General features: G+C 37.3%; 11 protein-coding genes and 2 long non-coding RNA genes across 15 annotated transcripts; 9 read left to right on the forward strand and 4 right to left on the reverse strand.

Moving 5' to 3' along the window:
* Nucleotides 1–8,369: 8,369 nt before the first annotated feature.
* LOC126593787 (protein LURP-one-related 5-like) lies at nt 8,370–9,591 on the forward strand. The gene is made up of 2 exons (XM_050259899.1): nt 8,370–8,715; nt 8,909–9,591. Exons 1-2 carry the CDS (start codon nt 8,455–8,457, stop codon nt 9,311–9,313), a joined length of 666 nt encoding a protein of 221 aa, XP_050115856.1. The 5' UTR covers nt 8,370–8,454; the 3' UTR covers nt 9,314–9,591.
* Nucleotides 9,592–10,196: 605 nt separating this feature from the next.
* Nucleotides 10,197–14,323, reverse strand: LOC126593920 (ethanolamine-phosphate cytidylyltransferase-like). Its single transcript, XM_050260090.1, has 9 exons — nt 13,762–14,323; nt 13,427–13,662; nt 13,132–13,313; nt 12,827–12,898; nt 12,419–12,486; nt 11,657–11,777; nt 11,198–11,263; nt 10,969–11,091; nt 10,197–10,654 (listed from the first exon to the last, which is right to left on the reverse strand). Exons 1-9 carry the CDS (start codon nt 14,106–14,108, stop codon nt 10,583–10,585), a joined length of 1,287 nt encoding a protein of 428 aa, XP_050116047.1. The 5' UTR covers nt 14,109–14,323; the 3' UTR covers nt 10,197–10,582.
* Nucleotides 14,324–15,496: 1,173 nt separating this feature from the next.
* On the forward strand, nt 15,497–19,482 carry LOC126594008 (uncharacterized). The gene is made up of 15 exons (XM_050260206.1): nt 15,497–15,926; nt 16,067–16,197; nt 16,286–16,418; nt 16,510–16,666; nt 16,749–16,827; nt 17,142–17,182; nt 17,266–17,382; nt 17,475–17,555; nt 17,817–17,879; nt 17,952–18,003; nt 18,165–18,239; nt 18,330–18,377; nt 18,524–18,559; nt 18,647–18,721; nt 19,192–19,482. Exons 1-15 carry the CDS (start codon nt 15,767–15,769, stop codon nt 19,264–19,266), a joined length of 1,323 nt encoding a protein of 440 aa, XP_050116163.1. The 5' UTR covers nt 15,497–15,766; the 3' UTR covers nt 19,267–19,482.
* A 1,657-nt stretch (nt 19,483–21,139) lies between these two features.
* Nucleotides 21,140–23,074, forward strand: LOC126592630 (uncharacterized). Its single transcript, XR_007612734.1, has 4 exons — nt 21,140–21,271; nt 21,354–21,476; nt 21,994–22,060; nt 22,882–23,074. It is a non-coding gene; the product is annotated as an uncharacterized LOC126592630 (long non-coding RNA).
* Nucleotides 23,075–35,122: 12,048 nt separating this feature from the next.
* LOC126594042 (uncharacterized) lies at nt 35,123–42,764 on the forward strand. The gene is made up of 2 exons (XR_007613110.1): nt 35,123–35,325; nt 42,705–42,764. It is a non-coding gene; the product is annotated as an uncharacterized LOC126594042 (long non-coding RNA).
* An 8,968-nt stretch (nt 42,765–51,732) lies between these two features.
* LOC126594514 (protein SCARECROW 2-like) lies at nt 51,733–55,445 on the forward strand. The gene is made up of 2 exons (XM_050260854.1): nt 51,733–54,176; nt 54,775–55,445. The coding sequence occupies exons 1-2, from the start codon at nt 52,162–52,164 to the stop codon at nt 55,232–55,234; spliced, it is 2,475 nt and encodes an 824-aa protein (XP_050116811.1). The 5' UTR covers nt 51,733–52,161; the 3' UTR covers nt 55,235–55,445.
* Nucleotides 55,446–56,403: 958 nt separating this feature from the next.
* Nucleotides 56,404–61,827, reverse strand: LOC126593379 (probable galacturonosyltransferase 7). Its single transcript, XM_050259428.1, has 10 exons — nt 61,191–61,827; nt 61,046–61,077; nt 60,887–60,937; nt 60,738–60,797; nt 59,280–59,403; nt 59,136–59,185; nt 58,749–59,050; nt 58,093–58,450; nt 57,483–58,001; nt 56,404–57,234 (listed from the first exon to the last, which is right to left on the reverse strand). Exons 1-10 carry the CDS (start codon nt 61,333–61,335, stop codon nt 56,956–56,958), a joined length of 1,920 nt encoding a protein of 639 aa, XP_050115385.1. The 5' UTR covers nt 61,336–61,827; the 3' UTR covers nt 56,404–56,955.
* A 4,607-nt stretch (nt 61,828–66,434) lies between these two features.
* Nucleotides 66,435–67,003, forward strand: LOC126593389 (uncharacterized). The gene has a single exon (XM_050259443.1). The coding sequence runs from the start codon at nt 66,464–66,466 to the stop codon at nt 66,842–66,844; it is 381 nt and encodes a 126-aa protein (XP_050115400.1). The 5' UTR covers nt 66,435–66,463; the 3' UTR covers nt 66,845–67,003.
* Nucleotides 67,004–67,265: 262 nt separating this feature from the next.
* Nucleotides 67,266–73,168, reverse strand: LOC126593388 (leucine-rich repeat receptor protein kinase HPCA1-like). The gene is made up of 19 exons (XM_050259442.1): nt 72,503–73,168; nt 71,935–72,058; nt 71,751–71,822; nt 71,473–71,547; nt 71,292–71,363; nt 71,040–71,201; nt 70,857–70,931; nt 70,682–70,753; nt 70,511–70,582; nt 70,344–70,412; nt 70,168–70,242; nt 70,002–70,073; nt 69,777–69,911; nt 69,213–69,682; nt 68,973–69,122; nt 68,732–68,871; nt 68,422–68,641; nt 68,079–68,314; nt 67,266–67,937 (listed from the first exon to the last, which is right to left on the reverse strand). Exons 1-19 carry the CDS (start codon nt 72,588–72,590, stop codon nt 67,425–67,427), a joined length of 2,892 nt encoding a protein of 963 aa, XP_050115399.1. The 5' UTR covers nt 72,591–73,168; the 3' UTR covers nt 67,266–67,424.
* A 6,515-nt stretch (nt 73,169–79,683) lies between these two features.
* LOC126593185 (pentatricopeptide repeat-containing protein At1g62680, mitochondrial-like) lies at nt 79,684–81,558 on the forward strand. Of its 2 annotated transcripts, XM_050259111.1 has the most exons (2): nt 79,684–80,828; nt 81,414–81,558. In XM_050259111.1, exons 1-2 carry the CDS (start codon nt 79,720–79,722, stop codon nt 81,424–81,426), a joined length of 1,122 nt encoding a protein of 373 aa, XP_050115068.1. In that variant the 5' UTR covers nt 79,684–79,719; the 3' UTR covers nt 81,427–81,558. The 2 variants fall into 2 exon arrangements, with proteins under 2 accessions (XP_050115068.1, XP_050115069.1); XM_050259112.1 differs by lacking the exon at nt 81,414–81,558 and having other exon boundaries at nt 79,685–80,923.
* LOC126593184 (DEAD-box ATP-dependent RNA helicase 3, chloroplastic-like) lies at nt 80,958–85,393 on the reverse strand. Its single transcript, XM_050259109.1, has 10 exons — nt 84,724–85,393; nt 84,315–84,451; nt 83,813–84,227; nt 83,459–83,557; nt 82,994–83,218; nt 82,435–82,812; nt 82,018–82,161; nt 81,837–81,932; nt 81,440–81,738; nt 80,958–81,347 (listed from the first exon to the last, which is right to left on the reverse strand). The coding sequence occupies exons 1-10, from the start codon at nt 85,141–85,143 to the stop codon at nt 81,263–81,265; spliced, it is 2,298 nt and encodes a 765-aa protein (XP_050115066.1). The 5' UTR covers nt 85,144–85,393; the 3' UTR covers nt 80,958–81,262.
* A 5,693-nt stretch (nt 85,394–91,086) lies between these two features.
* On the forward strand, nt 91,087–95,061 carry LOC126593290 (uncharacterized). 2 transcript variants are annotated; one of them, XM_050259322.1, is made up of 8 exons: nt 91,087–91,298; nt 91,456–91,597; nt 91,720–91,903; nt 92,448–92,521; nt 92,727–92,876; nt 93,228–93,513; nt 93,984–94,217; nt 94,317–95,061. In XM_050259322.1, exons 3-8 carry the CDS (start codon nt 91,748–91,750, stop codon nt 94,680–94,682), a joined length of 1,266 nt encoding a protein of 421 aa, XP_050115279.1. In that variant the 5' UTR covers nt 91,087–91,298; nt 91,456–91,597; nt 91,720–91,747; the 3' UTR covers nt 94,683–95,061. The 2 variants fall into 2 exon arrangements, with proteins under 2 accessions (XP_050115279.1, XP_050115278.1); XM_050259321.1 differs by having other exon boundaries at nt 91,088–91,298; nt 91,699–91,903.
* A 1,683-nt stretch (nt 95,062–96,744) lies between these two features.
* LOC126593291 (uncharacterized) lies at nt 96,745–97,837 on the forward strand. The gene has a single exon (XM_050259323.1). The coding sequence runs from the start codon at nt 97,090–97,092 to the stop codon at nt 97,480–97,482; it is 393 nt and encodes a 130-aa protein (XP_050115280.1). The 5' UTR covers nt 96,745–97,089; the 3' UTR covers nt 97,483–97,837.
* Nucleotides 97,838–124,618: the final 26,781 nt, after the last annotated feature.

Here is a 124,618-nt window from a genome sequence, read left to right on the forward strand (position 1 = left end):
CGGATGCCACTCTTGCTTGCTTTAACCTGTTGCCGTATTTGAAGAATCCGATGATCTAACTCATGTTGAAATCTTACTACGCATGTGTTCACTTTAGGGTTTGATTATTAGGTTTAGTATTATATTTTCTCCACTTTTATTTCTTTTATACTTATTTTATATTTTAAATTGTTGAAATTTTTTATATTTTTAAAAATATTAAAAATAAATTAAAATCTTCTAATTTCATGCATCTTCTAGCTCCAATAAATCTACTTAATATCTTCTAACAAAAAATTAATATACCTACAAGGTACAAAGACATAATATACCTACAAATAAGACATATTAATTAGGTTGATTATAAAAAAATAAATAAAAAATATGTCATATAAGTAGATAAATCAAATTTACCTGTGATATAGGTTGATTATAAAAAAAAAATCTATAAATAGTGTTTAGAGCAAGAAGAAGAACAAGAAATAACAAAAAAAAGAAGAAATAATTAAAGAGATAATTAGGAAGAAATTTATTTTTTATAATATTTCTTATCACCAAAAAGATAATTATTGATAATTAAATACTTCTAAACTTAGAGGATTTGACTTATTTTAATAAACTTAACTATTCTTGGCTCTAAAAAATTGAACTTATATCAAATTTTTCCTATAAAACTTGACTAGGATAGGGATTGGATTAGACTTATGCTAGAGGTCTTCTAAGTCGTGTTGGATTATAATTGTCAAAGACTAAAGTGTATAGAACTCTGTTTTGACATGAGGATTAGGTTGGAGGCTTTTGAAGTGAGTTGTGGAGCTCTTTTATGGACGGAACTCTATAGCTTATGTCACTAATCACTATACATACAAGGGGTCCCTGCACGCCTAACATACGCATGAAAGTCACAAACCTGATCCCCATTAAGTCGATAGCATAAAGGTTAGTAGCGTGTAGAAGTTTCCTTGAGGTTCAAGCAACCAAAAGCTTTCATCCATGCATGGCTGCTCCAGGTTAGTAGCGTTTTATTTGTTTAAACCATTTAGGTCTAACAACTCAACCTAAAGTACTGAAGCTTTTGAATTATACTGGATTATGTTAATGTTATGTTTAATTACTATTTAGGCCACTCACGCCAACATATTACATAAACATTCATATATATCGTGTTTACACGTATACCATATGTTATTTTAATCTTAGAGGAGAAATTGATCCAACCCTTTTCAATTTCTGTGTCTGCGTAGTCATATCTCCATTCTCCACTATTCCATTACCATGAACCCGCGTGACTTCGGGATTTCTGGTCATGAAGGGACACTTTAGTTAACATGCCATGCATGCACGTAAAAGAAGAGGAAAGTGTCATTTGGCTTGAACTTTTCGAATAATAACTATTTTTCCGAATCCTTTTTCATATGATATAATACACTTACAAATATTATAGATTTAAGAGATGTGATATTGTATTGTGATTGATATATGTAGCGACCTTATTCATGATACCAAATTCAAAATCTTTGTGAGAGATTTAATAAAGAATACATGATCCATAGGTATGTTACATGATGGTATATATATACATATATGTAAATGATATTGGACAATTTTTTTTCTCTTTATGTAGACTCCTATTTATATGTTAGGCTTAATTGGAGCTAACCCTTAGCTTAATTTTAGACCATAAACTCTCATATTAGTTTCTTTAGTCCTCGAATTTAACATGATGTTGCACATTTGGTCATTTTCACTAACTCCGTCTATTTTTACCTTGAATTTAGGGATACATTAAGAACTTCAACTTAAAACTTAGAAAAAAAAACAATAGAAGAAGCTAAGATTAAATAAAAGGTTATAAAATAATGAAACTATAAAAAGACAAAAGAAAATGGTTAGACTTTAGCAACTCTTAAATATTATGCAAACGCAATTTCAAAGTTGGTAGGAGATTGTGAATTCTAGCATTGTATTCCTATACCACCGTTTAGCTTTGTACTTAGCATAACATAAGAATAGGATAACAATTTGCCTTTTTAGAATTATGTACAACTTTTCTCCGTTTAAAGGTCGGTGAAAAAATTGACCCTTTTTAAAAACCCCAGAAGTAATTGGCCCTATTTAAACACATGCTATATACTCAAGTAAAAAGACGACATCATCATCATCATCTTCTTATCAAGTATGGTATACCAATATAGCATGGATGTCCGAATTAAAGTAAATAATAGTGGACGGGGAACTCTTTGGAGAGAAGCCGAATTTATGCGTGTATACCCATATAGATCGATGGCTGCTTATCACCTAACTTTAACCTTTTGAATTAATGGATGTCGGCTTCCATTTGAGAGGCTCCCTTTTTGTTATTGTTCTATACGTACATGATAAAATAAAAAGAAATGTTATTTAGACATAAAATTAACCACATTAGTTATTAATTAATATTCGAATACATATGAATACCACATATATATGATAGGGCATTGTCTTTAAAAAAAAAAATGTTACCAATGTGATTAATTTTGTGTTTCTAACTAAAATTCATTATTTATAATAATTATAATTGACATAGAACTAAAAGAACAACTAAAAGAACAACTAAAAGAACAACTTAGAATTGGAGAGTTTCGGCATGAATAGTGATTTCCATATTGTTAGTTTTTTTTTGCATTGAAGAGTGTGTTTGGAGTTTACAAGGTTCGCTTCCGGTTCAAATACTTTTTTGAAAAGAGAACGACGAGACAAAAAAAAAAATCTCTTTTCCACGACATACAATGAATTTCAGGCATTTAATAATGTTTAGTGGGTTAAAAACAATTATTTATTTATTTATTTATTTTGGGTATCTTTGTAATCTTTCGTTTTATTTAATTTCACTTTTCATTTATTTTATTAACTATCAAAATGAGAGTTTGCCACTTAGTATTATGGTATAGTGGTATTCGCCTTCACTTGTAAGTGAAAGGTCTTAGGTTTCAATTCTCTCCAAAGGCGAACTTGAACTACATTATTGCTAGTGACACACCCGGACCCAGAATGTTCACATGGACTCTGAATCGAGCTATGTTGGCCGACACCAGGAGGGTGACGAAGCCATAAATGGTAGTGATGTGGAAAATGTGAATAAATTTAAACCTGAAAGTGCCTACATGTAATGTGAGTAAATTTAAACCTAAAAGTGTCTAAATGTAAGAGTGCGTTAGTGAGCGGGAATGAACCCAATCCACACGTGATGTCAAAGCATAAGTAAAGTACAGTAGAGTAAATTGAGAATTATATCATCGAAGGTAACCTCCTATACCAATGTTTGCCAAGAATCCTTGTCGATACGAAAACTTTGCTACTAAAACCTGGAAAGGCGAAAAACAATGGTGAATAGGCCTAAAAATAAAGTTTTGTAAAAACCTTTTCGAAAACATAATAACCCCTCGCTGTAAAACAAGTATAGTTTCCAAAATATACATACTACATATAATGTGAAAATACTTACCGTAGCCTGCAATATCTTAAGAATTCAATAAGTCACAATATTTCGTAAATAAACACCTAATGTTCAGTTTCGTGTAATCTCACAGATACAAACATATCATATCAAGTGCTCATCGACATATGCTATCACTCGAGTTCATACAGAGATATTCTGACACCAACATGACTGGGTGTAATAATGATTTATGCTCTAATACTACAATAATATGAAGACTGGCGTTATGCGCATCACATATAAGTCCTAATTGCCTATAACAATCTAGGACATGACTAGCACCTACAATGGATCCAAAGTGAGCATGCGGTGCGATGTGAACATACACGTGAAGCCTGGCCCTGGCCCGGCCAAGTACTAACACTAGTGTAGCACACAATGAGCAGATAACGTAAATATAAATATGCACGGTAATTCGATAATTCTAGTCTACATAAAACTATTCATAGTCGTAAATCTGATCAAGGTATCCCCTTATAGCAAGGTTACATGTGCATCCCTTAGGATTATTTCACAATTTCCTAACAATACGACATTTCTTATAAACATTAATTTAATTTTGGCATCACGTAGAAAATTCACTATTAAGTAATATGGAAACTAAATAAATATATGTATACTGTATAAAAGAAAAGACCAATTCATAGATACTGGCGAAGTCGTAGCCGTTCGAACGAGTAAATATGGATCGACGATACTAATCGTACCTAAGTATAATAGAGACCCATTAGTAAAACTTAATACGTTTGAATTTGGAGAAATAGGTAGCGGATTCAAAATCAACGCGTCGAAATACGTTAAGAAGAGTCATGGGCAAATTTTGTAAAAAGTAAAAGAAAAGTCAACAGTCAACCCTAAAAAGTCAACCGAGCCACCCTGGCAGTCAACTACGTTAAAACTTTGGAATTTCACTAAATGGATGTAAAAAACGGACTTGGGGTGTCAAAATTAGCCTAGGAGGGTTTCCAAGAAAATTTCGTGGAATATTCCAAATCCATTAGGATGTGGGCCAAGCTGGATCCCAGTTTAGGGTTTATGGGCCAAAGGATTGGGCTAGCCCATGGATCAAGTTTTGGGTTATTTTTATTTTTTTAATCGGGCGGGGTCAACCTGGTTGCAGGTTCCCAGATTCGGCCGGAAACTGCGCAGGGAACCAGAGCTCTGTTTGAGCCATCTCATCGAGATGAAGAAAAAATGCGGACCTCGAGGTTTAAGGTTGTAAATGACGGAGTCATGCTGGAGAAATTTAACTTAAGAAGGACCTCTCCTCGGTCTGTGCACGCCCAGAGAGTACAAATCTCGAGTGAGGGTTTGGGGGCTCGTAAAGTCGTGGTGGTTCCGTGGTCTGGGTTGTTCATCGTGAAAAATGGTGAAAGGGTAGTAAAGAAGCTCCGACGTCGTGAAGCAAAGAAGGGAAGAGTTAAAGTGAGAGAGTTAGAGCGAGAGAGAGATAGAGAGTGAGTGAAATGAGGGAAGGGAAATTATGGCAGTCGGTGGTGGTGCTCGCTGGAATGGGTGAAGATGGTAATGGAGCTGCGTCTCACAGAAGAGGGAAGGAGTCTGGGAGGGAGAGAGGGTACTTCAGGAGAATTAGAGATAGATGAGAGTGTGTGTGTGTGTGTTTTTTTTTTTTTAAAAAAAAATAAAAATAATAATAAGATGAAAAATAGAGGGAGACATAGGGGTAAAGGAGGAGAATGGGGTGTGGGCCCTACTGGCTCACTAAACAAGACCACAAAAGACAGAACAAAAAAAATCCTCCGTAAACATGAAATTACTAAAACGCCCTTCCCGTTTGTAGTTCCCTAAAATTTTAACCTTGACTTCGATTTCGATTTCACTTGAGCCCACACGCTTGTAGCGACGAGTACTATGATAATATGCTAGGAGAATGGTTCATACATGTTACACCATGACAGTCATCGAAAGTCAAAGTCATCGCCTTAAGGGTTATTTTCGTCAATTCATTCTTTTAAAAATTAATTAAATTGTAAAATTAGGGACGAGTTGCCATAGCTAGCCCATTGTGAGGCTTAACCTACTCCCCCATCCCCTTATTATAGATAATATCAATTGTTAAAAAACATAGAGTTTCTTTCATTTTCTAGTGTAATAATTTCATATCCCGCCTTAATCTATAACTTATGATGTGTCAAAAATTCATCATGAAAACCAAAATTGACTAATGATTTTAGAAAAGTTGTAATTTTTTCAATAGAGACATAAATATTATCAACACATTATAGTGATTTGGTAGTGATTCAGTGACTCAAAACAATGGGCACTAACACTAAGCAACTTGCTTAAATCTCTAAACTAACGATATTATATTAAATAATACATTTCCTTGATCAAAACATTTCTTGTGTATTATTTCCCAAGGTAATTAGTTCTTTTTTAAGAGTTTTTTTTATGAACAAATTAATCGGCTAACTACATATTATGAATCACGACACACAACATCAGAACAAGAAATCTCTTGTTTTCCAACTAAATCCCACCAAAATATATTCTTGGTTTCGAATAATATTGGTCATATAGAGTAGAATATAGGATGTTTAGCTTATATAATATCCCAAATTGAAATATACAAATGGGAATTATTGGTCCAAAGTTTCAGTATGCCGACAAATGGAGTCAAATGTATGCATGAAGTTTGGACTAATGAGCAACAAATATTTTTACTTGGGGCATAATTGTTTGAATTATATCACTTTCATCATGAAGTTCATTGATCTTAAGCCAGATCGATCGAGGCTTATACTAATCATTATTTGTAAAGCAAACAAGACAGTTCGTCCCACTTTGTCTGGCTTTAGTGCCATTGATGCATTCTTTAGGTTCATGAGAAACATGAAAATTGATGATGTTTGCTAATGGATTCACAAAGCCAAATAATTAAAATGATTACTGTGGCCTAACCCCTCGACCATGCACTTAATGTGCCCCCCCCTCCCCCCCCCCCCCCCCCCCCCCCAAAAGATTGAACATTACAACTTAAAAACATTCACAAAGCCAAAAAATATAATTCTACGGTACCCTTTAGAAAAAGTTATTGATATCATTTGTTTTAATAAAATTACATTATAAATGTCAAACTTTACCGTCTAACATTACATAATAATGGTGAGGTTTATAAAATGGTATTGTTTATTACACTACTAATGTCGATTATTAAACCATAAACGCCTTGTATAAACTTAAAAGTATTATTATAGTAGACGTCAGAAAATTACTCTTTATTGTTATACAATGGGCTCCCTACCTCTCTGCTTAATGGTGCTACAACAATAAGTTAACATTCAATGTATGAATAACAAGAAAAAATAAGGTTACACTACAATCGTCAAAGTTTACAATCCAATGTTACATAATAATGAAGTCATATTTTTGTTATATTAATAAATGGTAAGGCAATAGTTAATAACACATACTAACATAACCATCATGGGGTGGCTTAGTGGTTGGAGATGAATTTCATACTTGTTTTTCATATGGCACATTCTAGATTCGATTCATGGTACTCATAAATCACACGATGTGGCAAAGGAAGGCTAAAATGTCTCTACTAGTCTTTTTGGACAAAAAAAAATCAATTGGCATGACGAAGTCACTAGCTACTTCCTTAAAAAAACACAGAATAACATGCGAAAAATTCAAATTAAGCCCGATCTATTGAAGTACCAGATTATGTGACAACAAAAATAAATTTACTATTACAAAGAACCTGTAAATATATGTAAAGTAGGTGGGCTGGTCACTGGTGATTTGGTGAGGTCAGAGAGTCTTGGCAATTGTATATAAATAATTGTAAGTTGCATATAAAAAATGATGAAAAAAATAGAGATATTTTGGATGTGGTTTCTAATTATTAATATTTTTTTACTGAAATCTTGCCTATTTTTAGTTTTTTATCGAAGTTCCTGAATTAATGTAATAATGTAAGTTACTCTATTTTCTAATTAAAAATTAAAAATTGAAAATTGTATTTGTTTGTATTAATGAGATTTTAAATATAACTCATAATTTGTGGGATTAAAAATAATAAAATATAAATTAATACCCTCTATTATATTTTGTGTGTGTGTGTGTGGGCACATTCATCAAAATTAACATAAAAAAAAAAAATTGTACCAAAACATGGATATATTCTCCAAAACACAGAAAAAAGAAGATATCAGACTTAATAACGTTAGTAAATTTCTTTGATTAAACTTGACATAGATACATTCTCAAATCAACAAAAAAAGAATGTACTCATATAAGTTTAAAATAGATTAAAAAAATTTAATGGATTTTATATTAAAAAATTGGGTACATTTTATATTAAAAAAATTGTACATTTTATATTAAAAAAAATGTACATTTTACATATAACAAATTGGTATATTTAAAAATGGGTACATTTAAGATTAAAAAAATTGAAAATGATATGATGGGTACATTTAAGATTAAAAAATTAAGAATCTTTTTATAAAAAACTAATGGGTACAAACTTATTCTATTTTTTTTTAATTTTAGAAATGTTTGAATTCAAAATTAATTAGGAGTTTAATATAGGTGTGAGTCTTAAAACCCTAAATCAATTACTAATTTTTATTTTAAAAAATATGTAATAAACATGTAAATTTATTATCACATTAATGCTAGGACTTCAATCAAAATTTAAAAACTAATAAGATCTCAGTCAATGAACATTAGTAACTAAGCACCGGATACTAATTTTTGCAGCGTTAAAAAAGTTGGGGACCTACGTAAGAATTCTGTGCCAACCACTATGCTAGACAACAGAGAGAACACAAAGCTCTCTCTCTTTGTTTCGACGTACATACGTCCTCAGAGTATATACCAAATTATATATATATAGGCTCCTGCCTCTCTATATACACACACATCTTTGGACATAGTTTTATTCTCAAGTTTCAGACAGCAAAACCAAAGCTAAGCCATTTGTCACTACTCATATTCCTCTCTACCATCTCTCTAGCTAGCTAGCCATGTCCAGGATACATCCAGCATCGGCGTTGAAAGAAAGGGTTCATCATCAGTTGGAAGATGTTCATGCGCCACCGTCTGTGCTCACCGTGTGGAAGAGATCTAGCATGAGTTTCCAGGGAACTGATGGATTTACAGTGTTTGACGATCGCGGAATACTAAGTTTTCGAGTAGACAATTATTCGAGGAAGAACTGTTGTGTTAGAGGAGGGCTTGTCCTCATGGATGGAGCTGGAAGAGCCTTGCTAACCCTCAAACCCCAGGTAATTATTTGTTATCAAATCCTCCTTTTGGTGTAGTATGCATGTTTAGTAGCCAATACAAATAATAATAAGTCGAACTTATATGAGTTAAAGCAAGCGTGAATTAGATCAGTTGACCAGAGCAGCATGCTCGTATCTCTATATATTATCTGATACATGAAAGCTTATTCAAATCCATTTTTGTAATGAACAGATGTTGAGCTTGCAAGTTCAATGGAATGCATATAGAGGAGAAGATGGATATGGAAAGAACCCTAAATCCAGCAGAGTCTTCACCATGAAAAGTGGATCAAATCTTTTTGGCAGCAGAAACAAAAGTGAAGCGGCAGAGGTGTTCATGGGAGGGCCAAGTTCAAATAGTACACCAGATTTCAGAATTGAAGGTTGTTTTGGGAGAAGAAACTGCAAAATCAGAGATCGCAGTGGAGAACTTGTTGCCACTGTGTCTAGAAAAAGAGTAAATAATTCAGTCTTGCTTGAAAACGACGTGTTCAGCTTGGTGGTGCAACCTGGATTTGATCTTGAATTAATTATGGGTTTTGTAATGGTTTTGGATCGGATTTGTGGGAAGACATTTACACCAATTTTGTGTTCTTGATTTTACCTTGTAATGTACAGAAATAAACCCATGTAAATAGGATACTTTTTTACCCTACCGAATCTCATATTATGTAAGGGTAGAGAGCCAGCAATATATATATATATATATATATATATATATATATATATATATATATATATATATATATATATATATATATATATGAGCCATCACTCCAATTTTCTTGTATCCAAATAAAAACTTGTATCTAAATGCAACAGAAGTTTGCGTATTTGGATTAAGTCAACTGGCCATGACAGTGCCTTTTTGCTCTCCAGTTCATATTTATTTTCCTGAAAAGTCGGAAAAGTTTGAATATTGCTTTCTAAGTACCAGTTTGATACTGAGGTGATTTTATGAAAAATAGGTATAAAAAAAAAACTGAGTTAAAGAAAAATATTTGGTAAACACTTAAAAACAACTTATTTTCACAGTTTTGGATAAAAAAAAACTAAAAACGTGAAGCAGTAAAAATGAACCTATTCTCACAGCACAACAGAAACAATTTTTTTTCAAAGCTGAAAACATGGAAATCGGCTAAAATGATCTATTTACTAATCTCGTTGAGATGCTCTCTTTTAATGATTGGTTGATATTAAGTAAAATCTTTGATTTGTATATCACTACTATTTGATTTTTATCGGTCCAACAACTAAAACAGTAAAATGATAAATTCAACCAAAATCGGTTCAACAACTAAAACAGTAAAATGATAAATTCAACCAATTTCCCAAACAAAAACAAAAACAAAAAGAAAGAAAAATTCTCTTCAGATCATAACGTATGCATCATCCTCGCACGCGTCACCTGAGTGACACAAGGCGCGTATATGCGAGAGCAGTATGACATTACACATCAGGAGAATCATATTGCATGCTAATTTTGTATTAATTTTTAAAAATAGGAGCGTGAACTTGCAAACTCCTTGCATGCTAAATTTGTATTAATTTTTAAAAATAGGAGCGTGAACTTGCAAACTCCGAAAAGCTTGCCCCGATCAACCCATCAAACTAGTTTTTCTCAAGTTCTAGAGGTTCTGGATTGAATCCGAAATAGCTATGTAAACAACAAATAGATAGCTGCAAGACAACAAGACTCGGGAATCACTCGTAAAATACACGTAAAATAGGATCTGTGAATAACATCATGTGAATGTACCAAAACCCAGCTGTGTCATCTGTGAAGTTAGTAATATTTCGTCGAAGTGCCAAAATAACAGGTGCACTCAATGCCTAGCCATGTATCGGCCTCAGAGATCTATGTCTATCAGTCACCGGAAACATAGCCCTTGCTTTCGTAATACCTTTTCTCGCTTGCTGCCTTTTTCTCGTTACGTTTCTGCAGGAAAAGAAATAGTGATAAGCCATACGTTTGAAGCATGCTAAGTAGAAATCAAAACGATATCAAGTAAAACAATAGTCAAACATAAAAATGCTTTATATTTAGGGAACTGTTATTAGCATTCCAAAAATATCTACACTCGTCACATGTGTATTTTTCTTTCTAATTATAGGAAGTTTGGAGTGCTAAATAAAATTTTTGGAGTGCTAACAACAATTCCCTGTATTTATAATGTTTGAAATTTTCATTATAAATGACGGGTCCAAATTCGAACAATAGTATTGCAAGGAAACTCAGGTATAGGGGAAAACCTGGTATGCTTCATGATTGGATACAATCCTTCTAATTATTGTGGAAGTGGTGATATCAAGCGGGCTTTCCAAAACTTTGAAGATGCCTAAATTGATTGGGACTTCATATGGGTTGCCTTCTTCCTGCCAAACAAAAAAAAAAGTGTAACTAACCAATGCATCTTGGCGGCTCCAGAATTAAGCTAATGAAGTAAAGACATCAGCATTAGGAACTTGTTTTGCAATTTACCTTTTCAAAGTTGCTATTCTCTGCTACCGTTCCATGGACCACTAAGGAGATGTTAAAGGTTGTGAGCTGCAGCAACAAGATATTCCATGAGGAATTATATAATACAAGTGTGAGCACTGTTTTAAACAAGTCAAGTTCACAAAAATATGGAAAGTACTAAAACGAGATTACGGGTAGACCCAAATTCTAGTTCAATTAACACTAATGCTGAGGGAGAAAAAAAAGAGACTATAACCAACTTCAAGAATAAGAAAATTTTGCGATGAGAAAAACAACCAGAAGAATACAGGAAAAGCATGAAGGCTGACTAAATACATTTTTTCATAAGGATTCGACGTGATCATGGAGTGCCGGCTGTCGACTACCTGACGCCCTCCCCCTCCTCCTTTATCCGGGCTTGGGACCGGCCATGTAAGACATAATGAAGCAAATTCAGTACAAATTAGAAGACAAGCTCACCATGTCTTTTGAGATTACCCATGGAGCACCAATTATAACCTCATCCACATGGCGGCAAGCCAAAACACTTAGGCTTCTTTCGTGAAGGTTCATTATTGGGCGATGTGCTCCTCTGTTAGCACTGTAATGCAAATATTAGATAAAGCTATTACCTAGTGGGTTTTGAAATACAGTATAAGAGATGGAAGTAAAAAAAGGATGTGTACTTGGAAGTAAAACAAAATACCCTAATCAGAGGTTGCAAGAATAAATGAACATCTGTAAGAGATGGAAGTTCATGAACTGAAGTATCGGTGAAATTTATATAAAGATAAGTTGCTTCCCAGGAATTAGAAATAATCCACATATATGGTGAGAGCAAAGTTGTGTTTTTATGTAACACCAAAATGCACACAAGGTAGGGAAAAGGGCACCAACCGTAAAGGTAGATTAAGTAAATCAACTTTCATGAAAGATAAACTGATACTCAGCCAATTTTTTCAAAGTGGTGACCAGTGACAAGGTTCTATCGCAACTAGTATGCTACTGAAAACCCATTCAATGAGAAAACCTAGAACAATAGGTACAAAATTGACTTACGGATTAATTTGTTTTTCATGTGAAGAGATAATATACACACACGTGTGTGGAAGTCACTACTATTGGATTTGATTTTTCTATTATGGTCAAACTATATATGGTTCTAAAGTAGACCCAAATGATTAAAGGGTTACTGGTCATAGAAATTGACATGTGAGAGTGAGAGTAAGATGGAGATGATACCTGACAGTCTGATCAGTATGTATTCCAACAAGAAGAAAATCCCCAAGCTCTCGTGCTTTCCTTAAGATCTATATGAAAAAGATGGCCATGTAACCAAAAGGTCAGTTTTTTCTCCCTCAATAGCTTATCAAATCTAAAGTAAAAATTGGAAAACAAAAGAAAAACAGACAAGAAGACCGTAATGGCATGAATATAGTAGAATGAACAAAAATAAAATAAAATCCCACGTCTAACAACAATGGTGCAGATATAATGTGTAATGTGTCTGTGTTGTGTGTGTGTGTGTGAGAGAGAGAGAGAGAGAGAGAGAGGTGGCAATTTTCAGGAATCAGATCACTCTAAATAGAGTAAAGGATACTGTAAGAGAGTAAAGGATAAATATCATGTGAGCAAACTCATCCACATTACCTCCACATGTCCAGCATGGAAAAGATCAAATGCACCATCTATATAAATTATGCGCGCATCCGATTCAGGCCCCTGCAGTCAGGCATAAACCACTAAAAAGTGACAAAGTAGTAATGCAATGCTAGAGTGTGGCACTTAAAATAAGTATATGTGATAATGTGACGTAGAAATCAAGTTTTGTCTTTCCCCTTTCATCTCCCTTGTTTATAAAGAGACGAACTTCGGAATCTAAGTGAGGGATTGAATACTAAAAGTTGCTCCACTTCAAACAACCAGCAGAGAAACAGTTACGGAGACAACATTACCTTTCCATTTGAAAACTGAACAATTCTTCGAGATGTCGGTAGGAAATGAGACACACGGGTTCCACTTCCAGACCCACCATCTTCAAACTTCTGGCTGTGACCGTGGCTGAATTGTCTTTGCAAGGAAGAATGCTGTTGGATTTCACTAACAGATCTCTCTCTTACACAGAGAAGCATACGACCTATACACAGCATTAGCAAATAACGAAGTTAGACTAACAAAAACAACTGTAATTCTATACAGAACATAAGTATTCATTATTTAATCAGCTCCAATGCTAGAAATAGAACTAACCAACAATGTCGGTGCTGGAAACGCCTTCTGTCCGCTTGATCTGCTTGTAGCGGCCGGCCTTCTTCGCAAGAGCATAAGCATCAGTACCATCAGGAAGCACACATGGGTCATCTCCATGAATGATATAGTCAATATTGTATTCATCAAACAGCTTCTTCATGAACTCTTCGGTTATGGCATAAGGTGCATCTGGAATCACCTCATCAACCCATTTCACAGCATTAACCATAATCATCCTAATTAAGACAACTAATTAGGATTAACCACACGTTCACATAATGCCATAACCCAAAATTTCGAATCTAATCAGCTCCATTAACACAAAAAGTCGGTACCTTTCGTTGAGAGGAGTCACAGGGGGGCCTTTATTGACGATGATTTCGGCGTCGCTGACGACCCCAACGACCAATTGGTCGCCCAGAGCGCGCGCCTGACGGAGGGCGTTGCAGTGGCCGTAGTGCATCATGTCGAAGCAGCCGTCCATGTAAACCCGCACGGGTCTGTTCTTCTTCCTCCGCCATCGAAGTCCCAGAGGAAGCTGAGGTCCGCCGCGTTCTTGTGAACCCAGAAGCGACACCCCGACGCCGACCCCCACCGCCACCACCACCCCACCGGCGAGACACGTGGCCAGAAACCTCGCCCAGCTTCGCGCGTTCTCTGAGTTCCCATCTTCCAAACCCATCTCGCAGCTTCCGAAATTTCCCAAACGAAATCAAACGAAAGTGATAGCTTCAGTCATTTGATACAACCCAACATTTCTTTTTGGGTATCGAATCGGGAAATCGAATAAAGTCGGGCACTTTCTGATTTGCAAATTGTTGGGTTCGGTTCGGGGTTCCCCTCACTTTTCTCTCCCTCGCTCAATTTTCTCACTGTTTCTTTTTCTTGTGCGGCGGGTGATTCTTGGTCTTGGGCTGCAGTCCAACTCAAAGTTTTGATTTTTATTGGGTCAAAGATATTCTGAGTTGGACATTTTTAAGCCCATTTTTATTTCTTCAAAATTAAGTTAGTTGCGCCAACAAAATTAATTGAGTAAATTTTGTAAGTTATTATTGATTTTTGGCATTTTATTCAAAATAGTTCGGAGATTGATATAACTCTTCACTTTGATAGCAGCGGTCTGTATTTGTCCACCATAAATCATTTTGACCATTCGTTAAACATCTCTGTTTCTATAAGGACCAAAATAATAAGAATATCCTCAATTTAGTAAACAATATGTCAAAATGATCTAACAAAATTTGAGAGTATTTTTATTATTTTCGTCTTATTTAAAGGAGACTTCTCACAGAATGATCAAAATGATTAGCCTTGGACAAACTCAAGGACTATTGCTATCGATTTTAAGTATCAAAGACCAAAGTCATAAATTATGTCTATTTTAAAAGTAATTTTGGCTAATAAAAACCTTGAATTTAGTCTACAAACTCGTTTGGATGTACTTTTAAAATGACTGAAAACGCTTTTAGAGAAAATATTTTTTGGTTCCAAAAGTACTTAAAATGTTTTCTACTAATGATTGGTTCTAAAAACATTTTCACCAAAAACGCTTTTCACTTTAAGTGATTTTCGAGAATTTATTTGTATTTTTATTAAGGATTGGTTCTGAAAATATTTTCACAAAAAACGCTTTTAGTCATTTTAAAAGTACAGGACAATGATTGTCTGCCCTCCTTGTTCCCGTGCCCTCTCATGCCCTCCTGTTTGTATGGTCACGGTTAAGCCACGTCAACATTTTATATTACTATTCATTTTTATCTTATTATCTTTATAAAAAATAATATAAAATGTTGACACCGTGACCATACAAAACAGTAGGGCACGGAAGGGCACTGGAATAAGGAGGGCAGACAATCCTTGTCCAAAAGTACATCTACACAAGCTCTACTTTGTTGATTGATCCATTCACCAATTATCAACATCAATTTATTTTTATTCAATTGCGATAAATGTTATCACAGATAATCTTTTCATCTCTTCATCAAATTCATAACGATGTTTTAAAAAGGAGATAAGCAGGGGAGATTTAAAGGAGGTAGAAGCCTACTCCAATTTGTAAACTTGCACTAAACCAGATGAATTGAAATACAATTAACTTAAAAGTTTTAAAATAACTGCATCGGTGAGTGGAGGGTGGTGGGCGGTGGGCCGGTGGCGTGGACTTTACTACTCTCTGTTTCGATTATTCCTTTTCAAATTCCGTTATTCCACCGCAACTCCCCTCTTCATCTTCCTCTTCCTCTTCCTGCCGACGAACTCAGAAAGCTAGAGAGAGAGAGAGAGAGAGAGAGAGAGAGAGAGAGAGAGATCGCGTTGGACTGGTCTTGCTCACAAGCAACCATGGCTTCCACGGAGGGTATAGTACCAATAACCAGGGCTTTTCTCGCTTCCTACTACGACACGTACCAATTTCCCCCTCTCTCAAACGACGTCGCTCGCCTCTCCTCCGAGATTCGCTCCTTCACCGCCGATTTGCTCCACCACTCTCCGGCGGCTCAAGGTCATCGTGATTTCAAAACCCTCTTGAAAATTTTACATATTTTTGCTAAAGTGATCATCTTTTTTTCAAATTTTTTTCTTGCAATTTATAAAATTTCAGTATTTTGGAGAATGAATGAATAAAACGGGTGTGGTTTTTAGGCGAGGAGAGATTGTTAGTGAGTGAATTGGAGAGTGAACCGCCGCACAAAGTAGACGAAAACATGTGGAAGAATCGAGAGCATATGGAGGAGATACTATTTTTGCTTGAAAAACCCCATTGGCCTCAAACTGTAAGTCTAAGCTAAGTTAATGTAAGCGGTTTTTGCTGCGAAAGATGCTGCCTTTTCGTTGTTTTTTAATTCGTGTTTGGTTGGGCAGCTTCGAGAGCAGTCGAGTCCTGATGATGCTGAACTTGCTACTGTGATTGATCGCCTCCGCCAGAAATTTCAAACCAGTTTGAAGACACTGGAGTCTTTCCAAGCGAAAAATTCCGAACGTGTGTTCAACACGGGTTAGTTCCCTATCGCTTGCCCGTGTTGTGTTTAGATGAGGTATTCGTGAATCTGCTTTGATCATAATGGAATTGCTGAATCTGCCTGCAGTTATGACTTACATTCCTCAGGATTTTCGGGGGAGGCTCATCAGACAACAGCGGGAGCGTTCAGAGAGGAATAAGCAAGCAGAGGTTGAAGCTTTGGTTAGTTCTGGGGCAACTATACGTGAACGTTATGCTCTCTTGTGGAATCAGCAAATGGAGAGGTGAGACTCCTTTCGTTTGGCAGTCAGGTTAAAAGCAACATGTGCTCCACCTTACGTTCTACTTGGCCGAAAAACTTTTCAGGAGGAGACTGTTAGCGCAGCTTGGTTCTGCAACTGGTGTCTACAAGACGCTTGTCAAGTACTTGGTTGGGGTTCCACAGGTATGCTCCTCTACGCAGTTGCTTGCCACATTATTCGCTGGGTTTGCCTACTACTCCATATCCACTGCTGGGTTTCGACCCGAATGTCCACTGCTAGTTTGTTCATTGGCATGGTTAATGTTCTTAATGTCGTGATAAATACTTAACAATTTGACTTGCCTATCTGCTTAGATTTCTCGTTCTGCATTTGTATGTGTCAGTGAGGTGGTTATTCAATGGAGCTTCTATTTATATTATTTGTAGATGAACTTCAAAAGTATGTTTTATTGACTCCATGTGTTGGTAACTGTTCCTGCGCTTCCTTTTGGGTGCAGGTTCTACTTGATTTTATTTGCCAAATAAATGATGATGATGGGTAAGATTTTCGTGGTTGTAGTTTAATTGCATTTTCTATGGTAAATTAATGTCTCATACACTTATTGTATCCTTCATTAATAGGCCCATGGAAGAGCAACGGCAACGTTATGGACCCCCTTTATACAGCCTTACAACTATGGTGCTTCTTATACGACTCCTTATTTCGCTGTCTTGGGGGCGCTTTGAGAATAGAAAATTGTGAGAATCTTTTTATCTTTGGCTTTTATGTTCAAGATGTAGTTCTATTTATCTTTATGGTGACACTTTCTTTTATTTTATGACTTGGGCAGAAAGAAGCAAGAGTTAGCTGTCTTGGAAGAAGCTGTTGATGTCTACACCACTGAGTTTGAAAGGTTTATTACGTTCATCAGGTATTACTCCTATCAATTTATATACCCCTTCCTTTCGCTAAGGTTTTGATTTGACTATCCTTTTGATCCATAAAAAGGTGTCGAGGTAAAAAATTGCTAATCATGGTTGCTTGTGTATTACACGCATAATAGAACTCGTACACTTGAAAACCCAAAATAAAGCTGTGTTGTCTTATTGGGCTGCAAGCCTGTTTTTCCTTTGTCCTGCTGCTAGGTTGTGCTTATTGCTATATCAATTTACATATGCATTTTTTTTTTCAGTGAGGTCTTTGCAAATTCCCCCTTTTTTATCCCAGCAGAGGTTGCGGGCGCATTAGAAGGAAGGTGAGGCACTGAAGCTCTAAACTATCTTTTGTAATTTTGAAATAAGAACTTTTGCTAATTTCTTCTGTATAGGAATAATGATGATTACCAAGAGGCGAGTGTTCCAGCTGGTAAAACTCATGAGGTTTGTTTATATATCTTGTGATACTTGTTCTTTTTCCTCATGACTGAAGATGCTTTGTGTTCACATGCATGTGTGTAAATCTATTGATTTATTTCTTAACAACGCTGGCCGTTTAACTATTAACCCAGCCAGTAATAAATGTGGCTTCATTACTCTTACAGGTTTTATTGGCTGTGGATGCGATAAATTCATATATTGCTTGGGATTTCTCGCTTGTACAGGGGAAGATAAACTTGGTATTGTTCCTAAACGTTGTTGGTCATATGTTGTTTACTTAAAGTTTTTACAGTGTAAATTCCATATTGAGATTTATGTTTGTTGGTCAGGATATTGGATTTAGTGTCGAGTACACAAATTCTTCTGGGGAAAAATCTGTAAGTTTAACTATGATGTCTCCGTTGTTAATTACTATGTTTACTTTGGTCTCCTCCTCTTCAACCTTTGTATTGTTTCTTCCTTTCTGTTTCTAACTTAATTATTTTATTGTAATTACTTTGGGGCATTGCTGGTTTTACCACAGCTCATTTTACCTTACCGACGCTACGATTCTGACCAAGTAAGTTTTGCTATTTCGGGCTTTTTGTGGTGTTAGATCATTTGTGATATTAAATGTCCTGGCCTCAATATGAGTGTTCGTTTACAGGGAAACTTCTGCACATGCGAGGCTGGAATCTACAAACTGATTTGGGACAATTCCTATTCAAATTTTTTTAAGAAGGTGCGCAGACATGTTTCGGTATCTTCTATATATTCTTATTTTGTTCTACTACGCCAGTTTACGTATTCTTGCTTGAAAACGACTGGGCCTTAGATGCTACTTGAAAGCTTTACTTTGAAGTTTGAACCGTAAAGTTTTGTTGGATCATAACTCATTATCAACAGAATTGGCGTCTTTTCCATATATTCTGTTACATTTATATTCAATCATCGTTTGTTACCGCATATAGTGGCTGCCAAGTCTCCATCTCTACAAAAGTAGCTAAGGTAGTCAGATGACTTTAATATGAACTTGAGAGATCGAAAGTGAAATCTGACCATTTTTCAATCTTTATCATGAACTGATCGCATTTGAATTCTACATGCATCATTGTTATCTTTTGGTACCCGTTTTGAGCCGATGTTTCTTGTTTGGTACGTCCAATATGGGAATTTTCTTACATTTTTATCCTTTCATCTTCTGGAACATAGGTTCTGCGCTTCAAGGTAGATTGCATACCGCCAGTTGCAGAGTCGGTGCAAACTGCGAACGAGGTTGAAGAATGAGTGTTGTTGCATCTGCGCAGATTGAAGAGTGGACGTTTTAACTTCATGCCGCATGGATGCTCGCACTTTTCCGTCAGCATTGAATTGTATCACGTTATTCATTTCGTTTTTTTTACGTTGCATCATCAGGGCATGCGATGGTTGGATGGTGCACAGAATGTTGTATTATAAATCCTTCGTATATTACATATCTGCCCGACAACCAGTTATCGAAAATTCAAGTCCATCAGCAAAATTCCGTGACCATTTATTTGTCGAAAATTGTAACCGAAAAGTTTTGAAGTGCCGAAAAAGTCCGTTCCTTTCTTTGCGCATCACCATTTACAGAGAGGGGAGCATTTGCTTATCTGCAAAAGGGCAGAGGGAGTCCCACTTGATTTCTTTATTTCTGTAAAGGCCCGTTAAAAATTTGGCTTTCAGTGACAACTATTGTCTCATGACTAAAGGTACAAAATATTGTGATTAAAACATTTAGTCACGAAAAAGATCTATAAATGAGACTGAAGCCTCCGTGACTAATTGATTTGTCACCAAAACAACACATTGACTAACTAAAAAGGTGTTAGACCATCTCAAATTTCTGGGTTAAAACTTAAAAATTTTAAGCCAGAAAATTTAGGTTTTAAACCTTTATGGGTTAAATTTTTAGCCCGCTATTATTAAAAAGTGAATTTAGGATAATTTTTTTCTTAAAGTATCTTTTTTTTTAAATATGTAGGCTATCATAATTTAATTTTATGAATATTTTAACCTTAAAATATTTAGATTCCGATAAATATTGAAAAAGGAGAAATTAGGTTTATATCCTTCTTTTTGTTACTCCATTGATTAAAATCCTTTTCATTTTTAATTTTTTATCAAGGTCCTTGGTATTAATAACATCATTAATTATTTGAATAATAAAATATTTTTATTTTTAAATATATTCCTTTAGTGTTAAAAATGTTACAATTAGTATGTTTATATTTATGGCTAAATTTTTTATCATGTATTTTTATTTTTAGTTTGTACCTATTTTTAATTTGCAAATATTTTTTTTTAATTTGTACCTATTTTCTTTTCATTTTTAATTTGTACTCATATATTAGTTTCTTTTTGTGCCCATATTTTTTAAAGGTTTATTTTTGTTTGTACCCATGTGTATACCGTCACGTGACATTGTATATTTAATCAATGATAGAAAAATTACATATGGTATATTTATGTTTTATGCCTAAACTTTGTATCATATATTTATATTTTTAGTTTGTACCCACTTTTAATTTGCAACATTTTTTTTTTAAATTTGTAGTATTTTCTTTTTAGTTTTATTTTGTACCCATGTATTAATTTCTTTTAGGGCCTATATTATTTAAAAATTCATTTGTACTCATAATTTTTTAATCTTTTATATGTACCCTAATTTATTTATAATGTACCCATTCTTCTTTATTAATGTACATATGTGTAATGAACCAATTTTTTTGTAAAATGTACCAATTTTTTTAACACTATGGATACATTCTTTTGCCATTTATTATTTCTTATTTTTACATAGTTTTTATCCATTTATTCAATCAAAATGTTTGAATTCTTTTATTGTAACTGTTTCTAATAGTATTATTGTCACAGCCCGTCCCGGAATTATTAATTCCGAGGACGTGGAATTACAAAAATGACCTCAAACGGGATTAAGGTGCGTAAATTCGACATTAGTTTTACCTAAAGTTCCTAAACTATTGTTAATTAGAATATTAATTAGTGTTAGGAACTTAAACTAGGACTTAGATTTACATTTCTATGTATTAATTTTGTGTTTGGGGGTTTAGGTAGGGCCTCACACCCTAATTCCCTCCCCATTTCCCATATACTGTCACTCTCTCTCTTCCTCAGACACTCACTCTCTCTCTCTCCCTCTCGAACGTACAAGCAACCACCAAAACCACCCAAAACTTCTACCATCGTCAGATTTAAGGCTACCATTGCATTCCTGAGGACTCCACGATCACGTAGGTACCAATTTAAGGTGAGTTTTACTTCGAAAACCCTAGTTTCTAAAGATCCCATAATGTGTACTGTTCACGAGCTTTGAATTGGTTGTGTTTTAGGCCAAACTAAGCTCACAATGAGCTTTAGGAAGTCCCAAGGAAGCTCGGAGTGTGTCGTTTGGAAGTTTTGGACGTCGGAATCACCTAGTTCGACGTTTGGCCGATTTCTTGAAATTTTGGAAGGTATGATCCCGTGGTTTTTAGTGCTTAAAACCATTCCATCGTGGTTCTACATGTTAAGGGCTTCGATTTGGTATAAAATTCGAGAAAAATGGACGAAAAACGAGTGAGAATAGTTAATTTGAAAACTTCCCAGTTTTCCGGTGACCGGAGTCCGGCGAGAGACCATCGGAGAAGAAACAAGAATATTCTGTTAGTTTTAATGGAATATTCCTAACGGCGTTAACGGTACCGTTAGGTTTTAACGGAATACTCCCGGAATATTCCTGACGGCGTTAACTGACGCCGTCAACATGCAACGCACGTGGCCGCGCGTGGGGGCGCGTAGACCCGTGCCCAATTCGGCGCGTGGGGGCGCGTGAGACGTAGAAAAATTATTTTAAAAATAGTACGATGCTCGTGAGGTTGTGTAGATCGCGTTAGAGTATTTATTTGTCAAAATTGAGCATCGTATGAGGAATTAATTGCCTAGTTTCGTTTATGCGCTTTAAATGACGTTTTATAGTTGTTTCGCATATAGGTGAGACTTATAGCGAGGACGAGCACATCCAGGGGCGTCAAGGGGGTTACGACCCGGCAACATACCAGTGAGTGGGCATTGCTTTCTATATATATACCTATATACTCGATTTCCCCAGAAATCAACTTAAATGAAAAGTATGTTGAAATGAGATATGAAATATAGTTTGGTTTGCCATGCATAGAATTTCATGAATATTATGAATTGTTAAATGATGCATATATGTGAAATGGTGCTGTGGACGCACAGGTGAGTATTATTACTGTTATGATGATGTTGAGATATGTTGAGCTCATAAACTGCACCTTGGTATTAGTGCTTATATTATTCACCCTGCATCGCACGCTCACCTTGGATCCAAGTAGATGCTAGTCGTACAGACCACTAGGGGTGGTTCCGACATGCCAGTCGTATAGACCATTAGAAGGGTTCCGACTGGTAGGTGACCTTAGATTATGTGCACAGATGATTGATGAGAGAAGCACTAGAGCGTAACATTAACCATTAAGTCGTATAGACTACATTAGATAGTTCCGACTTATGTGCAGTGTAATGCCGTACAGGTCATACTAGGTGACTTTGGCTAGATGAGATTTTGAGCTCTAGATTCAGCCGTACAGGACCATTGCAGGGTCTCCGGTTGATTTATCTTTCCACCTGATTTATGTTAATGCATTCATACTAAACTGTTGAATTTGATATGGCACATTTTCTATTGAATCTGTTATGAGATTGATGATTGAGATGGTTGAGATATATATGTTTATATACTATTTTTCTGGGAAAGTATACAGGTTTTCAAAGAGGGGTTATAAATGTGGATTTATGAAATGTTTTGGAAAAGCTTTATTTTCGCCCACTCACGTTTTCTGTTTTGCGCTCCTCCAGGTTCTAGTTGAGGCGTTGGTGGCCTACGAGGACTTCTTCGGCGTTCTGACAGACTAAATAAATGTAGGATTCACCCGAGGGTGTTGTAAATTAATTATGGTCCTACTTGACTGCACCTAGACGCTTATGCTCTGTTTATGTGTGTTTAGTACACTCTTATGCACATAGAATGCTAGGTTGTTAATAACTGCAATTAGTGGTTTTTGTTGGTTCGTATTTTGTTATATTATCGTTTCCGCCTACACTTATGGTTACGTCACGCTCACGTGATGGCCAGCACGTCCTAATCTTCGGGTTAGGGTGTGTCAGTTTGGTATCAGAGCATAGGTTGCAGTCCTGTATAACTAGTGAATTCTTCTATTGATTTTTTTATGTCTTCTGTCAGAATTATGCCGCCTCGTAGAGAGCCTCGCCGTGCTGCTGAGCCTAATTTCCCCGATATAGCCCAGTTAGGGGAAGCAATGGCTCAGGCTTTTAAGGCTAATATCCGTCCTCCTCAGAGAACGCTCGTAGAGACGATGTATAATCTGAAATTGGATACCTTTGAGGGAAATGAAGGTTATGAGGGGGCAGAAAAGTGGTTGGATCGGATTGAGCAGACTTTTCAAGTAATGCGGAGTCAAGGGAACCTACCTGAGAATAGATGGGTCGAGACTACCATTTGGTTTTTAAGCCGAGAGGTTGCAGTTTGGTGGAGTAATGAAACTAATTTTCTGGCACCTGAGATGGTGCAAGATTGGGGCACATTCAAGGGAATATTTAAGAAAAGATTTGTTCCTCCAGAGTACATTGATAGTAAGAAGCAGGAGTTCACCCAATTGAAGCAAAGGAAGATGTCGGCGGGTGAATACTACAGGAAGTTTACAGATTTGTCTCGTTATGATCCGGACGTGGCTGCTAATCCAGTGGAAATGCTTCGTCGATTTAAGTTGGGATCAAAGAAGAGATGGCGAACATTTGCTAGCGCACTTCCTTGTGCTAATTATCATGAGTTTTCTGAAATTATGGTTCGGATGGAGGAGTCCGAGAAATTTCCTAGTGATAGTGATGAAGAGGAAGATAAGAATGGTGGCAACCAGAGGAATGACGACAAGGGTAAAGGTATCTCCTTTCAAGGACCCCGTAAGACGCAGAATTTCAAGAAAAGTGGAATGAGTTCGAGTTCTTCCAGTGGTGGATTTAGTGCCACAGGTCCGAGGAAAGGAGGTGGTAGGTTTGGTAATGGACCTAGATTTCCTAGTCAGAGAAGTTTTGTTGGTACTGGTGGTTCTGGTCCTCCGTTATGTCGCCGTTGTAATTTCCGACATCATAGGGAATGTAGGAGAAGCAGTGGTGCATGCTTTACATGTGGTCAGGCAGGACATCGAGCTGCACAGTGTCCCCAGAGTCAGCAGAGGCCCCAGCAGCCTGTTATGCCAGCTCCAGTACCGACTCAGCAGAACTTAAATTCAGGCAGTTATGGCCAGTTTGGTCGTGGTGGTGCTTATCACTATCAGGGTGATGCTGCTCCTTATGCTCCGGGACAGTATCAATATTCCCAGGATCCTTATTTTCAGAGTGGATATTCTCAGGATCAGGGAGGTTATACTTCATATCCGTCTATGCCAGCTAGCGGATTTCAGTGGTATCAGGGGGGTCGGCCCTAACAGAGAGGGGTTGCTGCTAGTAGTGCAGGGCCGTCTAGGCAGCCTGCCCAGGCAGGTCAAGGACGTACTCATCAAGGACGAGGTAATCAGAGTGGCAGAGGTCGTGGAGGACGACAACCAGCTCAGGGACGTGTTAACCACATTTCGCTGCAAGATGCTCAGAACCATCCAGACTTGATTATGGGTACGTTGAATGTTCTTGGTCATTTTGCTAGAGTTTTGATTGATTGTGGTGCTACGCACTCTGTGATTTCTCATACCTTTGCTCAAATGACACAACCTCATCCTTCACCTCTAGGGTTTGATTTAGAGTTTGCTATGCCTAGAGGGAATAAATGTTATGTTGATAGTTTTTATCCTGGGTGTCCAGTGATGGTAGATAATGTAGTTATGCCTGCTAATCTTATCCCGTTAGACATCGTGGATTTTGATGTGATTTTAGGGGTGGATTGGTTGCATTATAATCGCGCCCATATAGATTGTTACGGGAAATCAGTTACTTTTCTTCGTCCTGGACTACCCAAGGTTACTTTTGTGGGTGAAAGAAGTGGGGTGAGGCATGGTGTTATTTCCTTCATAAGGGCAAAGAAGTTGTTATTCAAGGGTTGTCAGGGATACTTAGCACATGTGGTTTTGAATGATGTTGCTCCCAGTAGTGTGGAGGAAGTCGGAGTAGTCAGACACTATCCTGATGTGTTTCCAGATGATTTGCCTGGATTGCCCCCAGATAGAGATGTGGAGTTTTCGATTGATTTGCTTCCAGGTACAAACCCTATCTCCTTGACTCCTTATAGAATGGCACCAGCGGAATTAAGAGAGTTGAAAATTCAATTGCAAGAATTAATTGATAAAGGTTTCATTCAGCCTAGTTCTTCACCTTGGGGAGCTCCGGTGTTGTTTGTGAGAAAGAAGGATGGAACTTTGAGATTGTGTATTGATTACAGGCAATTGAATCGGGTAACGATTAAAAACCGTTATCCCTTACCTCGTATAGATGATTTGTTTGATCAGCTCAAAGGTGCCTGTGTGTTTTCTAAGATCGATTTGAGATCTGGGTATTATCAATTAAAGATTAAAGATGAGGATGTTCATAAAACGGTTTTCAGGACTCGTTATGGGCATTATGAGTTTTTGGTTATGCCATTTGGATTGACTAATGCCCCTGCAGCTTTCATGAGATTGATGAATGAAGTATTCCAGGAATATCTCGACAGGTTTGTTATTGTTTTTATTGATGATATTCTGGTATACTCTAAGTCGAAATCAGACCATATTCGACATCTTAACTTGGTGTTAAGGAAATTGAGGGAACACCGATTATATGCCAAGTTTAGTAAATGTCAGTTTTAGCTGAATCAAGTGGCATTTTTGGGACATGTGGTATCAGCCCAAGGAATTCAAGTGGATCCTCAAAAAATAGCAGCAGTGGAAAGTTGGGAACAACCTCGAACCGTCACTGAGGTGCGGAGTTTTCTTGGCTTGGCAGGTTATTATCGACAGTTTGTTCAAGACTTTTCTATGATTGCCTTGCCATTAACGAAGTTAACCAGGAAGGATGTTAAGTTTGAGTGGGATGATAGTTGTGTGAGCAAAGTTTCCAACAGTTGAAATATTGCCTTACTCATGCATCGGTGTTAATGTTTCCTGATGATAATGGTAACTTCGAGATCTACAGTGATGCTTCTTTGAATGGTTTGGGTTGTGTTTTGATGCAGCATAGTAGAGTGATTGCCTATGCTTCTAGGCAGTTGAAGACTCATGAAAGGAACTATCATACTCACGATCTTGAGTTGGCAGCTATTGTGTTTGCTTTGAAGATTTAGAGACATTATCTCTATGGCGAGAAATGTAAGATCTTTACAGATCATAAAAGTCTTCAGTACCTTTTCACGCAGCATGATCTTAATCTTCGTCAGAGAAGATGGTTAGAATTGTTAAGTGATTATGATTGCACGATTGAGTACCATCCGGGTCGTGCAAATGTGGTAGCTGATGCTCTGAGTAGGAAACCTCAAGGGAGACTTAATGCTTTGTATGCCAGCCGTGTTCCTCTTCTTGCAGAGTTGAGATCTACTGGAGTAAAGTTAGAATTGGAAGAGCAAAGTAAAGCTTTTCTTGCCAATTTTCAAGTCAAGCCAATTTTAATTGATCGGGTGCTTGCAGCTCAATCGTTGGATGAAGAAATCCAAGAGTTGGTCAGTTTAAGAAAGAAAGGGAAAAAGAAAGATCTCAGGATCCGAGGATCAGATGGTATGCTTATGAAAGAGAACAGGATGTATGTGCCAAATAATGAGGGACTAAAGAAAGAAATTTTGGATGAAGCACATTGTTCGGCTTATGCTATGCACCCAAGAGGAACTAAAATGTATCATACCATTCGACCATTTTACTATTGGCCGGGTATGAAGAGGGAAATTGCAGAGTATGTAAGTAGGTGTATTGTTTGCCAGCAGGTTAAGGCTGAAAGAAAGAAGCCGTTTCGAAGATTGCAACCACTCCCCGTTCCCCAGTGGAAATGGGAGAATATAACGATGGATTTTGTGTATAAGCTACCTCGTACACAAAATGGTTTTGATTGCATTTGGGTGGTTGTAGATCGACTTACCAAATCAGCACATTTTATTCCAATAAGGTAGAAGTGCCCTTTAAGTAAGCTGGCTAAGTTATTCATATCGAAGGTTGTAAAGTATCATGGTGTCCCAGTGAATATCATTTCTGATCAAGATCCAAGGTTTACTTCTAAGTTTTGGATAGCTTTTCAAGAAGCTTTGGGCACTAGATTGCTTTACAGTACAGCTTATCACCCACAGACAGATGGTCAGTCAGAGAGGACTATTCAGACGCTCGAGGATATGTTGAGATCCTATGTGATGCAATTTGGTGATTCTTGGCATGATCGCTTGGATTTGATGGAGTTTGCCTACAATAATAGTTTTCATTCGAGTATTGGAATGTCTCCATTTGAAGCGCTTTATGGTAAAGCTTGTCGTACGCCATTATGTTGGTCAGAGGTCGGTGAAAGAATACTTGAGGGCCCAGAGATTATGGATGAGACTACTCAGAATATTCAGGTAATTAAGTCTAACCTGAAAGTGGCCCAGGATAGGCAAAAGAGCCTAGCGGATCGACATACCACGGATAAAATGTATAATGTGGGCGACTATGTATTTATGAAATTATCGCCTTGGAGAGGGGTGGTTCGATTTGGAAAGAAAGGAAAGCTAAGTCCCAGGTACATTGGACCGTATGAGATCACTGAGAGGATTGGTGAAGTTGCCTATAGGTTGGAGCTGCCTCCAGAGTTGTCTAAGGTACATAGTGTGTTCCATGTCTCGATGCTTCGGCATTATGTTTCAGATCCTTCACATGTGATTCCTACTCAACCTTTGGAAATTAATCCGGATTTGACGTATGACGAGGAACCAGTGACTATACTGGATTGGAAAGATAAGGCTCTAAGGAATAAGACAGTGAGCTTGGTAAAAGTATTGTGGAGGAACTATGCAGTGGAAGAAGCTACATGGGAGACAGAAGAACGGATGAGAGATATGTATCCGAGACTATTTTATGAGTATTGATGGTTTGGTTGGTGGCTGGAATTTTGGGGACGAAATTCTATAAGGAGGGGAGATTGTCACAGCCCGTCCCAAAATTATTAATTCCGAGGACGCGGAATTACAAAAATGACCTTAAACGGGATTAAGGTGCATAAATTCGACATTAGTTTTACCTAAAGTTCCTAAACTATTGTTAATTAGAATATTAATTAGTGTTAGGAACTTAAACTAGGACTTAGATTTACATTTCTATATATTAATTTTGTGTTTGGGGGTTTAGGTAGGGCCTCACACCCTAATTCCCTCCCCATTTCCCGTATACTGTCACTCTCTCTCTTCCTCAGACACTCACTCTCTCTCTCTCCCTCTCGAACGTACGAGCAACCACCAAAACCACCCAAAACTTCTACCATCGTCAGATTTAAGGCTACCATTGCATTCCTGAGGACTCCACGATCACGTAGGTACCAATTTAAGGTGAGTTTTACTTCGAAAACCCTAGTTTCTAAAGATCCCGTAAATGTGTACTGTTCACAAGCTTTGAATTGGTTGTGTTTTAGGCCAAACTAAGCTCATAGTGAGCTTTAGGAAGTCCCAAGGAAGCTCGGAGTGTGTCGTTTGGAAGTTTTGGACGTCGGAATCACCTAGTTCGACGTTTGGCCGATTTCTTGAAATTTTGGAAGGTATGATCCCGTGGTTTTTAGTGCTTAAAACCATTCCATCGTGGTTCTACATGTTAAGGGCTTCGATTTGGTATAAAATTCGAGAAAAATGGACGAAAAACGAGTGAGAATAGTTAATTTGAAAACTTCCCAGTTTTCCGGTGACCGGAGTCCGGCGAGAGACCATCGGAGAAGAAACAGGAATATTCTGTTAGTTTTAATGGAATATTCCTAACGGCGTTAACGGTACCGTTAGGTTTTAACGGAATACTCCCGGAATATTCCTGACGGCGTTAACTGACGCCGTCAACATGCAACGCACGTGGCCGCGCGTGGGGGCGCGTAGACCCGTGCCCAATTCGGCGCGTGGGGGCGCGTGAGACGTAGAAAAATTATTTTAAAAATAGTACGATGCTCGTGAGGTTGTGTAGATCGCGTTAGAGTATTTATTTGTCAAAATTGAGCATCGTATGAGGAATTAATTGCCTAGTTTCGTTTATGCGCTTTAAATGACGTTTTATAGTTGTTTCGCATATAGGTGAGACTTATAGCGAGGACGAGCACATCCAGGGGCGTCAAGGGGGTTACGACCCGGCAACATACCAGTGAGTGGGCATTGCTTTCTATATATATACCTATATACTCGATTTCCCCAGAAATCAACTTAAATGAAAAGTATGTTGAAATGAGATATGAAATATAGTTTGGTTTGCCATGCATAGAATTTCATGAATATTATGAATTGTTGTATGATGCATATATGTGAAATGGTGCTGTGGACGCACAGGTGAGTATCAGGTGAGTATTATTACTGTTATGATGATGTTGAGATATGTTGAGCTCATAAACTGCACCTTGGTATTAGTGCTTATATTATTCACCCTGCATCGCACGCTCACCTTGGATCCAAGTAGATGCTAGTCGTACAGACCACTAGGGGTGGTTCCGACATGCCAGTCGTATAAACCATTAGAAGGGTTCCGACTGGTAGGTGACCTTAGATTATGTGCACATATGATTGATGAGAGAAGCACTAGAACGTAACATTAACCATTAAGTCGTATAGACTACATTAGGTAGTTCCGACTTATGTGCAGTGTAGTGCCGTACAAGTCATACTAGGTGACTCCGGCTAGATGAGATTTTGAGCTCTAGATTCAGCCGTACAGGACCATTGCAGGGTCTCCGGTTGATTTATCTTTCCACCTGATTTATGTTAATGCATTCATACTAAACTGTTGAATTTGATATGGCACATTTTCTATTGAATCTGTTATGAGATTGATGATTGAGATGGTTGAGATATATATGTTTATATACTATTTTTCTGGGAAAGTATACAGGTTTTCAAAGAGGGGTTATAAATGTGGATTATGAAATGTTTTGGAAAAGCTTTATTTTCGCCCACTCACGTTTTCTGTTTTGCGCCCCTCCAGGTTCTAGTTGAGGCGTTGATGGCCTACGAGGACTTCTTCGGCGTTCTGACAGACTAAATAAATGTAGGATTCACCCGAGGGTGTTGTAAATTAATTATGGTCCTACTTGACTGCACCTAGACGCTTATGCTCTGTTTATGTGTGTTTAGTACACTCTTATGCACATAGAATGCTAGGTTGTTAATAACTGCAATTAGTGGTTTTTGTTGGTTCGTATTTTGTTATATTATCGTTTCCGCCTGCATTTATGGTTACGTCACACTCACGTGACGGCCAGCACGTCCTAATCTTCGGGTTAGGGTGTGTCAATTATAATGAGGGATTTTAAATTTATAGGATTATAAATCTCATAAAATATCAAACAATTAATGTCAAAACTATAAAAATATAAATATTAATAGTAATATAATGAGGTGTACAAAGTCAAGGGACTTTGATCAAACTTTGAATACCATTAAGGTTTTAATCAAAGAATGTTAAGGATTAGGGACCGCATTGGTAACAACGTCCTTATAATAACTAATAAGTATTTAGTCACAAGCAATCTTCATGACTAAAAATCTTAATAACAACAACCTTATATAACGAAAGCTCTATTAGTCACAAGAAAACTAATGATTAAAAACAAATTTATCACTCACACATGTTTTTCATGACTAATATATTTAGAAATATCATCAACGAACGACAGAGAACTAACATCAAGCTAATCTCAACAAAGCTGGTTCGTACATATAGGAGCTTCCAATTCAGTTCTCAAATGTCAAATATGGAGAAAAGCTTCAACAACAATCTCTAAAGCTGCCGCACTTGAGTCAGAGAGAGAGCTCAGGAGCTGCTGCTGCCGTATTGCTGCTGTATTCTTAAGTTTGGAGATGCATTAACTAAACACTGAAAAATATTCACCCACCATTAGTCTTCAAAGTGAATCATACTTGTAGTTGAGGTAGTAAACTACCCTACCCAGGCATGCAAATTAATTAAGAAGAATTAAATATTTGAATTAGAAGATCAAATATATATCCGTGTATCTGTAACAAGCAATACTTTCAAAAAAAAATTCCCCCGGAAATAAAGAATAAAAAAAATAAAGACAACTGTGGAACAAGAAAAACCAAACAAAAAATAAGCAGTGAAACAAACCTTTGTGTATGTACATAGGTGGACAGTGAGAATCTCCCCTTGAGGAAATCATGGAGATATTATAGTGGAATCAGTCAAATGTAATTTTCCTTCCAACACATCTCTCTTTCAATAATATTGCAAAAATACATTATATAATTTGCGTGGATCAGTGTATGGCCACATCATAGATCAATCAAATCGAACACGAAAGTGATCTTATCAAAACTTATATGAGAGAGAGAGAGAGATAGAGATGGGACTGGAGTTATTGAAAGGGCATGGCATATCATGGCATGCATGACTCTGTGTGCTTGCTAGCTTTTTGTAGATGAATTATGAATATCTTTGCTAAGAAGAACAGCCAGCGGCAAGTTTTGGCCTATGCTTTGAACCACATTCTAAATTTGATGTAAAATTGAAATGGATGCCTTTGTTGTGTTGTTAATGTTCGAATGTTTTGGTACAAACTTAATTTGTGTCTTTTTTCTATCAACTGCAGATTATCGCCTTCTGCATCAATATTTTTAACCTATATAATGTGTGCAATGCTTTATACATCAATATCATCCATGTGACCTGCCTCAGTTTTTGATCAATCGCTTTAACAATATTAACATGACAATGTGACATTGCCTGTGCTGCCCATGCCACACCGCTCCCTTTCATGAATTTTGATCCATCTTTCCCCACGTGACGAAAGAGATATATACAAAATTGTGTACAATCCGTTATATGCAAGAGTTATATTCTCTTCACATACCAAACAATATTATAACACGAGTAATCGATCTACTACATCATGAAAAGTTAACTTAACTAATCTAAATTGTAAGGAATGAAATTCGAACTCACATGCATCAGCTCTAGTCAGTATAACAACGCATACGGAACAAGAACTAATGGAAGCGAGATTGGGTAGCTGAAACATCAAATATTCCAGCTCTCCATTATGTTTCTAGGGTTTGAATGGAAGTCTTCATTGGTCAACATGTTACTTTTAGAGGAGGGTGTATGCAGCCAAACGTGTCTTTTCAAAGGCCAAGAGTTATTTGAACAAAAAAAGAGAGTTATAATTGGGTAATTATTGGTATCAAAAGCTGGACGAGATGTTTGATGTGGTTTAAGTTACAGCGTTCATACACAAAAGCTGAATGCATGGAAGTCTTAGTACACTTGTGGGGTAAAGATTAGGGCCCATCTCGTTTTTGTTGTCACCTTTGCAATTATACGTAGAAATTATATCAAAATAAATCACTACACCTTTCACTTCTTAATGTAATCAATTTTCATAACGACAAGATAAATTAAACACACAAAATTAACACACAGAGAATGTGTTACTTTTGTACGGCCAAATAATAACATTTTTTAATATGTAATGTGTAATTTAGCTAGTTGCATGGCATATTATCGTACTAGCACCGCACTAAAGAAATAGGATACTCGTTGCACACAGTAACCTGTACTGTAGTCTTTTCTAAAAAGATTGTGAATCAAAATCTTGCTATAATAAATTAGTTCTGAGTTTAGTGATATTTATCCAAGCTTAACTCTACCAAATCATAATCCCTACATTGGTTGCGGTCTGGGGATTGAGTTTGTGACTAGGGGTTCGAACTATTTGAGAGGTGAAGATGCTAAGACCATCTCCAACCGAGAGTCCAGAGGGTCGAAAATGGTCCGAAAACCGTCTCCAACCAAGAGTCAAGGCAAAGGGCTCGTGGACTCCACTAGACAAAAAATGCCAAAGGGCCAATCGACCAGCCCCGGCCTGGGCCAGGATTCAAAAAACCAACAACTAGCCGTTATTTTTATTTTATTTTATTTTATTTTTTTACAAATTTTTTAAAATTCTATTTTTTCTTATATAACTTCTTAAGCCATTATACAACATTAAATTAAATTAAACAATATGAAACAACATTAAATGACATTAACCAACATAAAAATTATACAACATAAAAAAAACATTTAATAACATGAAATTTAAACAACATTTTTAAAAACATTTAACAACATAAAACTTAAACGCCTACTTCATGCTTCTTTTGGCCCAAAGATGTGCAACAAGATCTTGTTATAGGTACTTGTTTGTGGCACGGGAACGTATCATTCTATAGCACCTCATGTACTTATTTATAGAAAGGTTTTTTAGCCAAAATGGTCTCTAAGATTGCATAACACATCACTTTGGTTCCTGAGATTGAAAATCAATAGAAATGGTTCTTGAGAGTGTCCACCATCCATTATTTTGGTCTTTTTTTTTAAAACTCTGTTAAGTGTCCAAGAGCTCTTGGCCGGAAATTTGAGCAATTTTCAAAGCTTCGACCCATAATATATCAAAATAAAGATAGAAAAGTGTAGATAAAGATTATACCTATTTGAAAGCCCAATGGTTGGCAGAGATGGCCAGAAAATAGCCTGAAAGGTGATTAGTCTACTGGAAACTGGGTAAACTTTAAATGTTCATAACTTCTTTAATACTCAACGAAATCAAGTAATTCAAAAACGAAAATCATACTTTTCGATGAGATGAAGAGAATGGTACCCTTCTCGGTGACTAACTCACCTTAGTTTGGCCGGAAAATGGCTCGAAAGTGGCTAACTTGATAACCAAGACAGCCATTTTCGAACCATTTTTCAGTCAAAGCATGGCGAGTTAGCCTTCAAGAAAGGTATTCTCTTCATCTCGTCGAGAAGTATGATTTTCATTTTTGAATCACTTGATTTCGTTGAGTATTGAAGAAGTTATGAACTTAAACGCCTACTACATGCTTCTTTTGGCCCAAAGATGTGCAACAAGATCACGTTGTAGGTACTTACTTGTGGCACGGGAACTTATCATCCTATAGCGCCTCATATACTCATTTATAGAAATACTACCAGTTCTTGGATTAAAAGGCAAATTAGGCCTATCGTATATTTTTGCACGAGCCCATCTTGACCTATTTGGATCCTCTTGGTCATCATCAAACTCTCCATCCATATACCCATCTCACTCATCCTCCACAATCATGTTGTGTAATATGATGTGATAGGAGCATATTTATGCAACTTAGTTAGCTTGTTTCTTGGCATTTACTTAGTTTAATTCTAGTTATTTTAGTACTTTAAGCTATTTTCGTGTGTTTGTAGGTTCAAATAACAAAGTTAGCAACAAAGTGCTATTTGGAGCATTTTGGAGCATTTTTGGGCCAAGATTGGATAGTGCAAGCATGGAGACATGAGGATGGACGTTTTTGAATATTTGAAGGCTAGAAATCAGCATGTATGTGTGCAAGTGTGTTGACCTACAACTACAAACATCCATCCACTACACCCATTACATCCACTCATTACCACAACACTCACCCACTACACCCATTACATCCACTCATTACCAAACATCCATCCACTACACTCATTACATCCACTCATTACCAAACACTCACCACTACACCCATTACATCCACTCATTACCAAACATTCACCCACTACACCCATTACATCCACTCATTACCACAACATACACCACTACCACCTTAATTAGATGGTGATCCTCTCCCTAGCCTATAAATACATCCACCCTTCACCATAACAAGGGAGAAAAAAATCCATCCAAAACACACACACATCATCTACACAATTCTCCACTCTTTGCCGCATTCAATACAACCTTCATCCAAACACATCCATTCATCTTCACATTCATTCCTCCATACAAACAAACCTTCAACCACTTACCAACACCTTGTGCCGTAGCAAAGGAAGGGAAGGAAATTGCTTGGACGTGCTTGCTGTCCAACTTGGATCGTTAGAGCGTTTAGGTATTTTCTTTCTTTTGTTTCCAATGTTTAAATTCATTTTCTTTTGTTTTGTTGTGAATATGAGTGGCTAAACCCCTCTTGGCTAGGGGTGATTTCAAAGCCATGATTATGTGTGCAATATAATTTGATAAATTCCAGTTATGAACTCTTGAATCGTGAATGCAGTTGGCTTAACTATTTGATTGATAACTTATTTGTATTTGTTAATTAAGGTTCAACACTTAATTGGCATGCATAAATCCGTTGCTAGAATATAAGGAAGTTTCACATAATCGTTAAAACTTATATTCACATGTAGTGAATGTCGTTTATAAACGATCGCGTTAAGTTCAATTCCTAGCATGAGTGACATGATGTCATAGTTGCAAGTGCTTTGTCAATGCTTATGATTTTCATTAAACTTAATGATCTTTTATTGTATCTCTATTATGATGTCATGTAGGGAACTTTAGAAGAATGTTTTGGGTTGTCGAATGATGTCATCCAATCCAATAAAATAAGGAAAATCTGAGAGTTAACTAGTGATGTCACGGTTAATTTGGAGCATTGTCGTTCATAATTCAATGAAGTAGTAACTGGAAATCGAGTTATTTGCATACATGTCATGTGTGGAGAAAAAGTCTCTAGCTATCCCATCCATCATCTTATTTCTCAAATTTGTTTTACAATCTGTCTAGTTTTTCATACTTGTTTGTTTGTTTGAACTTCGTCCAAAACTCAATCCCCATTTACTTTAGTGTGTCTAATTAGTTAGAATCTGTTTTAATTTGTGTTTTTAAATGTTTTGATTCAAGTAAAAGTCAATTTTCGTCCAAAGTCATTCCTAGTGTCTAGTTTAAGTTTATTTAGTTGTTTTAAGCTGTTTTGAGTATTTTAAGTTTGCTTTGAGTCTTGTTAAGTAATTTTAAGTTTAGTTTTATGTTTTTGAGTCAGTTTAGAGGTTATTAGCAAGCCCTCCTAATCCCCGGTCCAGAACGATCCCTACTTACATTCTTTACTACAATTGATAAAAGAGGGTTAAATTTGTGTGGTAAGATAATTTTCGCACCAAGTTTTTGGCGCCGTTGCCGGGGATTAGCAACTTTGCTAATCCCCCGTTGTTTCTTTTTCATGTCTTTTGTTTTTAGTTACTAACTTTGTTTCTGTTTGTGTTTTTTTTCTTTTGTTTTACTTTTGATATTTGATTTAATTTTGTTTCCTTGATTTCAGGTACTAGAGAAGTAAGACATGGATTTTGCTACCATTCAAGCTCAATTGGCGAAACTTACTTCTCAATTGTTACAATATCCCGAAAGGACCACAATGCAAAGTGTCCCTACATATGGTGTGTCCTATGGGCAAGGATATCCAACTCATCAATGTTCTCAATTCGCTGCGAATGAAGATGCTTGGGGTTATCAAGGCCATAGCCAATCATGGGACAACATGTTTTCCAACGCTTACAATTCGGATTGGAGAGATTATTCAGATTACATGTGGGGAGAACCTCAACAATTCCAACAAGATGGATATTGGCAGCAAGAAGAGGAGTTCTATTCAAGACCTATGCAGCCACCACAACCTCCTCCACAACAATTCCAATCAAATTCAAGTATGCCTATGAGTTATGATGAAATTCTTGATGTACTAACCTCGTTGACGCAGGGCTCACAACAAGAAGAATATTTGCTGCCATCGGATGAGTTCTATCACTGGGCATATGAACCATCACAGCCACCACAACAATCTGCCCAATTCAATTCAGGTACGTCTTTGGATAATGATATATTTAATAAGTTACTCACCTCTTTGAACCAGGAAGTAGAAAATGGAAACAAAGAGATGCAAAATCAAGCCAAGAAGACGGGTGAATTAGAGAAGCAAATTGGGCAGATTATGGAGTTCATGGCACAAATTCAAGAGCAAAGTGAACTCTCCAACTCAACTATTGAAAATTTGAAGGAAGATTTTGAAATCCATGATGCTATCACTTTGGGAAGTGTTATGGAGGTTGGAGGTGAACCCAAGACATCCAAATCAAGCCAAAACATGGATGAACAACTGCTGCTCAAAGAAGAGGAGAATAACAAGGCCACGGCAAGGGAAGAACCACCTTTGCCGCAACCCCATATGCCCTTTATGTCGTCCACTACAACCAAGGTAAGCCTAAATTCAAATTGTCCTGACCCCGTTTCACTAAATGTCCTTATTCCTTGCAAGATCATGCAATCTAAGGAAGAAGAAGGTGAGAAAGGCATATTTGAAACCTTTCCAAAGAATCAAGAGCAAGAAGTGGATGGGGAATGTCTAGAATTCATCAAAGAAGATACACTTGAGACGAAAATTCCCAAAGAAGTTGGATTTTATGACATGGGACAAGTCATAACTCTCAAAACACCAAATCTGGCCAAGTCCCATATCCCTGCAACCTTCAAAGATGTGGTGTTCATAATTGAGTTTGTGTTGGAGCAAGAAAGTAAGCCATCTTCTCCAACTTCGATTTTATTTTATACTAACTTGCTGATTTTAATGATTCAGGCACCTACACTAGAATTTAAACCATTGCCGGATCACGTCAAGTATCACCTTCCATTCAATGATCAATTCCATGCTATGGGCCTTATCCAAGTTTAGAAGGAAGTTTCGTCCGGCTGAAGGACGTTAAAGCTAGCGCTTCTTGGGAGGCAACCCATGTATTCAAATAAGGAAGATTTTTGAATCGCTCCACAATCAATTTTGCGTTTCTAAAAACCTTCCATTTTCTGCATTTCTATTTTGCCATGATTGTCATTTTTTATTTTTGTTGTTTATTTAATTATTTTTGGGTGTGGGTTTATTTTTGAAACATTGACAGATATGCAAGGTATTTTTACATTCATTTTCATGAAAAAAAGGAACATTAAGCTAAAAATTACAAGAGGGAGCTTTCACAAAGGCTGCTTAGGAGAAGTCTCAGTAGTCGTCGGAGCCTCAGCAGTCGACGGAGCCCCAGAAGGAGGAGGCAGCGGAGGTTGATCATTTGGAGTTTCAGTACGCGGTATAGCCCCAAAAGACGAAGGCAAATGCTGTTGGAACAAACCCACAAACCTCTGATGATCAAGTAAAATCTGACCATCAGATTCCTGCATCTGGTCAATCTTCCTCTTCATGTTTGTAGCATAGTTATGTGCGAGCCTGTGCAACTGTTTATTCTCATGCTTGAGCCCTCTAATCTCTTGCTTGAGACTCATCACTTCAGCCGCCAATGATTCAACTTAACAGGTTCGAGCAAATAGGCGTTGGGCCATATTAGACACATAACCTGTACACTGAGAGCCAAAGAATCCTTAACGGCCAACTCATCAGACCGTTTGGAAAGTAGTATGTTATCTTTGGGAGTGACAAGGTTCCGGGCCACCACCACATCGGTCATGTCATTCTTCATCACCGAATCCTCAACGGTAAGAGAACCAGTAGGGGATATGAAGGATGGGCGCCATATGTTGTCTGGAGAAGGCTGAACTACCTCTTCTCCAAGGTTTAAGTCAAAACGATGGTCAGAGGGGCCAGCCATTTTCAGAGGTGTTAAAGAAAGAAGAGGTCAGACAAGTCAAGGTCGTATAAGTGCAAGAAGGGAGTTTCTGCAGGCAGAAATTCAAGTGTGCTTTGAACGTCCTGCGTACCTCTATAAAAATTAGCACTCGACGGGATTTCAGAGATCGAAGAGGTGAGCTCAGAAATCGAAGAGGCCAACTCAAAAATTGAAGAGGCGCCAACTTTCTCAAAAGATGGGCTTGCTCAGAAACCACGGGCCAATCTTCTTTTCCAAATTTGTCCGCACTTGTCACTTGCAACCTCTGCACTCGACGGGATTTCATAAATCGAAGAGGCAAGCTCAGAACTCGAAGAGGCAAACTCAGAAATCGGAGAAGCATCTGCTTTTCCATATGTGTCAGCATCTGTCACATGCAGAGTCAGCTTTGCGAAAATCACTGGTAGTTTGTCGAAGCGTCGATTCCAGATATCGAAGAGGCACTTGCTTTTCCAGACGTATCAGCGCCTGTCACATGCACACTCAGCCTTGCGGAAATTACGGGCAATCTGTCGAAGATCTCTTGTGAAGTAGAAAACATATGAAGTTTACTATTAAATCATCCAACGGTTGCTGACAAGGGTGAAAGAATAGTACCGGTTATTAATTCCTATAAATGTCACCATTCACCCTCAATTGCAATGCAGACATACATAACCCTTATTCTTATCCGAGAATGCCTTTCCAACAAACCCTCTCGAGTCATTCAGTGTTCCTTATTCCTTGGGATACCTCTGCAAACAACTCATCCAAAGAAAAAGTATTTCATATCATGAAGTTTGAAAGCAAGAGTATCTCATATCATGCTTTCTCCTTGTCCTTCTCCTTGTCGTTGTTTTCATCTGCGGGACAAGGAAAAAGAGAGCAATCAGCTAGCACTCAGTATCAATCTTCCAATCTGGAACCGACTGCCTGGAACCCCTTCCTGATTGCTTACCTAGCCCTGCTCTCGAGTACTCATCTTCAACATCTTATGCTTCCTATTCGTTTACCACATCTGTATGGGGAACAGATAAGGGAAGTGAAAATGATACCTCGAAGCATGTGGAGACAATGTGCTAATTCATCCTCAGCTAGGGACAAGGAGAAAGAAAGCAAGAGGTGGGCACTTGGAAAGATTGAAGAAAGAAACAGACCATCACCTCTACCTCGTGTCTGCCTGCCGTGTAGAAGAAACAAGCAAAGAAGAATGCAGACTGCACAATCAAATCAACCCAGCAGAAGGAGTCTGATTTGAAACCAAGGAACTCTCGTTCAGAATTCTGAACCAGTTCGAGATCAAAGCTATGGAAAGATAACAAGATCATCTATCTCCAAAACCATATTTGCGTTCTTAAACTCTACTCTGTTTGGTTTTTACTTTGCCATACTTGTCATGTTTATTCGTTGTTTGTTTGATTGTTTGCTTGTGTTTGTGTGAGTTTATGCTTGAAACATTGAGGACAAAGTTTGATTTAAGTGTGGGGGGGAAACCAAGTTGTTTTGCATGAAATTCGTGGAAGTTTATCATCCATTACTTCTAGTGTTGTTCCTTGCTGTTTTTAAGTGTTTTTATGCTGTTTTGGAGTGTTTTAGTGTGTTTTGACATAAAAATCCAAAAATTTCATAAAAATTTGAAAAATTGTTTTGAAAAAACCCAAAAAGAGTTGTTTCTGTGTGTTTGTTTGTGTCTTATGGTACCTTCCAACACAATGATGAGGATTTGGTTTTTAATTACATGACTGTTAAAGAGAGTTATAAACATGGATGAAAATTTGATTTACTCTTTGGTGTATGCTTGGTTGTGGTTATAATTTATGAATTCACATTATAAAGGAAAAATCAGTTTTTGTAACATGCTTGAAAGAATGAACTCAAATGAACGCTACAACCTTGTGAGACTTGAGTCTAAACGTTTGTTTGGAGAGTTAATAATATGTGCATCATTGTTTTCTAAAGTTGTTGCATGATCTTATTATTCTTTGCTTGGTTGCTACTTAGAAGGCGTTTCATCATTTAGTTCCAAATGCTAAAACTCATGCCTATTTCATTCAAAGCATGTCATTGATTTGCATAACACATATTCAAGATGAAGTTGTGTAGTGACCACCAAAGCCAAATTGTAGTGCCCCTATTTCATTATGTGTTTAAGTTTAACCCCATTGAGCCTTGTTAATCCTATGTTCTTTGTTAACCCACACTATCCTTACCTAGCCTAGTGTTAGGACCATCCATACCCTTGTTCTTGAAGCATAGTAAATCATGACTTAAAATGAACTCCTTTTTTATCAATGTATTGCAGAAAGCAAGTGTGGGGGAAGTGATTCTTGTGTGTGTGTGTGTGTGTGTGTACCAGAGTCCTTAATAAGGCACGGGTAGAGAAAAAAAAAAAAAGCATGAAAAAGAGCTCTAAAGTGTTGTTTGTTAAAAAATGGTCCAAAACATTGAATTCGGCCCTAAGTGTTGCATGAATCTTCCCTTTGTATGTAAAAGTTGATTCTGCATTTTAAAGTGATTTCCAAGTGTCTATTTCATTGCTTTGCTTGCTATCGCTTTAAGAACGTTTGTTATCCCTATCCTTTCTTTGTTAGCCATTACCCCCAAGCCCTGTTACAACCATTGACTTCAATCTTGAGTGTTGTGTGTTTCAATTTGTGGAGTTCGAAATTGGTATGAGCATATGGTGTCACTGGTTCTCGCATCTAAGTAGTAGCATTCCATTCATGAGATCATATCTAAACATGCTTAATAACTCCAGAAAATTGCTTTCTTTGTTATAACATATGTGAGTTCTAATCTTTCGTGTTTACATCAATCTTCTCACATATACTAGTGTAGGGTGTGTAGTCAGAAAATGTGTGTGAAAATAGAGAGTATCTTGTAAAAAATTGAGCAAACTCTCTAAGGCATGTTACTACATTCAAAACAACGTTTTAATTGATTAATTGTGAAATAGTAAGTGATGACTGTGATTAAGTATGTGCTCAAGTGTAAGGATGACCAAAATCTGTGGGAATGAGGATTTTTAACACGTCATGTTTCATTAAATCTGTGGGAATGATGATTTTTAATTGTTTCGTTTTGTTTCTTTTGTTTTGCTCGAGGACTAGCAAAAGCTAAGTGTGGGGGAATTTGATAGGAGCATATTTATGCAACTTAGTTAGCTTGTTTCTTGGCATTTACTTAGTTTAATTCTAGTTATTTTAGTACTTTAAGCTATTTTCGTGTGTTTGTAGGTTCAAATAACAAAGTTAGCAACAAAGTGCTATTTGGAGCATTTTGGAGCATTTTTGGGCCAAGATTGGATAGTGCAAGCATGGAGACATGAGGATGGACGTTTTTGAAGATTTGAAGGCTAGAAATCAACATGTATGTGTGCAAGTGTGTTGACCTACAACTACAAACATCCATCCACTCATTACCACAACACTCACCCACTACACCCATTACATCCATTCATTATCAAACATCCACCCACTACACTCATTACATCCACTCATTACCAAACATTCACCCACTACACCCATTACATCCACTCATTACCACAACATACACCACTACCACCTTAATTAGATGGTGATCCTCTCCCCAGCCTATAAATACATCCACCCTTCACCATAACAAGGGAGAAAAAAATCCATCCAAAACACACACACATCATCTACACAATTCTCCACTCTTTGCCGCATTCAATACAACCTTCATCCAAACACATCCATTCATCTTCACATCCATTCCTCCATACAAACAAACTTTCAACCACTTACCAACACCTTGTGCCGTAGCAAAGGAAGGGAAGGAAAGTGCTTGGAAGTGCTTGTTGTCCAACTTGGATCGTTTGAGCGTTTAGGTGTTTTCTTTCTTTTGTTTTCAATGTTTAAATTCATTTTCTTTTGTTTTGTTGTGAATATGAGTGGCTAAACCCTTCTTGGCTAGGGGTGATTTCAAAGCCATGATTATGTGTGCAATATAATTTGATAAATTCCAGTTATGAACTCTTGAATCGTGAATGCAGTTGGCTTAACTATTTGATTGATAACTTACTTGTATTTGTTAATTAAGGGTCGACACTTAATTGGCATGCATAAATCCGTTGCTAGAATATAAGGAAGTTTCACATAATCTTTACAAACTTATATTCACATGTAGTGAAGGTCGCTTATAAACGATCGCGTTAAGTTCAATTCCTAGCATGAGTGACATGATGTCATAGTTGCAAGTGCTTTGTCAATGCTTATGATTTTCATTAAACTTAATGATCTTTTATTGTATCTCTATTATGATGTCATGTAGGGAACTTTAGAAGAATGTTTTGGATTGTCGAATGATGTCATCCAATCCAATAAAACAAGGAAAATCTGAGAGTTAACTAGTGATGTCACGGTTAATTTGGAGCATTGTCGTTCATAATTCAATGAAGTAGTAACTGGAAATCGAGTTATTTGCATACATGTTATGTGTGGAGAAAAAACCTCTAGCTATCTCATCCATCATCTTATTTCTCATATTTGTTTTACAATTTGTCTAGTTTTTCATACTTGTTTGTTTACTTAAACTTCGTCCAAAACTCAATCCCCCTTTACTTTAGTGTGTCTAATTAGTTAGAATCTGTTTTAATTTTTGTTTTTAAATGTTTTGATTCAAGTAAAAGTCAATTTTCGTCCAAAGTCATTCCTAGTGTCTAGTTTAAGTTTATTTAGTTGTTTTAAGCTGTTTTGAGTATTTTAAGTTTGCTTTGAGTCTTGTTAAGTAATTTTAAGTTTAGTTTTATGTTTTTGAGTCAGTTTAGAGGTTATTAGCAAGCCCTCCTAATCTCCGGTATAGAACAATCCCTACTTACATTCTTTACTACAATTGATAAAAGAGTGTTAAATTTGTGTGGTAAGATAATTTTCGCACCATGATGCAAGACATCATGATGGAGTCCAAATTTTCTCGACTCCACCTTCTTGCCGATTCCTTGATGATCTTCCACCATGCTTGTAGAACACCAAAAACTCTCAACATTTTTCTGGTATGCCTCTTGGTGTAAGGTAAAACACTCTTTGGCGTCATTTTTAGGGTTTGGAATTGCTTGGACAAGTGTTGACCACTTTGGGTAGATGACATCTGCCAAGTAATACCCCATATTGTATTGACGGTCGTTGATGTAGTAGTCAAGTTGAGGTGATTTACCTTCCGTCAGGTTATTGAAGATGGGTGAACACCCAAGAACTGTAATGTCATTTTGGGATCCAGAGACTCCAAAGAAAGCATGTCAGATCCATGTGTCATACGAGGCAACCGCCTCTAACACAATAGTTGGCTTTCTCGACCTTCCGCTAAAGCCTCATTACCATCCAGTGGGACAGTTCTTCCAATTCCAATGCATGCAGTCTAATGACCCTATCATGCCTGGAAACCAACGGTCTTCAGCTTTGCAAATGAGTCGATCCAGATCTTCTTGATTTGGCTCGCGGAGGTACTCCTTTTTGTAAAGCTGAACAATTGTGTTACATAATTCAGCAAGAGTATCGAGGCATGTAGACTCAGACATACCATGGGTTTCATCCATCGAATCAGTTGGGGAGGCATATGCCATCATTCGTAGTGCAACAATAACCTTCTGATGAGGTGAGAAACCAGGGCGGCATGCTCTGTCCAGTTTCTGTTGAAAGTATGGATTGACCTGATGGGCATCATGAAGTAAACGCTTGAAGACATGACGCCCCATCTAGAAGCGATGTCTGAAATCATCTTCTGTGTACATCAAGTTGAGGTTGAAGTAGTTGTTCATCAAATTGGAATGCGTCATTGCTCTATTTCGTGGTTTGTAAAAGCGACCAGCAACAGAGCCACCCCATAGAGGTTGTTCCTCAGTTGGCTGACACACCATGGCCGCAGCCATGGCTGCCATATATTGTGTGTTACGTCATGCTTCATCTTCTTCATAAACTCATCATCTTCTCGTCTCATCTGCGCCCATTTTTCTTCCAATTCGGAATTGGATGAGGACCCCCAATTGGAATTCGAAGATGATCCAAAGTTGGAATTCATTATAAACTTGAATTGAAAGAGATTGAAATGAAATAGATTGAATTCAAAGGTGTGTGAGTTATAGCCCAATATCCATCCTATTTATAACAAAAAACAATCAAATCCAACAATTAGCTGACGTCATGCTGACATCAACTAACCGTTGGATTTGAATTTGAATTTTTTCGGCCAAAATTTGTAAAAAAATATTAAAAAATTCTCATTTTTTCCTATAAATTTAAGTTGTTGTAGTTTTTAAATTTAATTTGTAGTTTTTAAACATAAGTTATAGTTTTTAAATTTAAATTGTTGTAGTTTTTAAATTTAAATAATAAATTATGTTTGGCCTTATGGCCTTTTGACTATCGGTTAGAAATAGTAAGAAATATGCTCATGCACTGTTTATTAAAATATTAATTTCTTGAATGATCAGAGAGCTAAAACGAGCCATATGTCATTCGTTCAGTTGAAAATGGTCCAAGTAAGACTAAAAAACACCAACACTTTTCACGAGAATAGTCCACGTCCATGTCCATATATATCCAAACGGACCCCCAACCAAATGGAATTCTGCATGCCCTATCTCTATCTAGCTGCCCTGTCCTTCAAATGCAGAGAAAGGAGCTAGCGCAATAGCATAGTAGGCCATGTCATCATCATGATTGTCGTTTTCCAGATTTTGTTTGTCAAGTTGCTGGTTTTGATCTTTCCAGTTTTAAATAAATATGGACAACCATACGCGCTGTTCATAGAAAAAAAGGCAATTGTGAATAATTTTCAGAGGGACAAGATTCTCACAGTGTCATACTATAAAGAAATATCTCACATTAAAAGTTTATCAAATCTTGTTGCTTATAAAGAGTTGGATACTTCTCATATTGTCCATGAATTTTATGTAGGAATCTCAACTTTCTTTATAGTATCAGAATCAAGTTGTTCTACGACGTCACACGTAAGTATAAGCCAAATGGCCATCTGTGCTACATAACATTCAATTTGTAGTGCCATGTACTGTAGGTAAGAAAAAGGAAAACGAAAAAGAAGTTGCATAAAAGAACGAGAACACAGAAACTTAGATAATGAGACATGCCTGCATGGTGAATGGTGATGGAGTAAAAAGACACAAGAAAAAGTGGAAAAGGGGAAAACAAAAAGCTAATGAATTGAAATTCATCCAGAAATGTGTGAAAAGGACTAGTGTGGTCGAAATCTTCACATCTCAAAAATGAAGGAAAGGGTGGGTTCTGGTGAATGGTGATTTGTCTCTCCTTCACGTGTTCTTAGCTTGTGACTGTGTCAGCAACGTCAGAAATGCAGAAAGAGAACAAAAGGAGAAGAGAAGAGTTCGAGGGGACGATGGTCCAAAAGACGAATAACTTTTACATGCAATGCCCACACCATAATACGTATCTATCTACTTCTGATCGAACTGCTTCATCTATTAATCTTTTGATTATTTACAGTAAATTATTTAATCTTTTGATCACTTTCTCTAATTATGTATTAGGGATTCAAATTAGTCGGCTTACTTTTTGTGGTAGAACGTGCTGCTTTTTGTTCGTATCTGTTTTTGGTTCTCTAGTTGTCAGTTGTCCAGACATTTTTCACTGTAAAAATGTTGGATCTTATTTACAAAAAAAAAATTTCACTGTACAGAGAGGGAGGGGATGCGGCACATAGAGAGAAGTGAGAGACGAGTAATTGTGAGGTATATTATATTCCACGCCATTGTACTTTTATTTAGGGGTGTGCTATCCAGACACCCCATTTTACTTCTCACACACCCCTTGATAATTTATGTCCGGTGATCTTCTTCAATTCATCCGATCCGACAGCCGAAAATTAAAAATTTTGTGAGAGGTAAAATGGGGTGTGCGGATATCACACCCCTTTATTTATAGTAGTAGGGAAGGTTAATTCCTTACCTAATAGGATTAACTCTAATAGGATAATATTTAGTCTAAGAGATATGGTAAAATCCCATAAAGATATCTTAGATATGTTAGAATTTACACAATTATATTCCTAATCTAACAGGACTGCAACATAAATCATATTTTACAAAAAAAAAAGAGTTGACGTTAGAGAGATTATCTAATTTGAACTATATTTATAAAACACATAATATATTTTATAAAATATGGTCCAAAAATATGAATCTCTAGCATTTTTCTTTTACAAAAGTCATACTAAGTGCTCTTATATTCTTTTTGGTTTCAGATCTGTACGAAATTGTTTTTGTCAAAAACACTTCTATTTATAAGTACTCTTAACAAAATTTCAAACACTAGAAAGCTTTTTTGATAAAGCGCACGTGCTTTCATAAAAAATAGTTCTAGATCCAAAATAACTTATGAATTTTTCTGCCGAACGTAGTTAGAAACTTAGAAAAAAATTGATTATCAGAAAGCGATTTGAAAAGTAGTCTTAAACAATCTTTTAGCGTATTCTTAACTTGTTATTGAGTAACAATGCTAAAGATGTTTTTGTACTTGTACCAAGTTTTTTTGTACCTCGTAATTGATAATAAGAAAATAACAAATTTCGGCATATTAACTAAAACTTGGTTAATAAGTTATATGCTTAATATAATTGTGAATAATAACATGCTTTTCAATTATTAATACTTGACGTTATAATATGAAGTATAATAATTTGAGTGAATTCATAATTACGTCATGTCAACATATTACCGTTACGCCAAATAATAAATTTCTTGAATTCTCTATGTTAAATTTTGCCTAAACCCCTTGCTTAATGATGGTCATGCATAACCCTAACTAGAAAATTTAATTAGCAAATACTTATCTCCTAATCTAGGGCAACATATAGCCGGTGGGAGAGGGTCAAACAAGGCCACATAGTTTTTTACTGCTAGGCTTTTGTTGGCTGTAAAAGTAAGTAAAAAGTTAAGTAGTAAAATATACAGAAGAGATCCTATACAAATAAAAAAAGAGCAAGAGGAAAAGGTTGATGGTGGTAATGCAGATGAAAGCAAAATGTCAACCACTAGGCTTCAATTTTCAGGAACTGAGAGATACTTCTCTCACTGGGTCGGTCACGAGGGTTCAATATTATTAGTGCATGTCGACAGCTTTTTACCCTCTTCCTTGTATTCTATTCATTTTCTTACTTCTATCGGAAACTTTTGATACGTATTATTATTTTATATGTTAGAATATAAGTAAATGATATCGTAGATATATATCTCAATTTTCGTTTATATTAATAAAAAATAAATACACACGTTATAATTTGAAAAACATAGTAACATCATGCCCGAGTATTCCTACATTGAAACCCTTCTCCTCTCTACCTTTTCATATGAGAGATGATCTTACACTCTTCTTTGGTTTCAGCCATTGAATGAAAAAAATGAAACGAAAATAATAACCAAGATTAAACAAGAGTGTGAAAAGTTAAAAAGAGTGAGTGTTTATCATTTTCGCTTAATAGATTAATTGGAAAAGGACCTAAATGTAATTCACATAAGCTAGTTTACGATATCAACGCAGCTATTTTCCTCGCTGTTAACGAAGCTGCAATACAAAAATGTTACATTACTTTAGGGTTTGCTTGGTAATGTAATCACTTATTAAGTAATCAGTAGCTAATTACCTTTTAGCCATAGCATCGTTTTCCCATGTGAATATTGGAATCGAAGACTTTGAGAACAATGAAAAGTTGTCCTTGTGAGGTCAAATACATATTAAATGTTAATTAGTAGTTAATTAGCATACAATTACTGGAATTACGGGTCCTTTTCTTGGACCAAAAACTAAATTCCAAAACAAATATTAATTGATTAAACAAGGACGAATTCGGACACTTCGTTTGGCGGAAGAAACAAACATTTCATGCATCTGCATGACTTAAAATACAAGATGCATCACAATCTTTCGTGTTGTCATATGTATTGCCATTCTTGGAGTAAAAAACCTTGTAATTATTGTCACAATGAAACTTGGCAACATGGAAATTGGATGGTTTTGTCATGACTCATGCATGACGTATCATATAGTGATGTGGCAAAATATATATTGCAAATTAGTGTCCATTTCAGCTTATTGTCTTGTTTCTTTTTTGTCAAGTTCAATGATCAAAAGCTTAAGAACCGTTTGATAACCATTTTGTTTTCAGTTTTTACTTCCTTTTTTTTTAATTGAAAGTTTGTTTAGTAACTACTTTTCAGTGTTCAATTAAAAAAAATGAAAACTCAAACTAAAATTTGAAAACACAAGGCCTTATTTTGAAGGGAACTGTTATTGGGACTCTAAAAAATCTCATTATGCACTCTAAACTTTCTATATTTAGAAAGAAAAAAAAATACAATTGAGAAGTGCACATTAAAATTTTTGGAGTGCTAACAACAATTCTCATTTTGAAAACTCTATAAAGTAGTTTTCAGTTTTCATGTTTTTGAAAACTAAATTAAAGTAGTTGCCAAACAAGATTTCAGTTTCGGTTAAAAAAATGAAAATAAAAATAAAAAATTGATAAGGAATTAGTTATCAAACGACCCCTTAATTACGTAGTGTGCAATGAAAATCTTTAGGGTATGTTTGGGTGAGGAACCTTGAAATTCCAAGGAACTTAGACAAAGTGATGAAGACATGGATCACAAAAAGTTAGATAAGAGGGATTATAAATGCATCTTCATGAATATAAACATAACATGATAAATTTGTACACTTTGTGATGCTCATTTGGTGCATTTTTATTTCCTCCTATTTAATTTTTTGTGATCCATCTCTTCCTCATTATGCATAAATTCCTTGGAATCTTGAAAGTTCCTCGCCCAAACATGCCTTGAGGAGTTTGTCTACAATGGCTAGGGTTCTTAAGGTTTCTCAATATGTTTTTTTTATCTTTCGGAAAATTGATAGGATATATGTAGAAAGATCTTTTAAATTGCCAATAACTTATCTATAATAAGCTACAATATTAAATTTTAGTACTCCTTATGAATATGTTGTGATCGTATGTTAGACCAAACATGAGATCTCCTTCAATCGAGTGGAGACTTGGTGCTGCAAGATAACTGATCATGTGTCTCAATAGGTGTTGAATGAAAATGTTTGTTGTTCGAGACCATGGTGCTTAAGTGGAAAAATATGAAGAAAGTCGAAATTCCATTATAATTAAAATTACTTGGTAATATTGAGAGGAGCCAAACTCCTTATAGGCTTATAGCTTTTGTATGGTTTGGTCCCTCACGATTTGGGACTTTGTCCTCACATTCTTACACGTCCCCTCACGTATTGCGAATTTTCAAGCCTACACATGAACAACACAATCATGATGACGTGTAACACGTGTAGTAGTTAGCCTTCACACACGTGTGGCTGTTTGGGCCAACCTGCTCTCATATCAACAAAGTTGGGGTTCCACCATAAAACCGTCAATTCTTATACCAACATTATAAAGCATTATACTAAAAGAATAAGGTGGCAAATAGTTCATAGAAAATCTCACTTTAGAGAATTTCCTTAACCTTTCTCATTTAAGAATGGTTGCTGCATCCATGAGTACTAGCAGTCCCCCAAAATATGCAACAATTTCATCGAAAATAAATGCTCCCATCCAATTCCAATCTGATGAAAGAAAGAGGTTAGCACGTTTAATTTGTGGCAGGTAATAAATTAAATGGAAGAAATTAGGTTTGGTAATTAGTTGATTAACTTGTAGTGCTAGGGTTTTGTCTTCTCACTGTGGAGAGTAACAATAACGACGGACTGGTCTCCCAAAGACATCAATGTGCATCGCCAGATATCATAGGAATGGTCGTTCCAATTTCTGAACGCCAATGAAAACGTCAAACGCTTTACGATGAACCATGCACAGGAGAAAATTTTAATTGTGATGGGAACATATGTGGTTCACTACGTGTTTTCTATTGTTTTAATAGAAGTGGTGAGAATTTTTATTTTTTAAGTTATTAACTTTTTAGCAAACATATCCCACCATTTGTATAATAACACGTAGTGTACCTCCCCGTGTATCGATCACATTGAAAAATCTCTCCATGCATAGAGCCACAACCCACACCCTTCCCTTCTTTTCCAGTTCTTCCATATGTTTGTTTCTATCGCTAGCTAGCCTGCTTGGCTTCCACTAATCCTTATGTGTGTGTTTGAGACTGCTTCTGTAAATTTATAAGTGGGTATTGGGTATAGAAGTGCCTTTTTCATAAGCACTTGGGGCTATCGTTCTGAATGTTTTGAGCTAGAAAGGTTCTTTTTATTATGTTTGACAAAAAAACTTGAGGCATGTTTGAGACAGCTTCACGAAGGGGTAAAAATTATTTATGATAACTAAAGGTGTTTATGACTACGTACGTTTGACAAAAAACTTAAATGTGCTTATGAATTGTAGAATGTTTTCTCAAAAAGCATATGAAGAAGCACTTCCAACTCTTTTTTTAGAAATTTGGAATTTCAATAAAAATTCATTGTATCTCTAATAAAACACTTCTTGTAAGTGTTTTCTAAAGAATCAAATCCAAACGAGCCTTATTAGTTTGTATATGCGATTATGGTTTTCTTATAGCATTTGTAGCATAAGCACTTATGAACAATAAATACTTCCTACAGAAGCAGCCAACGAGCAGAGAAAGCCCATTGTCCTATGAAGAGTAGCAACTATGAATTTCAAAATGCGCTTATGAGCAAAAGTGCTTCCTACAACAACAGTCCCAAAATATTTAACCTGCTACGAATAAAAGTGTTTACAAGCATAAAGTGTTTCCTGCACAAGCGGTTCTAAACCAACCCTAGTTATTTAATCCATGAGAAACAAATTAAAAGTTAAAAACAAATTATAAATGTCACTCAATACTACGGTCTGGTGATAATACTCTTCACTTGGAAGTGAGAGGTCTTAGGTTCGAATTTCGTGGATGGTGAATTCGATACCAAATTAAACTGTTCATTTTGTGGCTTAACCAAACTTCTCCTCCTCTTAGTGTAAATATATCGAAGCACGAAAAAAAAAATTACAAAGAGATTAAATTCATCCATCCACAAACAGACGTTTAGCTAATCGCCATTAATCCCACTCTCCCACCACGAGCAACCCTCTCGCCACCCTCCCTCCCTCCCACCTTTTCCTTCTCGGTTCTGGAAAAAACCAGATGCTTCCAAACGACATAACTTCGACGTACTAATATTATTTAAACTAGCTTACCACTTGGGACCTCGTGTTTTGCTTTGAAGTACTTCGAGCTAGAGAGAGAAAGACACACTGAGTCAGAGAGAGATTAAGAGAGAGAAAGACTGGAGAGATTTAAGAGAGAAGAAGGAATCCCAAAGCCGCTGTCCCAATCTTTACACCGTTATCTGCTTGGGACATTGCAATCCCCCTTGTTCCTCCCATTGCCGAGATCCCATTTTTATTATATCGGTCCAATCCATGAAGAAACCCGAACATCAAACACCTTCCTCTCTCTTTGTCCCAGTACTATTTAGTCCCGTTAGGTCCTCCAGGATCTCCAATAATCTTCCCAATGGCTACTTGTGCTCTTCTCGGTGACAATGGCGGCGATCGCATCAGCGGTAATGGCAGTAGTAACAACAACAATAGCGATAGCCTCGGTGGCGGTGGAGGAAACCCTTCTTACCCCATGAACAACAGCACTACCAATTCCAACAGCAGCAGCGTCGGGCAGCAGCCACCCAAGATGGTGAGAAAGCGAATGGCGTCTGAGATCGAAGTCCAAACCACCCTGACAAGCAGAACCGCCGGTTCGGACTATTTCAGGCTCTCCCGCCGCGGGATTATTAATAATAGTCCGCCAGTCCAGCCGGTTAATCAAAATCCAAACGCCAGTAAAGTGAATAGTAGTATGTTTTATCCCAACCACTCCACTATGCAGTTACCAGTACCATCTTCCACAAATTTTGCCGCTTTGACGTCACCTGGTGGGGCTTTATTGTCACCTACTTCTCCTTCTCCTTCTCCTTCTTCCGCTGCAGCAGCCGGCATCTGGGGTCCTATCGATCCATTGTCTTTTCATCGTCCTCTTCCGGTTCAGCCGACGACGACCTCCCAGACCACTACTACTCCTGCCGTTTGTGGGTTTTCAGGCCTGCCGTTGTTTCCGCCAGAAAAGACTACGCCTTTGAATACTAGTATTACTGCTACTACTCCGTCGTCCGTGTCCATGGAAGATGGGTCCTCCGCCGCCACGGCGTGGATAGACGGGATCATAAAGGACCTCGTCCACAGCTCCACCAACGTCTCCATCCCCCAGCTCATTCATAATGTTAGGGAGATTATCTTCCCTTGCAACCCCAGCCTCGCCGCTCTTCTAGAGTATAGACTCCGGTCAATATCCGAGCCGCTGCCGCCGCCTCCTCTGCCTCTTCCAGTTCCAAGCTTTAATCCAACCCCAATCCCGGACATAAGGAGGAGACAACAAGGTGGTCCTGGCCCTGGGGCTTTTAAGCTCAATATGGACTCCGGTGCACTACAAGACGTTGCAATCTTCAACCCATCAACGGTGGAAAACAATGACTTGTACTTGCAGTCGTGGTCTGGAGGAGCTGGCGGAGGAGGAGTTGGGCTGTCCCTACCCCAACCCAACCCTACTCCTGCCCCTATCACCTGCAACCAAACCAACCCACATCACCAAAGCCCTTCCTTCAATCAGGCAATTCATCAAACACAAGACAAGCAGTTAGAAAACTCTTCACCATCCTCCCCTGCGGCGGAGGCCACCACCCCAACAGTTGCACCCGCACCCACAACCACCCCCGCCACTGCCCCGCCAGAACCAACAACCTCAGCAGTATCCCTACTCAGAGAGAAAAAAGAAGAGATGCGGCAGCAAAAGCGAGACGAGGAAGGCCTCCACCTCCTCACCCTCCTCCTCAAATGCGCGGAGGCCGTCTCCGCCGACAACTTCGACGAAGCCACAAAAATCCTCCTCGAAATCTCGGAGCTCTCCACCCCGTTCGGCACCTCCGCCCAGCGCGTCGCCGCCTACTTCTCTGAAGCCATGTCGGCCCGCCTCGTCAGCTCCTGCCTCGGCATCTACGCCTCCCTCCCTCGCTCCTCCGTCCCCACCACCCACACACAAAAAATGGTATCCGCCTTCCAAGTCTTCAACGGCATCAGCCCCTTCGTCAAGTTCTCCCACTTCACAGCCAATCAGGCGATCCAGGAGGCGTTCGAGCGGGAGGACAGGGTTCACATCGTCGATCTCGACATAATGCAGGGTCTCCAATGGCCCGGGCTGTTTCACATCCTGGCCTCCAGGCCGGGTGGGCCTCCGTACGTGAGACTCACCGGCCTCGGAACCTCCATGGAGGCCCTAGAGGCCACAGGGAAGCGGTTGTCCGACTTCGCGGACAAGCTAGGGCTTCCATTTGAGTTCTTCCCCGTGGCGGAGAAAGTTGCGAACTTGGACCCGGAGAGGCTGAATATCAGCAAGAGAGAGGCTGTGGCGGTGCATTGGCTTCAGCATTCGCTTTACGACGTCACGGGTTCCGATTCCAGCACGCTCTGGCTTTTGCAGAGGTAACGTCTCTTCAATCCTACACAGTCCAATCCACTGCAATCCGATTCCAACACGCTCAGACCTTTACCACTTTTTCTGGTTAATATATATCATGAAAAATTCGAACTGGGTTTCTTTTGGGTTGCACTTTTTGATGTCTTTGATCGATGTTGGTGATCAAAGTATCAAACTTTATTAAGCACTATTGCACTAGCTAGCGCTGACTAATTATTTAACAAATAGTGATACATTGGGTTTAGATCAACCGCAACTTTCATGCACTTTCCAAATCTAGTAACTGCAAAAAGCTGCACCTTCGTAGTGGGCAAGAAGCAAAAATTAAAGATTTGATACTTTTTCTTTTATTCCGTTCATTTCTGATCTTTAAATTGAAAAAGTTGAAGCAGATAAAATTAGAATTAAACATAAGTGTGCTTAGGAGAAATGAGTGTTCGAAAATAATTTTTCGTGTTTTAATCAACGGCAATATTCAAACTTGGATACATTTCGGTACAAGGGTCGGACTATGTCTCATGTCTGCATGTTTTATTAAATATTACAATGCACATGTTATATATATTGTTTTTTTTATGTTTCTGTTACTGTATATTGATTCAGATTGGCGCCAAAAGTGGTAACGGTGGTGGAGCAAGACCTGAGCCACGCGGGTTCGTTCTTGGGCCGGTTTGTGGAGGCCATACACTACTACTCTGCCCTGTTTGATTCCTTGGGAGCGAGCTACGGCGAGGAGAGCGAGGAGAGGCACGTGGTGGAGCAGCAGCTGCTCTCCAGAGAGATTCGTAACGTTTTGGCAGTGGGCGGGCCGTCGAGGAGCGGAGAGGTGAAGTTCCACAACTGGAGGGAGAAGTTTCAGCAGACCGGGTTCAGGGGGATTTCCCTGGCGGGAAATGCTGCAAATCAGGCCGCCTTGCTGCTCGGGATGTTCCCTTCCGATGGGTACACTCTGGTGGAGGACAATGGGACTCTTAAACTGGGGTGGAAGGATCTCTGCTTGCTCACCGCTTCTGCATGGCGGCCGCCCTTTCATGCCGCCGCTAATCCAAACCTACACTATTGAGATGCTTTTGCCCATGTATGTATGAATACGATGCTTGGCGTCGGCGGTTGATGAGTTTGAATGTATTATCTTGTTGTGCTTACCCTACTTTAATCTTTTTTAGTTGAAATTGACGTTGAGTTTTGGAAGAAAACCTTGGTTTGGGGCCTATGGGCCTTGGGGAGGGAGAGGCTAGGCCTTCTACATTTATGTTCGAAAATTATTTATCGCACTTTTTTTTTTTTTTATCAGTGAGCGGTTGAGATTTAACTAAATAAGCTATAGTTAAATCTCAACCTTTCCTATTTTTTTCTTGTTTCTAAAATAATGCTCAGGTGAGACTTGCTCTTGCTCCGTAAGGCTTTCGACCATTGCCAAAAACTCTACATTGTTGCATCGCGTTCCAGTCGAGTATGTATCTCAGTCCTAGTGTGGTTTGATGATCCTTTGGGACCAACTACTGATCATTTTTAATGGAGAAATACTACTAAACTAATAATTCAACGTTCAATGCCCTATTTACAAAACAAACGTGTTATGTTTGATTCAACACCACCCAGGGGAATTTGGAACACTAGTCTTTTTTGGGAGCCCTAGTAACATTTGCGATAACTTTTGCATTTAGACCTTTTCACTTTTATCAAATATTATGTATCATTTTGTACATAAAAACAAGACATTTTAATAATTTCAGCTAGGGATTAAAGATGCAAAGCATAAAATATAATTTCAAAGACATTAAATGTCTGGTTTTTGTGTAAAAAATAACACGACGTTTAATAAAGTAAAACTGTCTAAAAGTAAAGATAAGTGCAAAGGTTGCTAGCATTTCTCAAAAAAAAAAAAAAAAAAAAACCAAGATTTAAAAATATAGCCACTCAAGATCCTTCGAGAGGTGACCAAACCATCCTCAAGTATGCTTGAGCTCACCTAGAGCAGTTAAATAACTCTAAACCTACACCAAAAGTCATTAATCGAAAACTTCGCCACTTCTGAGTTGGGTCGTGTTCAACTCGTGCTTCTTAATTGTCGAAAAGCATAAGCTACTATCTTACCATGTTGCATTAACACGCAACCCAAACCCTATCGTGAGACATCATTTCAAGTGTCATTCTCATTTCTGACGTATCTTTCATTTAATAAGCACAAACACACAAAGAATGAAAAAAAGTAAAGATCTGAAGAGGAAGTTGACAACACACACTTTTACTAATGGTAATTGAATTGATTTGTCAGAGAACAACAAAGCTGATACAAATTATAAAGTAGTTAGTCCACTGATATCACCTAAGAAAAACAAAAGTTGAAAAAAATTAAATAAAATAAAAATACAATCTCAGAAGAAATAGTAGCTAGCCACCCTTTCCTGTGTGCACATAATTATTTGCACAGCTTTCCCCTAAGCAGAAAATCTCCCCTTCAAATCATCACTTCCACCGGATTTGCCCGTCGAAATCGCCCTTCGTTCTCCTAATCCGGTAACCTCGGAAGCTTAAGCTGCCATCCCGGGAGCTTCGTCCTTCTGCTCTTTCCAGAAAGAAAAATAAATGTTTTGAGTTTTTTATTTACCAAAAAAATCACACTTGTGTGTTTGTGAAACTCTGGGCGGCTATCACTTCCTCTGCCTTGGAAGCTTTGATGAAAAATTCTCAGCACCGGTAAAATAAGGCATCCATCGGTAAGTGCTTCAGGAGCCCCATGCTTCATATAAAATCTGGTAGTGAACACGGACAATCAGCTCATCATGAATTCACGTTGCAGTCGCTCAAGAACTGATCTTCTCGGCTCAGAAAAATCTTCCAGTATCGTTTATATTTTGGGATCCCTAACTCAAGCCAAGGTTTCATCTTCCCGTTATAGTGCAACACTGCAGCTTTCTTTATCGGATAAACATCTATGTTATAGTCATGACCTAGCCCAGAGAGAGCCCAAGAACCGTCAAGAGGATAAATCAAGTCCCGAAAGGTAAGCAAACTTGCATGTAGTGCGGCAGCTTCATTTACTCCCTCTTGCGTCATCACCTGCAAATAAATCAGAAAATGCGAATGGCTCACAGACAATTGTATTAGCAAACCAAAAGCTAGACATAAAAATTGTTGAAATGGTTTTCAATGACGATAACATTTCACCAAAGATCATGAAACCCAACGGGGTCAAGCATTCAATCCTAACTCAAGCTAAGGTTAATGTTTTTACCCCCTCTTTTCCAAAGATAGTTAAAATAATTGCAACGATCATAGGTATTAGGTGAACTTAAAATGTCACTCACCTCCGTTACAAACTTTTTGTAAGTTTCAGTGAGATCGAGCTCTCTCCACTTAACCAGATCAATCACATTCAATCCAGACATCCAAGCGCATGAATTTTTATCGAAACTGTTCTTGCCAAGAACACTCTTCAGCAGACTCAACTTCACTGAGCACAACTGCACAGCAGCATTAACTTTCCCTTCCATGTTGAGGCTCCATAGTGCAGACAAGTCCTGCTGGACAACAACATCATCATCCAGAACCACAACTTTCTCCAAATTCTGGAATATCTCAGGGAGAAGATAGTGCGAATGAGAAAAAGTAGATAAGTATTCGGTCCTAGATTGGGCATCAATGCTATAGGAGACAAAGAACTCCAAAGGCAGTGAAAGATAGAGTTTGCGGTTGTCCAGATTAAGCTGCTCCATGTTTAACACCTCAACTGTGGCTTCCTTGTAAGTATTTCTGAAAAACCATAGTTTCATAGCAAAGTAATTCTCTTGATCTGTCAGCACATGAAAAACAAGTTTCCTGCTATCCTGAAACATGGAAAAAAATTTAATCGGGATCATCACTAGAAGTGAAGCTAATTAGCAGCGAAATACGTATGAGAGAATAACTAATACATACTTCTGCATGCATTACAGTTGAGTTGATTACAACTGACGATGCAAGTACATTAGTGGAGAATATGACATAGTGCTGCAATGTACGATCAATGTATTTGTCAGCCAGAGAGGAGTCGGTATCGTCAAAAGGAGATCTGAAATATTCCACAGTCAGCCTCATTGACAGGCAGTGGTGGCTCTTTGGCATCGTCTGGACAGCAAGTTGGTAGAGAAAGACACTTTGTCTCATGTGGAAGTTAGCTTCATCCTCAGTCATGTCATATATTTGTCTCAGTTTCTTGTCAACATTATTACAATCCACATGGAATGTTTTGGCTTTGGCTGTTGAAGCTTGCAACCTTTGTAGCTTCTTCTTAATCCTGATGAAACAATTGGCCATGTGCTTAGTTCAGCGGGGAAGCCGGACACATTGTCAATGCCCATGAAAAAAGAAATCTAAGAAAACCAGTATCGGACTGTCCCTAGAACAAGGTTCGAAAAATAAAACAGCAGCACAAATTTGCAAGAAATAAAGAATGAATTACTTTCGCATTTTCAAGGCGATGCGACAACGAAATTCAACCAGTAGATCTTAAAACATCAATTGCAAGTACAAAACCCTTTTATGTTGTCATTGAGTGGAAAATGGGGAAATCACAAATAGTTTCCATAACTTACTGTGGGGGAAGATCAGCATCTGTAGTACTTTCACTAAGTACACGCTCCACCTCCTGAATATTTTGTCTCATCTCACGAGACAACTTGTCCTGTGATGAAAGTTTCGCTATACTAGGAAAATATGCTCGAGCTACAAATAATTGATCCTTCAATCTCTTCACCATAGCATCCTTCATGTCTTCTCTATGTTGTTCACGCCAAAGGCAGTAGCTCCCAAACTTCAACTCACATGATTTTCCACTTTGATCCACACCACCTTTGGCATAATCAATGATTTGAGCTGAGTCACCAGCTTTAGAGTTCTGCCAAAAAGATTCAAATTAAACAGAGGAGAAGACGATAACTATACAAGGACTTCAGAAAAGAAAAGGACTGACTTATACATACATTTTCAATGGGTTGTGATTGCGGATCATCATGAGGTGGCACTGAATATCCTGCAGTTATTAAAAATAAAATTTAATTTAATATCTATTACATGGCAAGTAAAAAGGATAGACAAACCTTAGAAGGCATTCAACATTAACAGACCTTTTGCTTGTTCATTATTGTGGACGGCACTGGCTTGTTCATTGTTATGGACGGCATTGACATTTTTGGTTTCATTTTTGGCTTGATGTGAAATAGCTTTATGCGAAATATTCTTTAGTATATCCTGGCACAAAATAAATAAAGGTAGAGAAAAAAATCAGGTCACTGATGACTTTAGATGCCTGCATCACATCCTCAAATTATTGACCATGTTTGTAGACCAAATGAATAAAATATTCCTGCAATGGTTCCTATAGGTCTTACATGCCAAACGTTTCAGAGTCAAAAAATTAATTCTCACATCATGGGTTAGTGAATGGCTGCCTTAAGCCGACCCACATGAACCTGGATACATGGGTGTCCCAAGATACAAATTCTGTTAATTAGGCAGCAACTATGAAAGGAGGGAAGACCCGTGAAACATATAGAAGCCCAGATGGAGAAACTAGTATGGTAAATCATAACGACATTTCTTCACTGTGGATCTTTACTTTCCTCGTTTCAAAGATGGATTAAATGCCAAGACGTGTAGAAAAAAGCAAATTTGTATGTGCCCATAACTAGTTTTCAGCTTCTCCTAAGGTACACAATTCTACAAGAACCAACCAAATGCAGTTTAAAATGATTTATTCATTTTTTTTCTTTCCATATTTTTTTATTGAAAACAATTCATCCATAAAAGCTTATGATCTTCAGTTACTGAACAATACGGTTGTACTTGTCCTAATTCAAAAGGAAGTGTCTACTGATTACTGTAGTGTTTATTCCTCAAGCTCCTGATCTAAAAGGTCTAAAGCACATCCTCCTGAAGAACTCTTAGATGTGTTAGAATAATCCAAAGCCCATTGGCATGTTAATCCAGTTAATGTATCCTAAACATAGAGAAAGAAAAATCAAAACCTGCTAATTGCATGTGACTCATTAATTTGTTGTGATGAATTAAAAGGTGCCGTACTCGAATATTTCAGAGCTGATTGTGTATTTTGTTGTATTTTCCCATAGTTTAGCACTTTTTAGAGGACCAAGCCAACACTTAAAAGTTCTTAGATGACCAGGGTGGATGAGGAAGTTGATGAATATCGTAGGCACAGGCACATGGCCAGAAGAATAGATCCTGGTAAATTCTGTGTCACCCCTTAGGCCCTCACACGTTAATAAAAATTAGACTTTTCGGGATAACGACCCTTAATGAGATGAACAAATTCCTAGCATAATTCATCTAAAATGAGGCCCAAGGTCTACTAGCAAGAGAATATCAACACAAAACTATTCCCTTTATCAACAAATACCACACATTTCAGTAAAAGTCGTCTGAAAGCGTAATAGTGATGATTCATCTAGAAGCCTATTTTCCTTTAACTAATTACGCATTGTAATCGCCCAAACACGAAGTAATCAAATGGAAAGCAGGGGTACCATAAAGAAACAAACATCAGAGCAGTGTGCAACGAATCAAACCTTTGAAAGGGTTGGTGCGAACTTTTTCACGAGATCATCTACACGCTTCGAACCAACCCCCTGCAAGCAACCAAAAAATCATTAATTTATCTCCACCAATGTGTTTCTGTTCGTGAATTCGATTTACAAAGGTGGCTAGTATGGTATACCCCTGACATATTAGAAGCGTTTATGATGATTCTTGTACCATATACTCCAATCTGACACCCAATTGAAAAACCGAAAAACGGATTAAAAACAGATCAACAACAAGAATGTAGGAAACAGAAAACAATTCCAAATTAACAAAACAAAGTTCTAGTTCTTACTGAAGGCGAACTTCGTTGTTCTGGTACATAACCTGCATTTGTGAACAAAAAGAACAAATCGAGATTTGAGAGAGATCCAAAACTACCATTGCAAAAGCAAAATCGGATCGGAGAGAAACAGATCTAGAGAGAGAGAGGAAGTTACCGGGAGGGTGAAAGCCATTGTGAAGGCCGAGAAGGAAGAGAAGAGGAACGAGCATGGAAAGAAAAACCAGACCCAACACTCCAATCACCAGCCCCTTCCATCGCCGCTTCCCGGAATAACCACCGCCCGCAACCCCGCCCTTCATTGCTTCGCCAACTCCTCCTAATCCGATCTCATTGCCGCAATTAAGCACCAAATCTACGACAATTAACGATAATCAACACCAATCCTCCTCCTCCTCCTCCTCCTCCTCCTTCTTCTTCCTCCCCCTCCGGTTGTTGCAGTGCCGATATCAAATGCGAACTCCCACCCGCACTCGCACTCCCAATCGCCGTCGCGGTCGGCGTCGCATCAACAAGCGAAACGCGGTGCTTCCTCTGTGGCATGAATCATTCTTTCCAATGATTTGATCGGTTGTTTCTGAGCTCAGAGTGTCTCGCACTGCGATTCCGAATCAAGGACGGGACGGGATTGGACTGGATTGGACAGTCCGGCACCGATTGGATTTTCCTACTTACAAACTGTGATTCTGTCCTTATTTTCTGAGGGAAAGATAAAGAGAAAACAAAAGAGAAGAGCTTACCGTGGTCTCGAGCTTTTTGGTTGGATTACATTCTTTACCCCTTCGCTTGATATTTATTTATTTTGTTTGTTTTTTATTTTTGGTTCGTGACCGGACTTTCTTCCTTTATAAGCAACAATTAGTATCTGTATACTATTATCTTGCATTATACAAGTGTGATATTTTAATTATTTTGTTTAAATTTTAATTAGATGTGAAATAATACGTTATATAATTTGTATTTTTTCAAATTTTTTTTATATAAAACGAGTTTATCGTAACGTTCTAATCTAATAATACAATTTTATATTTAAATTTCTATCCGCATAATTATGCATAATAAGTTCAACATAAATTGTTCTCGTGTACTTTTTTTTTTAATTAAGATTGCAACAAATCACCTTAATGCTAGGCGCAGCTAAATTATTTATAAATTGTTCTCGAGTATCTTGTTGCCTATGTGTAACTAAGCAACAATTTATTTTAAGAAAAACTAATGAAAATTGTTTGAAAATTTTAAGTTTTAACGATAAAGACAAATAAATGGTAAAGTGAATAGTATCATGATTGATTTTTTAGTGTAAAAACGTGGTTTTTCGTTAAAGTGAACAGTAGCAGGAACTTTTCGTTAAAGTTCCCTTCATTTTAATGTCATACTCTTACAAGTTTCGGCTACTAAGCTCAGCAAATTGTTCTGTATTTTATACGGGTAATATGTATTTAGTCTTTTCAACATAAAAATCAACCAAAAATATTAGAACTCGTTTGGATGTATTTTTAAAATGACTAAAAATGTTTTTAGAGAAAATATTTTTTGGTTTCAAAAGCACTTGAAGTGCTTTCTACAAGAAGCATTGGTTATGTGATTCTTCTAAGAAGCAATTTAAGTATTTTTTCAGGATTTACTTGCATTTTTACTAAGGTTTGGTTCCAAGAATATTTTCATCAAAAATGCTTTCAGTTATTTTAAAAGTATATCCAAACAAGTTCTTAATTAAATTTGTTTATATCATATTTAGGGCTTCCGTATTTAGACCTCGTATAAATACTCGAATGACTTAAATGTAATTATATGATAAAGGAAGAGGCAAATATGTAATAAGTGAGGATTCCTTATTCTATAAAATAACCTTTCACCCTCCCAATTGGGAGAGGCCATTTCTGAGGCCATTTTCCTAGGCCCTCTCACCCCCTCTCAAAGCTCTCATATTCAGAGGTTATCTCCCTCACCTCTCAGATAAATACAATAATCAGTGTGGACGTAGTCCAAATATTGAGGTGAACCACGATACATCTTGTGTTATTTACATTATTTACAGATTCACGGTCGGATTTACGTTGTTCCAAGATCTCCGGTTTTGGGAATCAACAAAATTCATAAACTAACCATGGCGGAGTTTTTTTCAGTCATAACATCTGTGAAATGCTTACATTGCAGCGAAAATATGACACAAAATCAATTTCATAATTGTATTTGTTTAAATTTACAAATCCGACTATAAATTTTGAGTGTTAGTCGAATTTTCATTTAAAATGCAACTGTTGAGTTTTCAAACAATCTTTTTTAGGAAGATTACGAAAGTACTTATGGCTGTCCAAAACATTTCTGTCGCAATAACATGCATGGGCTCCGCGTCCGGATGAAAATTTTAGTGTGTGGAAAACACGTTTCGGTACATCAAATATTATAATTCAAATACTTGTTTATTTTTTTTGTCCATCCATTTATATTATGACAGTTAATATATTAAGAAATTTTATTTGAACCTTAAAAGCTTCTTTCCACACCCAACTCTAATATTTTTGCCCTTAAACTCTGCACTTTACCCCCAAATTAATGTGAGATAAGAAAAATATATTGAAATGAGATGAACCCATATGTGGAAGGTAAATGGGCTGCTATGGAAGGCAGAAGTTGCCTTGAAAAATCACCAGCAAATCTCTGGTGGGGCATGAGGTGGAAGTGACCGTGGGTGTAAAAAGATACTTTGAGTTTGTTTTTTGTTTTTCAGTTTTATAAGATCATCTCCAATGATGGGCTAAATGCTAAATTTTTCCATTTATTCCCCCCCCCCCCAAAACATCCTCCAACCCATGCTAAAACATAGGGCTAAAAGCCAAATGCCAAAGCTTGGCCAAATTCCCCCTTGCGAGTGAACTCGCGAGCAGTTGGGCCAATCTCGGCCCGGTCACTCTCAAACGCGCCCACGCGATGGGTTTGCAGACATTGCCCGACAGGGGTGTGCCCCTATGTCATAGGATGTCGGCCACCCAAAAAACCCCAACGACTCTATTTTTAAACCAAGGGCTGAGATCTAAGGATAGTTGGTTGATCCAACGGTCCTGTTGACCCTAAAAACTACCAAGCCTACGTGGCGCGCATGCCGAGTAATCTATGAGCTAACTATGTCCTTCGGTGAATGTGGGGCGTGCCAACTTGTTGGCCGAGCTCGGCCGAGGAGTAAAATTTGTTGATGTTGCGTTGGGTGTGCAGCTGACTTCTGCGTCTTGCGATTGCGACCGAGGAAGGAACACGTCTCGACCTCTTGGGTTCTCGAACCTGAAGACAAGGCTACTATTCTTACGAAGTTCACGAATCGTCGTCGTCGGATTCGGTCACAGTGACAGTATTCGTCAGAGTAAACTCATGCCGAATCGACACCAAAGTGTAAGGGCACAAATACTCAAAGCGGATATAAGTCTTAATAGTGAATGTGATTCGTCCGTCTGAATGCCGAACTCTAAATCCCACTTGAGAGTATCCAATCATAAAATAATTCGGCGTGCAATGCGCCGAGCTCAGTAAGCTGTAACACCTCACTTCGCCGAGAAGGCTAATGAGATGACCTTGATCAATAAGGATTCAAAAATCCTTTTCGACCAAGATTTGGATAGGTAACCAACCGTCATCGCCGCAGTACTGTTGATGTCAACGGAAGATGCTGCGAGATCGGCTGATTCTACAGCGACAGAGTTATCTATGCCGATTGAAGATATCACCGGTTGCTTTCACAATGCTGTTGATACCAACGGAAGATGTGTTAGCGAAAAGAGAAAATAAAAAATCTCAAAGTTATTGAGAGAGTTTGCGCAGGGCAGTTGTGTGTTGAATTGGAAGGGCTCTGGAATGGTGCACGACCTCTTGTATTTATAGTAGTTGTATATCTGATGTGACATTCAGGCTAAAATAATATTCCTCAGAATATTATCTTTAATATCCCACAGATTGCTTTTCAATTCTATCTCTTGCATGTAATCTCTTCTGAGCAATTAGTCTTTGATTTGATAATGTTTGACAACATCATCATCACCCTAAAAAGACCTAGCCACCCTAGGCTTCTTAAATGTCACCATTATCCAATACTTTTATCTTGGCATTCCCCCATACTTTTAGACTAGGTGCATGCAACGAATGTGATGTCAATCTTCTGAAGATACACCCAAGCCGTTCTAATCCGCTGCATTGCTAACAACTCCAAATTAATCCGGACTGTTTCGCTTGCTTGGAGGTATAATTTGCATCTTATCTTATCACATTCAAGAATATGTCAAGATAACTCACAAAAGATAATTTTTACGGTAAAAACCATAATATTATCATTTAAAAATAGAATTACCCTTATTTTCCATCCAACGGTTGGGAGCTATGCTCACTTAACGGCCTTGATTACACGGGCCGATAGTGTAAATTTGAGTCCAAACAGGTCCATATGCAAATTTAATTTTTTTAGAATATGTTATTTTAAAATACATTGAATCCAACGGCTGAGATCAAATATAATCAAATCTAATAGTAAAAAAAAAAGATCTAACGGCCCAAATTTAAATCCAACGGCTCAAAAAATTATTTAACTCAAAATTCACCTCAAAACTCTATAAATACATATGTATTTGTTCAAATCTAACGGTGAAAGTTGAAAGTTTGATGTTGAACGGTTGGTGAATTGAAATTTTGGTGTTTAAACGGTTGGTGAATTGAAAGTTAGCCCAGGGTTGAAAGATTAGTGAAAGTTGAAAGCTTGCTTTGTGAAAAATTTAGTGATTTTTCAATATTTATCGGAATTAAAATATTTTTAGATTAAAATATTCATAAAATTAATTTATGATAGTCTACATATTTATTTATTTTTAATTTAATTTAAGAAAAAAAATAGCCTAAGTTCATTATTTAATAATCTCGGGCTAAAATTTTAGGTCATAACAGTTGGAGCAGAAAAATTGTTTCTGGGCTAAAAACTAAATTTTCCGGGCTAAAATATTTGACTTTTAGCCCAATTATTGGAGATGATCTAAGGGTTGAATAGGAATTTGAATAAAATATTTTTAAAGTTGGGTGTAAAAAGAGGTTGACTGTGTTTTAATAAAATTTCCCTAGTATATTAAACTGTAATTTTGTCACATCGAAAAATCTCTCGGGACGCCTAGCACCAAAACTAATTTAACAGTTTTGGTAAAAAAAATAAAAAAAAAACTAATGAAAAATGTTTGAAAACTTTGAGTTTTAACGATAATGACAAAATAAAGGGTAGAGTGAAGAGTATCAGGATTGACTTTTTAGTATAAAAATGTGATTTTTTGTTAAAATAAATAGTACCGGAAGCTTTTCTTTAAAGTAAAAAAAAAAAAAAAAAAAAGGTACAACCCTTTTGGTAAATTTCCGGATAGCTGAGTCATAAGCTACCCAATTGAGAAGTTGAGCAAAAGCGAAAAAATGTTGGTCGCAGAAAAGAGCCTTATCTTTAGCAGTAGCCGCAACCTCTCACCTTATCTGTTGCTGAAGAGAAAAAATGGCAGGGAATTTGGAGGCACATTCTTATTAGCCAAAAGGAAAGATATGCCTGAAGATTCGAGGACATCGCCGGAACAACAGTTGGTCTTTCCGTTGAGGATTCGGGTTTCGAACACGGTTCTTGCGAGGGCTGCGGTTGCGGTGTTCGGGTTGGGATTCATCGATGCAGGATACAGTGGAGATTGGTCGAGGATTGGAGCGATTTCAAAAGAGAGTGAGGAGTTGCTGAAGATTTCTGCATTTCTTGTCGTTCCGTTTTGCTTGTTTCTCATATTTTCATTCTCTAAAGAAGCTGAGGATTGAATTGTAAGCTGCCGGGGTTCTGTGTAATTTTGTATGCTCAAAACTCAAAAGCGCTTGTGCTAGAAGTGCTTTTATTAGAAGAATGTCGAAATTTTTATTAGAAATTCAAGTGCTTGAAGTTGGAAGTGCTTCTCTATGAAACATAAGATACGTTTGAAACCGTTTTTGTAGAAAGCATTTCTGCTAACAAACGCTTATGTCACCCGGTTTTACCATAAACTTTTCAAAATATTTGTTATATAAATGATATTATTTGGAAAAATACTTGGAAGTGCTTTCTGAAAAAACATCTAGGTACTTCTCGAGAAAGTGTGTATGCAACTCATGCTTAACTTTAAGTTTTATGTCAAACGTAGCCAGAAGCGTTACATCAGAAGCGTTTTTAGTTGTCAAAAAGCACTTTCAGCTGTTTCAAAAACAATTTCAAACAGACCAACCAAAGATTACATTTCTATGTGACTGTTGACACGAAGAACATTACATATTCTTTAGCTATATTTATGTATATATGGATATAGAAAAAGTTACAATTACAAAAGAAATTAATTAACACCAAACTCTGCAGAACTCCTTATAATTACTACTTGGGTTCGATCTTCGCTGAAACTGCATATCCACCGCTGTAATCAAAGGTGCCGGAGCTGTCATTGACATCCTTTTTCGGCAAGCCATCGTTGTAGGGATGTTTCGGAGCACCTTTTGATGTTGCAAAATCCGTGGCCGAAGAAGATGCTGATGTCGAGTTTGTGTTCATCCCATCATTCTGCAGAATGGTTTCGATAGCCTTCACAAGTTCACTCATTGTGGGACGATCTGCAGCTGAATCTTCGACGCATTGCATGGCTAGCTCCAAGAACCTCCCAAACCCGATGAGAGTCCCTGAGTTTCGAATGCTTCGGTCTATTAAGTCCCCCAAACCGCAATGCTCTTCGTCATTCTTGTCCATCACTAATCGTACCTCGCGGACAATGTATTTTCCCTTCTCAATCGGTTGCCTAGCAGTTATCAGTTCAAGCATAACGACTCCAAAGCTGTATACATCGCTCTTCTCGGTCAATTGTTGAGTCATGTAGTACTCAGGATCCAGATATCCCTGAAAGTCGAGACAGTAGCTTACAATACAAGAAATGTTGGAACTGGAAAACACGATTTTCCTGCTTTGCGCTTACCCTAGCAGATCACACTTCAGGCAGTTATAAATCATAAGTTTCGAAATGCAAATTGTAAAGCTTACCAGTGTGCCTTTGACCTGAGTCGAGACATGTCCTTTTCCGCTGTCAGAGATCAACTTGGACAAGCCAAAATCTGCAACCTTCGCAGTTAAATGTTCATCTAATAAAATATTGGAGGACTTAACATCTCTGTGGATTATAGGAGGATTTGCAAGCTCGTGTAAGTAAGCCAGTCCTCTTGCCGAGCCAAGAGTGATTCGGAGTCTCCTCTTCCAATCGAGATAAATACCAGATCTCCCTGCAACTCATATTTAAGCAAAGCTCGTCATTACGCTTTACAAGTTAAATCAGTAGTGCAGATTAAAAACTAAAAAGTATGAAGTAAAAGTAAAATGCAGAACTAACCCAACAAGCTTTCCCTAAGCGTTCCATTAGGCATAAACTCATAAACCAGCATCTGCTCTCCTTGTTCGAAACAGAATCCCAAAAGACCAACCACATTTTTGTGATGAACGCGCGAGAGCAACTCAATTTCAGTCTTAAACTCGAGGCCGCCCTGCATTGATCCTTGCTGAGCTTTTTTGATTGCTATTACTTGTCCATCAGAAAGGATGCCCCTATAAACCTATGGATAACCAACCAAAATGTATATGAAAATAATCTTTTACCTTCAAGCAGAACTTCATAGATGTTACTGAACGAGTTCAATATTTACCTTCCCGTAGCCACCAGATCCTATTTCATTACTGTCAGAGAAATTATTGGTGCACTTCTTAAGCTCATCATACGAAAACCATCTTGCTCCCTTTAACTGTGGTGCACCGCCACTATCTTTTCCGCTTGGCGCCCAAGAAGCTGGACGATAGAGAAGAGTAGTGAATGTAAGCTGACCAGTGTCTAGTATTAATGACAGAATTTCAGTCTACCAATTATCCACAACATGAATGATTACTAACCGAAAGGTCTGCTTAATCCAATGGCTCTTTCCGCACGTTTCTTTTGCCTAATGGCGTAAATTCCTAATACCACAAGGCCCAGAACAAGAACGAGACAACCAGCTGATATCCCAATAATAACACCAGTGCTCATAGAGCTTTTACGCGCGTCTGAAACAATTCGGGTTTTTTACTGTCAGTTTAGCTGATCTTCTAATGCAGGGAAAATGTATATGAAGTAACACTGCGATTAAAAATTACCTGGGAAATTATATTGAGCTGGAATAAAAATGTAGGGTCCAAACTCCTTCGGCGGCTTGTAAGTCTGATTGCTCAAATCAAAACCAATCCTGATAACCTCTGACCTATTAAAATGTGTTCCTGAAGATGGAAAGAGTGCCAGATGTATTTGAAGATAGTCATTGATGTCGAAGAAAGGGTTTTCAAGCGACACTGAACCGGGAGTGAGGCCAAGTTTCACCCATATGCTCATTTCTAGTGAGTGAAACAGATTCACATTTGTCAAATCCCTGAAAGAGGGCGCTCGGAAATACAATGTTCCTTCGAAAGGATATCCACATTGACAACTCTGAGGGCTTTGCTGCTGACCCCCGGGGCATGTAGCAGATGGACAATTCGTGCTGGTAGTATATGGTTTCGTATTTGGCTGTGGAAGCTGACAGAAAGCATTTGAGCTTGACCCATTGGTGCACACCGGGTTCCCCACAAGTCTGCAATATGTAAAAGTGACAACTAAGACAGATCGTCCCAGGAAGAAACACAATATCGTAGAAAATCAAGATCAAGGCGCATAAACCGTCTTACATTAATGTATTTTGGTATTCATAACCCAGAGTTATTCTGGGAATATCATTGTTCTGCAAATCAACAAGCGTCAGTTGCTGACTGATACTATCACCCATGTTTAATGTATCGTTGAACGCATTGTTTTTCAGTTTCCTGTCAAGAGTCGGAAAAAGGATGTATGGTCAGTTTACTAAAATTATGGTAAAACCTCAACGTAGTATTCCATATTCTCCTCACACTTACACTTGCTCCAATGACGGAATGCTGAACATCTTCTCTGGCACGGTCCCTTGAAGTGCTCCATATTCTAAAACGCTGGCGTCATAACAGTAGAGAATTTAAACATAAATTTTACAATAAAGTTTTCAGAACCTCCTACGGCATTATCGTGTAACTCCTACAGACTTACATAGTGGTGAGCGAGGGTAAGGTTGAGAACCAAAGCGGAGCTTCTGATGGATCAAAGGAGTTGTTACTAAGGTCTCTGAAGAAAAACCGTTAGGACATATCAGTACAACACAAGGACAAGTGAACAACCCACAGAAATCTGAAATTGCAAATGACAACTCTATGCCATGTACTCACACATAATTGAGGGAATTCAATCCAGTTAAGTCGGGTAAAGAGCCATTCAAATCGTTGTAGGCCAAATTTCTGGATGAGAATATAAAAACCATGTAAAAGCTGATTAACCATCACTGAGATCATGGTAAAAGCACATCAAAGTATTTTCTTGGAGAAGTTGTACTCACAGTTCACCGAGATTTATAAGGTTTGTGATATTTGAGGAGACTGGTCCCGTCAGAGCATTTCTATCAAGCCGACTGTTGCAAACAAGAACAGTTTTAGTCCAATAAGTGTCAAGAAGCGGTTACACTTAAAATGTAGAAGAAAAAGCAAAATCAAGATGGTTTTTCACTCACAGAACCTCAAGAGTCTGAACAGAAAATATTGTTGATGGAATAGTCCCACTGAATCTATTTCCATCAAACAATCTGCAAATAAAGAATGACAAGCAGTTGATGAGTACAAGTATAGAACATAAACCAATAGACAGGACCAGAAAAAACTAAAAACTGATTGTTCGGAGCAACTTACATATGGATCAGTACCATCTTGGAGCTGAAAAGTCTGGCTGGAATGATACCTGAAAGCTGGTTCTGGTTGAAATGGCTGCAAGTTCATATAACAGTTAAATGTTTACGCAATAAGCAGTGGCATAATCCTTACTAGAAACTTTTTTTTTTTCAGAATGGAGAGTTTTAAAACGTAAACACTCACAAATGTTTAGCCTTCACCAGTTGGTCTAAGCCGGGAGCAACGGCGGTTGAAACTGGGATAGGTCCAGTCAACTGATTGTCTGCCAGGTCCAGCCAGTAGAGGTTGGAGAGTTTACCAAAAGAAGCAGGTATGCTACCGGTGAAGTTATTCGTATTCAAAGCCCTGAAAGAAACAAAAGTTATATAAACTTTTGAAAAGTAAAACATCATATTGGTTTGCAATAACAGTACGAATTATCAGTCCGATTCTTACAAGAAGGTTAGCTCTTTTAGATTCCCCAATTCACTCGGAATAGTTCCAGTGAAGCTGCAACCAGCTAGGATCCTAAAAGATGAAAACAGTATCGTATACTTATCTGATATAAAAACTCATGTTGCATATATGAAGTTCAAAAGGTGCAGATGTGAAAAATTGCTTGGTAAATTGTTCTTACAGGATGTTTAGCTTGCTCAGATCCCCTAATCGCGGAGAGAGAGAACCGGTGAGACCTTTGTTGAATGAAAGATCCCTGCAATGTTAATGTTTCAGATTCGTTACAAAAAGAATTCCATCCCTAACCAAGATTTAGCTAAACAAAACAACTGACACTGCAAAATAAATATGTTTTATGCATATGTTTACAATTAGACATCAAATTTGTTGTGTGTTGTTCAGTTCATAATATGCTGCAAACACAATGCTGGTACGAAATGAGGAACAATCATTACTCACAAGGATCTTAATTCAGAGAGGCCCCCGATGTCGCCTTCAATTTTCCCTTTCACGTTTATTGCTGATAATCCCCTGCACGGTGAAAATCAGAAGAGGTTCTGGTTCAAAACTTGATTAAGAAAGTAAGCGAGAATGCTCGTAATTACAAGGATCACATCAGAATTCAAGGATGAACAACACTCACAATGCAGTCACCCTCGAGTCGTTGCAAGTGACGCCTTCCCATTGCGCCCCACACGGATCGCTTGACTTGTCCCAGCTGGGTGGAACATTGCTCCATGTCTGCTTCAAGGATTGGAGTGCACTAGCTGAACCAACACAGTTATACGTCAATCAACTACCCTTAATTGAAACAATGAGGGTTTAGACCGAAGTTTAACCAAAACTTCAAAATAATTCACATTAAACCTAAATTAAATGGACTAATCGCTAAGTATCCACACACGCCCGAGAGAGAACCTACACCAAGGACCCAAACCAATCACACACTGCCCTCAATTTTTACTTTCCAACATAACAGGGTATGGTTAGTTTGGAATACCGACGCAGAGAATAGGAGGATGAACATGATATCACAAAAAAAATTTCCCAAGTCAACGGATATGAAGGTATGCTTTCAAATTATAGACCAAAAATAGAAACTACACAAAACCCAATTTTTCCATGAATTAGGAGATAAATACATATATAAATACATATATATATATTTAATTATATGAGAAATAATCATTGATAGTTAAGACTATACATACCATCATCCGGGTCTGTAACAGAGGAGATCACATGAAGCCTAGAAAAGCACAAAGCTAGAAAGAGCAGCAGCAACCGCATGGTTGCCATAGCAAATCAGCAGATATGGTGTATCAGTCTGTGAGGCCGATCAGCAAACAAGCAGAAGCCAAAAGCACATTTGTGCAAAATTCTACTTCCTTCAAATGTCAAAAAAAGCACTTTTCAAATATTTCTTCTTCCACTCTACAAACCAACCACTACACCACTTGGATTTTGATTTAATGAGGAAAATCTGGAGTCCCACGCATGCATGTACATGCTAAATCTCCATGTTCCCACCAAGCAACCAAAAAGTGCTTTTCTTGGAAGCTCTGCTTAATTCTGAGCAATGAAGCTGGATTTTCTGAGTTGGGTTTTTTCAACTGTCCAAAAAAAGCCCGGCAGGCTCGAATATCTAGAGAGAGAATCTAGAGAGAGACAGAGAGAGACGAGGAAAAAGGTTAGGGCTGGCTTTCTGGAGCTTCTTTTAGATGATTAAGCCTTGTCTTAGAAGCCAAAGCAATTGATTAAACCCAACAACCGAAATCATCATAGCTTTCAGGTTAGTCCAAAACAAAAACCACCATCACCTCATCACTACCTGTCGGGGTTAAACTTAGTTAAACAAAGTGATTAAGTTAATTAAATACAGTGGGTGGTTTTACCGTTTCCTCCGCCTGCCCGCGCAATTTCTGACGGACAATTAGCATAAGACAAATACAGTGTGAAGGAAGCAACCAACAAAGCAAGCATCTTTTGAATATACAACCAAAAGGGTCTCACGATGATTAAATTATGAAAATTAATTAAGATTATAGCTTGCAAATTAAACAAGAGATGTAATGGGTACAGTTGGCTTTAGGTGGAAGTGGGTCCAAAACGCTGACTGACATGAGAATCAAGGCGATGGGGCTCCTTCGGCTGGGACCCTTCCTGGTTTGATCCATTTTCTTTTCTTGTTGAATGGAATATGAACAATGTTCGGTCGTTTTATTTGGAAAATTCTTTATAAAGTAATCTGAAAATTAAGTCCAATTAATTGTTGATGTTAGTATCGATGACATAACAATCAAATATGATGGTATAGCGATTAGATGTTAAGAACATAAACACTAATCAATTTACTAATTAAGATATAATACATGATAATTTTGATCAAATGTATTATTTTATAACTGTCAAATGCCAATTTGTAAGTAAAATGATGTTCGCCGTAGTTGAAGAAAGAAGACTCCTTATATGTAAAGAGTTCAAAATAATGTTCTTTTTTATATGGTAAGCCGTCTTTGAAGTCATTATTTCTTACTTATAAATTATTGTATAATTAATACGAGAAAAACTTACATGCAATCAAAGACGATGAATACTGTCAATTTAACGTCGTTGCATGAGAATCTAAACAATATATAAGTTAAACCCTAATTTATTAGGAACCAGTTTCCGTAAGAAATGGATAAAAGGAGTAAGGAGTAAGACGACCTATGCCCATGGGGTGTGTGTAACTAATGTCGTTGCCTCCACTAGGTGGTGATGGTTGAGGCCATTTTTATCATGGTAGGGTCTTCTTCCTCCTTTTCTTTTCTTAGCATTCAAGCATACATAATTACAGATGAGATCCACATCATTTCTAGAGTGCAACTGTGTCTAGAAAACATCCAAATTCACAAACTAATAAAGTACAAATTGTCTAACAAATCCAACTAAAGTTTTGAGATGACGTGTGCCATTTGATTGTGGTCAGGCACGGTTGAAATGCTTTTAGTCTTTTCAGGGTTCACGAAGATCGTCATCGTAAGCAATCATTAATGAAGATGAACACTGCTTCCGCCTTAGTAGGGATTAGTCATACCCTTCGGGGTGTGAGATACCTCACGCTTTGGGGAAATAAAAAAACACCAATAACAACTCCAACTAAAGTTTTTTTTTTTTTTCGTTCACAAAGAAAATGTAAGCTAAGGGAACCAAAGGCGCAACATTGTGTAAAAGATTTATAGTTCGAATAGTTAAGGGTATTTAAATTTGTGGACAACTTAGAGTTTGATTCTCTCATTTTCAACGCCTAGGTAGTTCGAATAGTACTTATTTAACGTATCTAACATTGAGTTTGACGTCATTATCTTAGAGAAGGAAATTCCAAGCTAATACTTAATAGAATGTGGCCCGCAAATGAGTCTCACATTCATCCGTAGGCTTATGGTTCTAGACTTTTGGGTGGCATGACTTGCACATTGAAGCCAAAGACAGAGACTGCACAGAGGCATAGATCAATAAGTGGTGCATATACCATCGTACCATTTGCTAAAGGTTTTGTTTTATGTCAAAAAATCAAATTAAACCACAAATATCTCAGCACGCCGTTGCCGAGGATCTATCATTGTTGACTTTTAGGCATCGTTTGGACAAAGGTTCGTTCTTTCAAACCCTTTTCGCTCTGCTTAGCCCTATTCCTCTCTAGGGGTACTTTAGTGATAGGTTCTATAGGTGATAGTATGGATCAACATGGACAGTAGTTGGAGTCAGCAGCTCTTCTGAGGTTCCTTCATCTAGGATCCCTAGGGAAGAGGATCAAGTTGGCCCTTGGGAACAGCTTGATGAATCCCATAATTCTGAACCGATCTTACTTGAGATCACACCAGAGTCCTTGGGGTGATCTCATAGTTCCTATAGGGTGGAGACGATGGGGTCTATCCATGAGTTTTTCTTCATTTTGCCACATTCGCTTTGTTCTATCAAATGATTAGGTTTTGTGTAAATTAATAAGTTGAGTCTCAGTATTTTTAAGTTCACAAAATAGCGGCAAGATATTACTTCTAAACCGAGCCACCAGATGGGCAATATTCACTCACGTAACTGAGATTTTGAGTTCGACTCACCACCCTAAAAACCACTTATGTAAATAAACTCAACATCCAAAAGTTTAATTCCAACTCATAAGTAGTTAAGCCTATTCCTCCCTTTGTGCATATGGTTGGCTATGAAAGAGAATTTACACGGAATGAGTTCACCGCTATATAGCATCCAAGAATGAGAATGCATTATTTAGACCAGAACATCACGATAGCTGGCTATAAACTCGTTCCATGTAAATTGTTCTCCTAATTATAAGCCTGTCGCAATAACTATTGTTCTTATCCAAGTGAGGAGTGACAGTTGTCTTGTGACTAAACTGATGCCTGGACAAGACATACAGTTGACACAAAATATATCTACTTTCATTTGAACGGCAAAGAATCCTTTCATCCCAAACCAAACGTTGCTGGCCTACATTTGTGCTGTGAACACCTAAACCAGTAGCCTTGCTATTGCCAGCATTTTTGAGTTCGACACTTGTCCAAAAAAAAAATTGAGTTTGATCTAATTTTAGGTTATGATTCATGAATCATGTAACACATGCAACTGTTTTTTGGTACAATATTAAGTGCAATGTTTTCTAAGTTCTACTGAGACAACTTGAGTCACTTTAATTCAGCTCGTGTAGTTAAGCGGAAGACAATATCGATGCAACATGGAAGACAACATGTTTATCCCGAGAGGCTTCTGGTTTGGAGCTAGTAGCTTGGTTAGCTTTATCTTGACCCCCAACAAAAGGAGAAAAAAAAATTATGCATCCGTTTCATGAGTATGTTCATCTATATGCCCTTTAGATTCCACTGGAGGTGGAATAGCACAGCACCCAGTCAAAAAACCAGGCTAGGAGGCTGTCAATCCACTCCAGCCCACAAACTTGCTTGGCACCCAGTCCGTGCCAGTCTCCAGACCAGCCCATTTTTTACTGACCTTGGGACCGGCCTATTTGGCTAGCGTGTGTCTTTCACTTGCGAGTGGGCGCGAGTAGGAGATAAGAATGTAGGCAGCGGGGCCCAATGTCAGCGCACTCACCCATCACCCAGATCATGGCGACGTGGCCCTCTCTTTGTCATTGGATTTCCAACGGCTAGTTTTTCTAGACCGTTGGATTTCCAACGGTAAAAAAATTTTGAATTTCATTTTTAAACTGGACCGTCCGATCACCACGTTCCCCCCCCCCCCCAAAAAGGCCCAACAGTCAGAATTATGACCGTTGGCCATGTGGCAGCTCGTTGGCTGTTGGATTGGAATATTTTTCAAATCCAACGGTCTAGATTAATTAAAAACATTAAAATTTATTTTAAAAAATACAAAAAAATTTAAAAAAATTTACTTTTTTTTCTTCTATAAATACCTAACCCTCATCTTTTACGTCGGGATTGGTTGAAAATCTTATCGTAATTTTGACTAAATTATTGTAAACAAATAGTGACACATGTCGCATCGAGATTGATTGCAAATCTTAGCGGAAATCTATTCACAAAATAGTACGTTCGGATAATGACACGTGGCGTGACGAGATTGGTTAAAAATCTTATCCGAAATTAAAACTATTTTATTTATTTATTCTTTTATAAAAAAAATTTAAAAAATTTTAAATGGGCTGGGTGCCAGTGCATTTTTTTAGGGATTGAGATGTTTTGGCCTATTACTATTCACTAGGGTTTATTACTATTCACTTGAGTGAATAAATACGCTGGGTGCTGGCGCAAAGTCTTAGGGGTGGAATTGCTCTTAGAGTTGGACATTTTAAGTTTATGACCAGCATTGCACATCGGCATGCGCATGATGACATTGATTAGTACATTTGCGCATGGGATTCTTGAGGTTAGAGTTCATAGCGTGGAATAAGTGGTACCACACTAGTGTTTGTTAGGGTTCGTCAAATGATCAAAACCACTACAAAAATATTTTCCACACACGGTTTTTCTTCTTTTATAAACTTAAACTCTTAATTAATTTCAATTCCCTGATTTTTTTTAATTTATTTTATTGAAAAATCAGAAATACACATGAGTGTATAGAGGAACCAAAGAGGTGATTTTCACACTTTTTTTTAGTATCTCACATATCTTTTTTTTTTTAACAAATGATATTTTCTACATTAAGGAGATAGAGGAGTGGATTAAGTCTTACAATGAGGTAGCCATATAATATGATTTAAATTCGTCTTTAACTAGAATCGAACTTAAGACCTTTAGCCATATAATATGGTTCAAATTCGTCTTTAACGAAAATCAAACGAGCCTAAGACCTTTTGCCATATAATTAATGTGATTCAAATTTGTCTTTGACAAGAATCAAATGAACCTAAGACCTCTCACTTATAAGTGAAAAAAAATATCACTAGACCGTAGTACTAAGTGGTCTTACACACCATTTTTAATTTCTGATCTTCAGATTAGATAAATCAAATAAAATTAACAGACATAATTAAATAAAAATATGTAAGACGTTAAAAATGATGCGTGTTTATCATTTAAAAAAACAAAAGTGGAAAATTCATTCCCGAACTCCAAATATCTCAGGTCTAACCATTGTCAAGGCTCTATTACAGTTGATTTTGAGGAGAAGTGATTAAAAAACCAAAAAGAACCTTTTGACGGTTTCAAAAGTTAGCAGTTGGCCAGAGGGATTTCATGTGGAATGGACCTTTTCAAAGCACGAGTCCATAAATTCCATCTGGTTCTACAGAAGATTCATCAAATAAAATCAGATCGTATGCATGTAAAGAACACAAAGAAGATAAGGAGAGAAAATACTTGAATATATGATTCCCCATTTCACAATGTTGACTTGGAACTCAAATAAAATCCAATCATAAGAAGATTTAAAAGCTACCATTACATCCTTTTCAGTTTCGAATTTAGATCCTCTCTGAATTTTACTCTCCGGAACCTTAAGAATTAAGAAATTCAAATTGTTCAATAGACAGAAAGAGAGATTCAGGCTCTTGATTTATGTGAGGTGGGTCAGTAAAATGAGACAATGGGAACCATCAGATTCAAGTTGAGTAGTCTGGATTTCTTGCTCATGAGCTCCGCATAGTGAAATCTAGAGAGGATCCTCAATTTCGTACCATCCTCCAGAAATTGGTCAAAAACTCTAATATTTTTCTTCGAGTGATATTTTATCTAATATTTTTATAAAGCTAATTGAATGTAAATGGTGGTGCATTGTTCTAACTTGGCTGAAAGATCTTGTTTTGACCATTTAAGATTTTGTAGCTTGATGGGAAGGCTGACAGAAAGTAACATTTGAGGCACCTGCATACCGGGTTGCCGAAAAGTCTTCTACGTGTAAAAGTGTCAACCAAGAGGGATTGTGACGGAAAATAACACAATATCATAGAAATCAAAAGCGATCAAGAACCATGAACTCTCACATTTGTTCATTTTTGTATTCATAACCCAGAATTAGTTTGGAAATCTGATTGTTCTGCAGATCAAGAAGCTGCAGTTGTTTGCTGATGCTATCTCCCATGTTCAACGTCTCGTTAAACAAGTTGTTTTTTAGTTTCCTTGTCAAGAGGTATGAGAATATGAATGATCAGTTTCGTAAGAAATTATTTTCAAACGGCCCTTTAATTACGGTTAAACTTGGACGCATGTTTTTCTTCGAGTGTTCTCCGTTAAACTTTCGCTGTAATTCTGGATGGCCGTAAAGGTTCTCTGGCAGAGGCCCTTGTAGTGATCCAAATTCTATTATCCTCCTATTGCCATGACATAGTAGAGAGAGTTCAATACATTTTTGCACAGCCCTATTTATCTTTGTTCCTTGATTATTATTGTTGGATATATTCGATCTAAAGATCATAAATAAATAAGAGTGTGCGTAAATCATTCCTTCGTAATGCCATGATAATCAAAGATTGAGCGATATCAGAAAAATGGACAGTTTGTTGCATCATGTCAAAATTCCAAGGATCTTGATTCAGTGAGTTACCCAATATCACCAATAAGTTACCCCTTCATGCCAATGCTTGACAATGCTCTGCACATATAAGCATAAATCTGTTCAAGAAATTTCCCTTAAGAACGAGGATCTATCAAATGTCAACGACAGATCAATGGTACTCACAGCGCAGACACCCTTGAATTGTTAGCAGGTGACTCCATCCCGGCGCAAACCGCAGGGATCATTCGACTTTTCATGCAACGACATGTGTTTTGATCACATCATAAATGCTAGGAGAAAGCTATCGGATCAAGTGATTTGGACCTTTGAAATTTCATCCAACGATATACCTGTTTTGATCTCTTAGATGTTATAATAATTTTTTACCGTTAGATGAAATTTCAAAGATTCAGATTACTTGATTCAGTGCTCTTGGTGGAAGAGATCCTCTCAAATGCTAGGATCACTTAGAATAGTTGGTACTAAATTGGAATTGGGAGCAGAAATCACAAACTCAAAATTCGACGGCTCAAAGACGCATACCGATACAAACGAACAGAGAAAAACAATGGCGGGCACACTGCTATCTCGCGCCTTTCAGCTTCTTGCCTCAACCACCACCAAGTCTAATCCTTTCTCCACCGCCGTCTCCTCCCGCCTCATCGCCATAGCCGCCGGCAACCACTCCACCAGAACCATCTCAGAAAACCATCACAGGAGTTCGCTTCTTCCATTTTCACTGACTCCTTTTCGTTCCCATAATACCCTTAGAGGACGAACCCGTAGCTGCTCCTGCTGCGATTCCACCACAGAAAACCACCGTCGACATAGCCGCGGCGGCGAACCCAGCACCAAAATCAACACCAAGGTTAACTTCTCGCTCCCTTCAGACGACGAAGACGATGACAAAACGACGCTGCCCGCCGCCGCCAAGGAGGTTGACAAGTCGAAGCTCCCTCCGCCGTACGACCCTTTCAGCAAGAAGCCCGCCGTCGAGGACCCGGAAGACCCGAAGGACTTGCAAGAAGTATTCCACAAAATGCGGAGCGATGGCCTCACCAACAATGCAGTCAAGATGTTCGACGCATTGTCCAAAGACGGATTGACCCACGAGGCGTTGGAGCTCTTTGCTCAGATCAAGGACAAGGGTCATATGCCCGACGTAGTTTCGCACACCGCCGTCATTGAAGCCTACGCCAATGCCGGAAAGACGAAGGAGGCTCTCAAGGTATACATGCGGATGTTGGCCTCTGGGGTGGCCCCGAACGCCTACACTTACAGTGTGATGATCAAGGCGCTGGCGGCCGACCTCGGTGGCAATTTTCTTGGGGATGCCAAGAAGTTCTTGCTGGATATGGTGGGCAAGGGAATGCGGCCTAATGCCGGTACTTACACAGCAGTGTTTGAGGGGTTTGCAAGGCTGGAGAAGGCGGAGGAGGGGAGGGAGCTACTGGAGGAGATGAAAGGGAAGGGGTTCATGCCAGAGGAGACGGCAGTGAAGGAGGTTCTCAAGAGCAAGAGAGGACCTGTAGTTAGAACCGTCATCAACATTCTATTTGGTAAGTAGATGGATTTTGCTCATTTCATATGTTCTCCATTTCATCTTCGTTGAAAATTGAAATGTTTAGCATTTGAAATGAAATCCCAGTTTAATTCGAGTGATATTCTAATTTAATCAGTAACACATGAGGGTTTGAGAGCACAATTACATTTGATGATTATAATGTCAAAACAAAATACGTATGTGAGAGCGGGAGAAAGCAGTCCAAACATAATTCCTAGAACTCTAGGTATGTGGTTCAATTTGGTTCTTGTAACACTCAGGAGAAACATCTCCCAATCTCATTGACCTTGCCCACAAACACAAAAACAGTAGAAAGCAATGCCTGCCCGCGGTGGCAGCAGCCTCTAACCCACCAATGGTGCTGAAAACTGATGGTTAAACATGCACGGAACCCACCAATGGTGCCGGAAAACTGATGTTTAAGGATGCACATCTAGAATCCTTGTTTGGTAGGGCAATCTGATGCCCTGTGGCCGGAGCGCCCACAATTGAAGCAGGAACCTCCAAAGCTTCTGGAACTGCAAATTCAGATATCATTTCAGTGTTAGCTGATGTGTTTCGAATTATTATTGTGCTGTAAAAAGGATGAGAAACTGAAAAGATGATATACCTGTCTCGGGATGGTGACCTGCTTGATCGTTGGCCTCCAATAAGCCAATCGTCATCGATGCTTCTTGGACTCCGAGGTCTGCTGTTGCTAGATCCATAACTTCGGCCACTACTCCTAAATGAATCATCGGCACCACCATCACTACCCCAACCCCTGGAGCTTCTAAAACCATCTGATGATCCTTGACGATCCCTAAAACCTCCACCCCGGCCTCCTCCACGGCCTCCTCCCCGGCGATCTCTGCCTGAAAACCTGCCATAGTTGTCACTCACCGGCCCATCATCTTGCAGGGCTGGCAACTGCCAACACAAAATAGTACATGCATGCAATACAAACGTCAGCAGCCATTCATGCAGAAGCTTCTCTTATGACAAAGTGACCAAAAGCAAAAGTAAACCTTGGATATCTTGGAAATAGTATTTCCAGGGGGTATTTGCCTGGTCAGCAACTCTTTGGCAATCTCCTCTGGAAGATCAAAAACTGCTCCTTGAATCTGAAATTATCACCATCAGAATTTGTTTTGAGTGAAATGAATTGAAGCAATAATCAAATACGCCTGAGATGTTGTAGATACGAACCCGTTCATCTGCAATTATATGTATTTTTCCAACTTCATCAGCAGCTGTAGAATAAACATCGGAAAGAAACCCAGTGACAGATCTTGCAGACAGGAACCCTCTGGCAAACGATGGATCTCGGATAAGTTGCAATGTCGTCCATCCCTGCATATAATTTAACAGTTCAATTAATATACCGACACCACAAATGGGCTGCAGAACGCATGCCCCAAAAAACTGGAAAACAAAGATGCACTTCACATTCTACAGTATTTAATAAATAGACAGTATTTGACGATGTGATTATTTAACTTCAAAATGAACCATTTAGAAGTATCAAGATACGTGAATATTTGAAAACATCTTCCTGCTCCGCCAAACTTCAAGAAAATAAACTACTAGACGGAAAATTAAGCGTTTTATGACTTCAATTATTACCGCCTCATGAGTGATAAGGGACTTGGATGATGGAGGACGAGAAAATCCACTGAGCTGTGCAAGTGCAGCAGCAAGAGCACTTGTTCCCTGTTCATCAATCAATCTCTGTGCCGTTGGTGTGAAAAACTGTACAGATTCAGGATGCACTCCGCTAAGAGTAGCAACCACGTGCTGAGCAGATGACTCCAAAACCTCCTCCATAGTTGGTGGACTAGCAAACTCAAACTTGCACCCCACATCACGCTCAAGAGTTTTAATTGTTCTCCTCTGGTTGTTCGTAAACATCAGAACGGCAGTACCTTGTTTCCCTGCACGTCCAGTACGCCCAGAGCGATGCACAAATGTCTCTGAATCATTGGGAAGCTCGTAGTGGATAACCTGGAAGAAGAAAAAATTAATATTGCAGCCACAGGCTTAGCAAGGTGTTGGCAAATGATATGTTTAGAGAACATCTATTACAGGCAAACAAAGTGGTAATAGTTACATATACACATGTACAAGCATCCATAAAACTTTACTAAAAGTTTGATTAGAAATCATAAGAAACTCCTGAGCTTACCAAATCGACATTGGGAATATCAAGTCCACGGGATGCAACATCAGTGGCAACAAGCACAGTGAATTTCCCTTGCCGAAAACCATTTAATGTTCTCTCTCTTTGATTCTGTGATATATCTCCATGCAATGCCTCAGAAGCTATGCTACTTGTTAATGACATTGAGACTGCATCAGCATCTCGTTTCGTTTGTGTAAATACAATGGTCTTCCCACCCTTTGCATACACCTGAAGATATGACATTCTTCAGTGCTATGTGGAAAATGTTTCCTTTTTGAAGTAATTTAGAGCCATGCAGATTCATAATATAATCAACGTCACCATCTTCATCATAAACTAAACGACTTTCGAAGGAAAACACCACAACAACATTAAAGATCATATTAAAAAGTGAGGCAGCTGTGCAGCATACCTACATATTATACGTTTGAGCCAAAAAAAGAGTCAGTAATGAGTTCCAACTCTTACTGTTATAAGATCACTAAGAATGGTCTTCTTTGAAGCTGAAGTGGTTGATAAAGCATAAAGTTTGATCCCTTCTGCAAGCTTCTCGTCTTGATCGCCAACCTTTGGGAAAAAAGAAAGTCGAAAAGGAATTATTTAAGGCTCACTTTCCACTCTACAAACATAAGAGATGCAAAATTTATTAATTATTTTTTTTCCTATATTAAACAACTACAACTTCCATTGGCTTTAAGCGTTTAATATTCAGTAAACATATTTTAGGCATCACTCCATGCAATGTTCTAATGACACAGATTACACGAATAATGAAAGTTTTAAACTTAACAAAGGAAAGAAAGAAAAGAAAAATGACATTACCAAATCAATTGTCAATGGATTGTCCAAATATTTCCGTGATAATTTTTTCACCCAACCAGGCATGGTTGCAGAAAAAAGCATGCTCTGCCTCTGAGCTGGAAGCTTTTGTAGAATCACTTCCACATCCTCCTCAAATCCAACAGCAAGCATCGAATCAGCTTCATCAAGTACCAAATATTGAACTTCGCCCAATTTGAGACTGTTCCCGTTTATCAGGTCAATAATCCGACCAGGAGTTCCAACAACTACATCAACTCCACGGGAGAGAGCACTTTGTTGTGTTATGTAGGAAACTCCCCCATAGACACAAACAGTGTTTAGGTAAGGTGCAGATTCTTTCATCTCCTTTTCAACTTGCTTTGCCAACTCCCGTGTAGGTGCAAGCACCAAAACTCTAGGAAGATAACCGGTCCGCCTATAAAAACAGAAATTCATCACATCATTTTCAAAAGAACATGTCTTTAGTTATAATGTGAATAATAAACTTCATCACAAATGGTACCTATGAGAGCCTCTCTGTTCATCATCTTCTGTGAGACGCTTGAGTATTGGGATTCCGAAGGCTAATGTCTTTCCAGTCCCCGTCTTCGCACGAGCAATGATATCTCGACCTTCCAGTGCAGGTATTAGCACAGCTCTCTAAACATTTTCAACAAAGAAAGCTATCAGTAAACAACTACATACACCTACATACGTACATGTAGGGTTCAGGGTTTATGCTATAAGGGCACCTTTTAAACTGTTATAATCTGCAGAAAGCTTACATTTTTATCACACCACACATAATTTTAAGGATAATGCTCAAAAGGGTTCCAACAAAAACTAAATTACAGTAATTTCATGATAAAATTAACACTAAAATTCAAAGGAAATAGATAAGATAAGCAAAACCAGAGAGAGAAATGAAGTACCTGAATTGGGAAAAGGCTCGAAATGCCACGTCTCTCAAGGCTATCAACAAGCCGCTGAGGCAACCCCAGCTTGGAAAGAGCGAGCTCATCGTCGTCACTACCAGCGGAACCCGACTCAGTTTCCGACTCGTACTCCGAGTCGGAGTCAAGCGAGTCCTTAGAAAAGTCACCGAATCCCTTAAACGCCTCTTCACTGAGCACCGAGTTCGGAGTGGCAATGGCCGAACAAACGACACCGGAGCCCTGCCTGACCAACCCACTCTTGCCTCTCAAAACACTGTTGAAGTGAGGCCTCTCGGGAAACGCCAACGAAAGAGTAGCACTGCTCGTCGTTGCCGCAGCCGGCGCCGCCGCTCTTCTGTACAGCTCGCTGCACGGACTCTGGGCATATACAGACGAAACTCCAACAATACAAGTCATTTCTGCAATTTCTGCAGAACCCTGAACTCTCTTCGCCCTCTGCTTCTTCCTTGTTCCTTCTCCTTGCACGCAAGGTGTTTGCTGAAACTCCTCGAAGAGGAGGAAGACAGAGGATAACGAGAGAGGGAGGCTCAATCTTTAGGTCTGTGGAGGATTGAGAGCGGAGAGGATAACGGCCGCTGTGGGTTTATATAGCGAGAGGAGCAGAGGAGGGAGATAAGGCCACACTCCAGTCCAGCCCGTTGGAAATTGTATGGCCTCCCAAACTTCCACCTCGGTCAATATTTTCTCGCACTAAAGCGGATATTTCTTGTCGGGTCAGCATTTCAAATGAAGACTTGACCCGAATACCCGGTTCTTTCTTATACCTTTGTTTTTTGGCTTAATTATAGAAATAGTCACTCAATTTTCCACTTAATTTAATTTTAGACCTTGAATTTTTGTATTAGTTTATTTAGTCTTTAACAATTTATTACGCTGTTGGTCATTTTCACTAATTTTATCTATTTTTTTGTTAAATTTAAAGATATATTAGGAACTTCAACTTCAAACTTAAAAAACCAATAAAAGAAGCTAAATATAAAATAAAAGTTTATAAAAAATAACTAAAACTCGATACAAAATGTCACTCAGTACTACAGTCTGGTGGTATTTATCTTCACTTATAAATGAGAGGTTTTAGGTTCGAATCTCGTGGACGGCTAATTCGATATCAAATTAGGTTGCCCATTGTGTGGCTTAGCCAAATTGACATACCCTGAACCGAAATGCCCCATTGAACTCCGTATTGAGTTGTGTTGGCCGACACAGGAGGGTGACGAAGCCATAAAGTGTAGTGATGTGGAAAATATGAGTAAATTTAAACCTAAAAGTGTCTAAATATAAGAATGCGCTTATGAGGGTAATGAACTCATTTCACACGTGATGTCAGAGTATAAGTTAAATACAGTAAAATAGGATGAGAATTATATCATCGAAGATACCTATACCAAGATTTGCCAAGAATCCTCATCGACACGAAAACTCAGGATTAAAATCTGGAGGAGCGAAAAACAAAGGTGAGTGGGCCTAAAAATAAAGTTTCATAAAAACCTTTTTGAAAACATTATAACCTATCGCCGTAAAACAAGTATAGTTTCCAAAATATACATGTTACATATAGTATGAAAATACTTACCGTAGCATGCAATATCTCAAAAATGCAATACGTCACAAACTTTCGTAAAGAAACACATGATGTCCGTAATCACATATTTCGCATAAATAAATATATCATATCGAGTTCTCATCGATATATGTTGACACACGAGTTCATATAAAGGTATTCTAACGTGAACATGACTGGGTGTGTTGATGCACAAAACCAGAGGTCTTGGAACAACGTAAATCCAACCGTGAATCTGCAAGTAATGTAAATAACATAAGATGTATCGTGGTTCACCCCAAGGTTTGGGCTACGTCCACACTGATTATGTATTTATCTGAGAAGTGAAGGGAGTGAGGGAGAGAGATTCAAAGCCTCTGAGGGAGAGAGTGAGGCTTCTGATGGTCTAGGAAATTGGCCTTTTTCCGATTGTAAGGGTGAGGAGTCCTTTTATAGAATAAGGGTTCCTCACTTATTATATATTTACCCCTTCCTTTATTACATAATTACATTTAAGTTCTCTGCGTATTTATACGAGATTTAAATACGGAGGCCCCAAATATGGTATAAACAGGGTGTAATAATGATTTACGCTCTAGTATTACAATCACATGAAGACTAGCGTTATGTGCATCACATATAAGTCCTAATTACCTATAGCAATCTAGGATGAGACTGACACCTACAATGGATCCAAAGTGAGCATATAATGTGATGTGAACATACATGTGAAAGACTAGCCCTGGTCCGTGCGAATACTAACACCGGTGCATCAATGATGAGCAGATAACGTAAATAAGATCATACAACGGTAAATAAATAATTTACGTTGACATAATACTATTCACTACCGTAAATATAAATAAGGTATCCTGCAATAATATGCATACTTGTGCATCTCGTGAGATTCGTAATAATCTCACCATTTTTATCATCGCAACAATTCTTATAACGTCAATTTAATTATGGCATCACTTAGAAAATGCATTTTTAATCTATGTATGGAAACTCAAATAATATATATATATATATATATTGTATAAAAGAAAAGACCCACTCACATATACTTGCGAAGTCGTAGCCGTTCGAGCTAGGAAGTCGGAGTCTCCGATAATAATCGCACCAATATTGGGTCAAGTACGTAGTGGCCTAAAATGGTGGGGAAATGGGCTGCAGCCCGTGGGTCATTTGTTGGAAAAAACTTAGGAGATTTCCCCGAAAGGTTTCCACATCCAAACAACAAAACAAGCCAAATGTACTCCTAGGCATGATCTATGAATTATTAGGAATGTTTCAAGCTTTACCTTTGCCGGAGATGGCAATAACTCGTTGGATCAGGTTTTTGCATAGTGATGGTATTGTGCAGTGAGGAAGAAAGAGAAAACAAGGGGGTCTCGACCTGGGTTAGGTTCCTGATGGGGAAGTTATATGGGTGGTGTTTGGTGAAACGACGAGTGGTGGTGGTTGTGTGGTCTATTTGCAGAGAAGGAGAGAGAGATAACTGAGAAAGTTTGAGAGAAAGAACTGGAAAAGATGAGAAAATGAAAGAGTGACATGCCCCGACCCTGATATTCCTCGAATACCAGGATAGACACGTGCTGGCCGACACCCGAGGGTTACGAAAGTCATTAATTGATACAAAAGCTAAGAATAAGAAGTAAATAAAAGTTAGAAATTTAAAATACAATGAAATAATAATTTAGGAACGTGTTCAGAGCATACAACTAACTAGAGTTCTAAAAGAATTAATATAAAATTGAATAAATAAAGGATGTGGGTCCTACACCGAGAGGACTCGAATATGCAAATGCGAAAGCGTTGACGTCGGGATCGTATGCCTCGATTCTAAATCCTGAAAGGGTGTGCAAAACAAGGGTGAGTGGACCAAGTTCATATATATACATAATAATAAAACAATTATCAATATACTAACCCCCACAGTTTAATAATGAAAACTACTAGCATAATAAATGATGGATTTAATAAAAATCCTAGCATGCCAAAAATATCTCAAAAGTCATATCGCGGAAATCAAAACAGTAAACGCATTGTAGATTGTGTCATAAGCGCGGTGTGCTGCTAAAAAGATCATTGAATAAATATAACTCCCAGCCCAATACCTACTCCTTGGTCTCTGCGCCTGTAGCCAGAAATTACCAACTCCCGGCCTAATGCCTGCTACATGTCCCTCAGCCCGTAGCTAGGGATTACCAACTCCCGACCTAAATGCCAACACCAAATCCTCGCCCCAGGTGTCATAGTGTCCTCTAGGTACGCACAAATAGCTACGCCTCTCATAAATAACCACTTCATAGTATAAAGTCATCCATCGTCTATACTATAAATAGGGGTTTCTAAAACACGTTCTAGCATCCTATCGTCATCCATCAGATAGTCTACCAGTTCATGGTTTTTATAGAAAATACGATATATCAAAATATAGCTCAATATAGGCCAACAATTGATTCCTCACCAAAAATACGAGACGAAAATCAATATATTTAATAAACAGGCTTCACATAAATCAAATCATAAACTCGTAAGCATGCTAATCATTTATGCAATTAAATTATAAAATCATGTAATCCACTCATAGTACTTAGCCGCCAAAAGTTGCGCCACTAGCGAAGACGGAAACGTCACAAAAATTGTCCTTAATTACAAAAATGTAATAAATAAATAAAAAGATTTTCTAAAGGATTTGGCCTTGACCTAAATAAAATAAGGGATTTGGTTGGATAATGGGTTTTAGAACCTAGGGTTTTTGGGTTAAAAGGGTTTTAGGGTGAAAAATTGGTGGTTTGGACTTAAGCCCAAACACACACACACACATGCACGACATGCATATACACACACGCACACACACACACATATGCCCTAAACACACACACACACGGGCTGTACACACAGCATAGCCCACACAACACACACACACTTACACAGTCCGGGCCTAAGGCCTCATTAAAGGGCTGGGCTTAGAGCCCCTTTAACAAAAATCGGCCTAAGGCCCTTTGGGTTTTTAAAACAATATAACTAAAAAGACAAAAAATGAAACGGGTTGGGGTTTGGGCTGAAGCATAATAGGCTTAAGGCCCGTGAGGGGTTTCTAACGGCCTGAAAGGCTTGGTTTGCTGATGAAGAAAAAGGCCGGAGTTGCTACAACTCCGGTCACCTGAAAACGGAGGTTTTAGACTCCGATCTAAGTACAAACATGAAGAGCAAGGTGAGAGGAAGAGATTGCTACCTTCCAATAACCGTGACACGGTCGGAGGTGACCGGAAATGCCCTCGAAGCTTACGGGTTCGCTGGAAAATGGGTGTGCTCAACCCAATTCGATTCCGAGGCAAAACCTACTTAAAAAGGGAAGGATCTAGCTCATAAAACACAACCAAGCATCATGCTAACAACGAGAATTAGAGATTCGTGACTTACCTAACGAAAAAAGAGTGGGGTTCGTCGGAGCTTTGCTCCCAAGCCGTCGAACTGGCAGGGCAGGGGTCCTGGGCTCGTTGTGAGCCTCTCTTGATGGTGACACAGTCCTAGTGTCCAGAGGAAGAAAGTGATGCGAGAGGTTAAGGGAGAGAGGTACGGGAGAGCTGTGAAAGAGAGAAGTCTCGGAGGGGGGACAAAAAGAGAGAAAAGAGAGAGGGTTAGATGGCTGCCACGTGGCAGTTTGGGTTAAAACAACAAATATTACATATATTTGGGGGTGGTTGTAACAAAGAGCTTGAGGGAAGAGAGGGCCAAGAATGACAAGGTGAGGTGGCAGCAAGGGATAGGTCACAGAGATCTGAAAGGGGACATAGGAGCAAGGGAAAAGTGGGGTGTGGGCCCCACGTGGCTCACAAAACAAGACAGAAAATATCTCTAAATATGAAATTACCAAATCGCCCTTCACGTTTTGTAAGTCTGTAAATTTTTTGTCATAAGTCCGAATTTCATTTCGCTTATGCCTATGCGTTCATACCGTCATGTATTTTGAGAATACGATAAAATAATAGCTCATACGCGTCACGAAATGATCGTCAACGAAAGTCAACGATCTCACCTCTAGGGACATTTTCATCAATTCACTCCTTTAAAATTAATAAAATCATAAAATTGTGAACGGGTTGTTACACGAACTCCCCTTCCCTGTAGTATAAATATATATCGTTGTACTAAAAAAAAACTTCATACAAAATGAAATTGAACTATAAAAATACAAAATGAAAATGTTTAAACTTTGGAAATGACAAGAATATCCTTGAAAATTACTATTTTGATTTTTATATGGCCTAGTATAAGTATGTACATTGAAAGCGTAAATTATATTTTATCTTTTCAGGTTTTCGTCCTATTTTAAATACATACAATGTTTTTCAATTTAATATAGCGTCTTATGATTTTCTTATCGTACAACCGTTAGTCAATTCGTCAGATTGATCGTTGAGTGGTGATGTGGCAAACGCAAAGCTCATATTTTGCTGACTTGGAGTCTAAATTTGTGGCACGTGATTAAAACATTGCAAAAAAAAAAAACTAATTATTAATAGGCATTTGAAAAAAATTTAATTTAAGAATTAAATAATTAAAAAAATGGTTAAATCATCACGGGACATAAGTTAATTAAAAAATTGTTTAGTTTAAGCGATAATTGCACAAATATTCTTCAACAATAATAATGCAATTTTCCAACATAACCAAAAAATAAGAAATAAAAATCAAATTATTTTATTAAGAAACGTCAAAATAAAAAAATAAAAAAGGTTAGGACTAAATTTTCATAAAATTTTCTTGGTGGGGTTTTTTTTATTAGTTGTAAATACAGCGGGACTGGAAGCCGCCATTATTAGGTTCCAGCGAGTAAAGCATTTCCTGTGGATTGCTTCTTCTTCTTCTTCTTCCTCCTTTGATCTTATCGGACCAGGCTTCCGCATCTGGTTCGCTTCGCAGATCTCCCAAAAAATTTGAACTTCACGGCTTCACGCACTCACCATCCAATTCCTAATTTTTTGGATTTTTTTTAAAGGTAAAGTTTTTCTTCAAGCTTTCGCTTTCAATTTTTTCTTCCCCCAATTAATTTCAATCAAAACCCTATTTTCCACCCAATTAAATTTAGCTGTTTACAATTCTCATTTTTTTAGTAATTTTTAAAATTTTGGGATTTTTTTTTTCGACGGTTGCAGGCGTTTCAAGCAATTTCAAATAGTGTGAGGGTTAGGGTTTACGAATTCCCCTTCCCTTCCTTCACTTTCGATGGAATTCACCCACTTTTAGCAAGCACTAAGTCTTCTGCAGAGACTACTATACACTGCTGCTGCTCCTCAGGTTTTGAATTTTGATTATTCAAAAGCTCTTTGTTTTTATTTCTCTGGGTTGTATGATTTATGCTAATGCTTTTGAATTGTTGTTGCAATTAATGTGCAAAGGGTTGCAATTAATGTGCAAAGGGGTTTGATTGGACTAGAAGTTTTCGGAATGGCGGAATCAACCCCAATATACTTGAGCATTATAGCTTTTTTCTGTACTGTTGGAGCCATGGCTTTGGCCATCATGCATATCTACAGGCACCTCATCAATTACACTGAACCCACTTATCAGAGATACATTGTCCGCATCATCTTCATGGTTCCGGTGAGTACTTGACTCGAAGAAAAATCCCACTTCGAAATGCTATGAAATATGTTAACTTATGCTGCATTGTCACATGAAGAATTCGGTTTAGGTTGTTGTTTTCGCCTTTTAGGATTTTTTCAATGTATTTGAATTTAAAGAAATTATATGAGAATACAATGAAAGGGATTCTTAGAATGCAGTTTACATGTTTCATATGAGCTGGCCATTCAATTTTCCAATCTGATAGTGTGATTGCATGATTTCTTTCCTTAGTGATCCTGTTATGGTCAATGCATTATAGAATGGACAAACTTAGGCCAGAAGAAAAAAAAGTTTTGAAATTTGAAGATTGTGATAGCATCGATTGGACTCTTGCATTCTTTGTTACTGTAATCTGTGTTGTTGGAAATTTCTCTTGTTTGGGTATTGGTTGATCATCAAGCTATTTTTTGTTTCTTTCATTGGTCTTGGTTTTAAGATTTTCTAAAGATCCCACTATGCAAATGATAGTTTCTGTTGAGTTTGGTTATGTAACCAATATGAACTTTGTTTTCTGTGACAGATATATGCATTGATGTCGTTCTTATCCCTTGTCATTCCTGCTGGTTCAATATACTTTAATTCCATTAGAGAAGCGTAAGTATGTCTTCATTTATTCAAATGTTTCACTGCACATATGATTGTGAGGAATATTCTGTTTATTCACCTGCCATTTTCCTCTTTCTCTCTGTCACCCTCTCACTCACTCATTCTCGCCCGTTTATTACCCTCTGGTACTCAAGTATCATTTTGTCTGATTATTATTTTATTCTTATGCTATTTTTTTCCTGTTCTGTTTCAGCTATGAAGCTTGGGTCATTTATAATTTTTTATCGTTGTGCTTGGCATGGGTTGGTGGTCCAGGATCTGTGGTTCTAAGTTTAAGCGGTAGGGTTCTAAAGCCTTCCGTGGTTCTGATGACATGTTGCCTCCCTCCCATACCCCTGGATGGGTGAGTTCACAATCTATGCTTAATTTACCAATATGATTATCTGCAAGCCAGGAATTTGTGGTGTAAGAATTACAGAATTCTATATTACTCAGGAATCGCTTTCTCTAGTTAAGTTAACTTTGTACTATTTTCAAAATGCTGGTGGTTTTGGCTTTTCATTTTAACTTGTGAATACCTTGTTAAAATTTTGGATGCATAAAATTGGGCTTCTCCACATAATAGGCAGATTCCCTTCATAAATAAGGAGATTTCTGGACAATATTGAGATTTTGTTATATAACGATATGTCATCATATTGTGTGTATGAGATGATTATTTGATAAACTCACACATATGAAACTGTTAATGCAGGCGCTTTATACGTAGGTGCAAACAAGGATGTTTGCAGTTTGTGATCCTGAAGCCTGTATTAGCTGTTGTTACACTCATACTTTACGCAAAGGGGAAATATGCAGATGGAAATTTCAGTCCAAGACAGTCATACCTGTATCTCACTATTATCTACACAATCTCATACACAACAGCTCTCTATGCTTTGGCGTTGTTTTACTTTGCTTGCAGAGATCTACTCCAGCCTTTCAATCCAGTTCCGAAGTTTATTATAATCAAATCTGTTGTCTTCCTCACTTATTGGCAGGTAAACGTTTTTCTCACTGTATTAGCGACATTAGTCTACTTATGGTTCAGTGGCTTGTGTATGATCACATTCTTAGGCATGAAGAGCAGAAGATGATTTCTTCTAGAAGCAATTTTTTAGTATGGATGACATCTATTGCCACATTATTTTAAACAAACTATTCGGGGCCAAAATTTTCCTTTAGGCTCGCCAAATGCTGCTTGAAAATGCGGAACTGTGTAATCTTTACTGTGAAATAGATGCATGAGTAGCAGAATGTGGATAAAAGTTGGTGCATATAACGTTGGATCGTACATATGATACTAACTCGTAACTGTGTATAAACATGTACCAAATAGATAACTTTGTCGTTTATTCCTATTATTTTATAGAAAAGAAAAAAAAAATTATTTAAGGTTTTTCTGTTACCCTTTGCTTTTTTGTTGATAGTGAAGTAAAGTTTCAAACTTATTCAATGTGTTTCCATTTAGGGTGTGTTGGTCTTCCTTGCTGCGAAATCTGGCTTGATAAAGAATGCAGAGGATGCAGCTCAGTATCAAAATTTCATAATTTGTGTTGAGATGCTTATCGCTGCTATTGGTCATTTATATGCATTTCCTTACAAGGAGTATGCTGGTGCAAATATTGGCGGGCCTCGAAATCTGACTGGAAGCCTATCACATGCCGTAAAGTTGAATGACTTTTACCATGATACGGTCCACCAGGTGAGCCTTTCAAAATTATTATGGCTGCTATCCCCTTGCATAATCTTTCTCTTTTAGCTTTGCTCAACCTTTCTGATGAGAATATTGAACTGCGTGCAGTTTGCCCCTACTTATCATGATTATGTACTGTACAACCCTAGTGAGGGTGACGAGGGAAAGAGGAAATATCGGTCACGCACCTTTGTTCCGACTGGCCCAGAGATGGATGCTGTCAGAAGAAACAAGAACGTGTTTGGGAACAAGATAGATGACATTCAGCTTTCCAGTCTATCATCTTCTAGTGCAAGCACTCCAAATAATACTGGCCCAATACCTGAGTCTAAGAATTCAGATGCAATGAAGTCTTCCCTTCTTGTTGATACCTCGAATTCTGCATCAGTGCCGTATGACATGTCACTCATCGACTTAGACCTGAACAGTTACCCCGCAAAGGTTCCTTCAGCAAATGAAGGTGGCACTAGGTGACAACAATAGTCTGTGGTAGACATGTATGAAGAATATTCTTACTAGGAAAACAGCTTTAAAAGGGCCCTGAGGCCTTCGGGAAAGCCTCGGTTGCTTAATGGTGTGGTGAAAATGATGTCGGGTATACTCCCTTTTTCTCTCCTTGGTTTGATGCACTTTCTTCACAAATATCAGGCTTCCCACTGAGATTGTTTTCAATGTCTTGTTAGTTCAGTGTGCATTGTAGATATGGAAAATTTAATTGTCATACTTGCTAGGTCACAATAGGAAACACGAAATCGATCTGTTTTATTTTTCGCATTTTTTGTTGCACAATGAAGAGTTCTGTTGCCTATTGGATGTCTTGGACTTGATATTGAAATATTTTCCTGAACTGTAACTTGGTACGTGGTTCATGTTTGTTCTTTCTTTACTTTCATACCGAGCAATCGGACTTTATAATCCACCTCTCTTGATGTCTTGGATGAAGTATTTCTTTCGACGAAAGGGTTGAAAAAACTGTTGATGCAGACCCAGAAAAACACCTGTACGGTGGTGAGACAACGGTGATGTTCTTTATAAGATAATGATGCAGACTAATGTTAGTCTGGCAACAACTCCATGACTATTGGGTTTCTTGACTGCGAACGAAAGCGATGTGCTTCTGGATATAATTCTTTATACATTGCTCTTAATATCTTGTGCTTGCTGGATTAGTTTAGAATTTTGTTCTAGTTTGATGAGGTGGAAGAGAAAATATTTTGATGACTTTTAGACGTTAAAGTCCTCCCAATGACTCTTGGTGCATCTGATTTGAACTTTTTTGAGGTGTTGTGTTTAACAAGAGAGTTGCAATACAAGGCTATGCAAATTGCATCATTTACCTGTAAGTGGTAAACCTGGGGGAGAAATGCATGTCCCTTCTCTAGTTGGTAATTGGGAAGTTACGGGTCGTCTGGAAGTGCTTTTAATATGACTGAAAACACTTTTGGAGTAAATGTTTTTTGGTTCCAAAAGCATATGAAGTGCTTCCTACAAGCACATAATTGGTGCTTCTTGCAAGAAGCGCTTCAAGTGCATTTTTAGGATTCACTTGCGTTTAATTGATCCCAAAAATACTTTCAATAAAAACCCTTTAAAAGCAGTTACAAGCAAGCCTTTCATCTCTTATCTAATTGGTATTTGGGCAGCTAAATCTCTTCTCTAATCGGGTATTTGGGCAGTTAATCTCTTCTCTAATTGGTATTTGGGCAGTTATGATATCTTCCCTAATTGGGTGTTTGGGCAGTTAATCTCTTCCACTAGTTGGTATTTAGGCAGTTAATATCTTCTCTAATTGGTATTTGCGCAGTTAATCTAACGATCTAAGTTCTGTTGACTTTCATAATAGTTGATTATTGGGCCGTTTTCTCATCTTACGCAAGTCACCTAGCAGCCTGGCTTATTTTTTTAATCAAGGGACGGAAATCGAACATGAGACCTCATATGAATGTTTTTAATTAATTGGATTACAAGTATCTTGTGATGTGCATTGGTAAGCATGGAGTTTTGTATACGACCATTCATTTTTCACTTACTTACCTTTTTTATTAGTTTTTACAGTATTTTAAACTATTTTAATCTATTAAGATTGAGATAGATTCTAACTCGAGTGTGCGTACTGTTATGACCAATCGAACTTACTTACATCTGCAACCCTTCCTACCTTACTTTAGCCTTGTTTGAATTCAATCTAAGACACTCAATGAACTAAACCTAAGTAGAAACCTACCAAACCCTCTTTTAATCTAAAATTCCAGGATTGATCCTAGATTAACCTAAAAAATTAAAATGATGTTCATGTTGGGTAAAAACAAAAACAAAAGTTCAGGATGATGTCATCACATATCATCACAGAACCTAACCATATCCCCATGCCTCTCATGCAATAGTAAATAGAGTGGAAGAAACAAAGTCCAGCAAGAAAAGCAAAGGGAAAAGCAAGACACGAAAGGCACGTGACCGTCCATCCAAAAAGACCACGAGCTTATCTCCTAACCACGTGTTTAACCAGGATTACTATATAACACAAGAGAGCGAGGGGAAGAAGGAAGCAATAAGTCAATGTTTTTCTTTGCAGGGAAGTTTCTCTCCTGGCTTCGACAAACGCTGAATTGGTAGGCGCAGTCGTGGCTGGCCTATTGCCTTCCTAAAGCAAACCCAACTTATGACTTAACCAACCCAAGGTACGTCGAATTTATACAATCTCAGGAGTCTCCCACCCACCTTTTTATTTCTCTTTCAACCACGCCTTTACTCTTCAACCTCCATATTTTATACCCCAAATAAAAAGACAACAAAGCCCTCTCCTCTCTCCTCTCTCTCTCTCTCTCTCTGTGTCTATCTCTAAACTTTCAGTTGTTGTTTCTCTCCGGCTGAGTTCTCCTCCATGGCCGACCTGTGGGGACAGAGCTTTCACCGCGCCGGAACCTATCCATCAATCAGCAGAAGCACCTCATTGGCTAGCAGTACTAGCAATGGATCCTACTACAACGGCTTCATGGAGCAGGGAAGCAGCAACTACACGTTGATGGAGAAGAGGCAGCTTTTTCTCAGAAGCTACCAGTTCAGCAGGAAGAAGAGCATGACGGAGAGGATAAAAGGGTCCTTTTACAAAGTCAAGAGGGTCATATGGCTGCGGCTGAGGTCGGCGAGGAAGCTCCGGAAGTTGGTTTGTTTCAGGCTCAGATATGGCGTTTCTTACCGGAGAAGAAGACTCTTCCGTCTGCTGAATAATTACCATCATGCCCGCAAATGCGATAACTCCTACTGTTTCTGGTAGGGAGTACTAGTTCTCACTCATGTCAATCTCTAACTCTTCTTTTATCTCCCTTTGTTTTTGGGGAGCGGTTTTCTCGCACTCCTTTTTTTAACCATTTGCGTCCCAAATTGAATATTTTACATATCTTTTCTGCACCAACGGGTGCAGAATGAGCGCAGGAGGTTAAAACAAGAATGTTAAAATTACGACGGTTATTTATTTTTTATTTTTTGTATTAATGTAATTTCTAAGAAAAAAAGTGGTGCTTGAACTTGAAAAGTATTAGAATTATGCTAGTAGATTCACACCACAATTTGATGTTGTTTCCAGGAGTTAAAGAACCAGTTATATACACGACGAAGTCTTTTTCTCATAATTTGGTGATATATACTAGTTGTTAATTATTGTTATGGTTTTTTGCTCTAGTTTAAGTGTGGGGGTAGGGGAAATCAAGGAAAAGGGTGAGTTTTAGTAGTTTTTGGGGTGATTTATATATTTATGTCTAAAAATTTGTCTATAGTGCGTTTAACTGTATTTTTAAAATGTGGATATAACATTAATATTGTTGATACTTTGATCTTCCAATTGTTGATATGCAACTGATATGATCTTGTAGATATATCATTGATAACCTTGACTGCACACTTCAAAGTGCAGTTAATCACACCGGAAAAATAAATATATATCTAATTGGTGTGAAAAAAAATCCCAAAATAGTAAAACTTTAGCATATGTCTGATGAGATTGAGAATCTCAAAGGAGAAAGGAATGGAGGCCACCGTCCAGCTAGGGTTTGGTTTCTAGGTTAGTCAAATTTTGAGGTCCATTTTTGGAAGAGGCAAATGGAAACAGAAACATTGTGCAAATCAGTTCAAAGTTTGAGAACTTTGAGTCTCGATGGATTTGCAAACCCAAGAAAAGTCAAGCAATTCAAAGATCCAAGTTTGAATGAAAGATATGAAGCAGAAAAGTCAACATTGGGGAACTGTGACATTTGTTGAAATTGATCACAAATTCATATTCCTTGGACTCTTTGTATCCTGTTTACACTTTTTTTTTTTCTCTCTCTCTCTTTTCTCTTAGAGGTTCGCCGGCAGGGGTTTTTTCTAGTGCGCAATAAATCTTGCGCTATAGTTACAAAATGTGAGTAGCTGGTCGATTGACTCTTCGTATCTCTCGTTGGAAAACTTCTGTTAAGTGGCATTACAAATGTACAATATAGTTTTGATTCACGGGGCATTGGTATGTCCGTCCGTCACTAAAAGTTGTAGGCAGGATAATGAGACCAAATAAAAGAGTCAATCAAACTACATGCCACTGATTTAAGTGTTCTATAAGCTAGCTTCCCGTCTTTTTTAATTTTCTTAATGTGCAAATGTAAGTTAGGATGATGCGTCTTTCCCTTACATCTACGTTCAAATTATGTTTCATGAATTATAATAGTTTAGAATATTAATTTTGTATTTAGAAAAGACCGTTTACTTTTTTTTTTTTAGTACATCGTTATTTTTACACTACGAGGAGTGAGAGTTCGGCTAAGCCATAAATTGGGCAACCTAATTTGATATTGAATTCGTCATTCACAAGATTCTAACCTAAGACTTTTTATTTCTAAATGAAGAGAAATATAATCAAACCGTAGTACTGAGTAACGAAAAGACGTTTACTTAAAATCTAGGGATGTGATATCCACACACCCTTTTTTACTTCTCTCACACCCTTTTAATTTTTCGGCCGTCGGATCGGATGAATTGAAGAAGATCAAATGATAAAAATTAATAAGGAGTGTGGAAGAAGTAAAAAGGGATGTGTGAATAGCACACCGCAAAATCTAATCTTTTAGTGCATTATAAATTATGAACAGAAGAAAGTGGCTGCATGGTGGAGCATGCTCTACCCTTTATATAAAGAGAATATAAATAAAATCACACATGGCATGCCTAATGGCTTTATTGGGAATCAACGTCAGAGATAGGTGGAAATCTATGAATATAAAAATGAAGGGGCAAGATTAATCAATATTTAGGTACATTCTGCATTATCGGGACACATGTATAAAAAGGGTTTTCTTTACCAAAGTGCTCGTCATCTTTTTTATGGCTTGGCTTGGAAGGAAGAACTAAGAAGAATCTTTCATTTCACATGCTGACAAAGACAGATCCAATTGCTTGGGATACAAATTTAAGAGTGTGAGTAGAAAAATTTAGATAGAGTTGTCTGATTATGATATGTTTCACGTAAGATAAAATTAACATGTAATCAATCAAGAGTTGGAGTTGAATGCAACAAAAATACTGAATTAATAATCTAATAGTTTTACGAGAATAATCAAACTGGTTGCATGATCAAGTTGTCATGTCGCGTGATCAAGTGGTTATACTCAAATTTTTCTCTTGAATGACGTTACTTTCATGGACAACTCATCAACAAGCTGAATGTGCTCAGTTGACAATTCACACTGGAATAAAAGATTGCGGAAGAAAAGGGATTTGGATCCTCTCCGAGATAATTGGTAGGGATTTTCCTGATCTGTATTTGTGGACCGTTGAATTTTTATCTAATCATTACAATTATTATAATTTTTAAAGAATCCTCATGTTTGTAATCGTTTGATAAAAATCCAACGATCCACAGACATCGATTAGAAGGATCCCGACCAATTGCTTCGGAAATGATCCAAATGAAGAAAAGGATATGTGGCTGTACATACGGGCCGGCAGCAGAGGTGTTTAATTTAGTTTAAATTAATAAATATTTGATTAATTAATTGTTTCATGGGAGTTTTAACGAAAAGTTCACGGTACTGTTCACTTTAACGAAAAACCATATTTTTACATTAAAAAGTCAAACATGGTACTATTCACTTTACCCTTTATTTTGTCCTTATCATTAAAACTCAAAGTTTTCAAGCCCTTTTCATTAGTTTTCCTTTGTTTCATACATATGTCTAAAAATTACAATAAATAAAAAGAAAAACTAATGAAAAGGGTTTGAAAACTTTGAGTTTTAATGATAAAGACAAAATAAAGGGTAAAGTAAATAGTACCAGATTTGACTTTTTAGTGTAAAAATTTAATTTTTTGTTAAAATAAATAGTACCGCGAACTTTTAGTTAAACCTCTCTAAATAAAAAGGGAATAACTTTTTGTTGCATGTGTCAGAAAAAAGGTTCCTTGAAGAAACATGTACGATATTATCTTATTGTTTTGGGTTCAAAAGTCAACCAGATTTAAGAACTGACTGCTTGGCAACGGTAACATACATACTTGCTTAAGCAAAAATAAAATAAAATGAGATCGTGTTGAAAACTTTGTTTATAATTTATATATGATCTAACCAAACTGCAATGGTAAGAGGAAATCTTTGTTTATAACATTTGCCATGCGGCAGATTTTGTAGTTTCTATAGGGGTGGGCTATAATTTTCTGTTCAAGTGTGCTACATATGTACAAATGACGGACGAGATTTTCTTAAGTATTCTAGAATATTCGATATTCTAAGTGTGTTATATATGAGTAAATTACTGGAGATATTTTCTTGAGTAGTTTAGATTATCCGATATTCTGAATGTTTTAACCGTTAGATCTTTATTTAAAAATACAAAAATCAAGATTTAACTGTTAAAACATCAGGAGTATCCTCCAAATACTCTAAACCACCTAAATATTTTGGTTACCGACTGGAGTTGTGAGTTGTTAGGGTGGTCTATGCTAATTTTTACTAGGATGGGATGAGCATAGAGTGGCAGTGTACTTGAAAATAGTTTTAAGGTTGGTTCCGGCCTGGAGATAATTGAAGAGATAAAACTTAGGCTATCAGCCTAAAAACTAGAACATGATAGAAAGCTTTCACTTTTGGGTGACTAATTTTTGGTTTGCCAGTTATATGATATCAGAGAGACCATTAGGGGTGGGTTGGAAAAATCGAAAACCGAAAAAAAACCGGACCGAAAACCGAATCGAGGCCGAAAAAACCAAACCGAAAAAAAAAACCGAACCGAACCGAATCTGGTTGGTTCGGTTTCGGTTTCTGGGGTTCGAAAACCGAACCGAACCGAACCGAACATCTTCAAAACGACGTCGTTTTATAATATTTTATTAATTAATAACCCTAAGTCTAAAACGGCACCATTTTATTCCTAAACTAAAACTGGTTCCCGAAAGTAAACCAACCCTAGCCTTCCTCCTCTCTCGGTCTCTCTCTTGTTTTTCCCAATCCCCTGCCCTCCCCAGATCGCAGTCGCACACTTCGCACTTCGCACGCAGCCTCGCAGCAGCCTCCTTCATCTGTCTCTCTCTCTCACAGCAGAAACCCTCTCTTTTTCTTTCTCATTCCCCCTTGCAGCAGCCTCACCTCATATGTCTCTCTCGCAGCAGCATCCTCTCTGTCTGTCTTAAAGATTCGCAGCAACATCCTCTCAATCACAACAAAAGGTTAGTTTCACGTTTAATTTTCAGTTCTACTTATACAGTTTTAGAGATTTGATTTGTATTTTAGTGAATATATTGATTGAGTTGTAATAACAGATTGGGTATTTTTATGCTTCATAAAGTAATTGAATTGAGTTCCCACGATTGATTGTGCTTCAGATTGGGTATTTTTATGCTTCGGAATGTCACTGGGGCACATAGGCTAGAAATTAAGTGAGCAAACTGTACCGTGTAGGCTTTATGGTTTTTTTTAACTCATAAAGTTGCAACTGCTGCGGTATCAATTGAGTTCTAAAGCGAGGTAAATGTGAATTAAACCAAGGATTTGAAGGCAACCTATGAACCCAAGAAATTAATTATTAATTACTCACAAGAAAAATAATAAAGAAATTAAGAGAAAAGAAGAACAGATTTGTATTGATGAAAATTTGTATTTTTTTTTTTGGAGGTGAATTAATTTGATCTAAGACATGTTAACATGCACACTAGCGTTCTTGGTATCAACCAGATTGCGCTTCTAAGCATTGTTGTTGGCCTCATGGTTTGTTCTCTCTCTCTCTCTCTCTCTCACTGTGAATTTGAGAGTCTCACACACACACCCACACACACACGTGCGCACATAGCTGAAGCATTTTGATTGAGTTTGCTGTTATGTGACTGAGTTTTTATTATATATATATATATATATATATATATATATATATATATATATATATATAATGGCTGCAGGTTGTGTATGTGTGATTCAGTTTTTATTATATATATATATATATATATGGCTGCAGGTTGTATATATATAATGGCTGCAAGTTGTGTATGTGTGTGTTTGAAACAATATCCCTAATGAAGGGAGTTTGGTTGCAGGTTATATATATATATTGTGAAGGGAGTTTGATTCTTGCCTTCCATATTTTGTCGTGATTTTGTATCATTGGCCTTTCATATTTTAATTAACATTTACTTTTGTATAAGTTTGTAGTACTAACTACTATCCTTTTATTATTTTGTTTGAATTAGATGAAGTCAAAGGTGTCAAAGGTCTCAAGGGCCTCAAGCTCAAGTTCAAACTCAATGAGATCAAAATCAACTAGCCCTCATGATCAAACGAACTCATCTTCGAGTATACCATCGGAAGTAAGTACTAAGTAGTCATATCTTTCTATTACCTTAGCCCTTATGTTTAATAATTAATTCATTAATTGTAATGATAAGAGTGAGTAACCAACCATAGCAAAAACCTACCATACCCATCTTATTTGAATAATTAATTGTATGATTCTCTTATTTTAGATGGACATTGTTGGTGAATCAACTCCGCCTCAAAACGCCGTGGTGGCACCTCGACAAACCCCTACTTCTCTTGGTGGATCCGGAAATCCCTCCGATGCAACTCCAAAAGAAGGTGACGCAAGTGACCAAGTAAGTAAAGAAGAAGCTCTTTTGGAATCATTAAAAAGTCATGAAAGGTCTTCAGTTTGGGAGCACTTTGATAGAAAAATTGAGGGTGGTAGAGTTAAGGGGTTGTGCAAGTATTATGCCCAATCATATATGGCCGATCCGGATAAAAATGGTACAACTAATTTAAGAAACCATTTAGCAAGATGTAGAAGCTACGGTCCTAATAAGGAAATATTTGCCGCAAATAGGCAAAAGATCTTAACCTTTGCTAGCACGAAAGATAAGTTAGAAGCTATAGGTTTTTCTCAAGAGGAAGTAACTAAGGCTTGTGTTGAGATGATAATTATAGATGAGTTTCCTTTTACTTTTGTTGAGGGATAAGGTTTTCGCCGTTTTTGCATGCAAGCATGTCCTATGTGGAGAGTGCCTAGTCGTAAGACAATTGCTAAGGATGTACTTAGCTTGTTTTATTCCGAAATGGATAAATTGAAGAGTCAATTGAAGACATTTAGGGTGTGTCTAACAACGGATACATGGACTTCTATTCAACAAACCAATTACATGGTTCTCACTGCCCATTTTATTGAAGATGATTGGATATTACATAAAAAGATTTTGAACTTTTGTGTCATTCCAAATCATAAAGGAGAGTCCATTGCTCAACTTTTGGAGGAATGTTTAGTGGAGTGGGGTATAGAGAAGGTGTTAACTATTACAGTTGACAATGCTTCCGCAAATGATTCCGGTTTAAGGGACTTGGTGCACCGAATAAGGGGGTGGGGGATTCCTAATGCACTCTTGCATGATGGAAAATATTTGCATATAAGGTGTGTTGCTCATATCCTCAATTTGGTTGTGAATGATGGCATAAAATTGTTGAATACGGCTATACAAAGCATTCGTAATGCGGTTAGGTATATAAGATCTTCCCCTCAAAGGTTGGAAAACTTTAAAAGGTGTGTTGAGAAAGTGAGAATAGATAGCAAAGGGCTTGTAATTTTGGATGTCCCTACTAGATGGAATTTCACATTTTTAATGTTGGAATCGGCTTTAAAGTTCAAGATGGCTTTTGATAGATTAAAAGTAGATGATGGTCATTACCTTCCATACTTTGTTAAAGACAATCATGATAGTACGAGGGAGGGGCCACCTTCGATGGATGATTGGAGTGAGGCGGGGATATTTGCAATCTTTTTTAGACCTTTTTATGAAGTCACTTTAAAAGTATGTTGTTCTAATACTCCAACCGTTCATACTACTTTTGGTGATTTGTTTAAGATCAAAAGTCTCTTGCATGAAAGGAAAAATGATGAACTTTTATCTATGATCTCCATGTTGATGCAAGAAAAATATGACAAGTATTGGGGTTCAATTGAGGACATGAATCAATATCTTTTTATTGCACTTGTGCTTGATCCTCGCCACAAATTAGAGGAAGTTGTTGATTATTTTGAGATACAATTTGGTGAGGATGAAGAAAAAGTTGAAAGTGCCACAAATGCGGTGAAAGACTTATTGATTGATCTTTACAAGATTCATGAAGATATGTCTTTTAGTACACAACAAAATATAAGTAGTAGTGGTAGTTCTCAAACAACAAGTGGAGACTCTTCATCAAGTATGACCGAAAAAGAAAGAAAGTTGAAAGAAAAAAGTGAAATGAGAAAAGAAAAGAGAGCTCGGGTTGTGCATAATGATGTCGACAAGTATCTTTCCGATCCTAATGAAGGAGAAGAAGAGGAGAACTTTGATATATTGAATTGGTGGAGGGTGAATGGGGTTTCTAAGTACCCTATTTTGGCACGTGTTGCAAGAGATATCTTAGCTATTCCCGTATCAACCATTGCTTCAGAATCTTCCTTTAGCACAAGTGGACGGATAATTGATCCATATCGTAGTTCTTTAAGTCCAAAAATGGTGGAGGCTTTGATATGTACTCAAAATTGGCTTAGGTCTATTCATGTTGCATTACATTATGAGTCAACCATTGAGGAGATGGAGTTTTGTGAAGAAGTTGAGAAAGGTAATTTTATTTATTGCATTTGATTTTGTTAGATTATTTTAAATAACATTTTAATTAGTATCATTTGTTTTATTATTTGTATGTAGAAATGGCAAGTGGAAGTTCAAAAAAAGGTGCTATGTTACCCCCTAGGCCGCCCAACCGTTAGTAAGCAAATTGTCATTCAAACTCGAAATGGTTGAGCGTTGATCTTGAGAACTTGAAGAAGTATGTGCAAGGATGGAACTTTAGATGTTTATTGAATTTATAATCTTAGTTGTAATGTTTATTTAGGTGTGGAAGACTTCTTGAACTTTGAAATGTTTATTTTAGGTGTGGAAAACTTGAACTTTCATGTGTATTTTAAGTTTGGACTTTGATTTGAACTTTGATGTTTATTTAACTTGGACTTTGAAAGGCTTGATTATAATTAAACTTTGAATGGAATGTTTATTTTCATTATCTTTGTTAGTTTGTTTGATGATTCTATTAGAAATTTGGAATGCTTATGTTGAAATGAGACTTTGATTTTATTTATACTCCTTTGAAAGATGTATTACAAAATGGCTGCAAGTTGTTTTCTTAGAAACTTTTTTTTTTTGCTGATGAAAAAAAAAAAAAAAAAAAAACCGAACCGGGCCGAAACCGAACCGAAAAAAACCAAACCGAATGCAAACCAATAAAAAATCGAACCGAACCGAACCGAACCAAACGGAACCGAACCCATCCCTAAAGGCCATGAAGCCACTCGGCAATTGGTATCATATTATGAGAGAGACAAAGTGCCTAGTTGATTGCTCATCTAAAATTTGCACAACTAAAATTTGAGTAAAAGAGCGTTTGATTGGTTTCAAGCATCATGTGATTAGATGCTGAGTCATAACTTATCACTTTTCTTATGTGCGATCTCTTAGAGCGCTTTCATCCGTTTTGTCATTGTCCAGGCAAGGACAGGTCAATCAAATATACTATTCACATTGAAAATACACACACACATATATACGTTGTTGATCTTATCTTCCACGTGTCATTATCACCTTAGATTTCTAATGAGATTTTTGACACACCTCTCTTAGTTTTTAGCTGTCGGATTAAATGAATCGAAGAAGATCAAAAGATAAAAATTAATAAAATGTGTGTAAGAGGTAAAAATGAGTGTGTAGATAACATCACCTTTTTTGTTTTAGAAATAATCAAAGAGATATTTTACTTGGGTCTGCAACTCGATCAGTGTTGGTTATGAGTCATGACTCATGAATATGCAAATCTGCAACTCGATCAGCAATAAATTAGCACATATGAAGGAGAAAGAATCCAGTCTAGCCATGCATTGCCTCAAGGCTCGTTTCTTTACAGATTTTGATGAGTAGGAGCTCGAAAGGGTATATGCTATGCGCTGCCAGTCAGTTGTCATGTAATGAAATCAATGTAATTTTTGTTTGTTTTCGGTGCACTAGTGTACTGTAAAATCTAATTGATCTGTTTATAATTAACATAAATTTTGTCGATTTTTTTTTAAGAGATATTCATCAATTTACAATCTGAACTTGTGACCATTGGCTAATTTTCATCCTCAATTTTAATTTTGCCTAATTTCCCCCTTAACTCTCATAATTAGTCAATTTCCCTCATCAACTTTAATTTTGGCCAATTTCCCCCCTCAACTCTCATAATTAGTCAATTTGTACCCTACTATTACTTTTTTTAATTTTTCATCTATTCTTCAGTTAAGTACGTATCCGCATGACTGCCTTTAAAGGCAAAAAAGTTATTTTCCCTACACCTTCTATCTTTTTCCTTTTCTTTGAACTTTCTCTTCTTCTTCCTTGTCTCCATGTTGAGCCCGTGACTACCGCCAACGCCTCTCCCCTCCGTTGTATGCAGCCTAGTCCATTTGATATGCTGCTTTTGCAGTTTGCAGCTGCCCACACCTCGTCGCCTCCTCCCTCGGCCTTGTCTACCTCTAGTAAGGTGTAGGGAAACCTATTTAACGGAAAATGACAGTAAGGTGCAAATTGATTTTTTTTTGCCCTTCAAAGGCAGTCATGCGGATATTTACTTAACGGAAGAATAGATGAAAAATTAAAAAAAAATTAACAGTAGGGTGCAAATTGACTAATTATGAGAGTTGAGGGGGAGAAATTGGCCAATCCTTACAAGTTCATGGGGTAAATTGATGAATACCTCTTTTTTTTAAATATTATAACATTTTAAACATAATTATCCTTATGGAAATTCTTGTGATACCCTATTCTTCACATGCAAGATAACGTTGGAAGTGGAAAAAACAATCTATGAGTTCAGTTGGTATTTAGGTTTAGATTGGATTGAATAACTTATATAGTTTATGGTACATGTGAAGGTAGAGGTGAGTGATTAGACATGAAAGAAACGTATTCTTCTAATCTTACTCATTTGTGACGATTTAAAAACGTTACTTTTCTTTATGAGCAATTCATCTTCTACCTTGAAGTTAGACAAAATTTCTTCATTTCTTCTTTCAACATATCTTAACACAATGAGTTATCCAATTCACCTCAATTCTAGGCACCAAACGAATATACAAAATTCCTCACATTAATTGGAGCATTTGTAAGACGATCTTGCACAATTTTCAATTCACCTAAGGAAAATTTTGTCTACTTAATTGGAAGGTAAATATTTAATTATGTGAGAAACAAATAAACATTAACTACAAAGCTGTATCCCGGTTATATGAATCTTATAAGGTCAATGCCTCGATTTTGGGCCAAATAAGAAAAAAAAGTCATATAAACTGAGACAAAGATATACAATAACATGAATAACGAAGGCATCATGCTATTTGATACAGTTCCTAATTGATACAATTTAGGACTGCAGTATTTGATGCTGCAGCTCCTAACAGAAGGATGAAATAGAACTGGAAGCCCCCGTTGACTGGAGAAGATAATAGTTGGATATGCTACATCAACCTTCATTCTGTTCACAATGTCACTGCATATCCTTGTTATCCTGCTTGTCCATACAACCACAGAAAAAATCTTCAGAGTAAGCTTCCAAGAGCGCGATAACCGAAAACCCTTTGGCCTTCCATTCATTTTCTTCACCCATTGTTGCCTTTCTGGCCTTCCCACCTTCTCATTGCTCTTGGCTAGCTTCTCATAGTTGCATCCCAGCCTTCCCCCAACAATGTCTTGGAAACCCATCAGCACTGAGAAGACAAAGAAGATAGAGTGATAAGTATAAAAGGGTGAGATTATAGGACTTATAATACTCTTGTGCCTTGTATAAAGGGTAAGAGCTAGTGGATACAGAATCTGGTTATTTTAATGTTCTTCCAAATAGAAGGTGGTTGTTGGGGTTGCGTGGCTCGATACAAACCCTGGATTTACACTTGGATGGGTTCATTGTGCGTATTTTCACAGTAATATTGAATTTGAGCAGTTAAGTTATGGACAATATCAGTACTATGGGCTGGTTTGGTATTGCTGTGCTTTAAAAAAAAACTGCTGTGAGAATAAGCAGTTGTGCTGTGAGAATAAGCGGCTGTGCTGTGAGAATAAGCGGCTGTGAAATAAATCAGCAGAGTGTTTGGTAAACTTTTTTGTAAAAGTGTTTTGGAAAAAAAAAAAAGTAGTCTGATAGTGGGTCTTTTCATTAAAGGAGCACTGTAGCTCCGTGTGCTTTGAAAAAAAAGCCAATTTTCCAAAGCTGCAAATAGCAGCTTCAGCTTTTTCCTTTGATTTCAGCTTATTCTCACAGCAGCTTCCAAAATAAGCCTTTTTTTTTCAGTTTACCAAACACCTAAAACCCTCACAGCTTTTTTTCATGAGTGTTTTTTTTTAAACACCTCACTCCCAAACTAGGGCTATATCATGCTCAGCACTGCTGCTCTCCCTTGCTCCCTTGAGTTTATTAATGCAACAGAAGATTTGGGAATATTAGTGGCATGTGCAAATGATTGATGTCCATGTTAGGGTTGCAAATCAAATCCAATATTTGCTAAAGAAAGTGAGGTTTGCAGTTGTGATATTTAACTAAAAGCCGGTTTAGTTGTTTTTGTTTAATTATCTTACACTAACGAGACCATAATCTAGTCTGTTGGTCTAATTAGTCCAAAGATTGAATTAAACAAGTGGTTGGGAATTGGCAGCTTTTGTTTAATTAAGTTTAGAGCATCTTTTTAAACATCAAAATGATGATTGATAGTTTACATGATAATTTGACATTTTGTATAATATTTTTGCTCCACTCGATATGTTAAATAATAAACGTCATTTAATAAAAAATTTATCTTTTTGTGAAGTCCAATGATTAAGGCAACCCATCAAATATTAAAAAACATAACAACATTTATTATATATTATATTAATCTATTAAAAAGTCTTTTAATAAACTTGACATCTACTGTCAAATTTAACAGCAAAATGCCTTACCTTCAAATGACTCAGCGCCACGTAAGAAATTGAAGACCAGGTTGGAGAGAACTTGCTGTCATTTTTTTATGTCTACGTGACAGTTATTTTGGGCTGACTAGAAATCTGGAACCTATTCGATTCAAACTCACCCCTCGCATTCCGACTCTACCATTGAATTTTAGCCGAACATTTGATATGATTAATTCAACTACAATAAATTGAATTCACAGAACAGATGATGCAATTCATAAAATCGGGTTAACTATTCATAAATATCAAAAAATTAAAAAAAAGGGGCTGAGGGTTGTTACGTAATCGCATCAATGTATTTTCTGTTTGTTTTAGGTGCATTAGTGTAACTTTATATTTCTTTTAGAAAACATTGACGGTCTAAAATAAACTGGTGCATTAGTGTACCATAAAATTTTTAGATTTACCTATTTATAATTAACATAATATACAATATATTGTGAATATTGTAACGTTTTGTTGATTTTAAACAAAACTACCCTAGTTAAAATCCATGACATTTTATATAATGATTTTGTGGCAGACATAATGAAAGAAGTGAATTCATGTGGATGGGAATATGATGATGATGATGATAAAATATAATCCACTTCAATAAATACACATTTTCATAAGAATACACAACTAGGGATGGGCAATAGTTACGGCGGGCGGGTAACCACGGTTAATTTATCCATAACAGTTTATGCTCATATCCGCATAACTGTTTACCCGTTGGGTAATTGCCTAAACGGTTATACCCATACTCATAACCGTTTATAAACGGTTAACCATACCCATAACTGCATACCCATTTAACCGTAACCGTTTAATACTCGTTTACCCATTTATCCTTTTTAACTCGTTTATCTTTTTTTTTTTACCATTATCCTTTTTTCACCCGTCTACATATTTTTTAACAACTTGAAAATTAAAAAAAAATTGTCATAATTTTTTTTTGACAATTAAACACCGTTATAGGTACATTCATCATACATTTCCATATTTTAATTTTTTTAAGTCCTTATACCATTCCAATAATTGAAATAATAGTTTATGGACGATATTTTTAAATGTTACCAATGAAGGTAAATATAATATTTGCTAAGTATTATTGGGTTACAAAAATTGTTTAGAAGACATTTCTGTCAAAGCATTTCTTTTAATTTCACGGTTACCCGCAATGAATTTAAATTAATTTGGCCAATTCCTTGATGATGAGAATCATCATTCCTCTAATAGTGTTATTGAGAGAAGGACCGATGAATTCCTTGCTAATTTATTGGGTGCTAAGTATTATTGGATCGAGAACATGGTTTGTATTAGTTTTACATATATAAAATAAATGGGTAAACGGTTACCCGTTTATAACCGCAGTTAATACTCATAACCGCCCATTTAAATTTTACGGGTAAACGGTTATACCCATAATCGTTTATTTATCTAAACGGTTACCCATAACCGTAACCATTTAATTTAAATGGGCAGGTAACTGCGGTTACCCATAACCAATGGGTATTTGCCAATCCCTATACACAACTGATCAATATAGATAAAAAGTGCAACATGCCAATCACATGTGAAGGCAAAGGACTATGTATATACACACACACACACACACAACCGTGGTTTTCCAAACTATATAACACTTATTGTCATATAAAAAAGTTAAAAAGCAGGATAATATTATTGAACTAAACATGGTAAATACCAATATTAAACTAAACATGGTAAATACCAAAAATATATATGACAATATTTAGGAATTTCTTATAATATTCATTAATCTCCAAAGTGGAGTATATATAGGAGTTACAATTGGTATTACATATGTACTTCACCAATGTGGGACAATAAACTATTATTTACACTTCAACTAATATATAACTCGTAACACTCCTCCTTAAGTTGGTGCAAAGATGTCATGCATGCCCAACTTATCAAGCGAGTTGGAAAACACACTATTAGACACAATCTTAGTAAGAGCATCAACAAGTTGATCTTCAGATCTCACAAACGGAAACATGATAATTCCAGCATCCAATTTTTTCTTAATGAAATGTCGATCAATCTCCACATGTTTTGTTCGATCATGTTGCACTGAATTATGAGCAATCTCAATAGCAGCCTTGTTATCACAATGAAGTTTCATAACACTTTTGGATTTAAACCCAAGATCTCTCAACAATTTTTTTAATCACAACAACTCACATACACCATGAGACATACCACGAAACTCAGCTTCTGCAATTGACCTAGCCACCACTTTTTGTTTCTTGCTTCTCCAAGTAACTAAATTGTCACCCACAAACGTAAAGTATCCAAATGTAGATCGCCGATCAGTGATAGAACCTGCCCAATCTGCATCTGCATACCATTCGACATTCAAATGACCATTCTTGGAGAAAACCAGGCCTCTGCTAGGAACCATTTTCAAGTATCTCAAAATACGGGTTACTGCATCCATATGAGCTTCACTAGGTGAGTGCATCAATTGACTTACCACACTAACTGCATAAGCAATGTCAGGGTGAGTGTGAGACAAATAAATTAATCTCCCCACAAGCCTCTGATACCGTTCCTTATGAGTAGGAACTTGATCTGGAAATAAGCCTAGACGATGATTCTGCTCAATCGGAGTATTAATAGGTTTGCAATCTAACATACATGTTTCAGCTAATAAATCAAGAACATATTTCCGTTGAGACAAAAAAAAAACCATGCTTGGATCGTGCAACCTTGATTCCAAGAAACTACTTCAATTCACCCAATTCTTTCATCTCAAACTCAGTAGCTAGGTACTTTTAAAGGCGTTGTATCTCCTTCTGATCATCACTAGTCACTATCATGTCATCAACATAATTAATCAATGCAGTTAGCTTACCATTTTGTCGCTTTAGAAACAAAGTATGATCTGAATGACTCTGGATATATCCAAACTTCTTCATAGAACTTGTAAACCTCTAAAACCATGCTCTAGGAGATTGTTTCAAACCATACAAGGCCTTTCGTAACCTGCATACAACACCTTTTCCAGGAGATGTTCCAATACCAGGTGGAAGATCCATATATACTTCCTCATTAAGATCACCATGAAGGAAAACATTCTTAACATCAAACTGCAACATAAGCTAATCCTGGTTTGCTGCTAAGGACAGAAGAACACGCACAATATTAAGTTTGGCAACAAGAGCAAAGGTCTTCTGATAATCCACCCCATAGGTTTGAGTATAACCCTTAGCAACTAATCTGGCTTTATACCGGTCAATAGAACCATCTGCTTTGTGCTTAATAGTAAACACTCATCTACATCCAACGGCTTTCTTCCCGTTTGGTAAAGGAACCAAATCCCAAGTAGAATTCTTTTCCAAAGCTTCCATCTCAACTTCCATGGCATTAACCCACTTAGGGTCAGACAAAGCATCTTGCAATTTTGTTGGAATTGATACACTAGATAGCTGACATATGTAAGATGCATATGGTTTGGACAAACGATGAGTAGACGTATAATTGTTGATAGGATATTTGGCTTTGGCATGCATATCAGGCTCATATTGTACTTTAGGTTTTCCACGATTAGCTCGTGAAGGCAACTGATAAGTAGAAGAATCGTCAGAATTTACCTCATGTATGCCACCATCTTGTACCAAACAGTTAGAAGAATCATCATTGGACGAACCATCATCAGGCAACTCGTTATACATATCAGCAGCAGACAATCAATCATCCGAAGGTAATTCGTCAGACATACTAACAGGCAACTCGCTGGGCACATCTGATCTGTCGTAAGTAGAAATAGTTTCGGGAATAACATGTGACCGATCACCATCTATAGCCGACTGATCAGTATCACGCAACATAATAGGTTATGTTCCCAACTCTGCCTCTAACACATCATCCATACTATCTATTTGAATCTGCACTTCACTCCCCATCTCCCCATGAAGTGGAGAGGCGGAAGAAGGCTTCACAAAATACGAAACTTCCTCATGGAAGGTGACATCCATGGTAATATAAGTTTTTTGAGTCGGAGGATGATAACACTTATAATCTTTTTTATTGTTAGCATACCCAATCAAGACACACCGGAAAGCACATGCATCAAGTTTACTCCACTGATGAGAGTAGACATGCACATACGCAATACACCCAAACACTTTCGGATGAAGCTTTGATACAGAAACAAGAGAAACACGTTTTTGTAGCACATCGAACGGTGTTTGAAAATCAAGAACCCTACTTGGAGCACGATTGATCATATACACAGCAGCCAAAACAGCATGACCCATAAATGATTAGGAACACATTTATCCAACATCAAGGAGCGAGCAACCTCCATTATTTGACGATTCTTCCGTTCGGACACACCATTTTGTTGGGGTGTAAACGGAGTAGTCGTCTGGTGAATAATACCATGATTACGAAAAAAACATGCCAAAGTGTGATTCACATATTCTATTCCGTTATCAAACTTGAAGACCTTAACTTTGGTCTAAAACTGAGTAGACACCATTGTACAAAATTCTTGAAGAAGTAACGGAACATCACTCTTATTCTTCATAAAAAACACCCAAGTTAACCGAGTACAATCATCAATAAAAGTAACAAACCAACGAAATCCATTAGAAGTAACTTTCGCCGGACCCCACACATCAGAATGTATCAAATCAAATGGCAAAGTAGCTTTAGAATCACTTACAGGAAATGAAGCACGATGACTCTTAGCCATGACACATGTTTCACACTTGAACTCTGAATCACTACAAGTGCGAAACAAAGAAGGAAATAGATGTTTCATATAACTAAATGATGGATGCCCTAATCCTCAATGCCACAACCAAATTTGATGTCTGTCATCCACTTTAGCACTTACAACTTGATGATTATTTGAATCATAAACAACAGTATTCTCCATAGTCAAGATGTACGAACCCCCTACTCTTTTACCATGACCAATTATCTTCTGAGTTTGAATATCTTGAAAATAAAAATACGTAGGGTAGAAGTGAACAGAACAATATAAGGTATCAAGAAGTTTTCTTACCGATAAAAGATTGCACTTAACCTCAGGAACAAATAAAGCACGGACCAGTGATAAGGTTGAAGTCAGAGAGATGGTGCCTTCACCTTTCACAGGAGAATTGTTGAATATTTTAATAATATATTAATATATTCGAATGGAAGAAGTTGGGTATTTACCCAACAGTTGCTCTTCATCAGATTAAAGAATTGTGACTTTTCAAACTTTACTAAAAGACATGATCCATGTCTGACTAGTGCATAGTTTACTAACAGACACAACCTTTGGTAATTGATGCTTTGCATCAGATATGTAATTGATGCTTTGCATCAGACATGCGAATTGGCATATTTCTGTAATATTAATTCAGTTGTATCCTATGGCGAGAAGGCATATCCAAAACCAAAGGATACGTCTAACAGGTGCAATCTCCCCTATATAATGGTAAATTGGTAGAAGAGAAATTCATTCAGAAATTTATTGTCTACATAATTTCTTTGCTCTCTTTTCTCTCTACATCACATTCATACAATTTATTTCTAATTATTTATAAGGGAATATAATTCGGTTTTGCTAATCGAATATTCCATACTTTGTTGTATCCTGGAAGTGATTTGCAAAGAACCCTTTAGCAAACTCATTCGAGTGGGGGCAAATAACACTTTAAGATTGTTAGATTAAATGTAGAATTATGGAATAATCCGAATAATGACTTTGAGGTACAATGGAAAATCTAGACATATTAGCTTGAGACATGAATATGTCAAGCAATTAATAACTGATGGAGTTATTAATATTGTTTATGTTAAATCAAGTAATAACTTGGCGGATCCGTTAACAAAAGCACTTTCAAGAGCTTTGGTAGTTAGTACATCTAGTGGAATGGGGCTAAAACCCTTTACTGAAAATTAGCCACCAATAATGGTAACCCGACTTTGTCTAGAACATCACTAGTTTAAAAGTTTAATGGGTAATAACAAGTTATTGTTAAGTGGTTGTGAAAACACTGAAAATTATTATATAGCTCATTCCAGTTAATCAAATTGAAGAGGAAACTCGAAATCGTGATAAGAATTTTGCAAATCAAGATTTCTCTAAAGTTCACATTGTCGAAGGAAACGATTCAAGTCGTACCTCAAAGTCATTATTCGGATTATTCTCCATAATTCTACATTTAATCTAACAATCTTAAAGTGTTATTTGCCCCCACTCGAATGAGTTTGCTAAAGGGTTCTTTGCAAATCACTTTCAGGATACAACAAAGTATGGAATATTCGATTAGCAAAACCGAATTATATTCCTTTAGAAATAATTAGAAATAAATTGTATGAATGTGATGTAGAGAGAAAAGAGAGCAAAGAAATTATGTAGACAACAAATTTCTGAATGAATTTCTCTTCTACCAATTTACCATTATATAGGGAAGATTGCACCTGTTAGACGTATCCTTTGGTTTTGGATATGCCTTCTCGCCATAAGATACAACTGAATTAATATTACAGAAATATGCCAATTCGCATGTCTGATGCAAAGCATCAATTACATATCTGATGCAAAGCATCAATTACCAAAGGTTGTGTCTGTTAGTAAACTATGCACTAGTCAGACATGGATCATGTCTTTTAGTAAAGTTTGAAAAGTCACAATTCTTTAATCTGATGAAGAGCAACTGTTGGGTAAATACCCAATTTCTTCCATTCGAATATATTAATATATTATTAAAATATTCAACAATCCTTCCCTATTTTAAGAATATATAGAAAATGATATTACAACAATTCTCTCTTTATAATTATCACAAGCATACCGATATAATCATGCATACAATAAAGGTGTCTTTCGAATTAAACTTTTAATTAGTGTAAGTAATTCAAAGTTATAACGAATGCGATGGTGACCTAAGTTTAAACCACCTATTCTTATGTTAAAACCGGAATCACTACACACATGACTATGTCTTATTTCCTTAAAGAAATTTCTGAACCAATTAAGCACTATTATGGCCTTGTGCTTCATCCTGGTTTCATAAACATTTACAAGAGAAAACCCAACTCTTGGTAGAAGCGGCACCACTTCTTATGTTCATATAGGTGAGGTTCCTTCCCATGTCCCTGCTACTATAGACATAACTACAAATAACCTCACTAAGAGATAAAACTCATCCTCCTAAACGTAGCAGTCTTGCACTGATCATCCTGGAATTAGCTATATAATAATTTTCAGTGCTTTCACAACCACTTAACAATAACTTGTTATTACCCATTAAACTTTTAAACTAGTGATGTTCTAGACAAAGTCGGGTTACCATTATTGGTGGCTAATTTTCAGTAAAGGGTTTTAGCCCCATTCCACTAGATGTACTAACTACCAAAGCTCTTGAAAGTGCTTTTGTTAACGGATCCGCCAAGTTATTACTTGATTTAACATAAACAATATTAATAACTCCATCAGTTATTAATTGCTTGACATATTCATGTCTCAAGCTAATATGTCTAGATTTTCCATTGTATACCTTATTGTATGCTCTAGATAAAGTAGCCTCACTATCACAGTATAAAGAAATGGATGACATTGGTTGTGGCCACAACTCTATTTCCAATAACAAATTTCTAATCTATTCCGGTTCTTTACCTGCTGCTGCTAATGCTATAAATTCAGATTCCATAGTTGAATGTGCTATACATGTTTGCTTCTTCGAAGCCCAAGAAATTGCTCCTCCGGCAATTGTAAAAATCCACCCTGATGTAGACTTATTATCATTAGCACTTGTTATCCAACTTGCATCTGAATATCCTTCAAGTACTGCTGAAAACTCAGAGTAAGTTAAACTCAGGTTAATAGTTCTTTTAAGATAACCAAAAATTCTATTTATTGCTTTCCAATGAGCAGTACCTGGATGACTAGTGTATCTAGAAAGTTTGCTTACTGCAAATGCGATATCTGGCCTGGTACAATGCATGGCATACATTAAACTTCCGATTACACTAGCATACTCAAGCTGTGCAACAGACCTACCAGAATCATTAAGCAAAGTTTCACTATGGTCATAAGGGGTATTTGCTTCTTTTATTTGCAGATGCTTAAACTTAAGAAGCAATTTTTTTATATAATGTGACTGACACAAAGAATAACCCCCACTATGCTTCTTTACTTTAATTCCCAAGATAGTATCTACTTCATTCAAATCCTTCATCTTGAATTTTGAATTTAGATACTCTTTAGTTTCAGATACACCTTTCATGTTTGTACCAAAAATTAGCAAGTCGTCGACATATAAACATATAACAACACCATAATCATTTGTGAATTTAGAGTATATGCATTTATCAGCACTGTTATGTCTAAATCCATATGATAAAATGACAAAATCAAACTTTTCATGCCATTGTTTTGGTGCTTGCTTCAATCCATATAATGACTTTACTAATTTACAAACCTTCTTTTCATTCCCAGGGAGAACAAACCCTTCTGGTTGTTCCATATAGACTTCTTCATCTAAATCACCATTTAAAAATGCTATTTTCACATCCATTTGATGCACATGCAAATTATATAAAGATGTCAATGCAAACAATATTCTAATTGATGTGAGCCTAGCTACTGGTGCATATGTATCGAAATAGTCTATTCCTTTTTTCTGCTTAAAACCTTTGGCAACTAGCCTGGCTTTAAATGTCTGAATAGACCCGTTTGTATTGTATTTTCTTCTAAATACCCACTTACAACCTATTGCTTTTGATCCTTGGGGCAAGTCTACTAAAACCCATGTCTGATTAGATATTAATGATTCAAATTCATCATCTATAGCCTCTTTCCAAAAAGCTGCATCTCTTGAAGTCAATGCTTCGCTTAGACTTTTAGGATCATCCTCAACATTCAACAATATGGGTATTTTCTTAAGAACCTTTGTTCTATTTCCTTCGACTAAAAATACAATAGATTGAGATGAAATAAAATCAGAGCCTAGAGTCTTTTCTTTTCTTACCCTTTGGCTTTTCCTTGGTTCATTAACAGTTTCAGACTGTTTTCTTTTCTCACCTTGAGATTGACTAGTAGACGGATTAGAGAAATGTGTTTGATCATTCTCTTTTCCAGACACTGAGTAGTCATTATAGAATTTATTTTCTATAAATTCGACATCTCTAGACTCAACTATTGTGTTTGAGTCTAAATTAAGCAACCTATATGCCTTTGAATTTTCTGCATAACCTACAAATATGCTTTTAATTCCTCTTGGACCCAACTTGGATCTCTTAGGATCGAGTGCCTTATAAAAAGCTACACAACCCTATACTCTCAAATATGACAAATTTGGTTTTCTTCCTTTCCAAATTTCATATGGTGACACATGTGTCTTCATAGATGTAATTCTATTGTGTATATGGCATGCAATAAACAATGCTTCACCCCATAAATATTTTGGAGTATTAGCATTAATCATCATAGAATTAATCATTTCAGTGAGTGTTCTATTTTTTCTTTCTGCCAAATCATTTTGTTGTGGTGTATAGGGTGCAGTTCTTTGATGTACAACACCATACTCTTCACAAAAATTATCAAATTCATGTGAAAAATATTCACCACCTCTATCACTACGAAGGCATTTAATTTTCCTTCCCTTTTGGTTTTCAATTTCAGCCTTATAGCGCTTAAAGCACTCAAAAGCTTCATCTTTATTAGACAATAAATAAACATAAGTAAATTTAGAACAATCATCTATAAATGTGATAAAATATATTTTTCCTCCTCTTGTTAAAACACCATTAAATTCACATATGTCAGAATGTATTAAGTCTAATAAATTTTTATTTCTTTCGGTAGTTGGAAAAAGTTTCTTAGTCATTTTCGCTTGAATACATGTTTCACATTTATCATTATAATCATCATTGCAAGCAATAAAACCAAGTGTGCGCATGTATTTTAAAGATCTAAAATTTATATGTGCTAAACGTAAATGCCATAAATGAGAGGAAGACTCAACAATATAAGCAGAAGAATTCACTTTATTATTAATACTTAGTTTGAACATCCCATCACAAGAATACCTCTTCCCAACAAACATCCCATTTTTCGACATTATTAACTTGTCGGACTCTAGAACAGTCTTTATACCGTTCTTACATAATAAATTTGCAGACACAAGATTCTTTCTAATTTCTGGAACATGGAGAACATTAAGCAACGTCAATTTCTTTCCAGAAGTAAATTGAAGTTCAACGGTTCCTTTTCCTAGAATTTTGGCGGAATTATGATTCCCCATTAAAACTTCTTGATTGTCCGTTGATGCTTCATATGTCTTGAATTGTGCCTTGTCATTGCACACATGTATAGTAGCTCCTGAGTCGAGCCACCAATCGGAGGATTTTATTGCCGCTGCCATATTCAGTTCGGTAATCATGCCAATATGCATCATTGATACCATTGCAATAATGTTATCAATTCCAGAGTTTTCCACCATATTTGCGCTATTGGTCTTATTGGCATATTCCTCACTTGCTTTTCTATGTCTACAATCACGAATGTAATGGCCTTTCTTTCCACAATGGTAGCATACACCATTTGCATTCTTTTGATTGTTGTTGGAATTGGTCTTCTTAAACTTCCCTTTGTCAATTTTGACTTTGAAGTTCTTTTGAAGTTCTTAAACTATTCACAACACTGTAGCAATCACTGTTTACGGCACTGTAAAAGACCACTGTTCACAAGCAGACCACTGTTCACGCACTGTACTGTAGCGCGCCACTATTCACATTTTTTTTTCAAGAAGGAAATCACGAAAAAATGTGGGCACACAGGTCACCAAGAGCGAACTGTTCTGATACTATATTAAACTAAACATGGTAAATACCAATATTAAACTAAACATGGTAATACCAAAAATATATTTGACAATATTTGAGAATTTCTTATAATATTCATTAATCTCCAAAGTGGAGTATATATAGAAGTTACAATTGGTATTACATATGTACTTCACTAATGTGGGACAATAAACTACTATTTACACTTTAACTAATATATAACTCGCAACAAATATGTGATTAACTTAAGATACGACATATGTGGCATTCCAACATATGATGCAGGAAAAATTAAGGGAGTCTCGGGGAGACGGGGGATGATAACATGTATTCGCTCAATCAGGGGCAACAGAGCTCGCTCACTTCGCTAATCGTGGATTCATTCACACGACCAAGCCATATACTTGATTTTAGAAGGAGAAATCACTCTCTTTAAATGCACAAGGCAAATACAAGTTTAATTCATGCCAGTCTCCTTTCTCAAGGATTTAATACATATATTTATAAGGAATACAACACAATGAAACTCTAGTCCGAATTGAACTTTTGCTCTACCCAAAAATATTTAAAATGTTCTTATATGACTACTTAATTATTTGTGTTGCTCTAAAACTCAATTAAATATATTTGATGATTCCAATACACATGTGACTCTTGGTAGATTCCAATACATGCATGAGAGCTTTGGTTACTGCATCAACATAAGTTTCTCTTCTACTTCTAATGCACATGACAATCAGCACTGGAATTTGGAGGGAGTCCACCAAAGCTACCTGCTTTTAGATGCAAAACCAGTGATGAACAGAAAATAAGTCTCTTTGAGGCTGAAATTTGGGATGAGAAAGTGCCTTGCCACATCCACCTTTGATCCCATCTTATTCTGCCCCTTCTTCACCTGCCGCCATAGTCGCGGCGGCGTAACACTTTCCTCACATGTCTCCGGCTCCTCCTTAATGGTTGCTAGCTTGCTCTTGAGTATTTCCTCTATGTCCTTCCAGGAGTCTGTCCGAAAATATTTCCGGCTCATGCACGGCACCACCCGCCACAATTTCCGATATCCCCTTCTCATTTCAAGTTGGAGTTCGTACCTGTAACTCTCCTTTTGGACGAGAAAAATAAACTTGGACCAATCAATGCTCTTCTCCTCGTCTGTAAATAAAGAGAGAGATATGTAGGGCGTGAGAAGAGGGAGGGAGTGAGGGTTTAAGAAAGTAGGTTAGGGTTGTAGCTAGTATTAGTTGGAAAGCTAGGAAATGGAAAGAGGAGGGAGCAAAAGGCATAACCTTTCCTCTCTTTACAGCGATGGTTCAATCATAATGATCAGCTTTTGTTTGATAATCATTTTAAACCTACCAAACTTTTATTCTATTTGAAACATCATGAAGTATATATGTTTTCTAGTTTTGAAGTATGTACATATCTTGAAAAAAGGATGCATGGGGTCTCTACGTGTCCGCTATAACTTTCATGGTTTCCTGGAATTATGAAACTGATGTGCCCCCTTGCAAATAATAATGAGAGAGAGTAGACTAATATGTCTCAATTAGTTCAGTTGATCACGATAGTATGCTCGTGTATTTTTATTAGAGATTGAATTGTATATCTCAATTAGGTCAGTTGAGTTGATCATGATAGTATGCTCATTACCTTATATCAAATATCGGTTTTTCTTCCTTATAAATTAGAGTACTTTAATACATCACATTTGACAATATATATATATATATATATATATATATATATATATATATATGTGTGTGTGTGTGTTGAATTATCAAAGAGACGGACCAATGGCCCAACTCCAATTTTAAATGTTATTATACATTTTTGGTAATCCTTTATAACAAAAGTTATTATATATTAGACATTTTTATTGTTATTATATATTAGGCAATGAATTTAAAACAAATGTTTTTTTTAGTAAAATTATTAATTCTCCCTTATAATTCGCATGACATTAATTGTGTACATCAAACATTCAAATAGGGGTATTTTAGGTATTTAGAACATTTTAAATGTGTTAAGTCAAATGGGCAAAAGTTATATTTTCGGTAAAATCTATTATAAATTCTCACAAACTTGATTTAAATTCAAATAAAATTCACTCAAAAGTCTATGTAAAGTATAGAAAAGTTAATTAAACTCTCTCAAAATTTATGGGCTTACAAGTTGCTTATACATGTTTGCGACATTAATCAATATGAAAACTAATCACATTCAAAAATCTTTCATGATGTCTCACGCAATTGATTGTCAGCATTTTTCATATATTATAAAATAATGATAGACTTAAAAGTGTATATTCTTTTGGATATCTCATATCTCCATATCAAAATTTTTGGTTATCATCCAATTGATAAATTAAACCATAGCAGGAGAAATGGTCACATATGAAAATCACAATTCACATCTCTAAACAGTTCCAATGATTATGACACGCCCCGACCCTGATATTCCCCGAATATCAGATAGACATATGCTGGCCGACACCCGAGGATGACGAAAGCCATTAATTGATACAAAAGCTAAGATTAAGAAATAAATAAGGGTTATGAAATTAAAATACAATGAATTAATAATTTAGGAATGTGTTTAGAGCATACAACTAACTAGAGCTTTAAAAAAATTAATATAAAATTGAATAAATAAGATGATGTAGGTCCTACACCTAGACGACTCAAATATGCCAATGCGAAAACGTTGACGTCGAGATCGTATGTCTCGATTCTAAATCCTGAAAGGGGGAGCAAAACAAGGGTGAGTGGACCAAGTTCATATATATACATAATACGAAAACAGTTATGAACATACTAACCCCCAGGTTTATATATAATGAAAACTACTGGCATAAATAAGTGATAAGTTTTATGAAACTCTAGCATGCCATAAAACATCTCCACAGGTATAACGCGCAAAAATATCATAAAATCATCGCGTGTATCGTCTCGTAAGCGCGGTGTACTGCTAGTAAAATCACTTAATTAAATATATTCTCCCGGCCCTATGCCAGCACCATGGTCTCTGCGCCAGTAGCCAGAGATTACCAACTCCCAGCCCAATGCTTGCTCCGTGTCCCTTAGCCCGTAGATAGGGATTATTTCTCCCGGCCTGTCTGCCAACACCAGATTCTCGCCCCAGGCGGCATAGTGTCTACTAGGTACGCACAAATAGTTACGCCTCTCATAATTAACCACTTCATAGTATAAAGTCATCTATCGTCTATACTATAAAGAGGGGTTTCTAAAACATGTTCTAGCATCCTATCGTCATCCATCAGATAGTCTACCAGTTCATGGTTTTTATAGAAAAAAATACAATATATTAAAATATAGCTCAAAATAGACCAACAATTAATTCCTCACTAAAAACACGAGACGAAAATCAACATATTCAATAAACATGCTTAATTTAAAATCAAATCATAAACTCGTAAGGCATGCTATTCATTTATGCAATTGAACTATAAAAATCATGAAATTTTAGAAGAGGTCCACTCACCGTACACCGATGGTGCAAAGCTATACCAACAGGAATAACGGAATCACCGTTCATATTTGCACCTATTCACATAAAGGAATACCTTTAGTCAAATTCTATTTAAACGGTTGAATTTGGGAAAACTGACTTAAAAAACGGGTCCAAGACTTCGAAATGAGCCTAGGAGAGGTCCCGGACGAAACCCCGAAAAATCAACTCTCAAAGTCAACGTTAACCGTTGACCGATCAAAGTCAAAGTCAACGGTCAGAGTCAATGGTCAAAGGTCAACTAGGCTTGGATTTGGGTTGGGTCGAATTTAGGGCTTAGGTCTTTGGGTTTGAAGGGTTTAAGGAAATAGGTTTAGGATGCTGGGTTTTTAGGTTTTGGGCTTAAAGCCCTTATCAGAAATGGCCAGAGGGCCCTAAGGGTTTTTGGGTTCAACAAAAGGGCACAGGCTGAAGCCCTTAAATGTAATGGCTCAAAAGGGCCTTTAGGTTAAAAAGGCTTAGGCCTTAACAAATAAGGCCCAAAGGCCTTACTTTAAACCCATAACAAAAATAAATAAAATAAATAAATAAAAGAATTGGGTTTGGGCTGCAACGGGCCTAAGGCCCGAGGG

Source organism: Malus sylvestris, chromosome 12, assembly GCF_916048215.2.
Source record: "Malus sylvestris chromosome 12, drMalSylv7.2, whole genome shotgun sequence".
Lineage (NCBI taxonomy): Eukaryota > Viridiplantae > Streptophyta > Magnoliopsida > Rosales > Rosaceae > Malus > Malus sylvestris.

Bases quoted from the DNA above. Each gene is read 5' to 3' on its own strand.
- LOC126594514 (XM_050260854.1), top strand. From the start codon at position 52,162: ATGGCTACTTGTGCTCTTCTCGGTGACAATGGCGGCGATCGCATCAGC. The intron at 54,177-54,774 runs GTAACGTCTCTT...ATATTGATTCAG, and splicing joins ACGCTCTGGCTTTTGCAGAG to ATTGGCGCCAAAAGTGGTAA.
- LOC126594008 (XM_050260206.1), top strand. From the start codon at position 15,767: ATGGCTTCCACGGAGGGTATAGTACCAATAACCAGGGCTTTTCTCGCT. The intron at 18,240-18,329 runs GTATTGTTCCTA...TTTGTTGGTCAG, and splicing joins TACAGGGGAAGATAAACTTG to GATATTGGATTTAGTGTCGA. The intron at 18,378-18,523 runs GTAAGTTTAACT...GTTTTACCACAG, and splicing joins ATTCTTCTGGGGAAAAATCT to CTCATTTTACCTTACCGACG.
- LOC126593290 (XM_050259322.1), top strand. From the start codon at position 91,748: ATGGCGGAATCAACCCCAATATACTTGAGCATTATAGCTTTTTTCTGT. The intron at 91,904-92,447 runs GTGAGTACTTGA...TTTCTGTGACAG, and splicing joins GCATCATCTTCATGGTTCCG to ATATATGCATTGATGTCGTT. The intron at 92,522-92,726 runs GTAAGTATGTCT...GTTCTGTTTCAG, and splicing joins TTTAATTCCATTAGAGAAGC to CTATGAAGCTTGGGTCATTT.
- LOC126593291 (XM_050259323.1), top strand. From the start codon at position 97,090: ATGGCCGACCTGTGGGGACAGAGCTTTCACCGCGCCGGAACCTATCCA.
- LOC126593787 (XM_050259899.1), top strand. From the start codon at position 8,455: ATGTCCAGGATACATCCAGCATCGGCGTTGAAAGAAAGGGTTCATCAT. The intron at 8,716-8,908 runs GTAATTATTTGT...TGTAATGAACAG, and splicing joins TGCTAACCCTCAAACCCCAG to ATGTTGAGCTTGCAAGTTCA.
- LOC126593379 (XM_050259428.1), bottom strand. From the start codon at position 61,335: ATGAAGGGCGGGGTTGCGGGCGGTGGTTATTCCGGGAAGCGGCGATGG. The intron at 59,186-59,279 runs GTCTGTTAATGT...TAATAACTGCAG, and splicing joins CAATAATGAACAAGCAAAAG to GATATTCAGTGCCACCTCAT. The intron at 58,451-58,748 runs GTAAGTTATGGA...TTGTTTCATCAG, and splicing joins GATGCTGATCTTCCCCCACA to GATTAAGAAGAAGCTACAAA.
- LOC126593184 (XM_050259109.1), bottom strand. From the start codon at position 85,143: ATGACTTGTATTGTTGGAGTTTCGTCTGTATATGCCCAGAGTCCGTGC. The intron at 81,933-82,017 runs GTTCGTATCTAC...TGATAATTTCAG, and splicing joins ATATAATTGCAGATGAACGG to ATTCAAGGAGCAGTTTTTGA. The intron at 81,348-81,439 runs GTATATCATCTT...CTGAATTTGCAG, and splicing joins AGGTCACCATCCCGAGACAG to TTCCAGAAGCTTTGGAGGTT.
- LOC126593389 (XM_050259443.1), top strand. From the start codon at position 66,464: ATGTTGGTCGCAGAAAAGAGCCTTATCTTTAGCAGTAGCCGCAACCTC.
- LOC126593388 (XM_050259442.1), bottom strand. From the start codon at position 72,590: ATGGCAACCATGCGGTTGCTGCTGCTCTTTCTAGCTTTGTGCTTTTCT. The intron at 71,548-71,750 runs GTGAGTAATGAT...TTAACATTGCAG, and splicing joins CTCTCTGAATTAAGATCCTT to GGATCTTTCATTCAACAAAG. The intron at 70,932-71,039 runs GTGAGTGTTTAC...ATGAACTTGCAG, and splicing joins CTGGTGAAGGCTAAACATTT to CCATTTCAACCAGAACCAGC.
- LOC126593920 (XM_050260090.1), bottom strand. From the start codon at position 14,108: ATGGGTTTGGAAGATGGGAACTCAGAGAACGCGCGAAGCTGGGCGAGG. The intron at 13,663-13,761 runs GTACCGACTTTT...TGTCTTAATTAG, and splicing joins GTGACTCCTCTCAACGAAAG to GATGATTATGGTTAATGCTG. The intron at 13,314-13,426 runs GTTAGTTCTATT...TGCTGTGTATAG, and splicing joins TTCCAGCACCGACATTGTTG to GTCGTATGCTTCTCTGTGTA.
- LOC126593185 (XM_050259111.1), top strand. From the start codon at position 79,720: ATGCTAGGATCACTTAGAATAGTTGGTACTAAATTGGAATTGGGAGCA.